The 140,931-nt window shown below is 39.2% G+C and overlaps 2 protein-coding genes across 4 annotated transcripts; both read right to left on the reverse strand.

Moving 5' to 3' along the window:
• Nucleotides 1–26,694: 26,694 nt before the first annotated feature.
• On the reverse strand, nt 26,695–106,557 carry CENPI (centromere protein I). 3 transcript variants are annotated; one of them, XM_077887339.1, is made up of 21 exons: nt 106,415–106,557; nt 104,502–104,737; nt 102,944–103,081; nt 98,054–98,172; nt 97,659–97,766; nt 85,846–85,894; nt 85,533–85,579; nt 80,355–80,444; nt 79,458–79,586; nt 79,061–79,228; nt 78,799–78,919; nt 77,180–77,271; nt 74,729–74,846; nt 74,575–74,639; nt 62,840–62,934; nt 58,557–58,692; nt 57,546–57,670; nt 55,290–55,338; nt 54,676–54,894; nt 28,348–28,392; nt 26,695–27,645 (listed from the first exon to the last, which is right to left on the reverse strand). In XM_077887339.1, exons 2-21 carry the CDS (start codon nt 104,722–104,724, stop codon nt 27,544–27,546), a joined length of 2,238 nt encoding a protein of 745 aa, XP_077743465.1. In that variant the 5' UTR covers nt 104,725–104,737; nt 106,415–106,557; the 3' UTR covers nt 26,695–27,543. The 3 variants fall into 3 exon arrangements, with proteins under 3 accessions (XP_077743465.1, XP_077743466.1, XP_077743467.1); XM_077887340.1 differs by lacking the exon at nt 106,415–106,557 and adding an exon at nt 106,240–106,407; XM_077887341.1 differs by lacking the exon at nt 106,415–106,557 and adding an exon at nt 106,130–106,209.
• A 1,383-nt stretch (nt 106,558–107,940) lies between these two features.
• TMEM35A (transmembrane protein 35A) lies at nt 107,941–121,537 on the reverse strand. Its single transcript, XM_077887387.1, has 2 exons — nt 121,244–121,537; nt 107,941–109,801 (listed from the first exon to the last, which is right to left on the reverse strand). The coding sequence occupies exons 1-2, from the start codon at nt 121,361–121,363 to the stop codon at nt 109,403–109,405; spliced, it is 519 nt and encodes a 172-aa protein (XP_077743513.1). The 5' UTR covers nt 121,364–121,537; the 3' UTR covers nt 107,941–109,402.
• Nucleotides 121,538–140,931: the final 19,394 nt, after the last annotated feature.

A 140,931-nucleotide genomic window follows, 5' to 3' on the forward strand; every position in this document is an offset into this window, starting at 1 on the left:
GGATTCGATCCTGGGTCTCCAGGATCGCACCCTGGGCCAAAGGCAGGCGCCAAACCGCTGCGCCACCCAGGGATCCCTGTCTTAAAATTTTTAAAGGGTTACCATGTTTAAGAGGAATTAAATTCATTCTCTGCACTTTCAGAGGGCAGAACTAGGACCAGTAGGTAGATGGTATAAATATTTCAGCCATCTTAACACTATATTCTTGTCCTTGTTGTCCCAGAAAGTTCTTAGAGATAAATATAGATAAATTAAAATGGTCTGTATTACTAGTTGCCTGAGCACAAGGTCTTTAAATGCAATAAAATAGTTATAGAAATAATCTATATCTCAATTTTCTCTGCAAGTTTTCTGTTGACAGAGACTTTTCAGCTGGAGCAAGCATATGCAAATCAATAGAAAAAATAAGCTAGAAACTGTAGTAGATACTGACCAATCATGAGAACTAAATGATGTGAAAAATTGGAAAATTGCCAGTTCATTTTGACACTAATGTTAAAAATCAATTCCTACACTAGGTAATGTTGGGAACTTTCTAACAAAAAGGTGATCTCAAATATGTAAAGTTAGAGGAAAGCCAGCAGAAATTTCTTGGAGCTTCAGTGTGTATATGTTTGTCTAACACTACCTCCCTTACCAAGTTCTAAAGTTCAAACAAGGTAAGGTAAATATAAGCACTTCATAAACTCCATGGTATATTCAACTAGAAGATGGCTTTAAAAAAAACAAGATTCCAAAGAATGCTCAGAAGAATCAGCCTGGGGATCCCTGGGTGGCGCAGCGGTTTGGCGCCTGCCTTTGGCCCAGGGCACGATCCTGGAGACCCGGGATCGAATCAGGCTCTCGGTGCATGGAGCCTGCTTCTCCCTCTGCCTATGTCTCTGCCCCTCTCTCTCTCTCTCTCTCTCTCTCTCTGTGACTATCATAAATAAGTAAAAAAAAAAAAAATTAAAAAAAAAAAAGAATCAGCCTGAAGTTCCAAACCAGGGCTTAGTCTTAAATACAGAACCAGAAGTATTTCTTTTATAAGTTGGCCAAGGTACTAATAGAGTTGCTTAAGTGGCTATTAAGTTTTAAGTGGCAGAGATAACTAATAAATAGTGGTTTTTGCTAAAATTTATTCCCCTATTCTAAGCATATTAAAGAAAGAGGTATGAAATCTGATATTATTGGGATGAAAAAGGTCTCTCAGAGCCTTCAAATTCTATCTTAAGATTTTTGGTGGAGAATTTCAGTCATCTGTAATGATCTCAGTTACACCTCTCTCAATTTACCATTAGCCATAGTATAATGCCTCATTGTACTTCTGTGTTGGGGGGTGGAGGAAATGGAGATAGAGAAAGAATACAATATTTAAGAAAAATCCATGTCTAACAGAAAAACTAAGTAAATGTGGTTTGATGTTTTTTGTTTTGTTTTCTTGAGATTAGCAAAAATTCTAGGACAAAATAGAAATAAAAGAATGTTATTTAAAAGTTACATAAGTCAGAAAATTACATATTTTAATTAATATTGCTGAAGTTTTTTAAAAAACCTAAATAAATGGATTGATATACCATGTTCATAGGTTAGAAAACTCATTATTTTAATATGTTAATTTTCCCCAAATTGATATATATAGATTCAATACAATCACCCATGGATAAGAGAGCCTTTGTGAAAGTCAAGGAGTCCAGTGAAGTTCCAGCATATCGTTTAAGAAAAAATTTTTTAAAAATTCGAGATTGAACACAGTGGAGAGAGTAAGATGAACAATAGGATTTTACCTGCATCATCCCTTCCTGAAGTCAGTATGGGTTAGAGCCAGGAAAGCACCCCTCAGTTTGTGATTTCTCCCACAAGGAAAAACAAAAGCATGTAAGCACTGAGCTTCCCTGGCTGTCAGGATACTGCAAAAGAGGCCCATTCCTTGCTTCCCTCACCCAGAGTACCAAGTTATGTGTTGCACAACTTGAAGTCAGTGAGTAGCTGGTAAAACAGCAGCCAGGGCTAAAAATGGAACATATCAAAGGGACATGGATCCTAATAACTATGTCATGAGTCTATCCCCAAACTGCTAAGGACCACTCACCTACAGATCACCCCAACTGGCAAACAGGCACCCCCATAGTTCCATGCACTCTACTCACATCTCTCCCTCACCCCTTAGCCAGCATCCTGCACAGGCTTCTGATGACAGTGAGATCAAGTTTTTGCAGACAGCGAGTGAGTACATGCAGAAAGCCAGTCTGAATCACAGAAAGACAATTCAACAAAATCAGGAAAATAACACATAAATAAAATGTGAAGTTCAACAAAGAGATAAAAATCAAAGAAAAGAACCAAATAAAAATTCAGGAGCTAAAAAATACAATAAATGAAATGAAAACTGCAATAGAGAGCATTAACATTAGACTGGATCAAACAGAAGAATCTGTGATGTAGAAGAAAGGACCTTTGAAACTATCCAGTCACATGAGAACAAAGAAAAAAATGAAAAATTCTACTAGAACTACAGGATATCACCAAAAGAAACAATCTATGAATTATTGGAATCCCAGAAGGAGAGGAGAGGGAGAAGAGGGCACAAAGTTTATTCAAAGATCTGGGTAGACATTTGGTTATCCAAGTTCACAAAGTACATAGGTCCTCAAATGAATTCAACTCAAAGAGATCTTCTCTAAGACACATTATAATAAAATTGTCAAAAGACAAAGACAAAATATTGAAATCATCAACAGAATAGAATTTTATCACTTATCAGAAAATCCCCATAACTCATTCAATGGATTTCTCCGTGGAAATCTTACAGGCCAGGAGAAAGAAGGATGATATATTCGAAGTGCTGGGAAAAAACCCTGCCAACTAAGAATATTTTATCTGGCAAAGTTATCCTGTAGAAATGAAGCATAGATAAGGATTTTAGCAGACAAACAAAAACTGAGAGAGTTCATCACCATTAGACCCACATTATAAGAAATGTTGAATGGATATCTTCAAGTTGAAATTAAAAGATACTAATAAGTAACATGAAAATATATGAAAACATAAAACACACTGGTATAGGCAAGTATATAGGCATATTTAAATACTCTCCTACATTAATATGATGGTATGTTAACCACTTAATGCAAGTAAAAAGGTTAAAGGACAATAGTATTAAAAATAACTATAGCTATAATAATTTGTTAATAAATACACAATATAGAAAGGGGTAAACTGTGACATCAAAAACAAAAACATGGGAAGGAATTTATGTAAAAATACTAACTCAAAAAGATATCTGCACCCTCATGTTCATAACAGCATTATTAACAATAGCCAAGATATTGGACAAGACTTAGGAGACAACCTAAGTGTTCATCAATGGGTGGATGGATAAAGAAGTTATGGTAGGCATGTATATATATGTGTGTGTGTGTATGTGTATATATATATATGTGTGTGTGTGTGTGTGTGTGTGTGTGTGTGTGTATAATTCAGCCATAAAAATGAGGAAATCTTACCATTTGCAACAACATGGATGGACCTTGGAGGCATTATGCTAAGTGAAATAAGTCAAATAGAGATGGGTGAAATAGGTGAAAGGGATTACGAGGTCCAAATTTCCAGTTATAAATCACAGAAGTAAGAAGTACAGCATAAGGAATATAGTCAACCGTATTGTAATAATGTTATATGGTGACAGATGGTGAATATATTTATCATGGTGAGCACTGAGTGATGTATATAATTGTTAAATCACTATGTTATACATCTGAAACTAATATAACATTGTATGTCAACTATATTTAAATAATAAGAAAGGAGAAGATACAACAATCATTAATATATATGCACCCAACATTGGAGCATCAAATATACTAAGAAAATTCTAACAGATTTGAAGGGGAAAATAGACAATAGTACAGTAATAACAGGGGACTTCAATACCTCACTTTCAACAATGGATAAATCATGCAGACAAAAAAACAATTAGAGAACTTTGAATTGATTTAGCTATACTAAAGATCAAATGAACCTAAAAGACATAAACAGAATATTATCCCACAACAGCAGAATATATATTCTTAAGTGCACATGGAACATTCTCCAGCATAGATTACATTATGGGATCTGAAACAAGTCTAAGCAAATTTAAGAAGGCTAAAATCATATGAAGTATCTTTCCCAACTACAATGATATGAAACTAAAAGCCAATTATAGAAGGAAAGTTGGAATATTCACAAATATGTGGAAATTAAAAAACACATTCCTGAATAATCAATAGATCAAATAAAAACCAAAGGGAAAATTTTAAAATCTCACAACAAATGTAAATAAAAATACAATATAATAAAACTATGAGGTGCAGCAAAAGCAGTTCTTAGAGGGAAATAATAAATGCCTCCATTAGGAAAAGAAATGAAAATAATGTCCTAACCTAACACCTTGAAGAGGTAGAAAAGGAAGAACAAACTAAGCCCAAAGGTAGCAAAAAGAAGGGAATAACAGAGATCAGGGTGGAAACAAATGAAATAGAGACCAGAAAAATAATAGAAAAGAGCAACAAAACTAAGAACTAGTTTTTTGAAAATAAATAAAATTGACAAACGTTTAGCTACACTAAGCAAGAAAAAGAGGAGACACAAACAAAAAAAATAAAATCAGAAATGAAAGCAATGTTACAGCTGATACCACAAAATATATAGTATCATTGGGACTACTATGAACAATTATATACTGATAAATTGGATAACTTAGAAGAAATGGATAAATTCCTAGGAACATATAACCTACCAAGAATGAATCTTGAAGAAGCAGGAAATTCTGAACAGACCAACAATGAATAAGGAGATTAAATCAGTAATCAAAACTCTCCCAACAAAGAAAAGCCCAGGACTAGATGGCTTCACTGGCAAATTCTAAAGAATTTAAAGTATTTAATAATTACATTTATTAAATTATTAAATTAAAATTATTAAATTAATTTAAAGAGTTAATGCCAGTATTTCATGAACTCTTCCAAAATATAAGAGAGAACACTTCTTAACTCATTCTATGAAGCCAGTATTACCCCAATATCAAAAGACACCACAAAAAAAAACTACAAACCAATATCACTCATGAATACAGATGTTGTAAATCTTCAACAAAATACTATCAAGTCGAATCCAGCCACATATAAAATACATTACATTCCATGACCAAGTGGGATTTGCCCCAGGAATGTAATGTTGAGTAAACTACAAATATAACCAATGTAATTCATGGTATTAATAGAATAAAGAACAAAAACCAAACCATATGGTCATCTCAATAGAAGCAGAGAAACCATTTGACAAAATTCAACACCCTTTTATATAATAAAAGAACCCAGCAAATGAGGAATAGAGGGGAATTTCCTTAATTTTATAAAGAACATTACTAAATAGCCACAGCTAACATCATATTGAATTCTGAAAGAATGAAAGCTCTCCCCTTGAGTTCAGGAACAAGAAAAATGATGTGCACTCTCTCCATTTCCATTTACTATTGTACTAGAGGGTCTACTAGCCAAGATAATTAGTCAAGAAAATGAAATAAAAGGTATCCAGATTGGAAACAAAGTAATAAAAATATTTCTATTTGCGGATGGCATGATCTTGTGTATAGATAATCAAAATAAATCCTCTTAAAAACTATCGTAGGGGTGCAGTTAAACCTCTGACTCTTGATTTTGGCTCAGGTTGTGATCTCAGGGTCATGGGATCAAGTCCTGCATCAGGTGGAATCTGCTTGAGATTCTCTCTCCTTCTCCCTCTGCCCTTCTTTGCTTGTGCTCACTCTCAATCTCTCAAATAAATAAATAAATAAATAAATAAGCAAACAAACAAACAAATAAATATTTAAAAAACTATCTGAACCGTTAAATAAGCTCAGCAAGGCTACAAGATACAAGATCAAAATACTAAAATCTGTTGTATTTCAAAACTGCTACAACTCAATATCAAGGAAACAAATAATCTAATTTTTTTGAAAGGACAAAGAGGAACACCTGGGTGGTACAGTCAATTGAGCATCCAGCTCTTGGTTTTGACTCAAGTTGTGATCTTGGGGTCGTGGGATTGAGCCCTTTGTGGGGCTCCCCGGTCAGTGTGAGTCTGCTTGGGACTCTCTCTCCCTCTCCCTTTGCCCCTCCCCCCTCTCTAAAAATAAATAAATCTTTAAAAAAATAAAAGTAAGAAAGGACAAATAAACTGAATTGACATTTCTTTGAAAGATACACAAATGGCTAAGACGTATATGAAATGGTCATAACTAATCATTAGGGAAATACAAACCAAAATCATAATGAAATATCACCTTACACCTATACAAAAGCTATTATCAAAACAAAGGGACAAAAAACCCCAAGATAACAAGTGTTGTCAAGGATATGGAGAATAACAAAAAGGATATGGAGAAAAAAAGAACCCTTATAAAGTGTTGGGAATGTAAATTGGTGTTGCTACTATAAAAAATAGTATGGAGATTCTTCAAAAACTTAAAAATACTATATGATCCAGCAACCTCACTTCTGAGTATATATCTAGAGGAACTGAAATCAGGATCATGAAGAAATACATTCACTTCCATGTTCACTGCAGCATTATATACCATAGTCAAGACATGGAAACAACCTAAATGTCTATTGATGGATGAATTAATAAAGAAAATATGGCAAATACATACACTGTAATATTATTCAGCCTAAAAAAAAAACAAGAAAATTCTATCATTTGTGACAACATAGGTGAATGTAGAGGACATTATTCTAAGTGAAATAGCCAGACACAGGACAAATACTATATGATGCTTATATGAAAAATCTAAAATAGTCAAACTTGTAGAAGCAGAGAGTAGAATGGTATTGTGAGGGGCTAGAGGGAGTGAGAATGGAAAAGCAATATTCTAAGTGTACAAAGTTTCAATTAAAAAATCAGTTGCATTTCTACACACTTATAATGAACAATATAAAAATGAAATTAAGCAAACAATTCGAGAGGCGCCTGGGTGGTTCAGTATGTTAAGCATTTGCCTTTGGCTCAGGTTGTAATCCCGGGTTCCTGGGATCGAGTCCTACATCAGGCTTCCTGCAGGGAGCCTGCTTCTCTCTCTGCCTGTCTCTGTGTCTCTCATGAATAAAAACAAATCTTAAAAAAAATTTAGTGTAAGAAGTACAAGATTGTACACTCAAAACTATAAAACATTGTTTAAGTAAAGCATATGTAAATAGATGGAAACACATCTGGTGTTCATGAACTGAAAGATTTAAAATTGTTAAGATAGCACTACTCCCCCTTTCAATGCATTCTCTATGAAAATTCCAATTGCATTTTGTTGCAAACACTAACAAGTTAATCCTATGGGACGCCTGGGTGGCTCAGCGGTTGGGTGTCTGCCTGTGGCTCAGGGCATGATCCTAGGGTCCTGGGATTGAGTCCCACACTGGGCTCCCTGCCTGGACCCTGCTTCTCCCTCTGCCTCTCTCTCTCTATGTCTCTCATGAATAAATAAATAAAATCTTTATAAAACCCAAGTTAATCCTAAAATCCATACGAAATGCAAGGGACTTAGAATAGCCAAAACAACACCGAAAAAGAAGAACAAAGTTGGGGACACCTGGGTGGCTCAGTGGTTGAGCATTGGCCTTCAGCTCAGGTTGTGATCCCAGGGTCCCGGGATCAAGTCTCACATGGGGCTCCCTTTAGGGAGCCTGCTTCTCCCTCTGTGTCTCTGCCTCTCTCTATCTCTCATGAATAAATAAATAATATCTTGTAAAAAAAGAACAAAGTTGGACTATCCATACTTCTCAATTTGAAAGCTTACCACTAAACTACACTAATCAAGACAGTGTGGTATTGACATAAGAACAAACATACAGATCATTAGAACAAAACTGGAAGTATAAACTCATACTTCCATAGCCAATTGGTTTTTGATAAGGATGCCAAGACAATTCAATGGGGGACAAAATAGCCTTTTACTAAATACTCAATACTAAATGGTATTGAGACAAATGTATATCTTCATGGAAAAGAAATGAATTTGTAAAGAAAAGAATGAAATGAATTGAAAAGAAAAGAATGAATTTGTACCTATAACTCACACCATATAAAATAATTAACTCGGATGAAAGATCTAAAATAAAAACTAAGAGGTTTATAAACTCTCAGAAAAAAAACATTGATATAAATCTTCATAATCTTGGATTAGAAAATTTCTTAGACTTGATGCCTAAAGTATAAGCAACTAATGAAAAATAGATTAGACTTCATCAAAGTTTAAAAATTGTGAGCATCGTGGGGCCCTGGGTGGTTCAGTCAGGTAAGCATTTGATTCTTGGTTTTGGCTCAGGTCATCATCTCAGGGTCCTGATATTGGGCCCCACATTCAGCTCTGAGCTGAGTGCAGAGTCTACTAAAGATTCTTTCCCTACCCCCTCCCTCTCCCTCCACCCCTCTTTCTCCCTTTATCCCCCATGTACCCCATTGCCCCTCTCCCACTTGTGCTCTCTAAAATAAATAAAATCTTTAAAAATTGTGTGCACTGAAGGGCACTACCAAGAAACTGTAAAGACAACCATTTGCAAATCATGTATTTTATAAGCGTCTCATAATCCGAATATATACAGAAGTTTTACAACTCTACAACAAAGACTAACAACCCAATTTTTAAAAATGGGCAAAGGCCTCAAATAAGCATTTCTCCAAAAGATACATGTTGGCGAACAAGACACAAAGAGATGCTCAACATCATTAGTCATTAGGTAAATGAAAATCAAAGCCACAATGAGATAACACTTCACATCCACTAGCATGGCTATAATTTTTTTAAAAAGAAAAATAACAAGTGTTAGTGAGGATGTGGAACAAACGAAACCCTTGTACATTGCTAATGGGAATGTAAAATGGTGAAGACACTTTGGGAAACAGTTTGGAAGTTCCTCAGTAAGTTAAACATAGAATTATCATATGACCTTGTAATTCTATTACTAGGTATGTACTCCATAGAACTGAAACACAAGTGTTCAAACAAAAATTTGAATATTCACAGCAGCACTATTCACAATAGCCAAAGGTGAAAACAACCTGAATGTCCATCAAATGATAAATGGATAATAAAATGTGGTATATCCTTACAATTGAATATTATTCAGCCATAAAAAGGAATGAAGTAGTGATACATGTTGCATAATATTGAAATCATTATGCTAAGTGAAAGAAAACAGACACAAAATGTCATATATTGTGTGATTCCATTTATATGAAATATCCAGCATATGCAAATCCATAGAAAGAGACACAGACTGGTGGTTGCCTAGAGCTGGGAAAAGAGGAAGAAATGAAGAGGAACCGTTTAAATGAGTACATTTTGGGGAGAGTGATAAAAAGGTTCTAAAATTAGATATTGGTGATAATTGTACAACATTGTAAATGTATTTAATGCCACTGAATTGTACACTTCAAAATGATTAAGATGGTAAATATTGTGTGTATATTACCAGGATAAAAAGTAGTAAAATGTAAAACAGTTGTCTTACCAAAACTAGCCTTAAAAAGTGATGAAAGAAACCTAATATAAAAAGCATATATAAAATATAAAATGATTAAGAAGTCAAAGTTAAACCTACTGGTTATAGAATAAGACAAAATGTTATGAAAAATATTTAATGCTCCTTAATGTCAAGGAAAAGTCTGAGACTTAGTTTAAAAAGGACTACTAAAATAAATAAATAAATAAAATAAAATAAAATAAAATAAAATAAAATAAAATAAAAAGGACTACTGTAGCTACTAGCCAATACGTCTCCTCTTATGTAAATGGATGCTAGGGGTAGAGCTTTTTTATTTTAAAGATGTATTTATTTATTTATTTATTTGAAACAGAGAGAGATGCAGAGACATAGAGGGAGAAGCAGGCTCCCCACTTAACAAGGAGCCCAATGTGGGACTTGATCCCAAGAACCCAGGATCATGACCTGAGCTAAAGGTAGATGCTCAACCACTGAGCCATCCAGGTGCCCCAGGGGTAGAGCTTCTCAAGTGTAGACCCCAGCAAGATTCAATTACTGTCTGACGCCCTAGGACCTAAGTCATAGGCCAAGAATTCTCAAGTTCTTGCGTTCAGCTAAATTCACTTCCAAACACATGGGAAATGGCTTTTTGAAGTCAGGAAAAGCAGAAAACCATAACTGTCCTCTAGTTCCCCATTCAGCTAAATATATTAATTTTACCCTACTGTTAGCTTTCTCTGCACTGTAGAAGCTAAGTTTCAGGGATTGAATTTTTATTTCCTTGTAGTGGGATAAATGTCCTGCCAGGGAGATTAGTAAATTATCCTAGATTCTGCAATAATACCATGGGATTCTAAACATGACTAAGGAATGTCTGAGTAGCTCAGTGGTTGAGCGTCTGCCTTTGGCTCATGGTGTGATCCTGGGGACCTGGGATCAAGTCCCACATCTGGCTGTCTCTGCCTCTCTCTCTGTGTCTCTCATGAATAAATAAACAAAATCTTTGAAAAAATAAACAAGATTTTTTATACAGAGTATATTAAAAACTGGGTTAAGTTTTTTAAATAAGCCCAATTTTTATAATTCTCACCTGAAATTAAATATGTGTGTGTGTGTATATATATATATATTTTTTTTTTTTTTTCTACAATGATCAACCTAAAAAACCTGAGAGCTTCCCAGTTCTGTTTAAAATATCATTCACTGGCTGTATCCTCATTCAGGATAGGGGAAATTAAACTATTAGAAATCTAGTTGTGCCTTATTTGTTTAAATATAGCCATTATGGCTATGTATTTTATTCTTGGTAGAAAATGTCAGTGCCTCTATAGTTGATCAAAAACTTTCTTAAAGAGAAATAATACAATGATTTTTACCCACATGAGACCTCATAACCTACTCCTACTTATCTATCTGTATTTTAGAAAATTATTTCAGCATTATTTTTCTTGCTTACCCTAAAAAAATCTTATATAAATATGTAAATCTGATATTTACCCTAAAAATTCTTAAAAATTTGATAGTTCCACAATTCCCAAATATAATTCTGTTTGCATATTCCGAATTTCCTAGACTGGAAGAGGACAAGGTATGAGAAGAGAAGCAAATAATAATTTTATGACTAAAATTTTTCTAAATTTTTATTATACAGTTAAGGTAATCATTATGCAAACACAATATATTAAAGACTACTCATCTCATCCTTTTCCAAAAGATTTGAAACAGTTCTTGTTTTTTTTTATCTTTTTTTCCTTACATGTTTTTTAAACAGCTTTAGTGGTATAACCTAAAATTAATTCATCCATTTAAAATTACATAAAATTAAGTGGTTTTTATTATATTTACAGAGTTAAGAGCACACTTCCATCATCCTAAAAAGAAAATCTACTCCCTATCTTAGTCTATTGGGGCTGCTAGAACAAAAACACCGTAGACTGGGTGGCATATAAACAACAGAAATTTATTTCTCACATTTTTGGAGGCTAGGAAGTCCAAGATCAAGTTGCTGGCAGATTCAGTGTCTGGTAAGGGCCCACTTCCTGGTTCATAGACAGCCATCTTGTTCGTTTTTCTTCTTAAGATTATATTTATTTATTCATGAGAGACACAGAGAGTGAGAGGCAGAGACACAGGCAGAGAGAGAAGCAGGCTCCATGGAGGGAGCCCAATGTGGGACTCAATCCTGGGACTCCAGGATCATGCACACCCTGGGCCTAAAGCAGATATTCAACCGCTGAGCGACCCAGGTGCCTCTTCTTGTTATAACCTTACTTGATGAAAAAAGCAAGGGAGTCTTCTGGGGCCTCTTTTTATAAGGGCACTTATCCCGCTTATAAGGGCACCACCCTCATGACCTAATCACCTCCTAAAAGCCCCACCTCCAAATATCATCATACTGGAGATTAGGTTTCAACATATGAACTTGGGAGGTGGGGGACACAAACTTTCAGTTTACAGTACTCCCCATCATCTGCTTCCCTTTCCCCATCACCCCTATGGACAACCATTTTACTTTCTATCTTTATCGATTTGCCTATCATGGGTATTTTCATATATAGAGAACCATACAATATGTACTTTTTTGTGACTTTTTTTACTTCACATAAATTTTTGAGGTTTTTCCAGATTAAAATATGTACCACTTCTTCAATCTTTTTTTGCCAAGAACTATTCCATTACATGGAAATAGTGTATTTACTGATATCAGCTGGACATTTGGGTTGACTCCTCTTTTTGGCTATTATAAATAATGCTATTTTACTGCATTATGCGTATGAACATTTGTGCATGACTTTTTGTGAGGACATGTTTTCATTTCTTTTGGGTATATATTCAGGAGTGGAATTACTCAGTCATATAGTATCTCTGCTTAAACTTTTGAGGAACTGCCACATTGTATTTCAAAGTGGCTACACCATTTATAGTCCAAGTTAGCAATGTATGAATTTTTTTTTTAAGATTTTATTTATTTATTCAAGAGAAACAGACAGAGAGAGAGAGAGAGAGATGCAGAAACACAGGAAGAGGGAGAAGCAGGCTCCATGCAGGGAGCCTGACATGGGACTCGACCCCGGGTCTCCAGGATCAGGCCCTGGGCCGAAGGCCACATTAAACCACTGAGCCACCGGGCTGCCCCAATGTATGAGTGTTTGAATTTCTCCACATACTCACTTGTTTTTATTATAGCCATCCTAATGATTGTAAAGGGGTACCTCATTGTGGTTTTGATTTGAATTTACCTCCTAATGATGTTGAAGTTCTTTTTGTGTTCTTATTATGCATTCACAGACTTTTCTGGGGAGAAATATCAATCTGGAACTTTTCCCCATTTTTTAATTGGGTTGTCTTTTTGTTATTAATTTTTTTTTAAAAATTTTATTCATTTATTCATGAGAAACACAAAGAGGCAGAGCCACAGGCAGAGGGACAAGCTGGCTCCTTGCGAGGAGCCCAATGCGGGACTCGATCCCAGAACTCCAGGATCACACCCTGAGCCAAAGGTAGACACTCAACCCCTGAGCCAACAAGGTGTCCCAGGTTGTCTTCCTATTATTGAATTGTTAACAGTTCTTTATGTACTCTAGATACAAGACATTTCTCAGATATACGATCTGTAAATATTTTCTTCCATTTTTGTGCATTTTCTGTCCACTTTCTTGATGGTCTCATTTGAAGCACAAAGTTTCTAATTTGATGAATTTCATGAATTTCATTTTTTACTCTTTGTACTTTTGTTATAACAGCTACAAAATCACTAACTCAAGGTCATAAAGATTTACAGTTTTTGTCTAGATTTACAGTTTTAGATATTACATTTTTTGATCCATTTGAGTTAATTTTTGTACATGATGTGATATAGGGGTCCAACCAGATTTTTTTTTGCATGGGGATATCCACTTCTCCAGCACCTCTTCCTGAAAAGACTATTCTTTTCTCAGTAACTGTCTCGGCATCCTACTTGGAAATCAAACTGACCTTGCATGAATGGGTTTACTTCTGGACTCTGAATTCTATTCCATCAATACATGTGTATCCTTATGCTAGTGCAGCACTGTCTTGATTAGTGTACCCTTGTAGCAGACTGAAATAGATAAATGTAAGGCCTCCAACTTTGTTCTTTTTCTGTATTTTGTTCATGGCCTATTTCCATTTGAATTTCAGAATCAGTTTGTCAATTTCTGCAAAAAATGTTAGCTAGCGTTTTGATAGAGCTTATACTGAAACTACAGATCAGTTTGGGGAGTACTGTTAACAATATTCAGGCTTCTGATCTATGAACATGGGATGTCTGCATTTATTAGATGTATTTTTACTTTAAACAATTTTGAGGAGGAGGGGCAAGATGGCGGAAGAGTAGGGTCCCCAAGTCACCTGTCCCCACCAAATTACCTAGAGAACCTTCAAATCATCCTGAAAATCTACGAATTCGGCCTGAGATTTAAAGAGAAAACAGCTGGAATGCTACAATGAGAAGAATTTGCCCTTCTATCAAGGTAGGAAGACAGGAAAAAAGAAATAAAGAAACAAAAAGCATCCAAGGAGGAGGGGCCCCGCGAGGAGCCGGGCTGAGGCCGGGGCGAGTGTCCCCAGGACAGGAAAGCCCCGTCCCAGAGAAGCAGGAGATTCACCAATCTTCCCGGGTGGAAAGGCGCTAGCAGGGAGTTAGAGCAGGACCCCAGGAGGGCGGGGGTGCCCTCGGGGTCCCTGGGACAGTAACAGAGCAGCTGCGCCCCGGGGAGAGTGCGCCGAGCTCCCTAAAGGGATGCAGCGCGCACGGCGGGACCCGGAGCAGCTCGGAGGGGCTCGGGCGGCGGCTCGGCGGAGGGGGCTGCACGGCCAGAGCGCGAATCCAACAGCGCAGGCCCGGGAGCACTGGGCGCCGGGGACACAGCCCAGGATCTGGCCTCCCCCTGGGACAGGCAGAGGCCGGGAGGGCCCAGGACAGCAAGGACGCTCCTGCCCCGAGATGAGCAGATCAGCGGCCCCGCCCCGGAGCCTCCAGGCCCTGCAGACGGAGTTCCTGCCGGAGCTGAATCCAGGTTTCCAGAGCTGCCCCGCCCCTGGGACTGTTCCTCCTGCGGCCTCACGGGGTAAACAACCCCCACTGAGCCCTGCATCAGGCAGGGGCACAGCAGCTCCCCCAACTGCTAACACCTGAAAATTAGCACAACAGGCCCCTCCCCCAGAAGACCAGCTAGACTGACAAGTTCCAGGGGAACTCAAGGGACTTAAAGAACACAGAATCAGAAGATACTCCCCCGTGGTTTGTTTTTTTCTTTTTGATTTGTTTGCTTCCCCACCCTTTTTTTCCCTTTCTTTCTCTTTCTCTTTTTCTTCTCTTTTTTTCTTCCTTTTTTTTCTTTTTCTCTTTTCTTTCCTTCTTTCTCTCCTCCCTTTTTCTCCTTTTCCCAATACTACTTGCTTTTGACCACTCTGCACTGAGCAAAATGACTAGAAGGAAAACCTCACCTCAATAGAAAGAATCAGAAACAGTCCTCTCTCCCACAGAGTTACAAAATTTGGATTACAATTCAATGTCAGGAAGCCAATTCAGAAGCACTATTATACAGCTACTGGTGGCTCTAGAAAAAAGCATAAAGGACTCAAGAGACTTCATGACTGAAGAATTTAGATCCAATCAGGCAGAAATTAAAAATCAATTGAATGAGACGCAATCCAAACTAGAAGCCCTAACGACGAGGGTTAACGAGGTGGAAGAACGAGTGAGTGACATAGAAGACAAGTTGATGTCAAAGAGGGAAACTGAGGAAAAAAGAGACAATTAAAAGACCATACAGACAGATTAAGGGAAATAAACGACAGCCTGAGGAAGAAAGACCTACATTTAATTGGGGTTCCTGAGGGCGCCGAAAGGGCCAGAGGGCCAGAATATGTATTTAAACAAATCCTAGCTGAAAACATTCCTAATCTGGGAAGGGAAACAGGCATTCAGATCCAGGAAATACAGAGACTCCCCCCCCCCCAAAATCAATAAAAACCGTTCAACAACTCGACATTTAATAGTGAAGCCTGCAAATTCCAAAGATAAAGAGAAGATCCTTAAAGCAGCAAGAGACAAGAAATCCCTGACTTTTATGGGGAAAAGTATTAGGTTAACAGCAGACCTCTCCACAGAGACCTGGCAGGCCAGAAAAGGCTGGCAGGATATATTCAGGGTCCTAAATGAGAAGAACATGCAACCCAGAATACTTTATCCAGCAAGGCTCTCATTCAAAATGGCAGGAGAGATAAAGAGCTTCCAAGACAGGCAGGAATTGAAAGAATATGTGACCTCCAAACCAGCTCTGAAAGAAATTTTAAGGAGGACTCTTAAAAATCCCCTTTAAGAAGAAGTTCAGTGGAACAATCCACAAAATCAAGGACTGAATAGATATCATGATGACACTAAACTCATATCTCTCAATAGCAACTCTGAACGTGAACGGGCTTAATGTCCCCATCAAAAGGCGCAGGGTTTCAGACTGGATAAAAAAGCAGGACCCATCTATTTGCTCTCTACAAGAGACTCATTTTAGACAGAAGGACACCTACAGCCTGAAAATAAAAGGTTGGAGAACTATTTACCATTCGAATGGTCCTCAAAAGAAAGCAGGGGTAGCCATCCTTATATCAGATAAACTAAAATTTACCCCGAAGACTGTAGTGAGAGATGAAGAGGGACACTATCTCATACTTAAAGGATCTATCCAACAAGAGGACTTAACAATCCTCAATATATATGCCCCAAATGTGGGAGCTGCCAATATATCAATCAATTAATAACCGAAGTGAAGAAATACTTAGATAATAATACACTTATACTTGGTGACTTCAATCTAGCTCTTTCTATACTCGATAGGTCTTCTAAGCACAACATTAACAAAGAAACGAGAGCTTTATTTTCTTTTTAATTTTTATTTATTTATGATATTCACAGAGACAGAGAGAGAGGCAGAGACATAGGAAGAGGGAGAAGCAGGCTCCTTGCACTGGAAGCCCAACGTGGGATTCGATCCCGGGTCTCCTGGATCGCGCCCTGGGCCAAAGGCAGGCGCTAAACCGCTGCACCACCCAGGGATCCCCGAAACGAGAGCTTAAGATGATACACTGGACCAGATGGACTTCACAGATATCTACAGAACTTTACATCCAAACTCAACTGAATACACATTCTTCTCAAGTGCACATGGAACTTTCTCCAGAATAGACCACATACTGGGTCACAAATCGGGTCTGAACCGATACCAAAACATTGGGATCATCCCCTGCATATTCTCAGACCATAATGCCTTGAAATTAGAACTAAATCACAACAAGAAGTTTGGAAGGACCTCAAACACGTGGAGGTTAAGGACCATCCTGCTAAAAGATCAAAGGGTCAACCAGGAAATTAAGGAAGAATTAAAAAGATTCATGGAAACTAATGAGAATGAAGATACAACCGTTCAAAATCTTTGGGATGCAGCAAAAGCAGTCCTAAGGGGAAATACATCGCAATACAAGCATCCATTCAAAAACTGGAAAGAACTCAAATACAAAAGCTAACCTTACACCTAAAGGAGCTAGAGAAAAAACAGCAAATAGATCCTACACCCAAGAGAAGAAGGGAGTTAATAAAGATTCGAGCAGAACTCAACGAAATCGAGACCAGAAGAACTGTGGAACAGATCAACAAAACCAGGAGTTGGTTCTTTGAAAGAATTAACAAGATAGATAAACCATTAGGCAGCCTTATTAAAAAGAAGAGAGAGAAGACTCAATTAATAAAATCATGAATGAGAAAGGAGAGATCACTACCAACACCAAGGAAATACAAACGATTTTAAAAACATATTATGAACAGCTATACGCCAATAAATTAGGCAATCTAGAAGAAATGGACGCATTCCTGGAAAGCCACAAACTACCAAAACTGGAACAGGAAGAAATAGAAAACCTGAACAGGCCAATAACCAGGGAGGAAATTGAAGCAGTCATCAAAAACCTCCCAAGACACAAGAGTCCAGGGCCAGATGGCTTCCCAGGGGAATTCTATCAAACGTTTAAAGAAGAAACCATACCTATTCTACTAAAGCTGTTTGGAAAGATAGAAAGAGATGGAGTACTTCCAAATTCGTTCTATGAGGCCAGCATCACCTTAATTCCAAAACCAGACAAAGACCCCACCAAAAAGGAGAATTACAGACCAATATCCCTGATGAACATGGATGCAAAAATTCTCAACAAGATACTAGCCAATAGGAACCAAGAGTACATTAAGAAAATTATTCACCATGACCAAGTAGGATTTATCCCCAGGACACAAGGCTGGTTCAACACCCGTAAAACAATCAATGTGATTCATCATATCAGCAAGAGAAAAACCAAGAACCATATGATCCTCTTATTAGCATTTGACAAAATACAGCATCCATTTCTGATCAAAACTCTTCAGAGAGTCGGGATAGAGGGAACTTTCCTCGACATCTTAAAAGCCATCTACGAAAAGTCCACAGCAAATATCATTCTCAATGGGGAAGCACTGGGAGCCTTTCCCCTAAGATCAGGAACAAGACAGGGATGTCCACTCTCACCACTGCTATTCAACATAGTACTAGAAGTCCTAGCCTCAGCAATCAGACAACAAAAAGACATTAAAAGCATTCAAATTGGCAAAGAAGAAGTCAAACTCTCCCTCTTCGCTGATGACATGATACTCTACATAGAAAACCCAAAAGCCTCCACCCCAAGATTGCTAGAACTCATACAACAATTTGGTAGCGTGGCAGGATACAAAATCAATGCCCAGAAATCAGTGGCATTTCTATACACTAACAATGAGACTGAAGAAAGAGAAATGAAAGAGTCAATCCCATTTTCAATTGCACCCAAAAGCATAAGATACCTAGGAATAAACCTAACCAAAGAGGTAAAGGATCTATACCCTCAAAACTATAGAACACTTCTGAAAGAAATTGAGGAAGACACAAAGAGATGGAAAAATATTCCATGCTCATGGATTGGCAGAATTAATATTGTGAAAATGTCAATGTTACCCAGGGCAATTTACACGTTTAATGCAATCTCTATCAAAATACCATGGACTTTCTTCAGAGAGTTAGAACAAATTATTTTAAGATGTGTGGAATCAGAAAAGACCCCGAATAGCCAGGGGAATTTTAAAAAAGAAAACCATAGCTGGGGGCATCACAATGCCAGATTTCAGGTTGTACTACAAAGCTGTGGTCATCAAGACAGTGTGGTACTGGCACAAAAACAGACACATAGATCAATGGAACAGAATAGAGAATCCAGAAGTGGACCCTGAACTTTATGGCCAACTAATATTCGACACAGGAGGAAAGACTATCCACTGGAAGAAAGACAGTCTCTTCAATAAATGGTGCTGGGAAAATTGGACATCCACATGCAGAAGAATGAAACTAGACCACTCTCTTTCACCATACACAAAGATAAACTCAAAATGGATGAAAGATCTAAATGTGAGACAAGATTCCATCAAAATCCTAGAGGAGAACACAGGCAACACCCTTTTTGAACTTGGCCACAGTAATTTCTTGCAAGATACATCCACGAAGGCAAAAGAAACAAAAGCAAAAATGAACTATTGGGACTTCATCAAGATAAGAAGCTTTTGCACAGCAAAGGATACAGTCAACAAAACTAAAAGACAACCTATAGAATGGGAGAAGATATTTGCAAATGACCTATCAGATAAAGGGTAGTTTCCAAGATCTATAAAGAACTTATTAAACTCAACAGCAAAGAAACAAACAATCCAATCATGAAATGGGCAAAAGACATGAACAGAAATCTCACAGAGGAAGACATAGACATGGCCAACATGCACATGAGAAAATGCTCTGCGTCACTTGCCATCAGGGAAATACAAATCAAAACCACAATGAGATACCCTCACACCAGTGAGAATGGGGAAAATTAACAAGGCAGGAAACCAGAAATGTTGGAGAAGATGCGGAGAAAAGGGAACCCTCTTACACTGTTGGTGGGAATGTGAAGTGGTGCAGCCATTCTGGAAAACTGTGTGGAGGTTCCTCAAAGAGTTAAAAATAGACCTGCCCTACGACCCAGCAATTGCACTGTTGGGGATTTACCCCAAAGATACAAATGCAATGAAACGCCGGGACACCTGCACCCCGATGTTTATAGCAGCAATGGCCACGATAGCCAAACTGTGGAAGGAGCCTCGGTGTCCAACGAAAGATGAATGGATAAAGAAGATGTGGTTTATGTATACAATGGAATATTACTCAGCTATTAGAAACGACAAATACCCACCATTTGCTTCGACGTGGATGGAACTGGAGGGTATTATGCTGAGTGAAGTAAGTCAATCGGAGAAGGACAAACATTATATGTTCTCATTCATTTGGGGAATATAAATAATAGTGAAAGGGAATATAAGGGAAGGGAGAAGAAATGTGTGGGAAATATCTGAAAGGGAGACAGAACATAAAGACTCCTAACTCTGGGAAACGAACTAGGGGTGGTGGAAGGGGTGGGGGTGAATGGGTGATGGGCACTGAGGGGGGCACTTGACCGGATGAGCACTGGGTGTTATTCTGTATGCTGGTAAATTGAACACCAATAAAAAATAAATTTATTAAAAAAACAATTTTGATATCGTGTATTACATTGATGTTAAACCAACCTTGCATGATTGAGATAGATCCCAGTTGGGTCATGGAGTATAATCCATTTCATGCAGCCAGATTTGATTTGCTAGTATTTCCTTGAGCTTCTTGAATATATAGATTGTTTTCATCAAATTTGGCCCATTATCATTATCAGCCATTATTTATTCTAATATTTATTCTGTCCCTTTGTTTTCTCCTCTGGTATATCTATTATGAATGTGTTTGTGTGCTTAATGGTGTACCACTTTCTATAAGGTTCTTTTCATTTTTCTTCACTCTTTTCAAGTCCAGCATTTTCATTTGGAGTGTCTCTGTATGCATTCTATTCTTTACTGATATTTTCTTTTTGATGTCATTATCATCATATATTCCTTTAATTATTTAAACATGGTTGAAGTTCCTTAGGCATAATTATAATACCTGCTTTGAATTCCTTGTCAACCAAGTTCAACATCTGATGCCCTCAAAGGAAATTTCTACTTTTTTCCCTGTGTATGGGTTCCCATTTCTTTGCTCCTTGAAACCGAACAGTTCAGATAATATATTGTAGCAGCTCTGGATACTGATTGTTCCTGCTCCTGGGTTTATTGCTGTTGTTTAATAACTTGGCTAGACTAATTCTGTGAAACCTGTTCCTTCACAGTGGGCAGCCTTTACTTTTTCTGTTTGGATTTTTCTTGGTTTTATCTTTAAACTTGGCATCCTAAGGGTCATCCCTGGTTCATCACAATTTAGTAGTCAGTCACTGATGGATCAGAGTTGTACTTAAGCCCTGAGCCAGTTAAAGGTTTTCATTTTTTTGCCACGTGATCTGGATGGCATAGAGACTGCTTTCACATTACAGGGAGTTTAAAAATTTGTTCTACATTTAGCCAACGACTAATAGAGTTTCCTCTCCAGTGGTTCCTAAGAGTGTGGCCTTACATAAATGCTGTCTCTTTTTGATCTCCCTGTTAAACTTCTGACTTGTCTCCACTAGTATCATATTATGTTTTTGGCCCCCAATAAATGTTAGTTGACTTTTATTTTGAACAGTTCCTTGGAGACATAAGTTGCTCCACCATCCAAATAAAGTCAGGCCCCTCAGGCCAGGGCCAGCGTGTTGCCGGTCTTTGAGGTTTTCTCTGACCTCTCCCCGGCAGAACCTCTGTATTATAGAATAATATCTGGTACTGACAGGAGCTGCCACTTGGTTTCCAACTGTCCTAGAATCCCTCTTCTGAAACAGAGTTGGGTGAGAGAATAGGTTTATAGCCTCTACTTCAGATGTTACAGCCTCCTACTATTACTATTACTGAATTCTGTAGATTTTGAATAAATGGTTCTCAATTTGGTTTTTATTTTTTTATGGTTCTCAATTTGTTGTAAATCCTTTTATTATTCTCCAGAGATGTTGAATGATTACTCTTTGCTAATTTTGACCAATTAGACAAATACTTCTCTGGGGAGTTCCATTGAAGTCTTCACATTGCCGTCCAGAAAACCTCTCCATTTTCATTTTTAACTGACTGTAGAAACTGGTGATCAATTTTGTGAATTTAATTTATCTACAAAGCTGATTATAAAAATGATCCATTTCTAATTTTTTGAAGCTAAAAGTAATACCCAATTTTAAAAATTATATACTATCTTCTCTCTCATTACCCCAGGTAACAGAATGTTGTCTACAAATAGATACAAGGGGAAAGTAAAGCATATAAAAATGGTAGCCATGTTCAATTTCAAGTAATATTAACTGGGTTATTGTATCCAGGATTGAAATACTCATAAATGACCAGGATGTCAAATTTTTAAATAAATGCTTATTCATATATTGGGCACTTTTTCCAGAAAGGCTCAGGCAACCTCTGTTCACACAGAAGGTGAAGTACAGAAAAATGCGTGTTACTTCAGTAACCTACTACCTTCTGGGACAGGCTTCAATTGCATTTCTATTGTTATACTTTGAATGGACATACTTCAAAGGTAGGAAAAACTTTTATATCTTTTTCCCCTTTATGGATTTTCAATAAAATTTCACAGATTTCTATCATTTGTATACCAGACCTTTGAAAGATAGACATAGAATCTGAATTTTACCAAAGATGGAATCAAGAGGCAAAGTACTTAAGTGACTTCCAAGGTCACACAATTCATTAATGATAGATCTAAAACTAAAAGCAATGAAAGAAAAAATAAATAAATAAATAAATAAATAAATAAATAAATAAATAAATGCAATGAAAGGACTCCTCAACATCCAGCCTCTGGCTCTGGAAAGCTGAAAAAATTTGCTTTCTTGCTACATGACTTAAAAGTGGACTTTAATTCACAGGTATTTATTATGCTCCTTGGGAAGACATCCTTTTCTGAGTATGATAAAAATAAAGCATTGATGATTCAGGTCAACAATATATTCTGTCAAACATTGCTGGTCATTGTCTTAGATCAGGTTGCTATAACAAAATACCATAGACTGAGTATCTTAAAAAACAAATTTATTTCTCACAATTCTGGAGCTGGAAGTCCAAAAGATAAGCGTGCCAACATGGACAGGTTCTGGTGAGAGCCCTCTTTCTAGCTTGTACATGGCTTGGTTATTGCTCTCTCCTCACATGGTAGAGAGAAAGATCGGTATCTCCCTTGTCTCTTCCTATAAAGGTATTAATCCCATTGATGAGGGCTCCACCTTCATGACTTAATTACCTCCAAAAGGCCCACCTCCAATTACTATCACATTAGGGGTTAGGGCTTCAATGCCTAAATTTGGGAGAAATAAACACTCAGCCCATAGCATCCATCTTTATTGAAAATAGAATATTTTTACACAAGAAAAATACAGTCTTTTTATATTAAAGAAATAAATGAAGTAAAAATTTATAGCAATTGAAAAGAGATTTTTAAAGTATCAATTTTTATTTAAATATTTATTTGTTTGAGAGAGTACTTGTGAAAAAGGGAAGGGGCAGAGGGGAAAACAGAGGGAAGAGCAAAGGGAGAGGGAGGAGGAGAGAAGCAGACTCTCCGCAGAGTGGGGAGCCCAAGGCAGGGCTCAATCTCATACCCCTGAAATCATGACCTGAGCCAAAATCAAGAGTCAGATATTCAACTAAGTCACTCAGGCATCCCAATATAATAACAATTTTAGAAAATAATTTTTATTTCTAGCAAGCCATTGTGTGATATAAAATGTATCTAATGTAAACGGAAAATGTCTGCAAACAAAAATTTTACGTGAGACACCACAGACATATCTACTTTCCTTTCTAGATTGTTCTCAAGACCAAGCGGAAGAAGTTATGATAAAAAGAAAAATAAAATGTTAGAAATCTAACAGTAACTTTTTTTAAATTTTTACTTACTTATGATAGTCACATAGAGAGAGAGAGAGAGAGGCAGAGACATAGGCAGAGGGAGAAGCAGGCTCCATGCACCGGGAGCCCAACGTGGGATTTGATCCCGGGTGTCCAGGATCGTGCCCTGGGCCAAAGGCAGGCGCTAAACCACTGCGCCACCCAGGGATCCCTAACAGTAACTTTGTATTGAACATTATTAAGCCAATATTTATAACATCAACAATTTTACATAAATAATAGTAAAGAAAGTATTCTTTCTGTACAATTGGGATAATAAACCAAATTTTCTATTTTTCTTTTGTTGGCAACTTTTGCACTAAAGCAAAATAGCTATTCTTAAGTAATCTTGTTTTTGTTTGCCATAAACATCCTTCAAAAAGGTTTCCAAATAACTAGATTTGCCTTATTTGCACATTTAATCTTAACTGAGTTTTTTTAAAAAAATGGATCAAGGGAGGCCCGGGTGACTCAGTGGTTGAACTCAGGTCAGCCTTTGACTCAGGTCATGATCCTGGGGTCCTGGGATCAAGTCCCACATCAGGCTCCCCGCAGGGAGCCTGCTTCTCCCTCTGCTTATGTCTCTGCTTCTCTCTGTGTGTCTCTCAGGAATAAATAAATGACCAAGAGAAGAATATGAACAAAAAACGATACCTAGGGAATCATTACTAAACAAAAAGACAAACATAAGGGGAACATGTTTTTTTCCTATAACAAAAACTTAGGTTTAGAAACTTCTTCCATGACTGGAATATTTTTTGGGATTAAATTTCATGGAAAATAATAAAATTCCTTCTCACAAATGAAAGTTCCACATGATCTCAATGACTGAAATATCATATTCTAAATAACAATATAGAAAGTTATTCGGACTGCAAACTTAAAAACAAAAGAGAACTCTCTAAATGAGAAAGGTTATCTATTGGAGACACTGTCAAATTTACTTCAAAGCAGCTAAAACTTTTTTACCTGGGTATATAGGCAACATTCTACACCAAGAAGTACTCCCTCTCTTGTTTGAAACACCTTTTTCACTTGGCTTCCAGCATGCCAACCAGTCTCCTGACTTCTAGCCACTGGTTCATCCTTTTTTCTTCTACTTCTTAATGTTCACCTACACCACAGGGCTCAGTCTTTTGCTGTCTTTATCTTCTTTTTTTCTAGCTGCACTAAATGATCTCATACAATTTTCATGGCTATTCACTAATGATGTCTAAATTAATTTTGCCAGTCCCAACTTGTACCCTGAACTCTAGACCCAAATATCCACCTGCCTACTCAGCATCTCCAACCTAACACGGCCCAAACAGAACTTCTGATTCCACATTCCTCCAAATCTGCTCCTCCTCCAGGATGCCTCATCTCTGTATCCTAGAACTTATCCAGTTGCTCAGTCAAAAATCTAGGAATCATCCTTTACTTCTCTCTTTCCCTCTCTTCATATCCAAGCTAACAGCAGATCCTATCTTCTCTACCTTTAAAGTAGAGCCTAAATCCAGTATCTAACCACCTCCCCATCATCTACCACACTAGTCTAAGACTCTTTCCTGGAACTCTAATAACTTAACTGATCTCTCTTTTAACCCTTAATCTTCTCCAGTCTAACTTTCAAACTACAGCTCCATACAGGTAAGTCAAAGTATATCACTCAGCTCTCAATTGTTTGAATGGCTTCCTTTTTTAAAGATTTTATTTATTTATTCATGAGAGACAGAGAGAGAGAGAGAGAGGCAGAGACACAGGCAGAGGGAGAAGCAGGCTCCATTCAGGGACTCGATCCCGGGTCTCCAGGATCACACCCCAGGCTGAAGGCGGCGCTAAACCGCTAAGCCACTGGGGCTGCCCTCAAATGGCTTCTTATTGTCTATCTCTAACACATTATAAGGGCCTTAATGAACTATGCTCTGGTTTCTCTATTTCATTTCTTACCACTCCTTTTTTATTTTTTTTTTAAAGATTTTGTTTATTTATTTGACAGAGAGAGAGAGAGAGAGAGAGCACAAGTAGGCAGAGTGGCAGGCAGGGGGAGAGGGAGAAGGGAGCTGGGAACAGGGAGCTGAGCAGAGGGCCCTATGTGGGGCTGGATCCCAGAACTCAGGATCATGACCTGAGCCAAAGGCAGATGCTTAACCTACTGAGCCACCCAGGCGCCCCATCACTCCTCCCCTTTAATTACTCTGTTGTAACCTTACTGGCCTCTCTGCTATTCCTCAAATGTGCTAAACCCAATTAATGTTTTTAAGCCTTTCACAACTTACCTTTACCTCTGCCCAGAATGCTCTTACCCCAAATATTAACATGGCCCATACATTTATATCATTAGGGCTTCTGCATAGGTCACCTCCTCTAACAGGCCTTAAAGTAGCAACCGTCTCAATAGTCTGTCCCTACACCTGCACCCCGATGTTTATAGCAGCAATGTCCACAATAGCCAAACTGTGGAAGGAGCCTCGGTGTCCATCGAAAGATGAATGGATAAAGAAGATGTGGTCTATGTATACAATGGAATATTACTCAGCCATTAGAAATGACAAACACCCACCATTTGCTTCAATATGGATGGAACTGGAGGGTACTATGCTGAGTGAAGTAAGTCAATCGGAGAAGGACAAACATTATATGGTCCCATTCATTTGGGGAATATAAATAATAGTGAAAGGGAATAGAAGGGAAGGGAGAAGAAATGGGTAGGAAATATCAGAAAGGGAGACAGAACATGAAGACTCCTAACTCTGGGAAACGAACTAGGGGTGGTGGAAGGGGAGGAGGGCGGGGGTGGGGGTGAATGGGCACTGAGGGGGGCACTTGACGGGATGAGCACTGGGTGTTATTCTGTATGTTGGCAAATTGAACACCAATAAAAAATAAATTTATTATTAAAAAAATATATTCTGTATTCTTTGCTTCTTCTTTATAGCACCTCATACTATATTTTTGCTTATATTTTTATTGTCTGCCTTCTCCAAAGGGATACAGTAAATCCCACAAAAGCAGTACTTTGTATTGGTCACAGCTATACAACCAACACAAAAAAATATCTGCCACATAGTAAGCAAGGTAAATATGTATTGAATCAAATAATGAATGGGATTCTAATCTGAACACTACCCAATAGTATAGTTTTGTTTTGCTTTAAAGAAAAAAAACAAAAAAAAGAAAAAAACCCTCTAGAATATGCCCTTACAAACAAAAGTAAACTCAGCTTAATTTCTCTCAAATGATATGAATTTTATTAAAAGACAAAGAGTTACTTAGTAGCAGTGAGGCTGAATTTTCAGCAAGATATTCTAGCTATTATAATTTTTTTAAGTCTCAGAATTATCCCTGAAAATAAAGTCTCAGTTTATTTGAGCCTGAACACTTACAAATGGGATATGTAACATATACATAATACACATACACAATATAGTACAGTTTTGTGAAACCAAAGTAGTATAAATAGGAACATTTTAGATTATCCCACAATCCTTTCCATTGCCTTCTCTCTTCAAATTGCTACCAGTGAAGGCCCAGGCTCCTAATCTACCAATTAGTTAGAGCTAGCTTTCACAGTTAAACATGTTATATACAATTAACTTGATGGCTGACACTGTTGTTCACAATAAGGAAAATGGCAATATCACCAGAGGTTGCAGAGGCAGGGCATTTTACATGAGTATGTCTGTGGCTAAATTGCCACTATATATTATATATTACCTGATCTCTTCCATCAACACAATTTACAGTCCACAAGAATGTGAAAAATCCCACCACATAACAGATGTATAATTTGGTAGAAGGCAGGGCTTGATGATGAAGTCATTATTCACTAGTGGGCTAAAGAATCTAGATCCTGAAAAATATAGTTAGCCACACTGAGGCTCTCTGGAGCCATGCATGGAAGGCCAGTTCAAGTACTCCCTGAAGATGACAGTCTATTGATGAAAAGATTATGGAAACTCAAGTTGAGCCATTTGGCCTCTCTAGCAACAAGGAAAAGAATTTAGTCCAGTATGATCGGTTCATTTAAGTCTAAATTCATTTCATGTTGATGAGGTGGTTTATGCTCTCTGATGATCAGGGGACAGAAGAATGATGAATACTACTTCTTATGAAAAGTTTCAAGCCTTGTAACCCCTCTGAAAATAAATAGTCCAAATACCAGTTCCATTTCTTTCCCTGCAGGCACAAAAAAGGGAAGATTACTTGTGAAATATTTACTGTGCTTATTCTGTCTTCTCTTCTTTCCCGAGTAAAAATTCCCAATGTCCTGAATGCACATACCAAGGGTTAGCTCAGAGGGGCCAGGTTCCTAACTGGAACTCAGGCCCTAAAGTAACATTCAAACCAGAAAGTACCTGAAATTTAAAGGCTAAACATTCCTTTTACTTTATTGGCAAAAAGTTTTAGCTATCCAACTGAACACGTCCTATGAAATGGAAATGGGTCATCATTACCTTGTTCTAGAAATTTAATATCTAAAATAGATAACATGGGAGCAGACATTGTCATATTACTGTCTAGATTAAATATGTACACAGCAGAGTTTCTATAATAATGAGACAACTATGTTAGGTTTTGTTAAATTAGCCTCATGGCAGTCACACTTTGAATACATGCAACTGTACTATAAAATGAGACAATGCACAGATATAATGGCAAGAATCAAATTATGAGTAGTTCTATCTTAGAGAGGAAGGAGAGGGTAAATGCTAATAAATTCACATAAAAGTCACCGGAATGAATTCAGGAGGCAAACATTTCACTTTGATTTTGTGGAGGCAGCAAGCTTAAGACTGGGAGAAAAGTAAAAGTACACATTTTTTGATAAAATAAAGCTATAGTAAATTCCTGAAACATGATGAAAATAAATTTATTTACCCGAATAGATCTCATGTTTACTGTTGTCCTTTCTTCTGGCCACTCCTTAAAAAACAAAAACAAAACAACAAAAAAAAGTGGGGAGATAGGAGATAGAAATATTTGGTTAGCAAAAATTACCAGAAAATTAAGATGGCTCTTCACTGACTCATTTGTTACATTTTATTCCTACTATCATTCTTGGATTCCTTTTAGGTAAACACTCACTATAACCTTCCATATTTCTCCCTAATAGCACAAACAGAAGGAAGGTGAGATTACAGCGAATAAAGGGAGTTCCATTTTGCTAATTTATGGCCTCAAATCTGTATTCAGCCACTGGAGTGAAGATAGAAGATATTAGAGAAGGCATCTGCTGAGGTAAAGGATACCTGAACTGAGTTTTAAGGGATGAGGAGGAAGTCTAGTGAGGCAGTCTGTGTACACAGGAGATTCTATAAAAACTGATTATGAAAACTCAGACCTAGGCAATCCCACATATTTTCCTATCTTTAACTATCACCCACTGTATTTCAATGAAAAGTCATCAATTCTATAACAAACATTTTTAATATATTACTAAGAAAAAACTATGCCTATTAAACTATGTATAGCACAATGTCTTCTTAACACTTAGAATTTTTCTTTTATGATGATTTTTAGATGTAGGCAGATTTTGATCATATATCATTTTTATAAACATGAAATGGTAAATATAAACAAAATTAAGTAGTGAAAAGTATTTCTAAAATTTTATATTTGGAGTCCTACTCTTCTGAATTACTTTTCTACTCAAGAGCTATAGATAACTATGTTTTTTCACACAGTATCATCTTCTGTGCCAAAGTGTTGGCAATGCAACGTTCCTCAAAAAACTAAAAGATACTAGTGTTGGGGTCCCAATTACATAAACATAATCTACTTTTGGTTCCTGCTTCAAAGGAAAGTCCGTAACAAGTATGATATACTGCTTCCCTCCCCTCTTCCTCCAAGGCATTTGTTTTTTGGGGCCTAAAGGAGTGTTCCAATATTTCCTCCAAGTTATTTCCCCAACCTGCTAACAACCATCCTGCAAGGTCTGATTCTGGTAATCTGCCTGGACATACTCAAAAACAGTAAACGACAACTATATTTTCATTGCTGCCTGGCTGACATCAATTGCAAGACACGCCCTGATCTCTGAGAAGTTAAAAAGTTAAAAGAACATGTGTTTTTACTGATTAAATATACTCCATGCTGATGAATTCCATATTTATTTCTCTAATTCCAACTTTTCTCCTGAACTCCAAGCCTAGCTTCAAACTGCCTATACTTCCACTTGTATGTCTACAGACATTTCAAACTTAGGTAGATCAAAACAGAATTTGAGTCTCAACTTGCCCTCCCCCCAAACCAAAATAACCTCTCTTGTTCTTTCACCAGTATTCCTATTATTAATAAATGGAACCACCATCAACTCAGTTGCTCAGTTACAAAAAACCTCAAAACTGGGTGCCTGGGTGCTCAGTTGGTTAAATGTCTGCCTTCAGCTCAGGTCATGATCCTGGAGTCCTGGGATCGAGTCCCGGGTCAGGCTCCCTGCTCAGTAGGGAGTCTGCTTCTTCCCCTACCCCTCCCCTCAACTTGTGTTCTCTCTCACTTGCTTTCTCTCAAATAAATAAAATCTTATTTAAAAAAAGAATTATATAGGGACATCTGAGTGGCTCAGTGGTTGAGCATCTGCCTTCTTTGGCTCAGAGTGTGATCCTAAGTTCCTAGGATAGAGTCCCACATCAGGTTCCCTGCAGGGAGCCTGCTTCTCCCTCTGCCTATGTCTCTCCCTCTCTCTCATGAATAAATAAAATTTGGGGATGCCTGGGTAGCTCAGCAATTGATCGTCTGCTTTCAGCTCAGGGCGTGATCCCAGGTCCGGAGATCAAGTCCCACATCAGACTCCCTGTGAGGAGCCTGCTTCTCCCACTATGTCCGTCCCTGCCTCTTTCTTTCTTTCTTTCTCTCTCTCTCTCTCATGAATAAATAAATAAAATCTTTAAAAAAAATATAGCTTGCAAAAAATATCTTCTTAAACTCAAAAGTCCTTTTCTTTCTCTCATTCCCACTTTTTAAAATTAGTTTCAGAGGTAGAATTTAGCTATTCATCAGTTGCATATAATACCCAGGGCTCATTATATCAAGTGCTCTCCTTAATGCCCATAACCCAGTTATCCCTTCCCCCCTCCCCCATTCCCTCCAGTAACCCTCAGTTGTTTCCTGGAGTTCAGTGTCTCTTACGGTTTGCCTCCCACTTCTAATGAAGCCATTCATCAAGTCCTGTCCAACTTTTGCAATATATCTCAAATCAATCCACTTCCATCCATTTCCACTACCACTACATGTACACAAATCTCTATCAGTATCTCTTGTCCAGACTCCACCAACAGCTTCCTAATTGGCGTCCCTGCAGCTACTTGGGCCTCTAATTATAACTCTATCCTCCACAAAATAGCCAAAGTAATCTCTGTTAATAAACATAAACTCAGGCCGTACTATGATATTGCTTTAAAATTTTTCAATTGTTTCCCATGGCACTTCAAAGAGATCTGTAAAAGACACAGCCCCTGAATCTCTGCTCTTATTTCATTCCATTCTCACTCTTGTTCCTTAAGCTATAAACCATACCAGCCTTCCTTTTCTCCTTGAACCCCTTGAGCCAGTATACTATTCTCACTACCTGGAATTCTCTTATTCCAGCTATTCCTAGGCCGGCTGATTCTCATCTTTTAGAAGAAATATTAGACCAAATGCCACCTCCGCAAAAAGCCTTTCTTGAACACCCATTCCTGACAACTCCCCAATCACTCTTTCTCTTACCCCACCCTGATTATGTCCTTCACAGCATTTCTCAAAATTCAAAATTATCATGTTTACTTATTTCATTACTTATTTACTGTTCGTTCTCATTAGAACACAAACTCCATTTGGGCATAGATGGTATCTGTCTTCTCAGGCACTATCTTCCCAGTATGAGAAGCATAGTGAACACAAAATAAATATTTGTTGAATGAATAAAGAAACAACTACTGGGCAGCTCGGGTGGCGCAAGCTAGATTTTTTTTAAAGATTTTATTTATTTATTCATGAGAGATACAGAGAGAGAGAGAGAGAGAGAGAAAGAAAGAAAGAGGCAGGGACGGACATAGAGGGAGAAGCAGGCTCCTCACAGGGAGTCTGATGCGGGACTTGATCTCCGGACCTGGGATCACGCCCTGAGCTGAAAGCAGACGATCAACTGCTGAGCTACCCAGGCATCCCCAAATTTTATTTATTCATGAGAGAGAGGGAGAGACATAGGCAGAGGGAGAAGTAGGCTCCCTGCAGGGAACCTGATGTGGGACTCTATCCTAGGAACTTAGGATCACACTCTGAGCCTTTGGCTCAGGTCATGATCCCAATGTCCTGGGATCAAGCCCCATGTTGGGCTCCCTGCTCAGTGGGGAGCCTGTTTCTCCCTTTCCCTCTGTCCCCTAGCTTGTGCTCTCTATCTCAAACAAACAAATAAATAAATAAATAAAATCTTTTTAAAAATGGATGCAACCATGTTGACAAGATATGGAGAAAATAACCATTCATTGTAAGCAGCAATGTAAATTAAAATAACTTCTACTAAAAGCAATTAATGATACCCAACAAAATAAAAAAATCACATTGAAAACAATCCAGTTAGCGCAATTTAACCACAGACACACTTATATATGTATGAAATGGTGAATGTGGTTTAAGAATATTCATTAGAGTATAATTTCATAACAGAACTAGAAAAAACTTAAATGTTCAATTTACAACTTATATGCTTAACTTTAACATAGATTCATATGATGGAATACTATGGAAACATCAAAAACAATGAGGCAGCCCTTTATGTACAAAAATGAAACATAAGCCTAGATATTAAGTCAAAAATTCAAGAGGCAAAAAAAAATTCAAGAGGCAGAAAAGTAAATATGGTATACAGTGTTGTAAAAGATCATTTACAGAGAAATATACAGTATGTCTCTATAAGGATATTCAAGAAACTGAAAGTAGTTGCTTTATGATAAAAAGTATCCACATAGAGTTCCACTTCCAGGATGAAATCATGAGTTCTGAGGACCCACTCCCCAGAAAATGAGAAAATTTGGCAAAGACTGCTTTTTAAAAACCAGCACTTAAAGACTCTGAAGGTAGATCTAAATTCAATAATCTAACATACTGCCTTAAGAAACTAGAAACAGGAAAGCAAACTAAACCCAAAGTAAGAAGAAAGTATAGGTGACCCTTGAATAACATGCGGTTAGGGGTGCCAACCCTGGCACAGTCAAAAACCTATGTATAACTTTGGCTTCCCCCAAATTTAACTACTGACAGCCTGTTGACCAGAACATAAACAATCAATTAACACATATTTTATAAGTATTATACACTATATTCTTAGAACAGAATAAGCTAGAGAAAAGAAAATGTTAAGAAAATCATAAGGAAAACACACTTATAGTATTATACTGTATTTATTGAAAAAAAATCTGCATTAAGTGGACCCATGCAGTTCAAACTTCTATTGTACAAGGGTCAATCATAAATAATAATGATTAGATCAAGAAATAAATGAAATAAAGAATATAAAAACAGTGGCACCTGGGTGGCTCAGTTGGTTAAGCATCTGCCTTCAGCTTAGGTCATGATCCCGGGATCCTGGAATGGAGCACCACATCGGGCTCTCTCCTCAGCAGGGAGTCTGCTTCTCCTTCTCCCTCTGTTCCTCCCCCACCCCCCTGCACTCACGCTCCCTTTCTCTTTCTCTCTCTCTCAAATAAATAAAATCTTTTTAAAAAGAATATAAAAACAAAGATTCTCATACTTCCTGATTTTAAAACTTACTATAAAGTTACAGTAATTAAAACCATGTGGTACTGGATGAAGAAAGACCTATAGACCAATGGAACAGAATAGAGAGCTGAGAAATAAACACTCATATAGGGATGCTTGGGTGGTTGAGCATCTGCCTTTGGCTTAGGGCATGATCCTGGGGTCCTGGGATTGAGTTCTACATCGGGCTCCCTGCATGTAGCCTGCTTCTACCTCTGCCTGTGTCTCTGCCTGTCTCTGTCTCTCATGAATAAAAAAATAAAATCTTAAAAAAAACCCTACATATCAATGGATACAAATAACAGAATGAAAAGGCAACCTATGGAATAGGAGAGAAATATTTGTAAATCACTTATATGATAAGGGGTAAATATCCCGACTTCTTATATAAAGAACTCCTACAACTCAACAACAAAAAAACAAATAACCTGATTTGAAAAAAATGGGTGAAAGACTTGAATAGATATTCCTCCTAAAAAGATATACAGATGACCAATGAGCACATGAAAAGATGCTCTATATCACTAATCATGAGGGAAATGAGAATCAAACCCACAACAAAATACTACCTCACATCCACAGGATGTTTATTTTAAAAAATCAGAAAATAAGAAGTGCTGGTGAGGCCATGGAGAAATTGGAACCCATGTGCCCTGCTGGTATGAATATAAATTTAATATGGAAACACTTATGGAAAACAATACAGTGTTTCTTCAAAAAATATAAGTAGAATTACTATATGATCCAGCAATTCCACTTCTGGGTATACAGCTGAAAGATCAGAAAGCAAGGACTTGAACAGATAATTTTATACCCATATTCACAGTAGCATTATTTTCAAGAGCTGAAAGTGGGAAGTAATCCAAGTGTCCATCAAAGGATAAAACAGACATGGGTGGACCTAGAGGATGTTATGCTAAATGAAATAAATCAGACTGAGAAAAACAAATACCAAATGATTTCACAAATGTGGAATCTAAAAGACCAAACAAATGAATAAACAAACAAACAACAGAATTAGACCTATAAATACAGAGAACTGATGGCCACCAGGGGGAAGGGGGTTATGGGAGGATAAGTAAAATGAGTGGTGGGGAGCAGGATTTACAGGCTTCCAGTTATGAAATAAATGAATTATGGAAATAAAAGGTACAGCATAGGAAATATAATAAATGATATTGTAATAGCATTATATGGTGACAAACAGCAGCTACTACACTTGTGATGAGCATTGCATAATGAAGCTGAATCACTATGTTGTACAACTAAAACTAATTTAACATTGTGTGCCAACTATACTAAAATGAAAAAAATTTAAATAAATAAGGACTGAGATGTGAAAAAAAAGGATGAACAGATAAGCAGAATGTGATATATACATATAGTGGAATATTATTTAGTCTTAAAGAAGAATATCTGTACACATGCTATATTAGGGATGAATCTTGAAGACATGCTAAGTGAAGCTACTTACAAAAGGACAAACACTGTATGATTCCACTTATATGAGGTACCTAGAGTTAAGCCAAACTCAGACTAAAAATAGGATGCAGGCTACAAAGGGCTGTGGAGAGGAGGGAATAGGGAGTCACTATTTATTTTATTTTTTGTTTCAAGCTCAGGTATTTATTAGGCACCCACTGCACACCTTGGGAGAAGGCCTGGCTGGTGAACATAATAATTCCCCAGGACAGCTCTGGCCCCCATCCCACAAGCTCTCGGACTAGAATAGGGGGCAGCAAACATTACCAGCAAAACGACAGGGATGATGGGGGCCATGAGAGCTGGGTGGCAGGGGGCTCCCTGCAGGTGGGAAGCCAGGGTGAGAAAGACCCCTCTGGCCCCCAGGAGAGGAAGAGCAGGCCCAGGTGCAGGTCTTCAGGCAACTGTGGGCTGTACAGCGTGTGGAACATTTGGGGGCATTTGGGGGCAATGCTGGTGGTCAAGGCCAAGCTCAGAGGGTGGGCTGTACTGCAGGTAGCCACAGGAGGCTTGGGGTAGAACAACAGTAGGACAGGCCACCGCGTGGGGGACTCGCTGGTGGGGGGGCAGGCTCCCCATGTCCCGCCTGACAGTACAGCCCAGCCCGTGGACGCAGCGCTCCTCAGAGCCCTTGGGAGTCACTATTTAATAGGCACAATTTCAGTTTTACAAGATGAAAAGAGTTCTGTGGATGGACAGTAGTAATGGTAGAACAATAATGTAAATGTACTTAATGCCATTAAATTATATACTTAAAAATGGTTAAGATAGTAAATTTTATGTTATATGTATTTAATTACAATTAAAATTTTATTTTATTTATTTATTTTTTCAATTAAAATTTTAAAAAATTTAAGAAAAAATTTAATTTAAGTAGAGAAAAAGCAGTGAAACCAAACTGGTTCTTTGAAAAGGTCAACAATATTGACAAACTAGCTAGGCTAAATACACAAAAAAGAGAGAAGATTCAAGTCACTAAAATCAAAAATGAAAGGAGGAAATCACTATCAACTTTACTGAAATAAAAGGTATTGTAAGGTATATCAACACATTAGATAAACTATATGAAATGGACAAATTCTATTCAACAACTAAATGTTGAGAATGACTCAAGAATAGCTGAACAGAACTATAACAAGAGGTTGAATAGTAATTTAAAATCTTCCTACTAATAAAAGCCAATGACCAGACAGCTTCACTGGTAAAATCTATCAGATATTTAAAGAAGAATTAATGACAATTCTTCACAAACTTTTCCAAAGAATAGGAGAAAGAATACTTCCTAACTTATTGTATGAGGCCAGAATTAACCTGAAACCAAAACCAGACAAAGATATCACAAGAAAAAATCAATATCCCTTATCATCCACAAACTACCAGGAAACCAAATCTGGCAACATGTAAAAGGGATTATTCTCCATGACCAAATACAATTTATCCCAGAAATGCAAGTATGGCTAAATATCTGAATATCAATTAATATAATATACCATTATCCTCAGAAGAAAGGGCAGGAACCACATGATCATGTTTGTAGATACAGAAAGAGCATTTCACAAAATCTAACATTGTTTCATGATAAAAACACTCAATAAACTAACAATGGAAAGTCAGTTCCTCAATCTGATAAGGGGCATCCATGGAAATTCCTAATATCATACTGCAGAAAAATGAAATTATTTCCCTAATAAGAAAAAAAACTTGTCCATTCTTGCCATTTTTCTTCAACTTTAATTTTACCTGAGGTTCTAGGGAATACAATTAGCTTGCCAAGAAAAAGAAAACAAAAGATCCAGATTTTAAAGAAGGAAATAAAATTATCTGTTTGCAGAAAACATTATCTTGTGTAGAGAAAATCCTAAGGGATCCATTGAAAAGCTTTAAAATTTTAAAAATAAGTTCAACAAAAACAATGAAACAAAGGTTTCAGGATGTAAGATCAATATATACTGGGATGCCTGAGTCGCTCAGCGATTGAGCTTCTGCCTTCGGCTCAGGGCGTGATCCTTGGGTCCGGGGATTGAGTCCCGCATCAGGCTCCCTTCAAGGAGCCTGCTTCTCCATCTGCCTATGTCTCTGTCTCTCTGTGTCTCTCATAAATAAATAAATAAATAAATAAATAAATAAATAAATAAATAAATAAAATCTTTTAGAAAATCAATATACACCAATCAGCAATGAACAATCCGAACATGAAATTAAGCAAAAAATTCTAATATACTGTCTTTGAATGACACATTAGACCAGATGGACATAATAGATATACACAGCATATTCTAGACAAAAACAACAGAATATATATTCTTTTCAAGTGCACATGGGACATCGTGAAGGGCAAATCATCTATTAGGTTACAAAACAAGCCTCAATAAATTTAAGAAGAGTGAAATCATATCATGCTCCTTTTTAAATCACACTGGTATGAAACTAGAAAAAAAAATCACAAGAAAAAAACTGGAGAAAACACAAACACAGGGAGACAAAACATAATACTAGACAGCCAATGAGTCAATGAAGCAATCAAAGAAGAAATAAAAAATACACAGAGACAAATGAAAATGAAAACATAACAGCCCAAAATCTTTGTGATAAAGCGAAAGTACTTCCTAGAGGGAAATATAGAGCCATGAAGGCCCACCTCAAGAACAAGAAAAAGCTCAAATAAAAAATCTAACCTTACACATAAAAAAAATAGAAAAAGAAGAATAACCAAATTCCGAGGTGAGTAGAGGAAAGGAAATAATAAAGATGAAAGCAGAAATAAATGACAGAGAGTAAAAAAAGGAAAACAATCAATGAAACTAAGAGTTGATTCTTTGAAAAGATAAACAAAATTGACAGCCAGACTCATCAAGAAAAAAAGAAAGGACTCAAATAAATACAATCAGAAATGAGAGAGAAGAACTGATACCACAGAAAGACAAAGGATTATAAGAGAATAACTATGAAAACTTAGATGCCAACAAAGTGGACAACCTAGAATAAATGGATAAATACCTAGAAACATACAATTTTCCAAAATGGAACCAGGAAGAAATAGAAAATCAGAACAGACCAATTACAAGTAACAAAACTGAATCGATAATTAAAATAAAAACCACCAAAAAATAAAAGTCCAGGACCAGATAGATTCACAGGTGTTTTCTACTAAACTTTTTTTTTAAAGATTTACTTATTTGAAAAAAAAAAAATAAAGATTTACTTATTTGAGAGAGAGAGAGAAAGAAAGCACGAGAGTGAGTGCACAGGGGGAGGGGCAGAGAAAGAGAATTCCAAGGAGACTCAGTGCTGAGCCTGTCACAGAGCTGATCTCACAATCATGAGATCATGACCTGAGCCGAAACCAAGGGTTGGACGTTCACCCAACTGAGCCACCCAGGTGCCTAGAATTCTACCAAACTTTTAAATAAGACTTAATACCTATTCTCCTCAAACTATTCCAAAAAATATATAAGCAAGGAAAGCTTCTAAATACATTCTACAAGGCCAGCATTACCCTGATAACAAAACCACACAAAGAAGCCACAAAAAAAGAAAACTTCAGACCAATATCCCTAACGTACACAGATGGCAAAAATCCTCCACAAAATAGGAGAAAATCACATATAACACATTAAAAAGATCATTCACTATTTGCAGATGACATTGTGCTATATATATGAAACCCTAAAGACCTCACAAAAAAACTACTATGGCTAATAAATGAATTCAGGAAAGTCACAGGATACAAAATTAATATACAGAAATCCATTGCATTTCTGTACACAATAATAAAGTAGCAAAAAGCAACACAATTTCAACTGCACCAAAAAGAATAAAATATCTAGGAATAAATTTAACCAAAGAGCTGAAAGACTTATACTCTGAAAACTGTAAAACACTGATGAAAGAAACTGAAGATGATACAAAAAAAAATGGAAAAACATTCCATGTTCATGGATTAAAAAGAAAAATATTGTTAAAATGTCTATACTATCTGGAAAGAGCTCAGATGTCCATCAACAGTTGAATGGATAAAGAATATGTGATAAACACAACCACAAACACACACACTGGAATATCATTCAGCGACCAAAAAGAAATAAATCTTGCCATCTGCAAATGATGTGGATGGAACTAAAGGGTATTATGTTAAGTGAAATAAGTCAAAGAGAGACAAATACCATATGATTTTACTCATATGTGGAATTTTAAAAATGAACAGTTAAACATAGGAGAGGGGAAGGAAAAATAAAATAAGATGAAAACAGGGAGGCAAACCATAAGAGACACTTAACTCTAAGAAACAAACTGAGGGTTGATGGAGAAGAAGTAGTTGGCGGGGGGGAGGAGTAATTGGGTAATGGGCATTAAGGAAGGCACTTGATGTAATGAGCACTGGATGCTGTATACAACTGATGAATCACTAAATTCTACCTCTGAAACTAGTGAAAAAATAATTTTTAAAATGTCTATACTACCTAAAGGAATCTAAAGATTTAATGCAATCCCCATCAAAATATCAACAGCGATTTTTAACGGAACTAGAATAAATAATCCTTAAATTTATATGGAACCATAATAGACCCTGAGTAGCCAAAGCAATGTTGAAAACAAAGAATAAAGCTAGACATATCACAATTACAGATTTCAAGGTATACTACACAAAGCTACAGTACTCAAAATGAATGGTACTGGCACAAAAATAGACACATAGATCAATGGAATAGAATAAGGAGTCCAGAAATAAACCCACGATTATATGGTCAATTAATCTATGAAAAAGGAGGCAAGATTATACAATAAGGAAGACATTCTCTTCAACAAATAGTGCTGGGAAAATTGGACAGTTACATGCAAAAAATCAAACTGGGGTGCCTGGGTGGTTCAGTTGGTTAAGCATGTGCCTTAGGTTATGATCCTGATGTCTCCCTCTGCCTACTGCTCATGTTCTCACTCTCAAACAAATAAAGCTTTTTAAAATTTTAAATTAAAAAATTAACTCTTGGACTACATCAAAATAAAAAGCTTTTGCACAGCAAAGAAAACCTTCAACAAAACAAAAAGGCAACATAACAAAATGGGAGAAGATATATACAAATGATATAGCTGATAAGTGGTTAGCATCCAAAATGTATATAGAACCTATACAACTCAACACCAAAAAACGCAAATAATCCAAATTAAAAATGGGCAGAGGACATGAATAGATATTTTTCCATATAGACATATAGATGGTCAGCAGAAACATGAAAAAATGTTCAACATCCCTCATCATCAGGGAAATGCAAATCAAAACCACAGTGGGATTAACACCTTACACCTGTCAGGATGGCTAAAATCAAAAAAGCAAGAAATAAGAAATGTTGCTAAGGATATGGAGAAAAGGAAACCTTTGTACACTGTTGGTGGAAATACAAGCTGGTGCAGCCACTGTGGAAAGCAGTATGTAGGTTCCTCAAAAAATTAAAAACAGAATTATCACATTATCCAATAATTCTTCTACTGGGCATTTACAATAAAAATGAAAACACTAATTTAAAAAGATATATGCACCCCTATGTTTACTGCAGCATTATTTACAATAGCCAAAATATGGAATATCCACAAACAAATGGATCTCTCTCTCTCTCTCTCTCTCACACACACACACACACACACACACACACACACAGGAACATTACTCGGCCATAAAAAAGAATGAGATTCTTCCATTTGCAATAACATGAATGACTCTAAAGGGTATAATGCTAAGTGAAATAAGTCAGTCAGAGAAAGACAAGTACCAAATGACTTCACTCGTAAGTGGTATCTAAAAAAATAAAACAGAAAACAAAAACAACAAATGAATAAACAATAAGCAGAATCAGACCTATAAATACAGAAAACAAACTGATAGTTGCCAAAGGGGAGGAGGTGGAGGGGTTGGGCAAATTGGGTGAAGGGAAGTGGGGCATATAGGCTTCCAGTTATGAAAGGAATAAGTCATGTGAATAAAAGACCCAGCATTAGGAGTATAGTCAATGACATTGTAATAGCCATGTAATGGGACAGATAGTACCTACACTTGTGAAGAGAGCCTAATAAATAAACTTGTTGAAGTACTATCTTGTACACCTAAAACTAATGTAACACTGTATGTCAATTATACTCAAAAAAAGAAAGAAAATAATTTCATTTATAATAACCTCAAAAAAACCCCCAAAATAATCAGGAATAAATTTAACAAAAGAAGTATAAAACTTATACTATGAAAACTATAAAACATTGTTGACAAAGGCTAAATAATTGGAAAGACATTCTATGTTCATACATTAGAAGACAAAACTATTAAGATGGCAATACTATCCAAATTGATCTAGGGATTCAAGGTATTACCTATCAGAATCCCAGCTGGTTCTTTGTAGAAACTGGCAAGCTAATTCTAAAATTCATATGGAATTTCAAGAACAAGAATAGCCAAAACGACCTTGGAAAAGAACAAAGCTAGAGGTCTCGTATTTTCTGATTTCAAAGCTACAAGACAGTTTTGTACTGGTGTAAGGATAGACAAAGATCAATGGTAAAGAATGAAAGTCCAAAAATAAATCCATATATCTATGGTCAATTGATCTTTGAGGGTTCTAAGACATTTTAATAGGAAAATAATCTTTTCAAAAAATGGTGTTGGGAAAACTGAAGAGCCACATGGAAAAACTGGAGTTAGATACCTACCTGTATCACATACTATACAAAAATGAACACAAAATAGATTTAAAAAATCTAAATATAAGAACTAAAACTGGGTAGCCCAGGTGGCTCAGCGGTTTAGCACCACCTTCAGCCCAGGGTGTGGTCCTGGAGACCCGGGATCCAGTTCCATGTGGGGCTCCCTGCATGGAGCCTGCATCTCCCTCTGCCTGTGTCTCTGCCTCTCTCTCTCTCTCTCTCTCATGAATAAATAAATAAAATCTCAAAAAAAAAAAAACTAAAACTATAAAACTCTTATACAAAACATAGGAACAAATTCATGATCTTGGGTTAGGCAGTGATTTCTGCTATGACATCAAAAGCACAAGCAAGGGATCCCTGGGTGGCGCAGTGGTTTAGCGCTTGCCTTTGGCCCAGGGCGCGATCCTGGAGACCCGGGATCGAATCCCACGTCAGGCTCCCGGTGCATGAAGCCTGCTTCTCCCTCTGCCTGTGTCTCTGCCTCTCTCTCTCTCTCTCTCTGTGACTATCATAAATAAATAAAAATTAAAAACAAAACAAAACAAAAAAAAAAAAAACAAAAGCACAAGCAATACACTAACAACTAACAGCTGAGCTCCTGGATGGCTCAGTTGGTTAAACAACCAACTCTTGGGTTTCGGCTAGGGCCAATGATCTCAGGGTCATGAGATCGAGCCCCAGGTTGAGTTCCATGTTCAGTGGGGAATCTGCTTAGGATTTTCCCCTTTGGCACCTCCTACTTCTCTCTCTCTCTCTCTCAAATAAATAAATAAATAAATAAATAAATAAATAAATAAAATCTTCAAAAAGGAAATTAAGAAAATTCTATTTACAATAGCTTTAAAGAGAGTGAAATATTTAGTAATAAACTTAACCAAAGGAGATGAATGACTTATACCCGGAGAAACTATAAAACACCAATAAAAGAATATATGCAAAAAATGGAAAGACACCTTGTGTTCATGGATTCAGAGAATTAATATTGGTAAAATATCTATACAAACCAAAGCAAAATACAGATTTAATGCAATCCCTATCAAAATCCCAATGGCATTCTTTACAGAAAGAAAAAAAAAATAATGAAATTCACAAAGAACTACAAAAAACCCCAAGTAGTCAAAAAATTTTGAGCAAGAACAAAGCTAGAGAAATCATACTTCCCTATTTCAAAATACATAACAAAGCCTCAGTAATCACACAGTATGACACTTGTATGAAAACAGACACAAACGAAACAAAATAGAGCTCAGAAATTACAAGGATGCCAAGAATATACAATTGGGAAAGAGAGTTTCTTCCATAAATGGTGCTGGGAAAACTGGATGTCCACATGCAAAAGAATAAAATTGAACCCCTACCTTACACTACTCACAAAAATTAACTTGAAATAGATTAAAGACTTAAATGTAAAACCCAAAATTGTAGAACTCCTAGAAGAAAATATAGGGAAAAGGCTTCTCTGGACACTGGCCTTGGCAATCATTTCTTGGAAAAAGCACCAAAAGCAAAAATAGACAAGTAGGGTAACATCAAACTAAAAAGCTTTACAGGAAAAGAAAAAATCAGCAAAGTGAAAAATCAGCCATACTGAATAGAAAAAAAATATTTGCAAACCAAATATCTAATAAAGGGTGAATGTCCAACATACATAAGGAACTCCTACAACTCAACAGCAAAAAAAAACAAATAACCCAATTAAGAAATGGGCAGGGGAACTGAAGAGACATTTCTCCCAAGAAGACATCTAAATGGCCACCAGATACATGAAAAGATGACCAACATCAATAATCATCAGGGAAATGCAAATTCAAACCATAATGAGATTATCACCTTGCAATAGTTAAGATTAATTTCATCAAAAACAAATAATAACAAATGTTGGCGGAGGAGAGGAGGGGCAAGACGGCAGAAGAGTAGGGTCCCCAAATTACCTGTCCCACCAAATTACCTAGATAACCTTCAAATCACCCTTAAAATCTACGAATTTGGCCTGAGATTTAAAGAGAGAACAGCTGAAAAGCTACAGTGAGAAGAGTTCGTGCTTCTATCAAGGTAGGAAGACGGGGGGGGGGGGGGGGGGGGGGGGGGCGGGGCGGTTGGAAAAGAAATAAAGAAACAAAAGGCATCCATGGGGAGGGGCCCCGCGAGGAGCCGGGCTGAGGCCGGGGCGAGTGTCCCCAGGACAGGAGAGCCCCGTCCCGGAGAAGCAGGAGCTGCACCAACCTTCCCGGGTGGAAAGGGGCTCGCAGGGAGTTAGAGCAGGACCCAGGAGGGCGAGGATGCCCTCAGGCTCCCTGGGACACTAACAGACACCTGCTCCCCGGGGAGAGTGCACGGAGCTCCCTAAAGGGCTGCAGTGTGCACACATTGACCCGGGAGCAGCTCTGAGGGGCTCGGGCGGAGGCTCCATGGAAAGGGGGCTGCGTGTCCCGGGAGCAGCTCGGAGGCGGCTCTGGCAGAGGAAGAGGCTCCGTACGGAGGGGGCTGCGCGGCTCCGGGAGCAGCTCGGAGGGGCTCGGGCGGAGGCTCCGCGGAGAGGCAGCTGCTGGGCCGCGAGCGCGAATCCCACATTGCAGACCGGGAGCCCAGGGCGCCGGGACACAGCCCAAGATCCGGCCTCCCCTGGGACAGGCAGGGGCCGGGAGGGCCCAGGACAGCGAGGACACTCCTGCCCCGAGCTGAGCAGATCAGCGGCCCCACACCGGAACCTCCAGGCCCCTTTGGACGGAGAGCTTCCTAGTTACTGCGGGGGCGGAATCCAGGTTTCCAGAACTGCCCCAGCCACTGGGGTTGTTCCTCCAGCGGCCTCACGGGGTAAACAACCCCCACTGAGCCCTGCACCAGGCAGGGGCAGAGCAGCTCCCCCAAGTGCTAACACCTGAAAATCAGCACAACATGCCCCTCCCCCAGAAGACCAGCTAGACGGACAAGTCCCAGGGGAAGTCAAGGGACTTAAAGTATAGAGAATCCGAAGATACTCCCCCGTGGTTTTTTTTTTTCTTTTTGATTTCTGATTGCTTCCCCCACCCTTTTTTTCACCTTTCTTTCTTTTTCTTTCTCTTTTCCTTTTTTCCTTTTTTTCTTTTCTTTCCTTCCTTCTCTCTCTCTTATTCTCCTTTTCCCAATACAACTTGCTTTTGGCCACTCTGCACTGAGCAAAATGACTAGAAGGAAAACCTCACCTCAAAAGAAAGAATCAGAAACAGTCCTCTCTCCCACAGAGTTACAAAATCTGGATTACAATTCAATGTCAGGAAGCCAATTCAGAAGCACTGAATGGAGCCACTGGTGGCTAGAAAAAAGCATAAAGGACTCAAGAGACTTCATGACTGCAGAATTTAGATCCAATCAGGGAGAAATTAAAAATCAATTGAATGAGATGCAATCCAAACTAGAAGTCCTAACGACGAGGGTTAACAAGGTGGAAGAACGAGGGAGTGACATAGAAGATAAGTTGATGGCAAAGAGGGAAACTGAGGAAAAAAGAGACAATTAAAAGACCATGAAGGCAGATTAAGGGAAATAAACGACAGCCTGAGGAAGAAAAACCTACGTTTAATTGGGGTTCCCGAGGGCGCCAAAAGGGACAGAGGGCCAGAATATGTATTTGAACAAATCATAGCTGAAAACTTTCCTAATCTGGGAAGGGAAACAGGCATTCAGATCCAGGAAAGAGAGATCCCCCCCTAAAATCAATGAAAACCGTTCAACACCTCGACATTTAATAGTGAAGCCTGCAAATTCCAAAGATAAAGAGAAGATCCTTAAAGCAGCAAGAGATAAGAAATCCCTGGCTTTTATGGGGAGGAATATTAGGGTCAGCAGACCTGTCCACAGGGACCTGGCAGGCCAGAAAGGGCTGGCAGGATATATTCAGGGTCCTAAATGAGAAGAACATGCAACCCAGATACTTTATCCAGCAAGGCTCTCATTCAAAATGGAAGGAGAGATAAAGAGCTTCCAAGACAGGCAGGAACTGAAAGAATATGTGACCTCCAAACCAGCTCTGCAAGAAATTTTAAGGGCGACTCTTAAAATTCCCCATTAAGAAGAAGTTCGTGGAACAATCCACAAAAATAAGGACTGAATAGATATCATGATGACACTAAACTCATATCTTTCAATAGTAACTCTGAACGTGAACAGGCTTAATGACCCCATCAAAAGGCACAGGGTTTCAGACTGTATAAAAAAGCAGGACCCATCTATTTGCTGTCTAAAGAGACTCATTTTAGACAGAAGGACACCTACAACCTGAAAATAAAAGGTTGGAGAACCATTTACCATTCGAATGGTCCTCAAAGAAAGCAGGGGTAGCCATCCTTATATCAGATAAACTAAAATTTACCCCGAAGACTGTAGTGAGAGATGAAGAAGGACACTATATCATACTTAAAGGATCTATCCAACAAGAGGACTTAACAATCTTCAATATATATGTCCCGAATGTGGAAGCTGCCAAATATTTAAACCAATTAATAACCAAAGTAAAGAAATACTTAGATAATAATACACTTATACTTGGTGACTTCAATCTAGCTCTTTCTATACTCGATAGGTCTTCTAAGCACAACATCTCCAAAGAAACGAGAGCTTTAAATGATACACTGGACCAGATGGATTTCACAGATATCTACAGAACTTTACATCCAAACTCAACTGAATACACATTCTTCTCAAGTGCACATGGAACTTTCTCCAGAATAGACCACATACTGGGTCACAAATCGGGTCTGAACCGATACCAAAACATTGGGATCATCCCCTGCATATTCTGAGACCATAATGCCTTGAAATTAGAACTAAATCACAACAAGAAGTGGGGAAGGACCTCAAACACGTGGAGGTTAAGGACAATCCTGCTAAAAGATGAAAGGGTCAACCAGGAAATTAAGGAAGAATTAAAAAGATTCATGGAAACTGGGATCCCTGGGTGGCGCAGCGGTTTGGCGCCTGCCTTTGGCCCAGGGCGCGATCCTGGAGACCCGGGATCGAATCCCACGTCAGGCTCCCGGTGCATGGAGCCTGCTTCTCCCTCTGCCTGTGTCTCTGCCTCTCTCTCTCTCTCTGTGACTATCATAAATAGATAAAATTAAAAAAAAAAAAGATTCATGGAAACTAATGAGAATGAAGATACAACCGTTCAAAATCTTTGGGATGCAGCAAAAGCAGTCCTAAGGGGGAAATACATCGCAATACAAGCATCCATTCAAAAACTGGAAAGAACTCAAATACAAAAGCTAACCTTACACCTAAAGGAGCTAGAGAAAAACAGCAGATGGACCCTACGCCCAGCAGAAGAAGAGAGTTAATTAAAATTTGAGCAGAACTCAACGAAGTCGAGACCAGAAGAACTGTGGAACAGATCAACAGAACCAGGAGTCGGTTCTGTGAAAGAATTAATAAGAGATAAACCATTAGCCAGCCTTATTAAAAAGAAGAGAGAGAAGACTCAATTAATAAAATCATGAATGAGAAAGGAGAGATCACTACCAACACCAAGGAAATACGAACGATTTTAAAAACATATTATGAACAGCTATATGCCAATAAATTAGGCAATCTAGAAGAAATGGACGCATTCCTGGAAAGCCACAAACTACCAAAACTGGAACAGGAAGAAATAGAAAACCTGAACAGGCCAATAACCAGGGAGGAAATTGAAGCAGTCATCAAAAACCTCCCAAGACACAAGAGTCCAGGGCCAGATGGCTTCCCTGGGGAATTCTATCAAACGTTTAAAGAAGAAACCATACCTATTCTCCTAAAGCTGTTTGGAAAGATAGAAAGAGATGGAGTACTTCCAAATTCGTTCTATGAGGCCAGCATCACCTTAATTCCAAAACCAGACAAAGACTCCACCAAAAAGGAGAATTACAGACCAATATCCCTGATGAACATGGATGCAAAAATTCTCAACAAGATACTAGCCAATAGGATCCAAGAGTACATTAAGAAAATTATTCACCATGACCAAGTAGGATTTATTCCCGGGACACAAGGCTGGTTCAACACTCGTAAAACAATCAATGTGATTCATCATATCAGCAAGAGAAAAACCAAGAACCATAGGATCCTCTCATTAGATGCAGAGAAAGCATTTGACAAAATACAGCATCCATTCCTGATCAAAACTCTTCAGAGAGTCAGGATAGAGGGAACTTTCCTCGACATCTTAAAAGCCATCTACGAAAAGCCCACAGCAAATATCATTCTCAATGGGGAAGCACTGGGAGCCTTTCTCCTAAGATCAGGAACAAGACAGGGATGTCCACTCTCACCACTGCTATTCAACATAGTACTAGAAGTCCTAGCCTCAGCAATCAGACAACAAAAAGACATTAAAGGCATTCAAATTGGCAAAGAAGAAGTCAAACTCTCCCTCTTCACCGATGACATGATACTCTACATAGAATACCCAAAAGCCTCCACCCCAAGATTGCTAGAACTCATACAGCAATTTGGTAGCGTGGCAGGATACAAAATCAATGCCCAGAAATCAGGGGCATTTCTATACACTAACAATGAGACTGAAGAAAGAGAAATGAAGGAGTCAATCCCATTTACAATTGCACCAAAAAGCATAAGATACCTAGGAATAAACCTAACCAAAGAGGTAAAGGATCTATACCCTAAAAACTATAGAACACTTCTGAAAGAAATTGAGGAAGACACAAAGATATGGAAAAATATTCCATGCTCATGGATTGGCAGAATTAATATTGTGAAAATGTCAATGTTACCCAGGGTAATTTACATGTTTAATGCAATCCCTATCAAAATACCATGGACTTTCTTCAGAGAGTTGGAACAAATAATCTTAACTTTTGTGTGAAAGCAGAAAAGACCTTGAATAGCCAGGGGAATACTGAAAAAGAAAACCATAGCCGGGGGCATCACAGTGACAGATTTCAGGCTGTACTACAAAGCTGTGGTCATCAAGACAGTGTGGTACTGGCACAAAAACAGACACATAGATCAATGGAACAGAATAGAGAATCCAGAAGTGGACCCTGAACTTTATGGTCAACTAATATTCGATAAAGGAGGAAAGACTATCCATTGGAAGAAAGACAGTCTCTTCAATAAATGGTGCTGGGAAAATTGGACATCCACATGCAGAAGAATGAAACTAGACCACTCTCTTTCACCATACACAAAGATAAACTCAAAATGGATGAAAGATCTAAATGTGAGACAAGATTCCATCAAAATCCTAGAGGAGAACACAGGCAACACCCTTTTTGAACTTGGCTACAGTAACTTCTTGCAAGATACATCCAGGAAGGCAAAAGAAACAAAAGCAAAAATGAACTATTGGGACTTCATCCAGATAAGAAGCTTTTGCACAGCAAAGGATACAGTCAACAAAACTAAAAGACAACCTACAGAATGGGAGAAGATATTTGCAAATGACCTATCAGATAAACGGCTAGTTTTCAAGATCTATAAAGAACTTATTAAACTCAACACCAAAGAAACAAACAATCCAATCATAAAATGGGCAAAAGACATGAAGAGAAATCTCACAGAGGAAGACATAGACATGGCCAACATGCACATGAGAAAATGCTCTGCATCACTTGCCATCAGGGAAATACAAATCAAAACCACAATGAGATACCCTCACACCAGTGAGAATGGGGAAAATTAACAAGGCAGGAAACCACAAATGTTGGAGAGGATGCGGAGAAAAGGGAACCCTCTTACACTGTTGGTGGGAATGTGAACTGGTGCAGCCACTCTGGAAAACTGTGTGGAGGTTCCTCAAGGAGTTAAAAATAGACCTGCCCTATGACCCAGCCATTGCACTGTTGGGGATTTACCCCAAAGATTCAGATGCAATGAAACGCCAGGACACCTGCACCCCGATGGTTCTAGCAGCAATGTCCAAAATAGCCAAACTGTGGAAGGAGCCTCGGTGTCCATCGAAAGATGAATGGATAAAGAAGATGTGGTTTATGTATACAATGGAATATTACTCAGCCATTAGAAACGACAAATACTCACCATTTGCTTCAACGTGGATGGAACTGGAGGGTATTATGCTGAGTGAAGTAAGTCAATCGGAGAAGGACAAACAGTGTATGTTCTCATTCATTTGGGGAATATAAATAATAGTGAAAGGGAATATAAGGGAAGGGAGAAGAAATGTGTGGGAAATATCAGAAAGGGAGACAGAACATAAAGACTCCTAACTCTGGGAAACGAACTAGGGGTGGTGGAAGGGGAGGAGGGCAGGGGCTGGGGATGAGTGGGTGACGGGCACTGAGGGGGACACTTGACGGGATGAGCACTGGTTGTTATTCTGTATGTTGGTAAATTGAGCACCAATAAAAAATTAATTTATTAAAAAAAGACAAATGAATAAAAACAAAAAGAATGTAGAGAAAAGGTACCCTTGCATACTGTTATTAGGAATGTACATTGGTGCCTTGCTACGGAAAACAATATGAAGATTCCTCAAAAAATTAAAAATAGAACTATCATATGATCCAACAATTCCACTTCTGGGGATACATCCAAAGGAATTGAAGTCAGGATCTTAAAGACCTATCTAAACTCACATGTTCACTACAGCATTATTCACAATAGCCAAGACAGGGAAGCTTCCTAAATATCCATCAATAGATGAATGGATCAAGAAAATGTGGTATATACATACAATGGAATATTATACAGCCTTTATTGTTATTTTAAAGATTTTACTTATTTGTTCATGAAAGACACAGAGAGAGAGGCAGAGACACAGGCAGAGGGAGAAGCAGATTCCCTGCAAGGAGCCTGATGTGGCACTCGATCCCAATCATGCCCTGGGCCAAAGGCAGACGCTCAACCACTGAGCCACCCAGGTGTCCCTTATGCAGCCTTTAAAAAGAAAGAGATCCTGCCATTTATGACAACATGGATAAACCTGAAAGGAATTATGCTAGGTGAAATAAGTCAAACTCAGAAGGACAAATACTTCATGATACCACTTATATGTTGAATCTAAAATAATCAAACTCATAGAAGCTAAGAGCAGAATGATAGTTGCCAGGGGCTGAGGAGACAGAGACATAGGAAATCATTTTTAAAAAGCACAAGAGACAAAAGAAAAAATTCATAAAAGTTCACCAAAATTAAAAATGTCCTTTAAGAGATCAATAAAAATTAAAAGATTGCCTACAGATAGGAAACATTTGTAAATCATGTATCTGATAAGTAACTTGAAACTAAATATAGAAATGACTCTCAATGAGCCAATAACAATAAGGCAAATAACCTCATTTAAAAATGGGCAAAGTGTGGGACACCGGGTGCCTTAGCAGCTGAGCGTCTGCCTTCGGCTCAAGGCATGATCCCGGAGTCCCGGGATAGAGTCCCACATCGGGCTTCCTGCATGGAGCCTGCCTCTCCCTCTGCCTATGTCTCTGCCTCTCACTCTGTGTCTCTCATGAATAAATAAATAAAATCCTAAAAAAAGAATAACAAGTCTTGGGGAAGATACGGAGAAAATGGAACCCTTATACACCGTTGGTAGGAATGTAAAATGGTACAGCTACTTTGGAAAATAGTCTGAAGTTCCTCCAATAGTACCATATAATCCAGCATTCTCACCCCCAAGTATATCCCAAGAGAAATGAAAACATGTTCACACAAAACCTTGTACACAAATCTTTATGGAAGCACCATTCGTAACAGCCAAAAAGTGGAAATACCCCAAAAGTCCATCAACTAATGGATAAACAAAATGGAGCACATCTGTACTAAACAATACTATTTGGCAATAAAAACAAATGAAGTACTGATAGGTGCTCTGTCATAGATGAACCTTAAAAACATTATGCTAAGTGAAAGAAGCCAGTCACAAAATAACATATTGTATGAGTTCATTTTCATAAATTTCCAGAATAAGTGAATCTACTTAGATATAAATAGATTAGTTTTTTAAAGATTTTATTTATTCAACCACTAAGCCACCCAGGAACCCCTAAAAATAGATTAGTATTTGCAGGATGGGGGTGGGGAATGGGAAAACAGGAGTGACAGCCAAGGGGTGTAGGGTTTCTTTTTGGGATAATAAAAAACAATATAAAATATATTATGATGATGTACATCTCTGTGAATACACTAAAAGCCACTGAACTATATTTTAAATGTGTGAATTATACTGTATTTTAACTGTATCTTAATAAAGTTGTTTTAAAAAGACAAATTTTTAAAAAGCACCCATATCTTTTAAAGGTATATAATGAAGCATTTACAGCAAAATTGTATAACATTTGGTATTTGCTCCAAAATAATTGGGTGGGGTGAGAGGGTAAAACTGGGTGGGAGTAGAGACTGAGCTGGGTGATGGGTATGTGGGGGTTTATTGTTATATTCTCTCTACTTGTGTATGTTTGAAATTTACAACATAAAAAAAAGTTTTATAATAAAAAAAGTAACAAAGACCTAACTCTATGGTAAGGAATTCCAAAATCTCTGGTAAGGTAAGCCAGTATCTAGAAGATGAGAACCCAGATGGGTAAACCTAATTCTCAAAGTCCCTCTTGGCTTTTGCCAATTTGCCAATCCAGAGGAATCATCTGCAAAACTGAGCTGCACTTCCTTCAACTGTGTAAGGCAAGTGAAGTAAAAGCACCGGGTTTGCCAAAAGTGTGAATTCTTATAAACCATCCCCTACTTTACACTAGAAAACCTGTGGGCAAGAAAACACTGGATGGGAAAAACAAGAAGCAATAAAAATGGCTAGCTACCTAAAGAGAAGAGAAAAAGAAGGAGGAGAGGAGGATGGAAGCAAGATTTCAATAGTTTAGAATTTGGAATATGGTCAACCTGTTACATTTTCTATGAATGAAATTAAATTATAAAAAGCAACCTCTACAACATGAAAAGAAACTGAAACTGGGACGCCTGGGTGGCTCAGCAGTTGAGCATCTGCCTTTGGCTCGGAGCGTGATCTGGAGGTCCCAGGATCGAGTCCCACACTGGGCTTCCTGCATGGAGCCTGCTTCTCCCTCTGCCTATGTCTCTGCCTCTCTCTGTGTGTCTTTCATGAATAAATAAAATCTTAAAAAAAAGAAACTGAAACAAACATACCTAAAATATAGTACCAAAAATATAGTACATGCACTGTACAATTTTAGTAGGGTTTAGTCCAGAGAGAAAAAGGACTAAAATTATTTCAAGTTTCATCCAGTAGTCTCATTATTAACAGTAATATAAATAATATTGATTTGAAACAAGTTTTTATATATTATATGAATCAGACAAGTTACTATGGAAGTGAGAAAAAAGAAGAATATCAGAAAATCACTAAACTATACAACTCTGAAATCCTTCTATGGACTTAAAAGTGTAATTTTTACTCAAATGCTAAAATCAATCAATATGTTTTTGAAGGCCTACATAATACCTTTTTCACCATCTGGTCCCTGACTGCATTTCAAGACCTCATTTTCTATCATGCTACAGACTAGCCCAGTGGTTCTCAACCCTTATTGTATATCAAAATTGTATTTAAAAAGGAGATCCTGGATATCACTCTAGAATTATTAAATCAGAATCTCAGGGTGGGAGCAATCAAGGATGTATACTTTGGAAAAGCATTCTGGGTACTTCTCCTCAGGGTAGAATCCTTACTCAAGCCCTACAATTCTACTTCAGGTCCTCAAACATGACAAGTTCTAAATAGGGGCCAGCAAAACATAGCCCATGGCTCACACTCAACCCAATACCTGTTTCTGTAAATAAACTTTCACTAGAACACAACTCTGTCCATTTGTTTACCACTGTCTATGGCTACTTTCATGCTACACCGGCAAGGTTGAATAGTCTTGACACGGACAACATGGCCTACAAAGCCTAAATCATAGTCTAATCCTCTAACAAAAAAATAATACTGTCCCCTGCTCTATCTTTGCATTTGTCTTCAAATATTGCTCCTGTCTTGGCAAGATCATGCTCATCATTCAAAACTCTGATTAGCATCACTTCTATAATGCCTGAATCAGGTTAGCACCCTCATACATTTTTTCATCATCCTCTGTACCTTCCCTGTATTACTCATCATTCTTTTTTTTTTAATTTTTTAAATTTTTATTTATTTATGATAGTCACAGAGAGAGAGAGAGAGAGAGAGAGAGAGAGGCAGAGACATAGGCAGAGGGAGAAGCAGGCTCCATGCACCGGGAGCCCGACGTGGGATTCGATCCCAGGTCTCCAGTATCGCGCCCTGGGCCCAAGGCAGGCGCCAAAGCGCTGCGCCACCCAGGGATCCCTCATTCTTTTTTTTTTTAAGATTTTATTTATTTATTCATGAGAGACACGGGGGGGGGGGAGGGGCAGAGACACAGGCAGAGGGAGAAGCAGGCTCCATGCAGGGAGCCTGACGTGGGACTCGATCCCAGGTCTCCAGGATCACTCCCTGGGCTGCAGGCGGCTCTAAACCACTGTGCCACCAGGACTGCCCTCATCATTCTTTATTCTATTTAATGACTTCCACCTCAACTAGACTGTAAGCTCTATGAAGATAACACCTAGATGTGTCTTGTTCACCACAGTGCCTGGTTCATTGTGTGCACATATTAAGCAATTATTCAATGAATATCTCCCTATTCTGTACATTTCTTTTTCATTTTGTTAGATGCCTCAATGTTCTCATCTGTTGAGGGAATTCTGAATCTAGATTCTATCAGTGTATTTGTAATTCCATCATGTTCCATCATCCACATGTTTGATATGCACACCATTTGAATTCCTCAAGTCACTGATAAAGGAATGAAGTAACAAAGATCTAACACTGTGATAAGGAATGAAAATGACAAGGCTGAAGACCACACTCCCTCCCTTCCAGCATATTGATATCCATTAAAGCAGCAGTCTTTGGTGAAGATTCCAATTCTAATTATAATATTATCTATCCTACAGTCTTCCATCTTGTCTAAGAAGGATCTTATGAGAGCTTCTACTTCTCCACAGCCTTTCTTACCTGGTACCATTTCTACCCAAGCAGAACTGAATATGACTCCATCTTTCTCACAACTGTACCTTTTCTTATTTCACCTCACTGTATTGTATTAACATTTACAAGTCTGTACCCACCACAAGCCCAAGCTCTTGGGAGGATAGAAGCTTACTTAAACTAACTGAACCCCCAAAACCTAGTACAATGCTCAAAATCTAGCTGACACTTAAAAAGGAATGACTGAACACGTCTTACAATTCAGACACACTAAATTTATGGCATTTCCCATTACTGCCATTACAGTATTCCTATATAAAATCTAGAAATCTTTTAAATGTCCTTACCTGTAGCAGAAAGGAAACAGCATAGCTCAATAGAGCAGGGTGATGAACTAAATTTAAACTGTTTTTATACTCTGCTACTCCAGTTTTTTCTAACACATCAGGGTCAATATAAAATCCTTTCTGGAAAGGTTTGGATGTCCACAGGCAACCAACCATGGCTGTCAAATAATGATTAAATTCTTGATAGGTCTTGCTGCTGAAATTGAACTCTGATTTTGTCTATTGAAAAAGAAAAAAAACATTATAATCTATTCTCCCTTTCTTTCTTACTCCCAATAGATCATATATATCCAAACTCAATTTTTAAATTTTTTATTGGAGTTCAATTTGTCAACATATAGCATATCAACCAGTGCTCATCCTGTCAGGTGCCCCCCTCAGTGCCCGTCACCCAGTCACCCCACCCACCTCCCTTTCCACTATCCCTTGTTTGTTTCCCAGAGTTAGGAATCTCTCATTTTTTGTCACCCTCACTGATATTTTCACTCATTTTCTCTCCTTTCCCCTTTATTCCCTTTCACTATTTTTTATATTCCCCAAATGATTGAGACCATATAATGCCAAACTCAATTTTTAAACAATGGTGATTTAACACAGAACTTAATCATCCATACCTTTTGTACCAACTCATTTTTCTTGGCAGCTGTCAAATTTTTACGATATCTAAAAGAAAGAACAATGAAATTTTGAACATTAAATGCTTTTGAAATGTAAACATAAACAAGTGTACATTTTAAATGTAATTATATGCAGATGTGCACATACACAAATACCCAGCTGTCTAGTTAAGGTTTTTATTCTTCTGTGCTACATTCTTCTCAAAGAATAAAAATTAATAGAGGTTCAAATAGAGTTACACATTTAAGATATGCACGTGACTGTATGTAAATTATGCCTGAATAAAAAAGAAAAAAACAATGAAGGAAATGCTTTTGATGTTTCATTATAAAAAAGTAATAGAGGGGATCCCTGGGTGGCTCAGCAGTTTGGTGCCTGCCTTCGGCCCAGGGCATGATCCTGGAGTCCAGGGATTGAGTCCCACGTCAGGCTCCCTGCACAGAGCCTGCTTCTCCCGCTGCCTGTATCTCTGCCTCTCTCTCCCTCTCTCTGTGTATCTCATGAATAAATAAATAAAATCTTTTTAAAAAAAAAGTAATAGAGGCTCAAGAACAGAAACTGATGGGATGCCTGGGTATCTCAATCAATTAAGCAACTGACTTCAGCTCAGGTCATGATCTCCGGGTACTGGGATCGAGCCCCACATAGAGCTCCCCACTCAAGGGGGAGTCTGCTTGTCCCTCTCCCTCTATCCTTCCTCCTCCCCTTGCTCGTGCTCTTTTTCTCGCTCAAATAAATAAATAAAACTTAAAAAAAGAGCAGTCACTGATTTAAAACATATTTTCTTAATGCAGAAAAAAGTACAGTAGAAAGGATAAAAGAGAAACTTACAAAATTTTTTTCTTGCCTAGGAAATATTTAATTAGTTTACAATCATTCTAACCTTGACATAATCCTACAAATTATGCCAAAAGGGTTTACAACTCTTATAGACTACAAAGGGTAATTTCAGCCTATAAGTGAAAGAACTAGAGAAGATCAGAAATAGTACTTACAGTTTCATATAACTGGCAATAGTTCCCCTAATCTCCCAGAAAATGTTCTTTTTATCAGACAAGCTAAGTAGACCTAAACTAGTTATCAGCCAAGGACTAATTTTTCTTTAAGACATAGCAATGAGAATGAACGATGCTGAGTTCACCAGTACCACTGCACAAAAGATTCTTTTTTTTTAAGATTTTATTTATTTATTCAGAGAGACACAAAGAGAGAGGCAGAGACATAGGAAGAGGGAGGAGAAGCAAACTCCATGTAGAGAGCCTGATGTGGGACTCGATCCTGGGACTCCGGAATCACGCCCTGAGCCAAAGGCAGACGCTCAACCGCTGAGCTACCCAGGCATCCTGCACAAAAGGTTCTCTTTTTTGTATTTTTTATTAGAGTCTGTTTTGTCAACATATAGTTTAGCAGTCAGTGCTCATCCCGTCAAGTGCCCCCCTCAGTGCCCGTCACCCAGACACCCCATCCCCCCGCCAACCTCCCTTTCTACCACCCCTTGTGGTTTTGATTTGTATTTCCCTGATGGCAAGTGATGTGGAGCATTTTCTCATGTGCTTGTTGGCTATGAATATTTAATTTTTAAAAATTTTGAGTATAGCTGACATACAATGTGACATTAGTTTCAACTATGCAACACAGTGATTTGACAAGGCTATACATTATGCTATGCTCACTACATTAGCTATCATCTGTTATCACACAAAGCTATTATATCACTGACTATATTCCCTATGCTCTGCCCTTTATTCCCATTAATTATGAATTTTTTCTTATTTTTAATAGATATATTCTTTTCTTTTTAAAAGATTTTATTTATTTATTTGAGAGAGAGAGAGAGAATGAGGAGCAGGGAAGGGGCCAAGGCAGGGGAGAAGTAAACATCCTGCTGAGCAGGAAGCCTGGTGTGGGGCTCAATCCCAGGACCCTGGGATCATGACCTCAGCAGAAGGCAGATGCTTAACTGACTGATCCACCCAGACACCCCAACGATGAATTTTTTTAAATCCATATCCCCTACAGTGACATCTCAAAAACACAGTTAAAATAGTCCCATATGGGAAGGTCATTACCAAAAGAAAGACACATTCCCTATTTCCATAGGTTCTGGCAGAAAATAGAAATAGTTTTATTGTATTTAATATTTTATTACATTATATACAGTGTTTATTTTAGTGTATCTATAAGTTATTTATTATACAGTTGAAAAAGAAGTATGATATGTTAATTTATAAAACAGTAGAAATGCTTTGTACCTGTGCATGATATAACATAGCTGGTTCAGGATACTGGAATCTAGGCTGAGAAGAGCAGGATAGAAGATCCCCGGAGGAAATAATACCACCAATGGAAGGTTATAATTTATATATATGTCACACACCTTTCAGGAAGAATGATAACATCAGTATATAGATTATCCCCCAGAACCCCTCAACCAAGTTCACCCAAAGAATTATCAATAGAGAATAAGCAATAATAGAACCTAAGATTTGGACCTGCCTGATTCATAAATAGGTAGCCACAGCCTGCTTAAAAATGTACCTCTCTAATCATCAAACTTGCCATAGAGGATTATTTCTACAAGGTCACTACTAAAATATTCCATTTTTTTTTCTGGGACGAGATCTTCAAGTTGGGAAAAAAGGGGAAGGGAGCACTTCTACCTTAAGTCCTATTAATACTGATTTACCATATTAGCTGTCAACCTGCAAAACAAAAGAGCATGCTTCTATGTAATTATATAACAGAAAGACAATTAGTGCAGGGAGGAAGCCAGGAAAACTGAGATTAGTGGGAGCTTCAGTATAATACTTCTGTTCACATCAAATACTATAAAACAACCGAAGACCAGAATTACAGGTACTATGACAAATAAGGCAGTTAAAAGGTAAAAGTTGAGAGCTAAAGAAACAACAGCATATTTTTGGGTTTTGCCAGGGGTTTGGGATGTACAATGAATGAGCAAAAAGTGATAGTGATGCTAGAGACAGACTTCTCTCTAGGGTCAGCATTCTTCAGGGGAATGTTTTTATTAAAGCAGTACCTGAACTCTTTACAAAAAGCATTTTGTTTCTCCACTTTATGAAGATCAGTTATTCAGGTAAGAATATGATCATTAACTTCACAATAAGTAGCTTATTTTAACTATGCTAATAAGGTCGAAACCCAACTAACAGTTGTACATAAAATTTAAATAATAGAGCAGTAACGCAGAGCAGTAAAGCAACAAAAATCTAAATAGGAAAAACAGGATATGTACTACCTACCTTCTCATAGAAATCCAAAATAAAGTGCAGCAAGAAAGTACTGTTGCTTTCCAAGCGCAATGCAGTAGTGGACAGCCACCCTACATAGTGAATCAGTTCAGACACAGAATTCATGGATCCACCTAAAGTTGTCTCTCTGCAATAAGAAACCATGACATTCAGATCCACATTTGCAAAAGTTGTCACAATTTCCAAGCTAAAGGTAAATATTACATAGCAAAAAGTTAAGGATTTCAGAAAACAATCAGTGCTCCAAAGTATAATTGACATTTTTTAAACCACAGTAATTAAAAAAAATAAAAATAAAAAAAAATAAACCACAGTAATTAGCCATAAAACTACACAGCCCTCCAGAGAAACATTAACATCAACTCACAGAACATCCTCAGCAACCACTCTACTAAATAAATACCAGAGAAATAAAGGATTAAGCTCCAGACAGACTAGATAATATTACCAATGTCCAGGAATCACAGCATTTAGCAAATTAGTTTCTAAGTGTAGAAATCAAGACCCAGTTTTACCTGAATTCCAGAGCTAAAATTCTATTTAAAATATTTTTACTTTAACTGGAACTCATTTCAATCCTAAAACTCAATTACTCTAATTTTGGGGATCTTTCTATCTTCCACTAAAAACCACACTGTGTATATTTTATATTCTTCCCAAATCAATGAACTGTGTCTCTTTAAATCACACACGGGTATAATTGGTTCAATTCATCCACCTACTCAACCCTGTTCTTCAAACCACTGTTGAGTGGATTAGGAAAAGACCTAGAAATGTGATTTCATAGCTTTACTCTCTGATCTAGGTAGCCAACAATGGTTATGCACAAGAAATAAAGAACAGCATATAGTTATAAAGCCTGAGAAATGATGATGACTTACCACTACCCACCACTATGATGGCTCAGTGCCAGAGTCAGCAGGGAAATATTAGGAGACCATTCACGTAGGTGGGCATCCATATATTCAGTTGGCCATTTGCAAACTATGTTTTAACTATGATTTTTGGCAGCACCTGGCAAATGTGTCTGAAATAATTTGAACAATGATGACTGCTCAGAACAGCATCCTTCGAAGTCTTTCTCCACAGGACACCAGAGGCATTTTAGATGAAACAATTCACTACTCAGGATTTCTTCCTATTCCTACAGTAATACAATGATCATCCTTGGCTCCCACCTACTAAATAAGGGTAGCACTCTCTTCCCAATCACAGTGCCAACCAAAAATGCCCAATGAAGAACCATTGCTGAGAATGGCTCCCTAATCTTCTCTCCTTGTGATCTACAATTTACTCCCTCTTTGACAGTCATGTGGCATATGGTCATATGAGAGGGACATGGCATTACATCCACATCTCCTAAATAAAAAAAGTTACTGAGAACATAAGAACTGTATTATAGACAGAAGCTCTTCCTGTCCATGGGTCCTGTCCCATTGTTTTAATAAAACCACCATTTTGCACCCAAAAAAGTCCTGTATAATGCCAAATGGTATTATGACATTAAAGTTACCTGCATTTATGTCCATTTGTTTAAGAATTTTAGAAAACAAAGTTCCTTTTAAAATGCCTCCCAAGGGTGCCTGGGTTGGCTCAGTGGTTGAGCCTTTGGCTCAGGGTGTGATTCTGGAGTCCCGGGATCGAATCCCAGGATGGAGTCCCACATGGGGCTCCCTGCTTGGAGCCTGCTTCTCCCTCTGCCTATGTTTCTGCTTCTCTCTCTGTGTCTCTCATGAATAAATAAATAAAATGTTAAAAAAATAAAATAAATACATAAATATGTAAATAATAAAAAAATAAAAAATAAAATAAAATAAAATAAAATAAAATGCCTCCCAAGATTTATGGCTTTTAAAAAGGCTCCTAGGATATTTAGAAATATAGAAATTGTAAGGCTCCTATATCAGGGTGCGTTAAGACTTACATTGCAAATTGGTCGAAAATTATAAACACAACATAGTATCCTTAATAAAATTGAAGTGTTTGAAGAGGTTAAACATTTAATTTCTTCATGATTGTGGTTCTCAAACTTTAGCTAGCACCAAAATTACGAAAGCATTTGTTAAAACATAGATTACTAGGCCCTACCTCCAGAGTTTACTTCAGCAGATCTAGGGTAAGGCCTGAGACTTTCTGTCTCTAACAAGGTCCCAATAATGCTGATGTTACTGGTTCAGGGACCTTACTTTGAGAAGCACAGCCTTATAAGATGCTTTCACTACTCATAATGCTCTATTTCCTTCTAAAAGTGACCAGACAGGGGCACATGGGTGGCTCAGTCCGTTAAGTACCTGCCTTCAGCTCAGGTCATGATCCTGGAGTACTGGGATTAAGCCCCCTGTCAGGCTGCCTGCTCAGTGGGGAGTCTGCTTCTCCTTTTCCCTCTGCTCCTCATCCCCCATGGCTCATACTCTCTCTCATTTGCTCATGTTCTCAAATAAATAAAAATCTTTAAATTTTTTTTTATTTTTTAAAAATTAAAAAAATAAAAGTGACCAGACATACACAAGATATGGACACACTGCAATAATGAATATGAAGAACTAAAAACAATTTCCAAGCAACTCTCAAGAAGCTTCTATTCAGGGATCCCTGGGTGGCGCAGTGGTTTGGCGCCTGCCTTTGGCCCAGGGCGCGATCCTGGAGACCCGGATCGAATCCCACATCGGGCTCCCGGTGCATGGAGCCTGCTTCTCCCTCTGCCTGTGTCTCTGCCTCTCTCTCTCTCTCTGTGACTATCATGAATAAATAAATAAAATCTTAAAAAAAAAAAAGAAGCTTCTATTCATCATGCTCTTCTCAAAGTAGAAGATCACTATAGGGATAAGAACACATAAAAAGGTAGGAGGTAATCTAACCAAGCTAACCACCAAACTACATACAACTGAAGCTAAGGGATCCTTACACTTTAAAGTAAGACTATGACTGATTAACATAGGGAATTTGAGGGGCGCCTGGGTGGCTCAGCGATTGAGCATCTGCCTTTGGCTCAGGGCGTGATCCCGGGAATCGGGATCGAATCCCGCATTGGGCTCCCTGTTAGGAGCTTGCTTCTCCCTCTGCCTATGTATGTCTCTGCCTTTCTCTGCGTCTCTCATGAATAAATAAAATATTTAATAGAAAAATAAAAAAAATAAAGAGACGTGAGATTTTAAAAAATATATAGGGAATTTGCTGATTAGATATTTGAAGATTTTTTTTTTTAATTTTATTTATTTATGATAGTCACACAGAGAGAGAGAGAGAGGCAGAGACACAGGCAGAGGGAGAAGCAGGCTCCACGCACCGGAAGCCCGATGTGGGATTCGATCCCGGGTCTCCAGGATCGCGCCCTGGGCCAAAGGCAGGCGCTAAACCGCTGCGCCACCCAGGGATCCCAGATATTTGAAGATATTAAGAACTATTTATTTTTTATAAGTCAGATAGAGAAAGACAACATATGATATCACTTATATGTGGAAAAACAAAACAAATGAATAAAGAAACAAAAAAAACCCAACAGATTGATAAATACAGAGAACGAACTGATGGCTGGCAGAAGAGATGTAGGTGTAGGGTTGGGGAGGGAGGCAAAACAGGTGAAGGGCATTAAGAGATATAACTTCAAGTTATAAAATAAGTCACAGGGATGAAAAGTAAAGCATAGGAAATACAGTCAATATTATAGCAGTAACTTTTTATGGTAACGGATGGTAACTACATTTTTCATGGTAAGTACTATGTAATATATAGGATTGTCAAATCACTATGGCATACACTAATATAATATTGCACATCAACTATATTTCAATTAAAATATTTTTAAGGGGCATCTGGGTGGCTCAGTCAGTTAAGCACCTGACTTCAGCTCAGGTCATGATCCTTGGGGTCCTGGGATCAAGCCCTGAGTCAGGCTCAGTGGGAAGTCTGCCTCTCCCACTCCCTCTGCCCCTCTCCCCACTCATTCTCTCTCTCTCTCTCTCTCTCTCAAATAAATAAAATCTTTGGGACACCTGGGTGGTTCAGTGGTTGAGTGTCTGCCTTTGGCTCAGGTCATGATCCTGGGATCCTGGGATCCAGTCCTGCATTGGGCTCTTCACAATGAGCCTGCTTCTCCCTCTGCCTACCACTCCCCCTGCTTGTGCATTCTGTCAAATAAATAAATAAAATCCTTACAAAAATTTTTTTTTAGAAAACCATAACTAAGCATTTACAAAAAGGTCTCATGCCACACTATTAACCTCTATAGGAAAAATTTTTGTACAGATCATCTCTTGTGGAGTGCTATAACTCACAGAGGACTGTTCATCACAGGTTTCATGTGAATGTCCACAGAAAGCCACAACAGCCAATTCTGCAGCAGTTCCTTCAGACTCTGGAGAACACTACTCTGCGAAAGCAAAACAAAACAAAAAAAATCATTCACAAAATCATTCACACACTTTAGTGTTGAGAACTAAAAAATTAAACCAGAAGCTTAGAGGTGGAAGGGACCATGGAGATGACTGCATCCAGCTATTGGGTTTTATATCAGAACACAATAGCCGCTACTCCAGCCTGATCAATCTCCAAGAGACAAATGAATTTGAGTTCAAGTTTATTTTGACATTTTCTCTACAAGACTGCCCCAGCTTATCAGCCCGGAAACAGACTCTTGTTTTTCTAAATGACATTCATTTAGAACATATATTACATCTTCAAATACAGTATCACCCACTCCTTACTGTCTCCCCTCAGAGATCCTTTGAAGTTGCTAAAGAAATGAGTTCCCTATCCTTTTCACCTGTGTCACAACTACATTTTGCTCCCATTTTGAAGGTCAAAAATTTATCTTACCTTCCATAAGTATAGAAAACAAACAATTTTATTCTTTCCTTTCTCAGGCTTTGGCTTCATTTCTAAGGGCCTCAGTTTTGACACAGGTGTGCCCAGAGAGGACTGAGAGCACTGAGGAGGGGCACTTGACGGGATGAGCACTGGGTAATAAGCTATATGTTGGCAAATTGAACTCCAATAAAAAAATAAAATAAATTTAAAAAAGATACTGCCCTGTATCCAATCTTATCTCCTGAAGCCAAATAAGCTTCTTCTCTTTCCATGGGACAATCAATCAATTATTTGAAGGGGACCACAAAATCATAGTCTGTTTTCCTCCAGGCAAAATATCCCCACTTCCTTTAACATACCAAGCTAGAAATCTTAAAGTCATCTTGTGTCCTTCATGCTTTACTTCATCACCAATTCCTATCATTTTTTTCTTTTCAAAATATCCAACTTTTCCATTTCCTTCCAATCCCACTGTAACTACCTTAGCCCAGGCCTTCAAATCTCTGAGATTACTTTATTCTCCTAGTCGGTCTTCTCTGGTCTCATCTCCCAGACCCCAATTCTTTCTCCATGGCTGCCAGATCCTTGTTATTTAAGTACTCTACCCATTATAGCCATCTTCCCTCAAAGAATTGTGTACGGCAAAAGAATACCAGTATGTAACAAGGTCATAAAAAATGTTCAAAATTTCCTTTCGTCCAGTAACTTCGTTCCTGGAAATGCATGCCAAGAGAATAAAGAAATCTGTATTATGAAGATGATCAATATAGTTATCTATTCCTACAAAGACACAAATTAGAAATAACAGGGATGCCTGGGTGGCTCAGTGGTGGAGCATCTGCCTTTGACTCAGGGATGGTCCCAGCGTCCAGGATTGAGTCCCACATTGGGCTCCTGTGGAGAGCCTGCTTCTCCCTCCACCTGTTTCTGCCTCCTTTCTCTCTCTCTCATGAATAAATAAAATCTTTAAAAAAAGATTAGAAATAATAGAAAAAAATTTAATTGTAGTATAACATCTATAGACTATGACTAGATATTTCACTATGACTACATTTGACTAACTTTATATTCTGATCTATAAATTTATGTCCACTGTTTTGTTATTATACAGGGAACACAAATCAATATGGACAAAAATTAGAAAATTAACATGCCACAATGAGAATTGCATTGTTACAGTAGATTTGTGGGATTTTCTCATTCAAAATTCAATGATAAAGGTTGTTTACTGATAGACACAATTGGCTAAACACTGAAAAGGTGAAAATATTTTTAATAGATTTCTAAAAATATTAATTATTACATTAAGCTGGATATCAAGCTATATAATAGCTAAGGTAATAATAAGTTATTAAAAGCCTCATAAACTATACTCCAGGTTCTCTACAGATCATGTAAATCTTTGGCTTTTTCTTTAAAGATTTTATTTAATTATTGATTTGAGAGGGAAAGAGAGAGATGGAAAGCACAAAGGGAGAAATAAAGGGAGAAGATAACTTGCCACTGAGTAGGGAGCCTAAATCAAGGCTCGATCTCAGGACCCCAGGATCACACACACCCTGAGCTAAAAGCAGATGCCCAACCCACTGAGCAACCCTGGTACCCCAATCTTTTGCAATTTAAAAGCTTCATAAAAGGATGCCTGGGTAGCTCAGCGGTAGAGCATCTGCCTTTGGCTCAGGGCATGATCCCGGAGTTCTAGGATCGAGTCCCACATCAGGCATTCTGCATGAAGCCTGCTTCTCCCTCTGCCTCTCTCTCTCTCTCTCTCTCTCTGTGTCTCTCATGAATAAATAAACAAAATATTTTTTAAAAGGAGGCGGGGCAAGATGGCAGAAGAGTAAGGTCCCCAAGTCACCTGTCCCCACCAAATTACCTAGATAACCTTCAAATCATCCTGAAAACCTACAAATTCGACTTGAGATTTATTTTTCTAAAGATTTTATTTATTTATTCTTGAGAGACACACACAGAGAGAGAGGCAGAGACACAGGCAGAGGGAGAAGCGGGCTCCATGCAGGGAGGCTGACGTGGGACGCGATCCCAGATCTCCAGGATCAGGCCCGGACTGAAGGCGGCGCTAAACCGCTGAGCCACCTAGGCTACCCTTCGGCTTGAGATTTAAAGAAAGAACAGCTGGAATGGCACAGTGAGAAGAATTCATGCTTCTATCAAGATAGGAAGACGGGAAAAAAGAAATAAAGAAACAAAAGGCATCCAAGGGGGAGGGGCCCTGCGAGGAGCGGGGCTAGGGCCGGGGCGAGAGCCCCCAGGACAGGAAAGCCCCAAGAAAGCCCCGTCCAGGAGAATCAGAGGCTTCACCAATCCTCCCGGACAGAAATGCACTCGCAGGGAGTTAGAGCAGGATCCCAGGAGGGGCGGGGACACTCAGGCTCCCAGGGACACTAACAGAGCACCTGTGCCCCGGGGGAGAGCAAGACACACACCGAGGCTGAGCTCCTCAAGGGCTGCAGTGCGCCCACTGCTGGGCCCGGGAGCAGTTCGGAGGGGCTCCGGCGAAGGCTCCACGGAGAGGGGGCTTCCCGGCCGGGAGCGCAAATCCAACAGCGCAGCAAGGACATTCCAGCCGCCAGGCCGCCCGAACTGAGCAGATGAGCGGACCACGCCCCTGGAGCATCCAGGCCCCTGCAGACTGCGAGCTCTGTAGTTACTCCGGGAGCTGACTCCAGGCCAGGAGACCTGGCCGCTGCCACTGTTGTTGTTCCTTCTGGGGACTCCCAAGATAAACAACACCCACTGAGCCTCACAGTGGCCTCACAGGATAAATAGGCTAAACAACTTTCACTGAGCCCTGCACCAGGCTGGGTGCTAAGCAGCTCCCCCAAGTGCTGACACCTGAAAATCAGCACAGCAGGCCCCTCCCACAGAAGACCAGCTAGACCAACAGGGGAAAAACAAAATATTGACCAAGCAGCACCGGAAAGTTCCAGGGGAAGTCGAAGGATTTACAGTATAAAGAATCAGAGGATACTCCCCCTTGTTTTTTTATTTCTGTTTGCTTCCTCCCCCACCCTATTTTTTCTTCTCTTCTTTTTTTTTCCTAGAAGGAAAAACTCACCTCAAAAGAAAGAATCAGAAACAGTCCTCTCTCCCACAGAGTTACAAAATTTGGATTACAATTCAATGTCAGAAAGCCAATTCAGAAGCACAAACTACCAAAACTGGAACAGGAAGAAACAGAAAACCTGAACAGGCTGATAACCAGGGAGGAAACTGAAGCAGTCATCAAAAACCTATAAAGCTACTGGTGGCTCTAGAAAAAAGCATAAAGGACTCAAGAGACTTCATGACTGCAGAATTTAGATCTAATCAGGCAGAAATTAAAAATCAATTAACTGAGATGCAATCCAAACTAGAGGTCCTAATACCGAGGGTTAACGAAGTAGAAGAACGAGTGAGTGACATAGAAGACAAGTTGATGGCAAAGAGGGAAACTGAGGAAAAAAGAGAAAAAACAAACGATCATGAGGATAGATTAAGGGAAATAAATGACAGCCTGAAGAAGAAAAATCTACGTTTAATTGGGGTACCCGAGGGCGCCAAAAGGGACAGAGGTCCAGAATATGGATTTGAGTAAATCGTAGATGAAAACGTTCCTAATCTGGGAAGGGAAACAGCCATTCAGATCCAGGAAATAAAGAGATCCCCCCTATAATCAATAAAAACCGCTCAACACCTCGACATTTAATAGTGAAGCTAGCAAATTCCAAAGATAAAGAGAAGATCCTTAAAGCAGCAAGAGACAAGAAATCTCTAACTTTTATGGAGAGAAGCATTAGGATTACAGCAGACCTCTCCACAGACCCCTGGCAGGCCAGAAAGGGATGGCAGGATATATTCAGGGTCCTAAATGAGAAGAACATGCAACCAAGAATACTTTATCAAGCAAGGCTCTCATTCAAAATGGAAGGAGTGATAAAGAGCTCCAAGATAGGCAGGACTGAAAGAATATGTGACCACCAAACCAGCTCTGCAAGAAATTTTAAGAGGGACTATTAAAATTCCTCTTTAAGAGGAAGTCCAATGGAACAATCCACAAAAACAGGAACTGAATAGGTATCATGATGACACTAAACTCATACCTTTTAATAGTAACTCTGAACGTGAACGAGCTTAATGACCCCCTCAAAAGGCGCAGGGTTTCAGACTGGATAAAAAAGCAGGACCCATCTATTTGCTGTCTACAAGAGACTCATTTTAGACAGAAGGACACCTACAGCCTGAAAATAAAAGGTTGGAGAACCATTTACCATTCAAATGGTCATCAAAAGAAAGCAGGGGTAGTAGCCATCCTTATATCAGATAAACTAAAGTTTATTCCGAAGACTAGCGAGAGATGAAGAGGGACACTAAGTATCTATCCAACAAGAGGACTTAACAATCATTAATATATATGTCCCGAATGTGGGAGCTGCCAAATATATCAATCAATTAATAACCAAAGTTAAGACATACTTAGATAATAATACACTGATACTTGGTGACTTCAATGTAGCACTTTCTACAATCGATCGATCGTCTTCTAAGCACAACATCACCAAAGAAAACAAGAGCTTTAAATGATACACTAGACCAGACTGATTTCACAGATATCTACAGAACTTCACATCCAAATGCAACTGAATACACATTCTTCTCAAGTGCACATCGAACTTTCTCCAGAAGAGACCACATACTGGGTCACAAATCAGGTCTTAACCAATACCAAAAGACTGGGATCATTCCCTGCGTATTCTCAGACCATAATGCTTTGAAATTAGAACTAAATCACAAGAAGAAGTTTGGAAGGATTTCAAACACGTGGAGGTTAAGGACCATCCTGCTAAAAGATGAAAGGGTCAATAAGGAAATTAAAGAAGAATTAAAAAGATTCATGGAAAGTAATGAGAATGAAGATACAACCATTCAAAATCTTTGGGATACAGCAAAAGCAGTCCTGAGGGGAAAATACATCACAATACAAGCAGCCATCCAAAAACTGGAAAGAACTCAAATACAAAAGCTAACCTTACACCTAAAGGAGCTAAAGAAAAAACAGCAAATAGATCCTACACCCAGCAGAAGAGAGTTAATAAGGATTCGAGCAGAACTCAATGAAATAGAGACCAGAAGAACTGTGAAACAGATAAAAAAAACCAGGAGTTGGTTCTTTGAAAGAATAAGATAGATAAATCATTAGCCAGCCTTATTAAAAAGAAGAGAGAGAAGACTCAAATTAATAAAATCATGATGAGAAAGGAGAGATCACTACCAACACCAAGAAAATACAAACAATTTTAAAAACATTATGAGCCGCTATACGCCAATAAATTAGGCAATCTAGAAGAAATGGACCCATTTCTGGAAAAACACAAACTACCAAAACTGGAACAGGAAGAAATAGAAAACCTGAACAGGCCGATAACCAGGGAGGAAATTGAAGCAGTCATCAAAAACCTCCCAAGACGCAAAAGTCCAAGGCCAGATGGCTTCCCTGGGGAATTCTATCAAACGTTTAAAGAAGACTATACCTATTCTACTAAAGCTGTTTGGAAAGATAGAAAGAGACGGAATACTTCCAAACTCATTTTATGAGGCCCAGCATCACCTTAATTCCAAAACCAGACAACGACGCCACCAAAAAGGAGAATTATAGACCAATATCCCTGATGAACATGGATGCAAAAATTCTCCATAAGATACTAGCCAATAGGATACAACAATACGTTAAGAAGATTATTCACCATGACCAAGTAGGATTTATCCCTGGGATGCAAGGCTGGTTCAACACTCGTAAAGCAATCAATGTGACTGATCATATCAGCAAGAGAAAAAACAAGAACCACATGATCCTCTCAACAGATGCCAAGAAAGCATTTGACAAAATACAGCTTTCATTCCTCATCAAAACTCTTCAGAGTGTAGGGATAGAGGGAACATTCCTCAACATCTCAAAAGCCATCTATGAAAAGCCCACAGCAAATATCATTCTCAATGGGGAAGCACTAGGAGCCTTTCCCCTAAGATCAGGAAGACAGGGATGTCCACTCTCCCCACTGCTATTCAACATAGTACTAGAAGCCCTAGCCTCGGCAATCAGACAACAAAAAAGAAAAAAAAAGGCATTCAAATTGGCAAAGAAGTCAAACTCTCCCTCTTCACCGATGACATGATACTCTACATAGAAAACCCAAAAGCCTCCACCCCAAGATTGCTAGAACTCATACAGCAATTTGGCAGTGTGGCAGGATACAAAATCAATGCCCAGAAGTCAGTGGCATTTCTATACACTAACAATGAGACTGAAGAAAGAGAAATGAAGGAGTCAATCCCATTTACATTGCACCCAAAAGCATAAGATACCTAGGAATAAACCTAACCAAAGAGGTAAAGGATCTATACCCTAAAAACTATAGAACACTTCTGAAAGAAACTGAGGAAGACACAAAGAGATGGAAAAATATTTCATGCTCATGGATTGGCAGAATTTATATTGTGAAAATGTCAATGTTACCCAGGGCAATTTACACGTTTAATGCAATCCCTATCAAAATACCATGGACTTTCTTCAGAGAGTTAGAACAAATTATTTTAAGATTTGTGTGGAATAAGAAAAGACCCCGAATAGCCAGGGGAATTTTAAAAAAGAAAACCATAGCTGGGGGCATCACAATGCCAGATTTCACGTTCTACTACAAAGCTGTGGTCATCAAGACAGTGTGGTACTGGCAAAAAAACAGACACATAGATCAATGGAACAGAATAGAGAATCCAGAAGTGGACCCTCAACTTTATGGTCAACTAATATCGACAAAGCAGGAAAGACTATCCATTGGAAAAAAGACAGTCTCTTCAATAAATGGTGCTGGGAAAATTGGACATCCACATGCAGAAGAATGAAACTAGACCACTCTCTTTCACCATACACAAAGATCAACTCAAAATGGATGAAAGATCTAAATGTGAGACAAGATTCCATCAAAATCCTAGAGGAGAACACAGGCAACACCTTTTTGAACTTGGCCACAGTAACTTCTTGCAAGATACATCCAGGAAGGCTAGAGAAACAAAAGCAAAAATGAACTATTGGGACTTCATCAAGGTAAGAAGCTTTTCCACAGCAAAAGAAACAGTCAACAAAACTAAAAGACAACCTACAGAATGGGAAAAAATATTTGCAAATGACCTATTAGATAAAGGGCTAGTTTCCAAGATCTATAAAGAACTTATTAAACTCAACAGCAAAGAAACAATCCAATCATGAAATGGGCAAAAGACATGAACAGAAATCTCAGAAGGAGACATAGACATGGCCAACAAGCACATGAGAAAATGCTCCGCACCACTTGCCGTCAGGGAAATACAAATCAAAACCACAATGAGATACCACCTCACATCAGTGAGAATGAGGAAAATTAACAAGGCAGGAAACAACAAATGTTGGAGAGGATATGGAGAAAGGGGAACCCTCCTGCACTGTTGGTGGGAATGTGAACTGGTGCAGCCCCTCTGGAAACTGTGTGGAGGTTTCTCAAAGAGTTAAAAATAGACCTGCCCTACGACCCAGCAATTGCACTGTTGGGGATTTACCCCAAAGATACAGATGCAATGAAATGCCGGGACACCTGCCCCTGATGTTTCTAGCAGCAATGTCCACAATAGCCAAACTGTGAATGGTGCCTCGGTGTCCATCAAAAGATGAATGGATAAAGAAGATGTGGTTTACGTATACAATGGAATATTCCTCAGCCATTAGAAATGACAAATACCCACCATTTGCTTCAACGTGGATGGAACTGGAGGGTATTATGCTGAGTGAAGTAAGTCAATCGGAGAAGGACAAACAGTGTATGCTCTCATTCATTTGGGGAATATAAATAATAGTGAAATAATAAGGGAAGGGAGAAGAAATGTGCGGGAAATATCAGAAAGGGAGACAGAACATAAAGACTCCTAACTCTGGGAAACGAACCAGGAGTGGTGGAATGGGAGGAGGGCGGGGGGTGGGGGTGAGTGGGTGACGGGCACTGAGGGGGACACTTGACAGGATGAGCACTGGTTGTTATTCTGTATGTTGGTAAACTTAACACCAATAAAAAATTAATTTATTAAAAAAAATATAAAGAAGATGTGGTTTATGTATACAATGGAATATTACTCAGCCATTAGAAATGACAAATACCCACCATTTGCTTCGACGTGGATGGAACTGGAGGGTATTATGCTGAGTGAAATAAATCAATCTGAGAAAGACAAACATTATATGGTTTCATTCATTTGGGGTATATAAACAATAGTGACAGGGAATAAAGGGGAAAGGAGAAAAAATGAGTGGGAAATATCAGAAAGGTGACAGAACATGAGAGACTCCTAAGTCTGGGAAACGAACTAGGGGGGGTGGAAGGGGAGGTGGGCGGGGGATGGGGGTGACTGGGTGATGGGCACTGATGGGGGCACTTGATGGGATGAGCACTGGGTGTTATGCTATATGTTGGCAAATTGAACACCAATAAAAAATAAATTTATATAAAAAATATTTAAAAAAAAATAAATAAAAATAAAAGGCTTATAAACTTGGTGCCTGGGTGGTTCACTCAGTTGAGCATCTGACTCTTGATTTTGGCTCAGGTCATGATCTCAGGGTCATGTGATAGAGTGAATTAGAGCCCCACATCGGGCTCTGTGCACAGTGCAGAGTCTGCCTAAGAGTCTCTCTAATATAAATAAATTTAAAATAATAATAATTACATTATAATAATAAAAGCCTCATAAAATAACTGAATTTTTAGCTAATTCTACTACCTGTCATTGCTATTACCCTTAGCTATCCCCCAAAATGAAGCCTCTTATGCCACTTATCCTTTCTTATATTCTATACTTCCTTTCCCTTTTCATCAATCTCATCATTTCCAAATCTTTCCATTACAGTTCTCAGAACTTCTATTCTATGGTAATCTAAACCTGTATCTTCATATTCTTCAAAGTATGGTTTCTGTTTTCTTATTCTAGTCATATCCTGGCTCTCCCTCGCCACCCAAGGATGCTGTTTCCTCTGAATACATTTCCATATCCCACCCAACATCTGGAGGTAAGCACTGCCCTTGCTTCCTACTACCAACATGAGAATATAAGCTCCTTCTTTAAGAAGGTAAATATAAAATCAGAATAAATGTCCCTTAAGGACAAAATCTGAAAAAATAAAAATTTTAAAAATTAAATATAAATAAAAATTTTTAATAAAAGAAAAAAAATCTGGTCCCCCCCCCCAACATTCCCCCAAAACTGCTCACAAAGGTAGCACAAAACCTCTGTATTATCAATTTCAAAACAAACTTTCTTTGGCCCTTATCCTTCTGGATCTTTCTGGGATATATGGCAACATTTTTCCTTTACTACTTCTTGATATCCTGTATTCCCTTTGTGTCCTTTGCACTACTATTCTTCTGGTTCTTTTCATACCTTTTGAGAAGGTTCTTTCATAGATTCTTCTTTTTAGCTAAGAATTCAATACTGAGTATTCCCCCTGAGTTCTGTCCTTGGCCCACCAACTGTTTCCTTTCCTCTATCCCTTTTTCTCCACAGACTCCCACTCTCAAATATATGTATGTGTGTATAATTGTGTATATACTTACTAGATTAGGCCATATGAAATTGCCATTGATCAAACATCTCTGACCTATAAAAATGGCAATTTCATATGGTTCAACCTATATTTATAGATAAACAGCTCTCTAAATTGGTGGAATAAGAAAAGAGATAAAGAATAGTCCAATTACAAGATAGGAAGAAAATCACAAAAGGCTGCAAAATGAAGTCCCTAAAAATGCATTAGCTGGGGAGAAGTGGTAGGTACTGTCATGTGAATGATGATATTGGTCAGGTAGTAAGTACAAGTAATATAAATAAACCTCAAGTCCAAGTTATTCTGACAGATAATTAATAAAGTGCCATTTCAATATGAGAAACACTAACCAGGACAAAACATTTTTCCTATAAATGTGGCCAACAGTAAGTGATTTAAGGTGAGAACCATGTTACAAAAGAAACATTGCTTATTGCACCCCGATGTTTATAGCAGCAATGTCCACAATAGCCAAACTGTGGAAGGATCCTCGGTGTCCATCGAAGGATGAATGGATAAAGAAGATGTGGTTTATGTATACAATGGAATATTACTCAGCCATTAGAAATGACAAATACCAACCATTCGTTTCGACGTGGATGGAACTGGAGGATATTATGCTGAGTGAAATAAGTCAATCGGAGAAGGACAAACATTATATGGTCTCATTCATTTGGAGAATATAAAAAATAGTGAAAGGGAATAAAGGGGAAAGGAAAAGAAATATGTGGGAAATATCAGAAAGGGAGACAGAACATGAAAGACTCCTAACTCTGGGAAACGAACTAGGGGTGGTGGAAGGGGAGGTGGGCGGTGGGTGGGGGTGACTGGGTGGTGGGCACTTGACGGAATGAGCACTGGGTGTTATTCTGTATGTTGACAAATTGAACACCAATAAAAAAATAAATTTATTAAAAAAAGAAACATTGCTTATATTGTTATTCTTCTGGAATAGGAATAATCATTCTATACAAAAGTGGCTCTCAGACTAAGTGGGGTAAAACTACTGGAAGCCACAGTGGTCTTTTTGAGGAATAGCCCAAAATAGTATTAATTTTATCATATAAGGTTAGAACAATTTTATCAGCAGAAAAAAATTTTTGTTATAATTCATTACAATTTCATATAATTCCTTATAATTTCTGTTATAAATATAGAATATGAATGTCACAGGGGTTTTATTTGCTTTGGCCATTACTGCATTCCCAGTGACAAGAAGGGCATCTAGTACATGGTAGGTGCTCAGTAATTATGTGTAAAATGAGTAAGTGTACCTATAAACATATCAACCACAACAATCTAAGTATGGTTAAGTATTTCCCACTTTGTTTTTATTAATACTAATTTGCCACCTGTTCATTCACTTTGTCATGTGCTACAAGTGGAAATAGTTCAGGAAAATTATACACAACAAAACTTTTAAAACAGAAAATTTTATGCATTAACTTTGATTTGAGTAATGCAGTACCTCAAGTCTATGTCCAAGGGAATCCTGTTAGAAAACCATTGCTTTAACATGGGTTTGGAATCATGTACTACTGGCCATAAAACAATACTTGCTTAGATAGTTTTTTTTTTTACCTTGAAATAAATGGTTGATGTAAAGAAGAGCTGTGCTAGATGGTCAAAAACAAGTGGTTTCACCTCTAGGAATTGAAAAAAAAAAAGATTATTCAAGATTCTTTCAATTAATAATACATTGAATTAAAGGACTCCAAATTTTCAGGATACATACCAGAGAAACTATTAAAAGGAATCCAGCTCACAAGTTGAAGGAACTGTGATCGACAACAGAAGCCATCCCAGAGAGGAAGGCTCTTGTATAGGAATGTTTCACAGGAATAAAACCCCTCCTATAACAAGCCAAGATCAAAAATTCGTATGAAACTCAGTACATTAACTACTCTCTAAACAGTTATATTGTGCTATAATTATTTTACTCTTAGACTAAATTTTTTGTCAGCACTATAATAAAATCCTTGTGTTAGGTGCCAGAGTTCCTCATAAAAAGGACCAGATGATTATTTGGACACATTATCATCTTCATCAACATACTTTACAAATACCATAAAACATCAATTGGAAAGAAGGTAAAAAATCAACTAATGGAATATTTTTTAAGATAAATGAAATTGGGGATCCCTGGGTGGCGCAGCGGTTGAGCGCCTGCCTTTGGCCCAGGGCGCGATCCTGGAGACCCGGGATCGAATCCCACGTCCGGCTCCCGGTGCATGGAGCCTGCTTCTCCCTCTGCCTATGTCTCTGCCTCTCTCTCTCTCTGTGTGTGTGTGTGTGACTATCATAAATAAATAAAAATTTACAAAAAAAAATTTAAGATAAATGAATTGTACTACTCTGGGGTATATGCAGTCCCTTGCGCAGTCCTTGTGCAGTCAATAAAATGTATGCAATGTTGGGGCACCTGGGTGGCTCAACTGGTTAAGCATCCAACTCTTGGTTTCGGCTCAGGGTCCTGGGATTAAGCCCCATGTCAGGCTCTACGTTCCGCCTAGAGTCTGCTTGTCCCTCTCCCTCTGCTCCTCTCCCTGCTCATGTGCTTTCTCTCTCTCAAATAAACAAATACAAATCTTTTAAAAATGTATACAATGTTATAATAGGGCTAGAATTTCTTTAGAGACCATAGACCAAATCCAAACGCTGGACAGCTCCATCTGATGGAACACTGAGTATGTAGACTGCTTATGCTTCCACCAAAGAGAAGCAGCAAGGCTTTCCTTTTTTTCCCCTGTGTTGCCCTAAGCCTTAAATAATGGCATGTACCAAGACTCCATCCTTGACTTTTTTATGACATGAATTCTCTGGACAATCTCATCTATAACATAGCTAAAATCACCACCTATATCATGAGAAGTCCTAATGCTGTATCTTTAGCTCAAATCTCATTCCTCAGCTCTAGACTCATAATTTAACTACTTTCTGGATATGACCTTTTAGATATTTCACAGGCATCTTTTAAGTCAAATCTCTGGGGCACCTGGGTGGCTCAGTCAGTTAAGCGTCTGAGTTCAGCTCAGGTCATGACCCCAGGGTCCTGTTTTCAAGCCATGCATCAGGCCCTCTGCTCAGCAGGGAGTCTGCTTTTCCTTTTCCCTGGCTCCCAGTCATGCGTTCTCTCTCTCTCTCTCAAACAAATAAATAAAATCTCTAAAAAAATAAGTCAAATTTCTTTCCTTTCAAGCCTGTTCCTTCTACATTCCCTTTCTTACTGAATGCCATCATCCTCCTCCCAAGCAGGAAACTCAAAAGTCAACCTGAATTTATCCCTTTATCTTCACCACCATATATATCCAACTTCCAATTCAATGGTTTCACATCAAATCCTTAAGATTTGGTCAACACATTTATTGAGCATCTCTTTTGTAACAAGTACCAAGCTAAACACTTGTACATGAATGAAGACAATTAGAGGGGATCCCTAGGTGGCTCAGTGGTTTAGCACCTGCCTTTGGCCTAGGGCATGATCCTGGAGACCCGGGATCAAGTCCCACATCAGGCTGCCGGCATGGAGCCTGCTTCTCCTTCTGCCTATGTCTCTGCCTCTCTCTCTCTTTCTCTCTCTCTCTGTCTTTCATGAATGAATAAATAAATAAAATCTTTTAAAAACGACAAGTTAAGACATGGTTCCCAAGGCCTGGAAGCTCATAATGTGTGGAAAAACAGATGCTGAAAGTGCCATGATACAGGTAAACACAGTGAATTAAGGAAGCACATAAAACAAACATCTAAACCAGACTGGGGTGATGAGTATAGGCTTCTTCATGGTACTGATAATTGAGCTGCAGCCTAATGTACAACTAGGGTTACTTATGTATGTCAAATAATTAATTGGCTAGAACATTAAAATATATTTGTAAATTATGAGAACACAATTGGTAATCCTATGAGATCTATCTTACCAGCTAATTCAATTAGTTGAATGCATTCAATTACATATTCAGTTTGTTCTCTTAAATTATAGGCCTTTCTCTCTAATTTGACAAATGATTTCTTCAAATCCAACAGTATAGAAATAAACATCAATTCAACTCAACTCTATAATGAGTTTTTAATTGAGCAAATACTGTTTACAAATGATGCTGAGCACTAAAGAAAAGGTATTCAATGTATATCTCAATGAATTTTAGTAAAAAATGCTGGAGTTTATATGAAGAAAGTGAAATCTTACTTGTAAGAAGCACTGTGCCCTGTTGACAGTGGCCAGGAAGTTGGCAAATTCTTTCTCATGTTCAAAATTATTCACCTTGTACCAAATACACTCTGGAACAGAAATATTAAATATAAGCATCTGGTTGCATGACAATAAAATCTACATGAAACAGGGGATCCCTGGGTGGCGCAGCGGTTTGGCGCCTGCCTTTGGCCCAGGGCGCGATCCTGGAGACCCGGGATCGAATCCCACATCGGGCTCCCGGTGCATGGAGCCTGCTTCTCCCTCTGCCTGTGTCTCTGCCTCTCTCTCTCTCTCTCTCTGTGACTATCATAAATAAATAAAAATTAAAAAAATATATTAAAAAAAAATCTACATGAAACATAATTAACACTACTCTAAAGTGACAAATGACAAATATAAACAAGTAATCAGTCTTATATACCTATAAGACTGGCACTGCAGACTGTAACAGGTATGTGGAAGTGACAGAGAGGCTCTTCAAAAATTTCATGATATAGAGAAAGCTTATATAGTGAAAAATAAACTAGTAAAATTGACATATAATAAATGTGATTAGCATAAGTCACATAGTAGTCCAAGAGACTATGCATGTATGAATTAAAAGTTTGAGAATAGGGCAGCCCCAGTGGTGCAGCAGTTTGGCACCGCCTACAGCCTGGGGTGTGATCCTGGAGACCCGGGATCAAGTCCCACATCGGGCTCCCTGCATGGAGCCTGCTTCTCCCTCTGCCTGTGTCTCTGCCACTCTCTGTGTCTATGAATAAATTAAAAAAAAATAAAATAAAAAAATAAATAAAAATTTGAGAATACCCCAAACTTCAACTAGGGTGAGCTGGGGATAATATCAGAGTGGTAGAACTTTAGTAAGTGGTAATCTAATTATATCATATCCTATCTAAAGAAAAAATGAGCAGGAAAAGGAGTTAGCCTGGAACCGACTAAAACCAACTTTAAATACCTGAAGAGTCAGGAGTTGCTTACCCAGGAAAGAAACAGTCTGGTCAACAGAAATATGATTTCCAGAGAACCTGATCCCCTTGGAGGAATGAAATGATCAGGCTTTATTTACTATGGTCTGGATGAAAAACTTCCTTATTGCTTTTTCCTTCAAATCTGTAATTAAGAAATCTTCTAATGACTAATTTGGCTCCCATCTATACTGGCAGCAGAGAGGAGACATTGTTGTTGGCAGACATGAATACTTTGGTCACCAAGAAGAATTACTTCTATGATGAAATAGTAAGTTGATATTCTGACTTATATATCAGCCCTCTTTGAATATGGGTTAGCATTAATATGATGATTTGGGAGCCTGAATAGCAAGTTTCTGGACAGATACAGACAAAGAGGGTTTGGATTGTGATGGTCATCAAAATGGAGCCACCCAGAGAGTTTGGGTGGCCATCCAGCAATGTTTCCTTAACAACACATCTCCTTTCTTACTGTCTCCCAAAATTACAAGGGAAGTATACCAGCTCTGAATATATGATTATCAGAGAAATAGTTACAGCATACGAAGGCTCCTTCTATTTAGAATTTGTCACCCTTATAAAAGATATGAACTATCTTGTTCCTTCCTCATTCACCTAATGCTTTTAAGGATCAGTTTTTACCTTCTTGTAATGTTTGACTCAACCAGTGATAGAGCCTCAGTAAGATAGACTCGTCTTTGACACAGTTAATATAGTGAAGTAACAGAGAATTGTTCAACACTGCACCCATCTGAGAAGGCAGCTGCAAAGAGAGAACAGTCAACTAAATATATGAAAAGTAGGTTATAGCAACAAGGAAATCATCAGAAAGCATATATAACAAAAATAAAGGCTATGAAGATCAAACGAAAAATACAGATAAGCACATTATCAAGTCACATACCTCTAAGCAATGGATGTTCTGTAAGAGTTGAGGGAAGCTTTTGAGCTGTTCTAGTGGAAACAATTCATGGCTACTGAGATAATTAGAAAGAATCATCCCTTTTTTCCCACATTCTTTACTGCAGCTACTAGAATTTAGCACTGGTATAACTGAGTAAGAATTCCATTTCTAAAGAAGAAACACAATAAAACAATCAATGGACTAAACAGACTACAAACTAAATGTAAAAGCAATTGCTGAGATGATTCAATTAATGAAGTCTGAATGTGATTTGCATAGAATCCTGGGCAATTAAAATATCTTTAAATATCTGTAATTTCTTCAAATATCTGAGTGGTTAATATTTGTATTTAAAAAAAGGAAGTTGCACAAATCTTTTGGAGTTTTCAATACTTACTCTTTTTACAGGACGGACCTTAGCAGGACCTAACATCAACTTTAGAGGCTCAGGAGGGGGTCCCTGATTCCTTTGCCTCACAGCAAGTAGAGCAGTCTTCCACAAATTCTCTGAATTCTTAAAATAGATCTATAAAAAAATTGTATTAAAGTACATGTGTAGATAACCATAACCCAAAGCAATATAAAATCCCAAACTCTACATTAATTGAAAGAATATTAATTATGAAACATTTTATAGCCATGCAAATCCATTAAGGTCTTTTTTTCTGATCAAGAATCTATTAAATACATCAAAAAGAACCAAAACAAAGTGCCAACCCCTAAAAAAACTTTCCAGAAATAGTGCCACAATACTAGCTCTTAAAAACAGTAATGCTGGGATCCCTGGGTGGCGCAGCGGTTTGGCGCCTGCCTTTGGCCCAGGGCGCGATCCTGGAGATCCGGGATCAAATCCCACGTCAGGCTCCCGGTGCATGGAGCCTGCTTCTCCCTCTGCCTGTGTCTCTGCCTCTCTCTCTCTCACTGTGTGCCTATCATGAATAAATAAAAATTAAAAATAAATAAATAAACCAAACCTCTTGACCCTTTAAAAAAAAAAAAAAAAAACAGTAATGCTGGGCAGCCCGGGTGGCTCAGCAGTTCAGCGCTGCCTTCAGCCCAGGACCTGATCCTGGAGACCCGGGATCAAGTCCCACGTCGGGCTCCCTGCATGGGGCCTGCTTCTCCATCTGTCTGTGTCTCTGCCTCTCTTTCTCTCTCTCTCTCTCATGAATAAATAAATAAAATCTTTAAAAAAACAGTAATGCTATAAACATTTCAGTTCAAATCTGCAAATTAATTTAATAAAAAAACATATTTCAATCTCAATATGACTTTTCACTCCTTAATCCCTTACCTTCTTCCTCGTCGGCAAAGAGACAGAAATCAAAGTAGGAGCAAAGAACTTATACAGTGACAACAAAGCCTGAAGATGAGGCTGCATTCCCTGAAATGAAATAAGAATTTTCAATTTTGAATCCTATGGAGTAAGGAAGAAAAGTAATGATAAAATAAACAGATTAAACATATACTCAGACCCGAATTTTACTATGTGATACAGCTACAGGAAGATGCAATAGGAAATTAAAAAATAATTAACCAGACATTTAAATCAACTGTCATAAAACTACCCTTGCCAGCCTGTGGACTTCTCTTTTATGACCTTTTCTCCTATTCTACTTCTTCCTTATATTTTCTCTCCTCTTCTCTGCCCATGCCTTAGGTCTACCAGTTGTACCCGCTAGCATGGCTTACTTTCACAGGTAGCATACTCAGGACTCAAAGTTGACTCATTGTTAATTTCAACAGAAAGGGAGGAAGACAAAAAGGGAAGCTAGGAAAACAGGGCAAAGGAAATATTAATATCTTATTATCACAATCCCTGGAAAATTAACTAGGAAATCCAACAACTGGTATGTAATAGTCAAGCAGCTTAGTATAACTAAGACAAAGTCTTAACATAAACATTAATTTTATAATGATAAAAGTCATTACTGCTGGATATTTATGTTAGATATATCTGGCTATCCAGAGAAGCATACCACTAAAATTAATTCTAAGAAAATAGGGAATCCCTGGGTGGCTCAGTGGTTTAGTGCCTGCCTTTTGCCCAGGGTGTGATCCTGGAGTCCCAGGATTGAGTCCCACATCGAGCTCCCTGCATGGAGCCTGCTTCTCCCTCTGCCTGTGTCTCTGCTCCTCTCTCTCTCTGTGTCTCTCATGAATAAATAAATAAAATCTTTAAAAAAAATTTCTAAAGGCAGAAAATGGAACTTAGAAATACAGTATTCCTTTTTTTAAGATTTATTAAATCTTAAATCTTCCAATCGCTGTACTCATTGTCAATTAGTATCAGTGATTGCTTTGAGTTGGAATGTTTTTTGATAGAGCAAATATTTAGTAGAGGAGAGACCTTTAGAACTTATTGTCTAGTTAACTAAACATATCTTGGTTGTTAAAAAGTTAACACTCTTTTCTTTTTTAAAAAGAATGCCAGTTAAACATGGCATATTGAACATATATAACTCTGGGTCCCCTCAAAGCCCCACTGAAAAGTAAAAGCATAAAAAAGGCATAAAGCACAAGTTCAAATGAATAAGTGAGGACACAACAACAAATGAGAGATCCCAATAAGATTTTGGAACCCAGAACAAAACTGGACAAATAGTAACCAACTTAACAAAACAGAAAATAAAACCTAAGGTAGCAACAGAAAAAGGCTTAAAAGCAGCAGATTCATGTTTGAGAATTCTCTAAAAGGCTCAGGAATTTGAGGGACCAGATACCTCTGAAAAGTGGAGGTAGCAGAACTACAAGAAGGACAAAAAACAGGATTGGTTGAAAACCTACGTAAGAAGCAGTTAGAGCCCCAAATTCCTTCACCACACTAACATGAAGGTTTTACTTTTGAAGATGAAACTGAGTTTAGACAACAGGCACAGCTGAGGAAGGGTACCAGGACCCTTCCTCACCCCCTTTCACTGCTTATATCCCAGAGTGCTAGTAGCCAAGTTTATAACCCATGATGGTTAATTTTATGTGTCAAGTTGGCTGGGCCACAGAGTGCCCAGATATTTAGTCAAACATTATTTTGGGTGCTTCTGTGAGAGTGTTTTAGATGAGATTAACATTTAAATTGGTGGACTTTGAATAGACTACCCTCCATAATGTGGATGGCCCTCATTCAATCCGTTGAAGGCTCTCATAAAACAAAAAGACCAGCCTCCTCCAAAGCAGGAGAGAATTCTCCAGCAGCCTACCTACAAGACTTTATCTGTAACAGCAGCTCTTTCTGGTTCTACAGCAGACTGTCTTTGGACTTAAAGTGAAACATCAGCTCTCCAAGGTCTCCAACCTGCCAGCTCCCCCGATTATAAACTTGCTAGCTTCATAATCATGCAAGTCAATTCCTTATAATAAATATCTTTCTAGGGCAGCCCGGGTGGCTCAGCGGTTTAGCGCTGCCTTCAGCCCAGGGCCTGATCCTGGAGACCCAGGATAGAGTTCCACATCAGGCTCCCTGCATGGAGCCTGCTTCTCCCTCTGCCTGTGTCTCTGCCTCTCTCTCTCTCTCTCTCTCTCTCTCTCCCTCTGCCTGTGTCTCTGCCTCTCTCTCTCTCTCTCTCTCTCTCTCTCTGTGTGTGTCTCTCATGAATAAGTAAATAAAATCTTTTAAAAAAATGAATAAATATCTTTCTATTTATCTATACACACATCCTATTGGTTCCATTTCTCTAGAGAAGCCCAATACAACCCCCTAGGCAGAAGACAAGAGAATTTCTCTCTGGGAAAAGTGACATAGCCATCTGTGAGGCTCCCCAACAAAACATCAAGATCCAACAATGAACAAGTCCTGCTCACATGCAAAAGTTTCCAATCACCATTTTAGTTCTTTCCTATTAAATACGGACAAACAAGGTTTGCCAGGCATTTGAGAAAAGCCTCTACTGTGAAAGACCAAACTAACTAAAGAAAGGAACTCTGAGGAAACAGAGACAAAGCTGGAAATAGGGAAAAACCATAGTCCAAGTCAGATAGGCTCATGCCTAGCAGAGAAAATTCTAGAAACCATCCTTATCAACCCTCAGACAAGACCTAACTCCCCAACTCTGTTCCAAAGACTGGTCTAACAGTGCCTGGTGTATATATGACAACAACATGCCTGCTCCATTTCCCATCATTCATGGTTGCCACCAGAAAGACAGTTTCTGTATTTTATTTTCTTCATGGATGTATAGAGGGGATACATGCCTTTGCAGGTGTCAGAATTTCATATATTCAATTTATTTGTTCCAACATGCAGATTATGCCGGTTACCATTATACATGTTGGGTTACATGTGAGCACACTATGCCTTCTTGGTGTATGCCTTCCACTATGCTGGACTTGACCAAAATTCAGCTAATCAAAAACAAATATAAATGCATCTTTTTTTTATTTAATTTTATTTATTTATTTATTTATTTACTTACTTACTTACTTACTTACTTATTGATAGTCACAGAGAAAGAGAGAGGCAGAGACACAGGCAGAGGGAGAAGCAGGCTCCATGCACCAGGAGCCCGATGTGGGATTCGATCCCGGGTCTCCAGGATCGCACCCTGGGCCAAAGGCAGGCACCAAACTGCTGCACCACCCAGGGATCCCTACAAATGCATCTTTATGGGGGCACCTGGGTAGCTCAGTCGGTTAAATGTCTGCCTTCGGCTCAGGTTATAATACCAGGGTCCTAGGACTGAACCCCAAGGCAGGCTCCCTGCTCAGTGGGGAATCTGCTTCTCTTGCTCCCTCTGCCCCTCCTGCCTGCTCATGCTTTCACTCTTTCACACGCTTTCTCGTTCAAATGAATTAAAAAAATCTTAAAAAAATAATACATCTTTATAAATGGGCATTGTCAAAGATACAGATGCAGTGAAATGGCAGGACATCTGCACCCCAATGTTTACAGCAGCAATGTCCACAATAGCCAAACTGTGGAAGGAGCCTCGGTGTCCATCGAAAGACGGATGGATAAAAAAGATGTGATCTATGTATATAATGGAATATTACTCAGCCAATAGAAACGACAAATACCCACCATTTGCTTCAACGAGGATGGAACTGGAGGGTATTATGCTGAGTGAAATAAGTCAATCAGAGAAGGACAAACATTATATGGTCTCATTCATTTGGGGAATATAAAAAATAGTGAAAGGGAATAAAGGGGAAAGGAGTGAAAATATCAGTGAGGATGACAGAACATGAGAGACTCCTAACTCTGGGAAATGAACAAGGGGTAGTGAAAGGGGAGGTGGGTGGGGGTATAGGGTGACTGGGTGACAGGCACTGAGGGGGGCACTTGATGGGATGAGCACTGGGTGTTATGCTATGTTGGCAAATTGAACTCCAATAAAAAAATATACAAAAAAATAATAAAATAAAATAAAAATATGTATATATAAATAGGCATTGATAATGGAATAATTTAATAATGTACTATTTAAACTGTTATCAATGAAGCCATACATTTAATGTCTGTATTTAAATTTTTTATACTAAAAACTAATTTTGTATACTAAATAAATAAAGATAAAATAAAATTTTTATACAATCATGTACTAAATCATTCTCTAAACTTGAACATATGCTGTTGTTTCAGTTAATACAAATCAGTAAGATCTTATTTATGCTAAGAATTTTCGTATTCCTTTGAAAGGCTTTGCTGTTAATGTGGGAAAATGTACTTTTTCACAATTTATATTATGGTGAAATAAAACTCCATTTGGACAGAAACATGATCATTAATATCTTCAGAAAACTAAGAGAAGATATTGAACTGATAGAACCAAAACAGAGTTGTAAAACAAGAACAATCATTGAATTGTACTAACAGGAAACCTCACACTGGAGAAGCATGAATGTGCACATGTGTTTGTGTTTTTCATTAAATTTGAATGCTTTTAGGTAAATCATGAAGGGCTTCAGCAGTTAGAATAGACACTATAACTTCCTATTGTTTTATATCCAAAGCTACACAGACTTCTATTACCAGACAAGTGTAGTAGAAATAACAATACAAGAGAACTGTAAGGACAGAGATAATGGTCAGAGAATATACTGAAGTTTATGTGTCCAGAAAGGAATGCTTTCCTAGATCACATCCACAAAAATATAACCAAAAACACAAACCAGCCATTTTACTTTAATAGAGTGGTAGTTTTGACTACTCCTCAACACTTAGTTTCTAGCCTTAGCAACCCAGTTCCCTAAACAGTTTTGCTGTTTGCCATCTACATGTCTTTGCTTATGCTGTTCCCTCTGCCAAGGTACCCTTCTCTTCCTTCTTGGCCCAGGCAATTCCTATTAATCTCTTAAAATTTCTCTCAAGCATCATCACTCCTCCTTGACCCCAGTCTTATTCTGATTTTTTATTTTATTGACTAAGCTCCCCAGACAGTAAGTTCTTTGAAGATCATGACTCATTTAATTTTATATCCCCAAAGCCCAGTTCGGTACCTAACCCAAAGTACCAATTTTAGGGCTTTTCAGTACTCACCATTTTGGCCTGAAGATCAAGCAGTTTTCTCACACGAAATGGTTTGACTAGAAAAGGTAAAGAAAAGTACAATGAATGGGGTTCAGAATTAAAACGAATCATGTGGCTCATACAAGCATCTTCTACAACACACCAAAAATATAAACATCTTGTTCAGTTAAAAGAGTAAGCAGATGCTCTAAGATAAAAGTATTAACAAACAAGTCCCACAAAATCTTGTCATAGAACTAATGCTACTAGTTAGCTTTATAAAGGCCAATACAAATGCTAATTCCACAGAATAATTGTAATACAACTGGAATAAAATACTCACCATTCTCTTTTTTGGTAAGTAAATATAACAAATGGCAGGCATAAGGGCACTGTTAAAATATAAAATTTTTAAAAGAGAAATGACAATATATCTTGAACAGAGTGGCAACACATTTTCCTCGAATGTCAATCTTACACTGATTAAAAGTAAAAAGGATTTCATTGAACAATAGTTCTAAAGCTTTCCTTTTTCATATTACAAAATAGTAGTAAAAACCAATAGTGTTAATTGGTATCTCATTATACCATTTTTAAGTACTTTTGGAATACAGAAACACTGCAGACAATTTGAAAAACAGAAAAAGAAAAAAAAAAGAAAAACAGAAAAAGATCCTCCTACCTAACAAAAATTCATGTCTTCTTTCCAGTCCATATTTATTAAGATACAAACTTAAAACTTTTATCTTGATTCCCCACTTAAAATCATTTTCCCATGTTGTTTGGTCTTCAAATGATCATGTTCAATGATCTTAATATTCTAAGGAGTGGACATACCACAATTTAATTAACCACTTAGCTCTGTTTAGCAAATAGCATACACTCAATAAATTTGTTACAGAAGTTATTGAATGAATGGTTCCTTTATACCATCTCATTTTGAGGGTCCACTTGTTCAGGTTTTATTCTAGACCAGGGATCAGCAAACTATAGTTCATATGTTTTAGTAAATCAAGCTTTATTAGAACATAGCCATGCACATTCATTTATGAATTATTTATAGCTGCTTTCTCACTACAATAGCAGAGCTGAGTAGTTCTGACAGAGACTTTATGGCGCACATACCCTAAAATATTTACTATCTGGCCCTTTACAGGAAAGTTTGCCACAACCTGTTCTAGAAGAAACCATAGGAGAAAATCTTTATGCCAGAGAGTGGCATTTTTTTTTTCTTTCAGAAAAGAAAATAAAATTATAGCCACAAAATAAAACATAAAAGAAAAAGACTCCATAAATTGGAAATCATTAAATTAAGAACATCTATTTATCGAACAAGGAAATAATCTATCACAGAGATGAGTAAACAACAACCTGCAAGTCAAATCTAGCTCACCACTGGTTATTATAAATAAACTTTTATTGGAACACTGCCACAGTCATTTGTTTATATATTGTCTATAGCTGCTTTCACAGTACACCAGCAGAGTGAGCAGTTGTGAGAGAGACAGTATGGCCCTTACACCTAAATATTTAGTACCTGGCACTTTACAAAAAAATTTGCCAACACTTGCTTCAAATATTAGGAAATCAAAAAAGTAAATTATGCAATGGAACTAGATAAGACAAAAGCAAAGATTTTCTCTAAACAAATTTGTATTTGGTAATCATGAATCTAAACTGTAAAGTCTAAAGTATAGCATTCCATATTGCCTATCCTCTACTTAGAAATAGGTTCAGATTCTGGACAGACTTTTAAGAAGTATGAATTTAGATATAGGATTTTTTTTTAAGGAAAGAAGACATACTATGACCAAGTCTGATATATCCTACACAAAGTACAGTAACTTTCAGTAAAAAATTCAGCACCTCACATCCCTAGGATATAAACTATTAGCAACACAATTTGTCATGCTGGGTATAAAATGAGCGTCACACAATCACTTGCTCTAGGCCCCAGCATAATAGTAGATCTGATATTCTCTCTTTTAATCACATCTAGAAAGGAAAAACTCTTATGTATCTAAGATTTTACAAATGCCTTTCTGACAAATAGTAACCACTTGCCACTTGAGTCACTAAGGAGTCAGGCTTCCATCAAATTATATGAAAATGACTTGTTGAAGTAATGATTTTAAAAGTTAGGTTCCTTATTTCTTGATCTGGGTGATATTTACACAAATTTGGTCAGTTTATGAAAATTAATTGAGCTCATCACTTATGATATAGGTTATTTTCTCTACATATATCATACTTCAATAAATATTTTTAAGAGACAGAAAAAGGGAGGGGCGCCTGGGTGGCTCAGTGGTTGAGCATCTGCCTTTGGCTCAGGTTGTGATCCTGAGGTCTGGGGATCAAGTCCCATATCAGGCTCCCTGTGAGGAGCCTGCTTCTCCCTCTGCCTATGTCTCTGCCTCTCTCTGTGTGTCTCTTATGAATGGATAAAATCTTTAAAAAAAAAAAAAGAGAGACAGAAAAAGGAAAAAAAAAGTAGATCCCCTTCCCTCTTGCCAAGATGAGCAAGAAACCCATCAATATGAAACTACTCAAGTATACTGCAATTGATTTGACAAATATTTATGAGTACCTTCTATTCATTCACTCATTCATTCATGAAACAAATATTTATTGAGCAGTGTCCAAAACAGACCAAAAAAGCCTGTTCTTATCAAGTTTACATTCTATGTGCTATGAACAGTGTTACTAAATTGTCGGTTTGTAAAAGGCTCAGCTCCTGCCTGGAAGAATTCAGTCTCAGTCTATTAAGCTATTACAAGAAAGGGGAAAGCATGTTTTAGTATTTTTAACTTTTTACAAAGTATGTTTAAACATAGAATTCATTTATTTTACAATTTGGTTGGTTTATGAATAAAAACAATATAAGGTTAAGAGAGAGGTCAAAGGTAAGGGGGAGTCATACTAATTATTCATCCACTCCTGTGTACCACAGAGAAAGCAAGAGGGATGAGCATTCTTACTTTATCTTGTTACTTCAAGGTACTACTCTTTCATTCTTGTACAGAGACTTCCTTGACATTTAGTTCATCCAACCTCACTATCTCCAACTTACCTATATTCACTACTAACCTCTTATTAACTTCCAAAAGTTCACAGAAGACTTAGGCATCTGATTCAGTCTTCCACTCCAACAGTATTCCCAATAACATGCCAGAAGATTTTAATGTTTACATCAACAAATCATCTTGGCCTTAAAGCTTATTGACCTTCTTAATTCCAATAACCTGATTACCATTCATAGAAACATTATATATTAGATACCCTGAATGATCCTGCCTGCTTTCTTGCCAACTCAACAATGTTTCCTTACGTTGTATCCAGCTGTTTAAGTACATTTCTGAGCTGGCATGAAAGCAAAGAAACTGCAATTCCCAAAAACAAAGTTTAAGAGGAAACATTGAATACTGAACAAGCTCTCTCCCCAAGATTTCTGCCAAACCTTAAAAATCTTGAACTTATAACTTTAATAGCTACAAAGGGAGGTAGGAACCAGGTAGGAGATGGTAAAGCTGAGGGCCCACTCAAAGTATGGACTATGCAAGGGATCCATTAGAAAACTGGGAATAGAGGTACCTGGGTGGCTGTTAAGTGACTGCCTTCAGCTTGGGTCATGATCTCAGGGTCCTGGGATCAAGCCTCACATCAGGCTCCCTGCTCAGTAGGGAGCCTGCTTCTCCTACTCCCTCTCCTCTCCCCTGACCCCCCTTCCCCTGCTCAGGCTCTTACTCTCTCTCTCTCTCTCTCTCTCTCTCTCTCTCTATCAAATAAATAAATTAAATATTTTAAAAACCTCAGAACTTCAAGAGCTACATCTTAAGTGTATGGATATGAAATAAAAACAAACCCCACTGTGCTGAAGGGGACAGCAAGTAAACTTGTCTGTTTTAGTCTTGAATTTGGATGAAAGGAAAATAAAGCCTCTCCAAAGAATATGCAACCACAAACCACAGTCCTATATAGGTCTGCAGCTTGAACTTACACTAGTGGTATGACCTGGAAAACCTCAAGTGAAAAATTTAGAGTGCTTCTACCTTAGTTGTACTTCCCAGAAAAACCAGATTGGAGATTTGTACCAAAAATACAGAAAGAACGTTTACAACCCAGTAATAAAAAGATAACCCAATTTAAAAAATTGGCAAAGGATTTCTCCAAAAAAGATACATAAATGGCCAATTAGCACATGAAAAGATGTTCAACACCACTAATCATTAGAGAAATGCAAACAAAAACCAAAATGAAATACCACTTTACATCCAGTAGGATTGCTGTAGTCCAAAAGTCAGACAAATAACATGTGTTCGTGAGGATGTGATGAAACTGGAACCCTGGGATCCCTGGGTGGCGCAGCGGTTTGGCGCCTGCCTTTGGCCCAGGGCGTGATCCTGGAGACCCGGGATCGAATCCCACGTCAGGCTCCTGGTGCATGGAGCCTGCTTCTCCCTCTGCCTATGTCTCTCCCTCTCTCTCTCTCTCTCTCTCTCTCTCTGTGACTATCATAAATAAATAAAACTTAAAAAAAAAAAAAAAGAAACTGGAACCCTCATACACTGCTAGTGGGAACATAAAAAGGTCCAAACTGTAGAAAACAGTTTGGCGAGTCCTCAAAATTCTAAGCATAGAATTAATATATAATACAGCAACTCCACTCCTAGATATATATACAAAAGAACTGAAAGCAGGGACTTGAACAGTTACTTATATGCCAATATTCATTGCAGCATTATTCACGTTAGCCAAAAGGTGGAAACAACCCAAGAGTCCATCAATGAGTGAACAGATGAAGAAAATGTGGTATATACATACAATGGAGTATTATCCAGTCATAAAAATTAATGAAAATCTGACACATGCTATAAGTTGGATGAAACTTTAAGACATTACACTAAGTGAAAGAAACCAGATACAAAAATTGTATGATTCCACTTATAGGAGGCACCTAGAATTAGCAAATTCAGAGACATAAAGTAGATTATCAGTTACCAGAGGCTTCGAGGGAGGAGGAATGTGTAGTTACTGTTTAATGAGTAGAGTTTCCATTTAGGATAAAGAAAAAATTTTGGAAACAGTAGTGACACAATTAATGCTAATGAATTATACACTTAAAAATAATTAAAGTGGTAAATTTTAAGTTATGAAAAAATATAACAGGTTAAAAAATGAAGCACTGACATGTGCTACAATATGGATAAGCCTTGAAAACATTATGCTAAGTAAAAGAAGCCAATCATAAAAGACCATATAGGATTTCATTTATATGAGATGTCCAGAATAGGCACATCTCTGAAAACAGAAAATAGATTTAAAAATAGGCAAAACTTTATTTACTTATTCATGAGAGACACAGAGAGAGAGAGAGAGAGAAAGAGGCAGAGACATAGGTGGAGAGAGAAGCAGGCTCCATGCAGGGAGCCCGATACGGGACTCAATCCCAGGACTCCAGGATCACGCCCTGGACCGAAGGCAGGCGCTTAACCGCTGAGCCACCCAGGTGTCCCAAAAATAGACAAAACTTTAAAGACAAAAAAATTGATTAGGAATTATTGAGGTGGGCAGCCCGGGTGGCTCAGCGGTTTGGCGCCACCTTTGGCCCAGGGCATGATCCTGGGGTCCTGGGATCGAGTCCCATGTCAGGCTCCCTGCATGGAGCCTGCTTCTCCCTCTGCCTCTCTTATGGATATATAAATAAAATATTTTTTAAAAAGGAATTATTGAGGAATCCCTGAATAGGAAGATGGGGGAATGCTAATAGGTATGGGATTTTTGAGGTGATGAAAATGTCCTAAAATTGACTATTCTCATGGTTGCACATATCTGTGAACATACTAAAAACCAGTGAATTGTATGCCTTGAGTGGGTAGACTGTATGATATGTGAATTATATCTCAATAAAACTCTTCTTTAAAAGTATATAAAGTGTGGGATGCGTGGGTGGCTCAACGGTTGAGCATCTGCCCTCGGCCCAGGGCATGATCCTGGAGTCCCGGGATTGAGTCCCACATCAGGCTCCCTGCATGGAGCCTGCTTCTCTCTCTGCCTGTGTCTCTGCCTCTCTCTGTGTGTCTCTCATGAATGAATAAATAAAATCTTTAAAAAAAAAACTTATCCAAAGTGAAAAGAAGAAATGACAGATTACAATTAGACTGACTCAGCAATGGAAAGGAGCCAATGGAATACTGTCAATGTCCTGAGAGAATTTAACTGTTACCCTAGTTCTACACACAGCAAAACCAACTTTCAAGAACAAGAGCAATGTAAAGACATTTTCAAACAAAGACAATTTACTATCAAAAGATTCTCACTGAAAGAATATTCTAAAGGATACATTTCTACACAGGAAAATGATCTCAGATTGGAGGTCTGAGATGCAAAAACAAATGGTGAACATGAGGTAAGTATGTGGGCAAATTTTTTTTTTTATTGGAGTTCAATTTGCCAACATATAGCATAACACCCAGTGCTCATCCCATCAAGTGCCCCTATGTGGGCAAATTCAAACAAATGTTTGGGATGCCTGGATGGCTCAGCGGTTGAGGGTCTGCCTTGCACGGAGCCTGCTTCTCTTCCCTCTACCTGCGTCTCTGCCTCTCTCTCTCTCTGTCTCATTTGTCTCTGAATAAATAAAATCTTTAACAACAACAACAACAACAACAACAACAAAAGTCAACTGTGAAGATAAAAACAATGCCTACTTCACATGTATGTGAAGAATGGAGAAGAACAAGCTAGAACTAAAACCAGATAATAGTATATAATCTAGGAGGGCTATGATCAGAGCTAAAGCATTCTAAGGTCTTTGCCTCATTTAAGAAGAAGGTAAAGATACTGGTTACCTTTAGACTCTAAGAAAAACCATATTGGCAATTAAAACTGAGGGGCGCCTGGGTGGCTCAGTCAGTTAAACGTCTGCCTTCAGCTCAGGTCATGATTCCAAGGTCCTGGATAGAGCCCCATATTGGGCTCTCTGCTCAGTGGGGAGCCTGATTCTCCCTCTCCCTTTGCCCCTCTATCTGTTTGTGCTCTCTGTCACTCTGTCGCAAATAAATAAATAAAAACCTTAAATAAATAAAATAAAACTGAGAAAATTTTAAATGCTTATTAATTCATTAAAAAATAATATACCAGGGCAGCCCGGGTGGCTCAGTGGTTTAGCACCTGCCTTCATCCCAGGGCATGATCCTGGAGACCCGGGATCGAGTCCCACGTCAGGCTCCCTGCATGGAGCCTGCTTCTCCCTCTGCCTGTGTCTCTGCCTCTCTCTCTTCTCTGTGTGTCTCTCATGAATAAATAAATAAAATCTTAAAAAAAATAAATAAAGTAAAAAAAATAATAATATACCATTACATGGTAACATAAATGACATATTCTATGAAAAATAACTATATTTGCCAAAAGAAAAATAGTAAGATGAGTGACACTGTTGTACATTTTTACACTAAATATGCATGTTAAAAATAGGTACAATAACACCTAAAAGAACATACACAGAATGTATAACTAACTTTCAAACAAAAATAGGAGGAAAACCACAATCAATCCAAAATGAGAGAAAGAAGGGAAAACAGTAGATCATTTAGAAAGCTCAAAAAAAGATAATTGAATTTACTCCTATTATATGTATAATCATATGTAGTTTATGTAAATAAACTAATTCTTCAGGTTAAAGAAAAAAGCATAAAACAGGATTTAAAAATAAAATCTAGCCCTTTCACGAAGATGGCGCCAAAGGCAAAGAAGGAAGCCCCTGCCCCTCCCGAAACCGAAGCTAAAGCAAAGGCTTTGAAAGCTAAGAAAGTGGTGCTGAAAGGCGTGCACAGTCCCAAAAAACAGAAGATCTGCACGTCACCTACATTCCCACGACCCAAGACCCTGCGTCTCTGAAGGCAGTCCAAATATCCTCGAAAGAGAGCCCCCAGGAGAAACAAGCATGATCACTATGCCATCATCAAGTTCCCCCGACTATGGAGTCAGCCATGAAGAAAATAGAAGACAACAACACACTTGTATTCATCGTGAATTTCAAGGCCAATAAGCACCAGATCAAACAGGCTGTGAAGAAGCTCTATGACATTGATGTGGCCAAGATCAACACCTTGATCAGGCCTGATGGAGAGAAGAAAGCATATGTTCGACTGGCTCCTGACTATGATGCTTTCTTTGGATGTTGCCAACAAAACTGGGATCATCTGGGCAGCCCCAGTGGCGCAGCGGTTTGGCGCTGCCTGCAGCCTGGGGTGTGATCCTGGAGACCTGGGATCAAGTCCCATATCGGGCTCCCTGCATGGAGCCTGCTTCTCCCTCTGCCTATGTCTCTGCCTCTGTCTCTGTGTCTATGAATAAATTATTATTTTTTCATTCCCACTGCCACCTCCTTAGACTAGGACAGTAATTCTCAAACTTTTTGGTCTCGAGACTCTTTACAGTCTTAAAATTAGAGGATCCCAAAGAGCTTTTGTTTATCTGGATTATATCTAGATATTTACCATATTAGAAATTAAAACTGAGAAACTTAAAAATGTTTATTAATCCATTAAAAAATAAAGCCATTACATATTAACATAAATGACATATCTTATGAAAAACAACTATGTTTTCCCAAAAATGACTAGAGTGACATAATTTTATATTTCTAAATTCTATTTGAGGTTTCTGACTTAATAGGATACAGCTGGGGCATCTGGATGGCTCAGTGGTTGAGTGTCTGCCTTTGGCTCTGGTAGTGATCTGTGATCCCAGGGTCCTGGGATCAAGTCCCACATCAGGCTCCCTGCATGAAGACTGCTTCTCCCTCTGCCTTTGTCTCTGCCTCTCATGAATAAATAAATAAAAACTTTTTAAATTTGGATGCAGCTAGATTCCCTACTTTAGCACTAAACCTGTTGTTTTAACTGAAGTACATGAAGAAAATCCAGCTCACACAGATATGTAGTTGGAACAAAAGGAATATTTTAGTAGCCTTTTCAATAAAGTATTTATTAGTCTTGATAAGTAGTCTCTTAAGGGTTAGCTGCAATGTAGAATCTGAAGCCTTACCAATGAACTCTCTTTGTACTGTTCCAATACAATTCATTGCTATATAAAAACTATTGAAAAAATGTTTAAAAATTAAAGTCTGCTGAAAAAGTGTTAAATAAATACATATATATATACACATAAAACTGATATATCTTGGGCAGCCTGGGAGGCTCAGTGGTTTAGCGCCACCTTCAGCCCAGGGCATGATCCTGGAGACCCGGGATCGAGTCCCACATCGGCTCTCTGCATGGAGCCTGCTTCTCCCTCTGCCTGTGTCTCTGCCTCTCTGTTTCTCTCTGTGTCTCTCATGAATAAATAAATAAAATCTTTTTAAAAAATTGATCTATCTTGCACTTTTTTTTAAAGAACTTGAGAATTTTATTTTTTTATTTTTTTAAAGATTTTATTTATTTATTCATGAGAGACACACATGCAGAGAGAGAGAGAGAGAGGAACAGACACAGGCAGAGGGAGAAGCAGGCTTCCATGCAGGGAGCCCGACGTGGGATTCAATCCCTGGTCTCCAGGATCACACCTAGGCTGAAGCAGCACTAAACCACTGAGACACCCGGGCTGCCCATATCTTGCACTTTGAATGGATCTTTTAGCCGTGCATAATTTTACAACATCATACTTGGTCATCTGGAAAATATTGGTTCATTGAGTTATATCAACCTTCCAAATATTGACACATTTCATTATACAATATCTAAAAGTCACATTCATTTATATTGTTACCAATCTCATCAGAAAAGTTTAAGTATTGGGAAGCTGTCAGGTTCACAGTGGTAGATACAAATTTTCCCCATACTCATAATTTTCACTTGAAAGCTCAAACCTTATCATTGGCAAAAAACACTGTGAGTTGTTTTCTTTGAAATGACAGGCTGGCTTTTCATTTTTGAGAAAACATCTGCCAAATAACCATGTCTGAATAACCATAGTTTATATGTCAGTCATTCTTTTAAGTAAAAATGGTATTCCATGAAGAAAGCAGCTAGTTTAGCTCACAACTCAATGATACAAGTGCTTTTCCTGAGGACAACTGCAGTTTAGTATACGGATTTATTTGTACTTTCTATTTCATGACACAGAATATTAAAGACATGTCTCAAAGGTTGAAATTTGATAAAATTAATGTATTAATTTTTACCGCTTCATTTGGGACATTGGAGAAACTAACATTTTTGTTTTTTACTATAGCAAAGAATCAAATGACCATTAATACAGTGTGGTCCCACTGCCCTGATTCTTGCTAAGGCACCAGCAGTTTTATTCACCGTTACTTTAGCACCATCAGTGCAAATGTCAACTCAATGAAAATAGCAGGTAACAATCTTGATATTGCTATGAAAATAATTCTGACCTCTCATAACCCCTGGATCAGGGAGCCTCAAGGGGTCCACAGGTCATATTTGAGAATTGCTAGTCTAGAACTTCATGATGGTTATATCTGGGTTATCATGTTAGTCTCCTAACTATTCTTCTTAACACTTTGCTTACTCATATTGTTTGGCATTACTAAACACAACTTCTGGGATCCCTGGGTGGCGCAGTGGTTTGGCGCCTGCCTTTGGCCCAGGGCGCGATCCTGGAGACCTGGGATCGAATCCCATGTCGGGCTCCCGGTGCATGGAGCTTGCTTCTCCCTCTGCCTATGTCTCTGCCTCTCTCTCTCTCTCTCTCTGTGTGACTATCATAAATAAATAAAAAATTAAAATAAATAAATAAATAAACACAACTTCTATAATTCTGCTTTCAACATGTTCTGCCCAAAAATTATCAGTGATTTCCCCATTGGATAGAGGATAAAGTCCAAATTCCTTAACATCACCTTCAAAGATCTCTACAATCTTTCCTTTATCTAACTTTTTCAGCCTTACCTTCCATCACTCCCTGACACAACTGTAATTAAGTCAGTCTCATCTATTTAAGGTCTCTGAAAACAAAATTTACACAGCTCACAACTTTGCTTGAAATATTCCTGTCATATAAGATACTATTTTCTTAGGATGCTTGGGTGGCTCAGCAGTTGAGCGTCTGCCTTCGGCTCAGAGTGTGGTCCCAAGGTCCCGGGATCAAGTCCCACATCAGGCTCTCTGCATGGAGCCTGCTTCTCCCTCTGCCTGTGTCTCTGTCTCTCTCTCTCGGTCTCTTATGAATAAATAAATAAAAATCTTTAAAATATATATATTATTTTCTTTCATCAAATCTCAAATCCTATTGTACCTTCAAGGCCAAGCTCGATTCCCAAATACTTTATTTATGATGCTTTTTCTAATCACAGGTTTATAGTTTAGCAGAAACTCTCTGCTAAACTTTTTTTTTTAAACTTTTTTTTAAGTAGGCTCCACACCCGGTGTGGAGCCCAATGTGGGGCTTGAACTCACAACCCTGAGATCAAGACCTGAGCTGAGATCAAGAGTCTGACACTTAAACAACAGAACCACTCAGCACCCCAAAACTTTGATTCTTCTACAGCACCTAATACAATGCAACAAACACAGTGAAAACATCAATTTTTGAAAATGAAACCAATGAATGAATTTCCTTTCCAAAGGCAAGAGGAATTTGGTTAAATGAATGATTCACATGGTATATGAACTACTGATGGCCCTTGAAAGTCTTCCAGGTGGGTAGTAGATTGATTTCTTAGAGTTATTAATGTTTTCAATGGGAATAATTACGCTATTTAATCAAAATCAGTCCACTGGCATCTCATCAAAAGCAATCCTCTCCTTCTCATTAATTCTGATGAGGTTTTTGCTGTGTTAATCAAGAAAATGTAGAATAAGTGACCCATAGGACCGTGCTGAAGTGGTTTTAAAGGGAAAATATGGCAACCACTGCTCTAAATTAGCAGAGACTCCAATGTGGAGTCAATTCAATCTGTAACATGTTTATTTTCTTAAAAGATATAAATCAAATATGGTAAAAATGTTATATTTGTTAATATGAAAGACAGGTGCAAGTGTGTTTATTATGTTATACTTTATACTTTTCTATATATCTGAGGTATTTTAAAATAAGGAAAAATACATCATGTGGCATTTTGAAGCAAAAATGGTCCATCAATATATAAGAGCATACCATTTGATTGATGCATGATGTCCAATTTTTACTTACCAGTGCATCATCTTGCAATGAAGCAAAAAAGAAGCCATAGAGCAAGTTAATTTCCTCCTTGTGATCAATGAAGTCAAACATTGCAACCAGCCAACGATAAAAAAGTACCTATTGAGAGACAAAAATGCTTATCTTTAGAGAAATATAACTGGCATAGGGGAGAGCTTAATTCCCCACTCAGGGCTGTTTTCGAAGCTTCTAGCACAAAGTAGGATAACAGATTTTATTTCACAGTAAAAATTTCTGCTTGAGCAAAATCCTTGCATCAAGCTATATTGTTCCAAAACTACAGGCTTTGCACAAAAGGTCACTGCCATTACTCCATAAGTGGCTCTTCCTTGCCAGTCCTTAAGTGGTTCTGAAGGACTTATCAACAAACTGTTTAAAAAGATTACCTTGGTGCTACCAGAACACTTGCCAACACAAAGCCAGGAGACTGCCTTAACCACAGAATGTTCTGATATTAGAGTTGTTGGAATCATACACTTCAATATCCGAGTGTTTACAGCACTCCCTAGAAAGCAGAAAAACTCCAAATTAAACTACATTTTAGAATCTTGATTGTTCCTTTACTATTGTTCACTCTTAGTCCTAAAAATCTCACTTTAGACTGAAGGCAATAAAAAAGTGAATAATATTTGACTATCTCTTATCATCATTACAAAACATAGTTTCAAACGAAAATTTAACTTTAAGTTCTAATATAAACTATACAGCAAGGATGCCTGGGTGGCTCAGTGGTTGAGTGTCTGCCTTCCGCTCAGGTCGTGATCCCGGAGACCCAGGACCGAGTCCCACATCGGACTCCCTGCATGGAGCCTGCTTCTCCCTCTGCCTACGTCTCTGCCTCTCTCTCTCTATGTGTCTCTCATGAATAAATAAATAAATAAATATTTTTTAAAAATTAAAAAATAAATTATACAGCAAATTCTTTGGCCCTATATTTCTATTTAAAAAGGAAGGATGAGGGATCCCTGGGTAGCTCAGTGGTTTGGCATTTGGCTTCAGCCCAGGGCGTGATCCTGGAGTCCTGGGATCGAGTCCCACATCGGGCTCCCTGCATGGAGCCTGCTTCTCCCTCTGCCTGTGTCTCTGCCTCTCTCTCTCTCTCTCTCTGTCTCTCATGAATAAATAAATAAAATCTTGAAAAAAAATTTTTTTTTAATCTTTAAAAAAATAAAAAATAGGGATCCCTGGGTGGCGCAGCGGTTTGGCGCCTGCCTTTGGCCCAGGGCGCGATCCTGGAGACCCGGGATCGAATCCCATGTCGGGCTCCCGGCGCATGGAGCCTGCTTCTCCCTCTGCCTGTGTCTCTGCCTCTCTCTCTCTCTCTGTGACTATCATAAATAAATAAAAATTAAAAAAAATAAAAAATAAAAAATAAAAAGGAAGGATGATTATGGGGTTTCTTTTCAGGGTGATGAACATATTTAGGAATTAGAGTTGTGATGGCTGTACAACTCTGAATATGCTAAAAAAAATCCTGAATTGCATGCTTTAAAAGAGTGAATTTGGGATGCCTGCTTGAGCCACAGTGGTTGAGCCTCTATCTTCGGCTTAGGGCATGATCCTGGAGACCCGGGATCGAGTCCCATGTTGGGATCCCTGCATGGAGCCTGCTTCTCCCTCTGCCTGTGTCTCTGCCCCTCTCTCTCTGTGTCTCTCATGAATAAATAAATAAATAATTTTAAAAAATAAATTAAAAAATAAACTAAGACAGTGAATTCTATGGTATGTGAATTATACTTCAAAAAAAGCCCTAGGAAAATTTCAAAGATTATTTTTTAAAGATGTATTTATTTGTTTCCGAGAGAGAGAGAAAGCACCTGTGAGCGGGGGAGGGGCAGAGGGAGAGGGAGAGAAATACTCAAGTAGACTCCCTGATGACAGCAGAGCCCTACACAGGGATCAATCCCAGGACCCTGAGATCATGACCTAAGCCAAAACCAAGAGTCAGACACTTAACCAATTGAGCAACCAGGCACTCCAAAATTATTTTTTGTTACTATTTTTTTTAATGGCACAATAGATTCTGACTTGTTCAAAGCTTCCAACAGGGGTGCCTGGGGGGCTCAGTTGGTTAAGCATCTGATTTTGACTCAGGTCATGATCTTAGGGTCCTGGGATTGAGCCCCACATTGGGCTCCTTCCTCAGTAAAGAGTCTGCTTATCCGTCTCTCTCTGCCTGCTATTCCCCTTCTGGTTCTCTCTGTGTCAAATAAATAAATAAATAAATAAATAAATAAATAAATAAATATCTTTAAAAAAATAAAGCTAGTGACAGACAGCTTGCATGAGCTGCTCCATTAAAGAATAAATAATTAAATATATTTGTAGTCTCCATCCCTCCCAAAAAGTGGGGAAGAGAGTAGAATAGAATAGCTATTCTTGGAATTAGCTGGCAGTAATATTATTCTACCCTGGTCCAATCTTTCCATCATATTCTCTGGCTTCTATGGTATTCTCCCATCTGATAATAAAAGTGATGCTGCAAATAGCTTTGTATACACCCTGTATCAATTTCTGCTTATTAAGGCTTCAAGAATTAAATGTCTATCTCATCTATTTGTTTTGGTATGTAAACATGGTGTCATTTGCATTATAATGTGGTGATCACAACCACTCACTGAAAAAAGTTTTCAACTTCTCCTGCAAATAGAATTCTCAAAAACATCTTGGATCCATGGTCTTTAACCACCCTTTTACATGCATTGCAGTGTGCTGATCACATCCATTCACTTTAATACTGTTCTCAACTTCTGCAAGTAGCATTCTTAGAAACATCTTACACGTGTCTTTATTTTTTTACACGTCTTAAAACACTTTTATATGCATTATAGCATGATGATCACATCCATTCACTGAAATAACACTGATCTTAACTTGCCTGCAAGTAGCATTCTCAGAAACATCTTACACACATCTTTTTCTTCCTGAGGGTAAGGAACTCTCATTTTATTTTTTAAATAAAAAATGTGTATATTTAATATGTATAACATGATGATATGATATACATATACATAGTGAAATAATTACTGAAGTCATGTTGATTTACATATTATCTTCTCACACTGTTATCATTTTTTGTGTGTGGTGAGGGCACCTGAAATCTACTCTCTTCCAAACTGCAGTATTCAATGCAATATCATTAACTATAATCATCATGTGGTACATTAGATCTGTAAATTTACTCATCCTACATATATCTCAATTTCTATCCCATCATTCTGTGGAGAAGGAAGGAAGTTGTAATGGCAGGCAAAGAATTGTAAGAATAAATATTTCTGTATTCCACTATGGTTTCTTGTTTTCATTTTCTTTTCTCCCCCACTCCCATCCCCTAACTCTTCTAAAGTTTTAGAGTCTCACCACTAAGACTTCACACATGTACCAAACTCAAAGGGTGAATTCAGTACGGACTCAATACTTATTTCCAAGCGACTTTTTAATTTCTAAATTGTCTGAAGTCTTTTTGTACTTGGTTATGACATTTCAAGCACACCTGCCCCTGAATATGAATTTCAATTTATCAGAAGAGCTACATGTAAAGATATAGTAGTGATGGAATATATCACAGAAATAACTAAAAGGAGAAAAACAATTAAGGTCATATTTGACATCACCAATTCCAGCTTAACAGAAAAATGAAAAGTTAGAATAGAAAGCCAGAGATTATTTTTTAAATTGTTATACACAAGTTTCCAAGGCTGAGGCATGCATTTGCCACAGACCTGGCAAACATCATGAAAACCTTTTAACCATTAACTTCTGAGATGTCAAAAAAGAAAAATTCCAAAATCAAAAACACTTGTACATTCCATATATGTTTTAAGAGGAGAAGGGAAGAGAGAGAATTCTTAATAGAGAGTGATCAGTTAAACATAGGTTCTGGAAAGATACTAGAACCAAACAATCTGAAACCACCTAATAGAAGAAGAGCAAATTTTATCAGGTCAAATTTCACTTTGTAGGAAAACAAACAGATAACTAATCAGGTAAAACTAGAGAAATAAAATACCTGAGAGTCATATTTTGAATTTGGCCAGTAATGTGTTGTTGCTTTAAAATACACACCCATGCAAAACATGATGCCAGGGTATACACAAAGGAACCTAATATGCAAGGGCCAGGAAATAGTATATAAAGCATCCAGTTTTTTTTTAAGATTTTATTTATTTATTCATGAGAGACACACAGAGAGCGAGAGAGAGGCAGAGACACAGGCAGAGGGACAAGCAGGCTCCATGCAGACTCAATCCCAGGACTCCAGGATCACGCCCCGGGGCTGCAGGCAGCGCTAAACCCCTGAGCCACCCGGGCTGCCCTAAAGCATCCAGTTTTGATGGATGTCTTAATTATTTAAAAAAAAAAAACAAAAACGAAAATCCAGTAACAGTATGTGCGGTATTAAACACTAGAAGGGGAATCAGGAGATCTGAGTTCCCCAGTTCTAGCTCCGACACTAAACAAGTCTCTAGGGATGCCTGGGTGGCTCAGCGGTTGAGCGTCTGCCTTCGCCTGAGGGCATGATCCTGGGGTCCTGGGATGGGGTCCCACATTGGGCTCCCTGCATGGAGCCTGCTCATACTTCTGCCTGTGTCTCTGTCCCTCTCTCTCTGTGTCTCTTAAGAATAAATAAATAAAATATTTTTAAAAAAAATAAGTCTCTATCCACTCTGGGTCTCAGTTTCCTCACTTTAAAATGAGGATGTTCAAGGTCTAAAATACCTTCCGCATCTGAATTTGGGTTGGAGTAGGTTAAAAGGTTCTTCTCAAGTAAAAAGAATACTGGCCAGGTGTTCTTTCTTTATAAGAACCTCCTCCCCTCCATTTGAAATGCACTTAGAACAGGAAAGGAAGCATTTCCACAAAAGAAAAAGCATTTTGACTGTTAAGGTCATAGAAACTGGAATGGAGTTTCCAAAGGGACTTGCCACAGGTAAGTTAACCTAAAAGCAATGAAGTAGACTAGTGATCTCTTAAGCTGCCTTATCTATGCTTAAGAGAAATACTAAAAATGACTCCCATGTATTTGGTGTCAAGAGTCTATATATTCTATTTGTAAAGATATGTGATAACCATTCTCAGCATATGTACACAAAAACTTTTGGTCCATAAGGGTCGCTTGAACACAAGAAAGGCTCATTTTATAATCTTACCAGATTGATTTATGAAAAGACTAGTACAAATAAAGAACTGCAACTGATTCCAATAAATAATCTATTTCAAAGTCTGGAAGGCAAAACTAATAGCAAACTGATAACAAATGTATGCCCTTGACATACCAAATTTGCCACTGAGTGCCACATTTAATAGAATGTCAATTCCTTCTGGAGCTAACCCATTCTTCAAAGCCACATTTTCCACAGTTTTCAAGTGTTCTTCCAAGATTTTATCTTTATTCTGTGAAGTTTTAACAGGTCCTGGAAAAAGGAATAAAAATAAATAGTGGGACCTTCAAAATTCTTTCAGTCCTCAACCCCAACAGTTACAACTTGGGATACTTCAAAGAAATTGCTTTTTTTTCTTTAAGTAGGCTCCACACCCACCTCAGAGCCCAACAATGGGCTTGAACTCAAAACCCTGAGATTAAGACCTAAGCTGAGATGTAGAGAGAGCCGATGCTTAACCAACTGAACCACTCAGGTGCTCCTAAAAGAAACAGTTCTATGGTAAAAATGCCTTCCCCCAAACCCTTCAAAGCCTTTAAAATTGTAGAATATTTAACAGCAATAGAGCAACAGCACCTTCAGTGAGGAAAACTGAATCATGCCTTGGCGTCATCATCTCTGCTCTAAACTAATTAAAAGCACTGAACTGAGACTATAAGCCAATTCAATACTAAGACAGTAGTTCCCAAACTTTGCTGCAAAATGGAATCACCTAGGGAGCCTTTTAAAAATCCTGATGCCAGACTGCATTCCATGCCAATAAATTAGAATATCTAAGAGTGGATGCCAGGCATCAGTGTTTTTTAAAGATTCTCAGATAATCCCAATGTGCAGCATCTTGGAAACCACGCTGCCAAGAATTTGCTTTGTTGTATCCCTAGTACCCGGCATACTGACTGATACTAGGAAGTGCTCAATAAATGCCTATTAAATAAACAAAAGCATGAATGAGCAAAAATATGCTTTCCTTTAAAATCTATAAGAAAAAGTCTAAGATAGGGACGCCTGGGTGACTTAGCAGTTCAGAGCCTGGGTGACTTAGCAGTTGAGAGTTTGCCTTTGGCTCAGGACATGATCTCGGGATCCAGGATCGAGTCCCACATTGGGCTCCCTGCGAGTCGCCTGCTTCCTCTGCCTGTGTCTCTGCCTCTCTCTGTGTGTCTCTCATGAATGAATAAATAAAATCATTAAAATAAAAGAAAAAGGGTGGCTCAGTGGTGGAGCGTCTGCCTTCGGCCCAGGGCGTGATCCTGGAGACCAGGGATGGAGTCCCACGTCGGGCCCCCTGCATGGAGCCTGCTTCTCCCTCGGCCTGTGTCTCTGCCTCTCTCTCTGTGTATCTCTCATGAATAAATAAATAAAATCTTTTTAAAAAATAAATAAATAAAAGAAAAAAATTTCAAAAAAAAAAAAAAAGGGATCCCTGGGTGGTGCAGCGGTTTAGCGCCTGCCTTTGGCCCAGGGCGCAATCCTGGAGACCCGGGATCGAATTCCACATTGGGCTCCCGGTGCATGGAGCCTGCTTCTCCCTCTGCCTATGTCTCTGCCTCTCTCTCTCTCTGTGTGTGTGACTCTCATAAAAAAAAAAAGAAAAGAAAAAATTTTAAAAAAGAAAAAGTTGAGGACATTTTTACAGAAATAGAACTTTCATACGGAAAATTATCTGTCTTACCTTTCTCAAAGTATCTCACTGCTATTTGTAGGGCATCTTCTGCTTGATCATCAGCATGTCCATAATCTTCCACTGGATTGTTTTGTCCGCGTTTCAAGCTGTACTTTGAGTCATTCAGGTCCTCTTTTTCTTCCCAGGCCAAGAGATTAGTCGGATAATTACCACTAACTTGTGAAGTCCTTTTTTGCACCTGAGAGTTCTTAACTCTCTTTTGAGGTGACATTATTGCACAAGTTCTATACAGAAACAAGTATCAAGTCACCATTAAATAGGCAAACCATCCCTTTTTACTCCGTAAATACAGGAACCATATCTGCCTTATCTAGTTGGGAATAGCATACAAACAGTATGTACACACACACACACACACACACACACACAAAACCCTGACAACAATCCAGGCAACAAAAAGGCTAACTCTAAAAAAAATACTTTAAAAAAGGCTAACTTTCACAGAAGCCTTTGCCATAAAAAGAAAAAGGGAGAAACAACACTCCAGCATAACAAGTTGAACTGGACTTCTTGTGGAAAAAAAAGAGTACAAAGCAACACAGCAAGTTTTCTTAAAGTTTTCATAATCAAGCCCAAAACTAATCCATCTCATACATTCAATCTATCTTTTCCCACTCCTTATTTTTCAGCACCCTCCTTGATTTTGCTTTTAATCTTTTATGCTCTCCACTTTGTGAGTGCTAAGTTAAAACTGCATAGTTCAAAAGTCAAACTGGTGACCAAACTAAGGATTCTCACAATAGAATCATTCTTCATTAGTTAATTCACTAATTCGATAAATAATCATCTATAAGCAGAGCATGGTTCTAGTTACTAGGGATAGAATAACCAGTCAAGGTTTCTTGAAACTCTCATGAAACTTTGGGAGGTAGGGTGGGAAGGAGTGTGAGACAGGGGAGTGATATCATCTGATTTGTTTTAAGATCGTTTTCTTCTTTTTTTTAAGATTTTATTTACTCATGAGAGACACACAGAGATAAAGAGGCAGAGACACAGGCAGAGGGAGAAGCAGACCCCATGCAGGGATCCCGAGTCTCCAAGGCACTCCCCGGGCCGAAGGCGGCGCTAAACCGCTGAGCCACTCAGGCTGCCCCATTAAGACCGGTTTCGCTGCAGGGTAGAGAATAAAAGGTTTGGGCAGCCCGGGTGGCTCAGCGGTTTAGCGCTGCCTTCAGCCCAGGTTGTGATCCTGGAGACCCAGGATTGAGTCCCACCTCGGGCTCCCTGCATGGAGCCTGCTTCTCCCTCTGCGTCTCTCATGAATAAATAAAATCTTTTTAAAAAGAGAGAATAGAGTGTTAGAGGCCAAGGAATGAAAACAGATGAATTAAAAAAAAAGTCTTGCACAAGTCCAGAAGAAATAGGACTGTAGCCTGAACTAGGCCTAGGGTGACGGTGGAAGAGGCAGAAAACGACTGATGCGTTTTGGTGGTAGACTGGGCAAGGCCGTGATAAAAGAACTGGGTGTAGGGAAAAGGAAAGAGAGGAACCCAGAAAGACTTTTTAAGTTGTGGCTTCAAATGGGAAAAACTAAGGAAATGGTTGGAATGAGTTACTCAATCCCATCTCCCTGGAACATACGAGGCCAAAGCAGGAGAGCAATAAGTATATCTAACCCAATGGTTCCGCGTAGTTTCCTGGGGTCCGAAAAAAAAAAAAAAGGGCGGGAGAGCAGCTTCTAACCCCATCCGGTTGAACCGTCCCATCGCTTCCCAAGAACCCAGACCTTCTCGTTCCGCCCCGGCTGAGAGCGAACTCGGGCACGACGAAGGACCCACTGGGCAGATTCCTAAGCGGAGGAAAAATTCGACCTCGGCCACATCTTGCAGGAGAGTCCTGCTCAGAAATCAAGAGCCCCCATTTCGCTGAGAGCCCCCATTTCGCGCGGTCTTTAGGAGTACCTCACAGAACACACTCCGCCGTCCCAAAGCCTCCGATTCCGGAATCCAAGCACCGCCGGGATTCAAATGAATGGGCCCGCCCCGCGCATGCGTTTCTGCAGACACCCAGGTTGCACTAGGCAGAACAGCTCGCCCTGCCGAAACTTGATTGGTTGGGTTACAACTCAACAGCGCGAGGAGGCGCGCGCGCATCGACGCTGACGCAGACCCAATCGCGGAGAACCGCTTGCCCCGCCCGCCTCCCGCAGGGGACCCGCGGCCTGTGGGCCGTTGCTGCTGGAGCTAGCTGATTGGCTGGGGTTCCCACTGCCCTAATTCTGTTTGCATTCGACATTTTGCGAAAAACCGAACTAGTGTCTTGATTCCTGAATTTAACAAGAGCATTTATAGTGATAATTCTGCCCAAACTGACTGCAAGTGTCAGGACTTTGAATCCATAGGAAAATATGAAACTGCAAACTTCGCAATAAGGGCTGATAACCTTGCTGGACAAGAGACTTAGGTTATTGAGTCTATGACTTCTGAAGCTGTCGCTTTTTCCAGGTGAAGCTCTGGGGTGGGAGGAAAGGTTGGCTGGATCTGCCCTCTTTTCCCGAGCGTGAGTATTCATATCTTCCAGAGTTTGCTAGAAAGTTATGTCCTAAGCTAAATGTGGCACCTTGCACGTAACCCGCCAGGCAACACGTAAAGATTTCTAACTTTAAGGAATCCGTGAGTCTTAAAGAAACTGGCTAAAACAGCAACAAGGGGTTAGTATGAGACCTGAGCCTAGTCCTAGTTTAATCTCTTACTAGACTTGGAATTAAAGTGGAAAGGTAAATTGAATGGCTCTCACTGATTTTTTGAGGCCAAAACATACCCATAAACTGGGCAAAACTCTGGAAGGAAACGGTGCAATCTTAGGGAGAAATGAAGAATCAAAGATTAAGTTGATGTATTTGGGAAACACTACGCCAGAAATTATTATTTACTACATCTTATATGATTTTCAGAGTACTTTGATGAAGTCTTGTTTAAGCGTGCATAAAAACGGAATGTTTGATATTTTATCTGGTAAATAAGCTGCTCTTATCTAGTAAAACTTAAAATTTCTCGAGGTATTTTCCATACTTTTAATAATTTCATAGACTCAAATGTCAATTGGAAGAGATTTTCAGCCTTCAGTCCCCTTCTCTTTTGTAGATGAAACTAGGGATCTGAGTGGTAAAATAACTGTGGCACTGAAACTTGTGCCACTTTGTGGATACACATAGTGAAAGAACACTGGTTCGCCTTTGTTTCATATACCTGCAATTTTCTCTGAAATCACTCTTCCACCTTCCCTTGGCATCACTTAGTGAAGCAGAACTCCTAAAACCTGAAAACTGTATCGATCCTAATTCTATGGCTTTCTGTCTTATGTACTGACATTACTGAAGTGTGGGGGAACTTAAATGGGATTGGAAAGTTGGTAACCTCATTGTATACTGATTATACTGCTCCTCTTTCTTCTCCCTCATCCAGGATCCGAATTAAAAGAGCCTGAATTGCTTCATAGGACCCTTTATTCCCAGATTTTCATTATTTGTCTAGACAATTTCCTCCAAATTTCAAAAATTTTTATTTTGAAAGAATGAGAGAAATAAGACAGAAGTATCAATTAACAAGAACAATGTTACTGAAGAAAATACAATGATTTGTACTCCCCCACACACACAAAGCCCCCACCCCTCTCCCCATCCCTGGTACAATTATATTAAAACCATCAAAGTACATCTAACAAGGAGAAACAGCAGTATGGAATGAATAAAGCAAAGTTTCATACTGCTCAGTCCAACCAACCCATATCAAATGTCCTTCCCCCAAGCTCGACTCCAGCCACCATAATGATAAGGAGGTGTAGAGGAGACAACCACAGGAGTGACTTGGATCTCTGCTTACACTAGCAAAGTTCAGTGAAGATTCAATAGGAGTAATGATTCTGTTTCTCAGGGAAACAAACACTGGATACAGTTCCTCTGTCAAGTTTCAGATGATTTAAGAGAACAGCTAGAGTTTGAGATTCACAGACTTCTAACAGGACTTATCCCTGCTCCCTCAACTGCAACAGCGGAGCAGCTGACAAATCCTGGTTAGCTGCTGAGAATAGTAGGAAGTGAGGCAGCTCTTGGCTTAAGAAAATCCAAAAGAAATGTCTGGTAACAAGTCTGCTTCAATTTCAAACTGTGAGCAAAGGAGCTTAGTAGGTTGGGTTGGGGCAAAGGCAAGGTGAAACTTTCAATTGTATCAGTTGAATAATTATATTATGTATTGACTGCATATATTCCTTATTTTGATTAAATTCAATATGGAGTATTTACAATTTCAACAACTGTTACAGCGGAGGCTAATCAGTATAACTCAGTGTCTCAAATTGAAGGAACTTTCTCCTAAGGTGGTAAATTTAAGTTTTCAGCTTGATCTATTGAGGGAATTTCCTTCATCCCACAGGAATACATCACTTGATTTATACCAGAAGTAGGATTCTCTTTACAGGAGGATTATTTTATTCTGCCTTCACTAGAAGCAGTCTATAAAGGGAAGGATACCTGTACAGGATTAGTTCAAGATCAGAGCCTTCTCGCACCTGCATGCGTGCACACACACATACACACACAAACACACTCACAGTAAATACAGTTTCCCACACATAATCTTACAGTCACATGCTTGCTGGAGTCCATCTCACAAATACACTTCAACAGTTAGCCATATACATGTACATGCAGCAAGATGTGAGAGTTGCCCCAGAGTGATTAAAGGTGGTGCACATATGTCTATGTGGGAAGGTCATTTTAGGGTACAGGTGTACACAAGCCAATAGGGCCATTAACTTGCAGATTATATTTTCCCTTTCCCTCAAGATAAATAAATAAATGAAATGAATTGAATTCATGAAAAACACTGACATCTTCCTGGGTGTCATGGAGGCAACTGCCTGGGAGGTCCACTTTTTGCACTTCTGCTTTCCTATGACAACTTCATTTTGCCCTGAGGGACCTTCTCATATAAAGAGGGCTGCTCCTCGGCATTCCCCACTTGCCCTGACAGTGGCAAGGGCTTCTTCTCTGAAGACCGGTCTTCAGGCTTGCGGGCAATCAGCAGGCGACAGGTGAGCAGGATTCCAAATACCAGAGCATGGGCATAGCGTTTGAGAGGATCACCGACTAGCTGATGGAAGAAGAGCACAGCCAACACCAGCAAGAGTAGGAAGAAGTTGGCCACATCTTTGGGCCGGCCAGGCACAAGGGTCATGACAATGCCACAGGCCACCTCAAGAGCACCAATGCTTTTGCGGAGGAGAATGGAATTGATCCCCATTTTCTTCAGCAGAGGGAGGGCTCGGACATAGCTCTTGTAAGCACGTTTCTAGAGTGAAATACCACAAAGAATGTCACATTAACCATGATTTTAACATTACAATGAAGAACACACAAAGTCCTTCCCCGCCATTCCCTTTATATGTCCCCACCAGATCCCTTTTTTTTTTTTACTGTGGCCCCTAAATAAAAGCTTTGTAATTAAGATGAGAAAAAAGCAAGCAATCTTCTGAGATCCCTGTGATTTAAAACTTTAGTAACAAACAAAATAAATAAATAAAAACAAAAACAAAATAAAACCCTTAGTAACACGGCAGCCTGGGTGGCTTAGCGGTTTAGCGCTGCCATCGGCCGGGGGCGTGATCCTGGAGACTGGAGATCGAGTCTCACATCGGCTCCCTGCATGGAGCCTGCTTCTCCCTCTGCCTGTGTCTCTGCCTCTCTCTGTGTGTGTTTCTCATGAATAAATAAATAAATAAGATCTTAAAAAAAAAAAAAAAAACCTTAGTAACAACGGAGTGTCTGGGTGGCTCGGTTGAGAAGGTTGAGCATCCGACTCTTGATTTTTGGCTCAGGTTGTGATCTCAGGGCCCTGGGTTTGGGCTCTGCACTAAGCATGGAGTCTGCTTGTCCCTCTCCCTCTGCTCCTTCCCCTATTTGTGCTCTCTCTCTCTAAAATAAATAGATAAAATATTTTTAAATGAATAAATAAATCTTAGTAACCAGCACCAAAGAGAATTTGGCTTGATAGCTAAAAATTATTTTCTGATCATAAATCATAAACAACGCTAAAAGCATCTAAAAGAAAATTTACTGGGCCCATAAAATCTGGTATGAATTAGCCACAACCATATTTTCTAGTGCCTGCCTTGTCCAAACCCAGATGCATATGAATACCAACAAAAATGAAACGAGGGCAGCCCTGGTGGCGCAGCGGTTTGGTGCTGCCTGCAGCCTGGGGTGTGATCCTGGAGACCGGGGATCGAGTCCCACATCGGGCTCCCTGCCTGGAGCCTGCTTCTCCCTCTCCCCGTGTCTCTGCCTCTCTCCCTCTGTGTCTATGAATAAATAAATAAAATCTTAAAAAAAATGAAACGAGGCGGGGTGCCTGGGTGGCTCTGCCTCTGCCTTCAGCTCAGGTCATAATTTCAGGGTCCTGGGATAGAGACCCCACATCAGGCTCCCTACTCAGTAGGAAGTCTGCTTCTTCTGCTGCTGCTGCTCCCCCTGCTTGTACACTCTCTCTTACTCTCTCTCTCTCTCTCTCTCTCAAACAATAAATAAAAAGAAATCTTTAAAAAACAAAAGAAAAGACCATGTGATCCTATCTCCTTATCACAGTTGATCAAAGCCAGGGTAAACATGACTTTAGGAGGAAAAAACTGAAACAGGGTAAGGCACAGTATGGTAAAGCCTCACTAATTTTTTAAATATTTTATTTATTTATTCCTGAGAGAAAGAGAGAGTCAGAGACACAGGCAGAGGGAGAAGCAGGCTCCAGGCAGGGAGCCCAACGAGGGACTCGATCCCGGGTCTCCAGGATCAGGCCTTGGGCCAAAGGCAGCACTAAACCGCTGAACCACCAGGGATGCCCAAGCCTCACTAATTTGGACTTCCCTAATCTGGAATCTGTGATGATTCAGAAAAAAGCTGAGCAGAAGTTTACATTTGTGGAATCTGCAAAAATTCAAAAATGAGTGCTAAATAAATAGAAAAACAAAGATGTGTACAAACATTAGCCCCTTATATATCTTTAAAATATAGTAAGATAAAAATCATTCTTATGGTCAGTGAGATAAATCCCCAGGCCTTTACAAGACACTACTCTGATTAGCCTGGTGTAAGTTCATTAATTTTAATTTAACAAATATATATTGAACACCTACTATGGATTATGTGATGGAGATAAAAAGGTAAGTAAGACAGGGTCAAGAAGCTTTTGGTCTAGTGGGGGAAACAGATACATAAAACACCATTATAAAGCAACATGGTTAGTGACACATAATAGAAGTCTGTACGAGATCTAATTATAGCCCAAAGGGACACATCATAGAACAGAGGAGGAAATCACTGGATATATCACAAAGTAATAAGATTATATTGACCTTAGAGTAATAGATAATCATATTTTTCACTGTATTCAGATTGACCTGAGCCTCATTTTGTAGTAAATCGATGGGATTTTATCAAGTGTCTTATTAGTTTGGCCCACTGCTTTGTTTTCAGTAAGTATCCATTAATTCGTTCGATATTTATTAAGTTCTTCCTGGTGCTAGGCACTGTACTAGGTACTTTAGATACAGATACCAATCATTCAAAGGCCTTGCCTCCCTGAAGCTTGAGTTTATATGAAGAAAAGTTATGGATGCTGTATAAAATTATGTGGAGGCACACCAGAGTGATCAAGTCTCCGTAGATGGAAACTGAGAAAAGCTAGAGTGGAATATTAAAGGAAGAGCAGGTGTTTGCAAGATAACTAAGGGAAGGGCACTGCAAAAGAAACCAGATGAGCAAAGGCCCTGAAGCACAAAAAAGACTTGTGTGTTTCAAACACTGCCCCAGTTCAGCATAAGTTGGGAGAAGGAGGGGTGAGAGTGAGACATGAGACAGGGGAGGTAGATATGAATCATGGATCATGAGAATTATATATGTCCTTTTATATATGTCTATATATGTGTCACCATGAGATCATGGAGAACTATATATGTTGCATTGTGGAGGTGGATTTTTATCCTATAAGCCAGGGGGAGCAACAAAATTTGCTTTTGAGGAAGGTCCCTCTGAAAATAGTGTGGAGGATGGATTGGGAGAGGTATGCCTAGAAGTAAGGAGACCAAGCAAGAGACCTACAGTAATGACGTAGGAATAGAGGAAAGGGGACAGAGTCAAGAATACTTTTAATGCAAAAGCAACAGAATTTAGTGTTATATTGAAGGTGGACCCTGAGGGAAAGGGATTACATCAAGAAAGATTCTCTGGTCTCTGGCTTGGGTACCTGGGTAGAAGAGTGCTAGCATTCTCCAAGTTTGGGCATGCATCTGGAAGAAGAGGTTGGAGTTGGAACAAGAGGTATGAAGAAATAAGGGACTCAGTTTGGGTTTTTTTAGTTGAATTATCTCTAAGACATCTAAGTGGAGATGTCCAGTAGGCAGCTCAGTAAGAGAGGTCTGGAGTAAAGATACAGGATGGATAGTCATCAGGATCCCAGGTAGAATGTATACAGTGGGATAAATTGTGTGACAGACATTTAAGAAATGGAAAGAGGAAGATAGTCCACAACATAGGCAGAAGAGAGTGTGGTCAGAAAAGTAGGGAGAGGGACTCCTGGGTGGTTCAGTGGTTGAGCATCTGCCTTCGGCTCAGAGCGTGATCCCGCCTGCAGTCCCGGAATCGAGTTCCACATTGGGTTCCCCACGGGGAGCCTGCTTCTCCCTTTGCCTGTCCCTGCCTCTCTCTATATATCTCTCATGAATGAATAAATGAAATCTTTTAAAAAAAGAAAAAGAAAAGTAGGGGGAAAAGCAAAAGAGACAAGGTCATGGGGGCCAAGGTTTTCAAGAAGAGACTAGTCAAAAGTTCCAGATGCTGGGACACCTGGATGGCTCAGTGGTTGAGCATTTATCTGCCTTTGGATCAAGGAGTGACCTGGGGTCCTGGGATCAAGTCCCATGTCAGGCTTCCCACAGGGACCCTGCTTCTCCCTCTGCCTATGTCTCTGCCTCTCTCTGTGTGTCTCTCGTGAATAAATAATTTCTTAAAAACAAAAAGTTCCAGATGCAAGGCAAATATAAGAATCAGGCAGAAAGCCAACTTGACCTCTCAGAAACATCTGGCACTTAGAATAGTGTTCACACACTCTAGGTTTGGAACAAATGTTAAGTCATTTCTCTCACTTCTGGATAAGTGAATGCACCTTATTTCATGGATTAATTATCATGAGTGGCACAAGATAATCCTCTATGAGGAGTGTTAAAAGACCAATGGTTTAGTGGAAAAAAAAAAACCAACCATGGTTTTTGATTCAAAAAGACTTGGCTTTAAATCCCATCTTTGTCACCTTCTAGTTGAGTGTCCATAGGCTAATTATTTGACCTTTCTGAGCCTCATTTTCCTGAGCAGGGTTAAGACTAAAGTGAAATGAGCAAGGCTATTTGCCTTGAATGCAAAATTTAAGAGGGCACCAAAACACTTCTTGATTAAGGTAAATAACATCAATAATGAGCAAAATATCAAAGCTTTAAATAAAGGCAGGATCCAGCTCTGTGCTTATACAACCCTGCCTCATTTATCTCTTCCCAATCCTGGCCCTGCCAGATCCTGTCTTTAAAATTTCACCTCAACTTAGTCACTATCCTGTTCCTGAGCATGTAAAGAAATAGTGTTTGTCATTCTTCCTCCCTCTTCCCATTTTAGGTTAAATGAGGGACTTTCAGAGAAATTAGGAGAGAGGTTGACCAGTAAAACCCTGGCAGAGTAAAACTCTGGGCTGAACTGAGCCAGACCTAAATGGAGCAGAGCAGAAATGAGGGTTGGGGCACCTGGTGACAGGGAGAAGCGTGCCCATTTCCTCTCACTAGTAAACTAGATGCCACCTGCCCACTCTCTCCCCCTCTGCACTCTAGTGACAGTAGCAGGGCAACATTAGGGAAATCTAGACACAAGAGGCTTCCTTAACACTTTTAAGTGAGGACCATTTCTAATTAACAACACAAAGCTTCCCAAGAGGCAGTTCCTAAATTCTAAATGTAAGCTTCTGACATGATGAATGCAGGACGCAAGAGTTTCTTAGTTCAGAGCCATTTCCAGATGCTGGCTGAGTGGCTTCTGGAAACACTCCTTTTTTTGGCTAAGGCTAACCACCCCATCATTCAAGAATAGATTATTAAACTATACTATAGTAGAATCTGTAGCCGGGGCCAAATTCTAGGTGTTTAAATCAAGTTCCTATGTCTCCAGTGATCTTTTTTTCTCTACATTTGGTGTAACTCCATATTACTTTTTCAGTTGTTTAACTTCTTAAACTACAGCTGTGGCTCCTTTATGCAGCTGTTGCCTCTTTTTTATCTTCTTTTCTCCAGAGGAAACTGCACATCAATAAGCCATTTCATCAAATTTTTAGTTCAAAGCTGAGTAGATACAGATACCATCTATTCTCCAGGACTCCAAACAGGGAATGTTTAATTTCTTAGAAATGGGGGGTCTAAACTTGTTTGGATGGAGTCTTGACACTATAGGAAGCCCTTTATTCTTTCTCCTGTGGAGCAAGATGGAGACATCAAAAGAATGCTAGTATTGCCAACTCCATCGATGTTTGGTCTGGTCCACCTCAGTTCTCACAATAGAAGGGTCACATGTCTTGAATCTATAGTAACTAGATCTCTAAAGACTTTAATTGTTCTGATAATAAGAATAAAGAGAGTTGACTGAGCCACTCTCCCAAAAGGCTCTCACAATTCACTTTGTTAGGTCTCTTTCCTTACCAGTGCAATGACCCAGACCCTGTAACCATAGTTTCCTTATAGGGCAAGGAAGCAAGGAAGAGAAGTGTTTAGTCAAATGTTTCAAATCTCTTTAATCAAAAGCAATCATCCAACAATATCCTTGGCCTGGGATTCTTAACATAAGCTAAATTTCAATTTTAGCTTTGCCCCTAACGTTGCTTAGAGAAAATTACTAAATATTCTATTATCTGGATTTTCCCTTTTGTAAATTAAATGAGTATTTTGGACATAGAGTAAAAAAAATCATAGCTTCATGGCATCAAACAAGGGCCACACACACAAACACGCACACATTTCATTATTAACGAACCATACAATGAGAAGTGCATATGTTTGCAAGCCATGGTGATTATTTTGATGATAATAGTGCTGAATCAAACACGATATGAGAAGATAGGATTCTGACATGAGTCAAAAGCATATGGAGCCTTTCTTTAGTCACACCTTTTTTCTTCTTGTCATTTACTCTTCACAACACCCCAGGGTTCATGATCTTATATTAATGACATTAAATTTGAACAGCTCAAAATGGTCTAATTATATTCACCTTCAATTGCAATTAATAACTGATCCAAGTCAGCTAACAGGACAAAATAGGAACAGAGGCCAAGTGGTTTGGTCCATTTCTGTACACTTATGCATGCCAGTTAGGTAAAAGAAAAAAAATGGCTTATCTAACTGTTGAATTCCATTTATAGAAAGTTCAAAAACAAGTAAACTAACTTATATTGTTAGAAGTCAGGAAAATAATTACCCTTGGGGAGGTAGTAATTGGAAGGGGTCATGGAGGGGTTTCTAGGGAGCTGGTAATGTTCTGTTTCTTGAACATTATACAGGAGTATTCTGAAAATTCCTTGAGCTGTAAGATGCACATTTCAGAATGTGTTACACTTCAATAAAATTTACAGAGGAAAAAAAACAATGAAAGCCAGAGAGGACACTGACAAAAATATATTTTGGTTAAAAATCTCAGCCTCGTTGCTATCTTATACCATAAAGGCTACATACATAACAGCTGCAAAATTTACTGACTCAAGTATGATTTTCCTGCATCTTTGTAAGGGAAAAAGCCATATGTGAATTATAGATTATTTCTTAAATGCAACAAATGCAATAAAAAGCCATCACGTGTTTAATTGCCAAATATCATTCAAATGTGAATGATAAATTCATTTAAGCAATTCTACTTTCCACTGTCATATAGTACCTACCTAAAGAGGAAGCTGGCAAACCTTGTCCTAGTAACCAAAGTGGATTCTTCCCAGATTGCATTTTAGGGCAGAAGAGTCTGACTTCACCCGTGAGTCAAAGGTAGCTCTGAAACAAGCATAGTTCTTGGCCATTGAGAGCCTACACATTCTCTGGCATCAGCTCCAACGTGGTTTAGCTTGGGATGGTTAGCTGTATGAACTAAGCAAAGTCACTTCACATTTCAGGGTCAGTTTCCTCTCTGAGGGAATAAATGTACTATACCACCTCAGAGAGCAGTCTAAGCATCAGTGAATTATTATCTTCTTACCTAGCTGGAAAGCAATTAATGGCAGTGATTGGAAGTATAAAAGATTACCTAAGGACATTAAATAAACTGCCCAAACATATCTGGAGTGTTTCCCCAGGGTTATACAAACAGGAGGGCATTTAACTATAGGTAAGCAAATCAACCAAATCAACAAACCTTCCCTATGAGGGGATGCAAAGAAGCAGAGACTTGCCCTGTTTTCCTTAGGGCGTAAATCCCTTGGCTTCACTGTAACAGGATTTTGGTGTTTTCTCACCATTCTACGTGTGGCCCCTTTTGATTACAGAATGGAACCACTGCTACAAAGAGCTGAATACCAAATTTAGAGCAAGTCAACCATTTGTTTGTTCCCCATCGTTGCACAGGAAACTGCTCAGCAGCATTTGTAAGTGCTGTCTCCCAATTTCAAGTGAATTAATGAAGGCATTTAGTCAAGGGAGTGATCAGTCATGTTGAATTCATGTGGGCTTTAGAGTACTCTATAATGACACTTGCTAAATCTGGAGGAGGTATGGGGCAACACACACCAAATGGACAATTCAGAGAGACATCTGGAAGTTCTGCATGGAATCCATTGTGCATTAACCAGCAGCAAGTGTAGAGTTTTCAATATAAACTAATTGCATAGGGATCCCTGGGTGGTGCAGCGGTTTAGCGCCTGCCTTTGGCCCAGGGTGCGATCCTGGAGACCCGGGATCGAATCCCACGTCAGGTTCCTGGTGCATGGAGCCTGCTTCTGTCTCTGCCTCTCTCTCTCGCTGTGTGTGTGTGTGTGTGTGTGTGACTATCATAAATAAATAAAAAAATTTTTTAAAAAAGTAAATAAACTAATTGCATAAAAGTCTGTTCACCAGGGCACATGAAAATAGCATCTTGCTCTTCTAAATACCTGATTTCAATCCCTTAAACTGACCATTCAAAGTAGTCAGGAAGCTACTGCATAATGTAGAATCAATTATCATCATCACTTCACCCAGAGCATTTCTTGAACACTTACTATATGTAAACACTGTGCTAGAAGCTTCCATATATAATCTCAATTAATATTTACAACAGCCTTCTTAAGGAAGTATTATCCATATTTTCCAGATGAGGAAACTGAGGCACTAAGAATGTTAAGATTCAAGCACAAACCTATATGACCGAAAGCCTGTGTTGTTTCCATTAACCTTTCCTGGCTTCTGCAGTATACAGGAAAGAAGTTAATACTCATTCGTCTGTTTGGTTTTTAGCAATGATTCTTCAGGGAGAGGACAATATGTAAGAATAATGCTAATGGTTTTAGAAGGAGAAAAAAAGAGTGGCAGAAAAGAAACAAACCAAAAATTTAAATTTGAAATTGGTTTCAAAGTAAAAGCAAGGATTGGTAACAGTTGAACTGTTACAGAAAAAGAAGCAAGAACATGCCAGGTATTTTCAAGATTCAGTTGCAAGGGATGCCTGGGTGGCTCCGTGGTTGATCGTCTGTCTGCCTTTGGCTCAGGGAGTGATCCCTGGGATCCAGGATTGAGTCCCACCTTGGGCTTCTTGCATGGAGCCTGCTTCTCCCTCTGCCTAGGCTTCTGCCTCTCTCTCTCTCTCTTTCTCTCTCTCTCTTTCTTTCTGTGTCTCTCATGAATAAATAAATAAAACCTTTTTTTTAAAAAAAAAAAAGAATCAGTTGCAAGTTCTGACATCCAAAAAGGCAGTTGTAATCATTAATGACTCCTCTACTGAGAATATTGAGTCGCGAACTTGGTTTCTAACCTCTGTTCCCACAACAGCTTACCCTATGATATTGAATTAGTTTAATACATTAGAAAATAAGAATAAGTAATAAAAGGAATTTACCCCACTGATATGTTTTAAAGAACAAATAATCTTTAAATAACAACACTTTGAGATCTTATAAGAAAAGCCACTGCAGGCAATGCATGACTGTCAATGCAGAGGAATCACTCCTAAATCAAAAACAGAAAATCCCAGACAATCATCCTAGCTGATGTAGAGTTGGGATCCTAAGGGGCCATACCCGCTTTCTAGGAGCAAGAAATGACTCCTGAACTATATAATCAAGATCCAACCAGAGAATTCTGAAGGGTGGTGACCAGCCAAGACAATGCTCCAATGACTCATTCATTCACTCATCCATTCAACAAATATAAATTGAGCACCCTCTTTGTACTAGAACTGAATTTTTCCCATTTCTTATGGACTCAAGAATAAAGCTTGGCCGGCCCAGGACTGGTGCAGTGGGCCCTGTGCTAGACAGCCATCCCCAGCCTGGGGCCCAATATTCAATGCAGAAGGGGACCCTGGAAAAGTCAATCTGAAAATCCTCCTCAAGTCTATCTCCCAGTGAGATGTAGTTCTTCCATTCTTTCCAGATGCTCCTGAACACATAAGCCCAGAATTGTGCATATACACACACACTCACACACACAGGCACAATGGTTCTATATGCTGTATTAGCTTATACCTATTTAAGTATGTTCGTTTGTATGATATGAAATCTTGAAATTGGTTTCTTCTGTCTTTCAGTAGACTGCAATAGAAAGCTCCACTCCTTAGGAAGAAACCTGCTGTAAACCCATTTGTGGCTGGTCCTCCTCGTGAGCTCCTGCCGAGCTGATAGAAAGCTTCCCGGTGACTCCATTTTAGTTGGATTGCCTGCAGAACCTTATAGTGTACTTAGGGTGCAGCTTGGGAGGCCTCTAAAACAGCTGAGGAGGGCCTGGGGGACAGGGAATATACTGAAGAAGGATACTATGTCCTAAGGAAAGGGAAAGCTCAAAAATACCTAAGGTGTATACACAAACATATTAATACATGGATATATGTAAAGTAAAGCAAGAGCATACTCATTTACTTGTAATCTAACACCAAACTACTACCACCAAGACAGAAATAGAGTGGCATTTCACCTCCACCCTGTCCCTCTGCCTTTGGTGGCTTCTGCTACCCCACCTCCCCCTTCCCCTCCCCAGGGCAGGCTGCCTTGGATACTCATTTTGACCTGATTTCAATTCCATCTGGTCAAACATGCTGGGAGGAGGGGAAGGAGGAAGGAGAAATACATTAGTATTTGCCACTGGGGCCAGGCTTAGGCCCTTGAGTCCCAGGCACCCTCCCAGCACCCCAGGGTAATCCCATGGTGAGGGAGACATGGAAAGCACCAGCCCAAAGCCTGAGACAGAAGCCAGCACTGCCTGCAAATATTTTCTGAGCATCTACAATTTGCCGGGCTCCATCTATTTGCAGCTCACGTTGAGGGGCCCTGGAATGCTCAGCAGTGGGGTCCAGGAGAGCTATTTATTTCTGTCAAGGTGGGGGGCTGGTCCTCCTTGCTTCAGCCCTAAGGGGGAAACCCTCTGGCCTCTTTTCTCTCTCCCTCCCTGTTTTTCCCCTAAGCTCCTTTCTTTCTTGACCTTGAGAGACCAGTAAGGGGTTTCCTTCCATTACTGGCAGTCAGGCAAAGGCAGTGAGAAGCAGGTTCTCTTCAGCTGGGGCGGGGAAATGAAGAGGCAAAGTGACGAGGGAGAGACCCGAGACCGAAAGTGCTGGAAACATCCCCTGCCATCTCCTCACACTCCACAGCGTAGGAACAAGTCTTCACGCCCAACTGGGGAGAGCAGCCCAGCCCCCAGGTTGCAGAGGAAATGTTTTGGCCAGTCACCTTCGATGATTCCAACTCTGCAAAGGGGAAAACCTGCAGAGGACCTGCCCTCCCTCCCCTGCCCCCAGCATCCACAGGAAGCTAGGTGAGGATTATAGACTATTTTGCCGGAGAGAAGAGGCAGACTTTACAAATTTTGCAGATTAGCCCACAAACAAAACAAAACAAAACAACCAAGTCTCCCTTGAGAGAAGGGGTAAGAAGCAGGAGCTCGGTGACCTTTATTTGGGCCAATACTGCTTTGTCTCAAGGATACAGACACACACGCCCAGGCAGCTAGGGGATTAGCTCTCCGCCAGGGATGAGGAATACCTTTTCCCGCCCCTAAAAAAAAATTGCTTGTTTTAGTAGCCCATTCTCCTCCAGCTCTTTCCCTCCTTCCCTTTTGTTCCTCCCTAAGATAAACAAACTCTCCAGCTTGCTAAACTCTTAGCTCCAAGGGAAGGAATCGGACTTGCAGACTGATTGCCCGTACTTCGGGTGTGCTAGAAGGAGGGAAGGATTCATGCCAATGACAGGTGTTACGCAGGTCTCAGCCTTTTGGTTTACTTGGAGATGGGGGTGTACTCGCTGGGCAACCCCTCCCCCAACTGGCATCCAGAGGTTCAAAAACAGTTGCTCCCAGCATAGCCCACAGATGAAATCGCTCTTGTCCAGCTGCTCTTTCAGAGCTGGAAAGTTGTTGGGGAAAAGGTATGGTCCGGGGTGGGGGTAGGGGTTAAGGGGACGAGACCAGGGACTCGGAAGGAAAGGAGCGGAAAGGTACTCGCAATCCCTTGGGGGGTGCGTCCCTCGTCACCCGTTCGCTTCACTTACCATCTCAGTGTAGGCATCTTTGCTGAGCCTGGGGGTCAACTTGATAGTTCCCATGAAAACAAAGAAGAGTCCCAGGGCCACTGAGAGGGCCACGACGGTTACGGTTCTGGGGGATGCCATGGGGTCACCAAGGCAGGTCCCAACTAATCCTTCCGCTTTGCGCACCCTGTCTAAAGCGCAGCAGTTTGCTCAGAGAGAGCTAGAGGGACGCTGCGGAGGCTGCAGGCAGCTAGAATGACAAAGGGAGAGGAGGGAGCTGGAGAGAAAAATTGAGAGATCGAGATTCAACCTCTCTCACTACAACAATCTCTGGGTCCTAATGCCCTACGCTTACTCCTCACTGGCCGAAAGCACAGCCTGGAAGTTAAAAGAGGACCTAAACCGAGGTGGAAACTCCACGTCTTAAAATGGGGGGAAAGTAGATTATGCTTGCGTTGGGCCCCTGGGCTGCCTCCAGAATGAGGAATCTGGGAAGACCTCCTTTCCAACCACCTTCCCGCCAGGCTCACTTTTCATCTCTATGGTCCTCTATAGTTATTCACTCCCTCTTTACCACCTCCCTCCTTCCCTCCCCTTTTCCTTTCCCTCAGTCAAAAAATTAGTCCTCAGTTTGCTTGTTTCTGCAGTGGGTAAGGCTCAAGGCTAAAACTCCCAAGTTGTCAGGCTCCATTGCTACTGAAGAAAGCTTTATCTTTCTCTTCCTGGAAAACCTTTAAAGGCTCCCATTGACCAGTGGTTAACTCCAGAGTTTTAAATCTGACATTCGAGGCCTTCCACATTTTGACCTCTGCTTCTCTTTGGAGGTTTATCTTCCAAGAGCTCCCAAGCCACCCATCCTCTCCTATCTGCTCATGGACCCATTCAACCGGAGTTTTCCCACCTCTCCTACATTCCCTTCCCCTACTCCATCACTCTTCCTTAACATTTAACATTTTCTTCAATATCACCTCCTCCACAAAGCCTTTCCTGATCCAGTCCCAGCTGGATATGGTTTCTCTCTCCTCTTATATCCTGTAATAATAACCAGTATCTGTTTACTAAGTGCTAGACATCACCCATTACTTGCATTAATTCATTCAATCTTTACAGCAACTCTGTGAGCTAGGTATAAGCTCCCATATTACGGATAGATCATTGAGACACAGAGAAATTAGGTGACTTGCTCAGGAGTATATGCTAGTAGTAGAGAGACAGAATTCAAACTTAGGCAGTCTTAACCTGGGTTAAGAGCCTGGTTCTTAACCATTGTTCTATTGCCTCTCCTTACTTGATGTTTGCATCCTAAGTATGGCACTGATCTGATTGTGCTTTGCACTGTAATTACACACACACACACACACACACACACACACACACACCTTTTTGATGAGGCATTGTTCATTAAGAAAGATAATAGTCTTGGGACACCTAGGTGGCTCAGCGGTTAAGTGTCTGCCTTCGATAAAATAAAATCTTTTTTTTTTTAAAAAAAAAAAGAAAGAAAGGTAACAGTCTGAAGTCAGGGACTGTGCCTGGGTGGCTCAGTGGTTGAGCTTCTGCCTTTGGCTCAGGCTGTGATCCTGGGTCCAGGGATCGAGTCATGCGTCAGGCTCCCTACAAAGAGCCTGCTTCTCCCTCTAGCTGTCTCTGCCTCTCTCTGTGTGTGTCTCTCATGAATAAATAAATAAAATCTTTTAAAAAATAAAAATTTAAAAAATTAAAAAAATAGTCTGGAGTCAGGTCCAGAAGGTCCAAGGTTTATTTATTTTTTTAAAGATTTTTATTTATTCATGAGAGACACAGAAAGAGAGGCAGAGACATAGGCAGAGAGAGAAGCAGGCTCCATGCAGGGAGCCCGATGTGGGACTCAATCCTGGGGCTCCATGATCACACCCTGGCCTAATGCAGGCGCTCAACTGCTAAGCCACCCAGGCATCCCTAGGTCCAAGGTTTATTTTATTTTTATTTTTATATTTTTTAAAGATTTTATTTATTTATTCATGAGAGGCAGAGACACAAGCAGAGGGAGAAACAGGCTCCATGCAGGAAGCCTGATGTGGGACTGGATTCCTGGTCTCTAGGATCACACTATGGACTGAAGGCAGTGCCAAACCGCTGAGCCACTCGGGCTGCCCTAGGTCCAAGGTTTAAATGCCAGCTCTGCCACTCTGTGAACTTGTCACTTAACTTCTCTGAGCCTCCATTTCCACATTTATAAAACATCTATGAAAATTCTGCCTCAGGAGCGCCTGGGTGGTTCAGTGGTCGAGCATCTGCCCTTGGCTCAGGTCGTAGTTCCAGGGTCCTGGGATTGAGTCCTGCATCAAGCTCCCTGCAAGGAGCCTACTTCTTCCTCTACCTATGTCTCTGCCTTTCTCTGTGTGTCTCTCATGAATAAATAAATAAATTAAAAAAAAAAGAAAATTCTGCCTCAACGGTTTGTTGTAAGAATTTGATATAAGTAAATTGTATAGCACAGTGTGCAAACTATAATGATGGAGTTCCCTTTTTGCTTCTTTTGCCTTCCTAATCTATTCCACAGTTGGTTTAGATTATAAGCATTTCAAGGGTAGGAACAACTTCTACATATTGCCCATGGTACCTAGAACAATGCCTTTTGTGCACCAGATCCTAATAAATTTTCCTTGCAAAGAAAACTGATGAATTTATTTTTTAAAATATTTTGCTTATTTATTTATTTACTTATTTGGGGGAAAAAGAGAGAGAGAGAGAGCATGGTGGGGGAGGGCAGAGGGACAAGCAGACTCCCTGTTAAGCAGGGAGCCCGATGATGTGGGGCTCAATTTCAGAACCTGAGACTATGACCTGAGTCAAGGACAGATGCTTGATCGACTGAGCCACCCAGGTGCCCCCAAAACTGGTGAATTTAAATGCACTTGTTATTCCTGGGAGTGGTAACACTTTAAGGCTTAGCAATCATTACATCTTATTGCTGAAGTGTTCAGTCTTTTGTGATTATGATTCAACCTATAAATTACTGAGTGCCAACAATGAGCATACAAGTGAGTTAGATACTATAGGAATTTTTTTTTAAGATTTTATTTATTTATTCATGAGAGACAGACAGAGAGAGGCAGAGACATAGGCAGAGGGAGAAGCAGGCTCCATGCAGGAAACCCAATGTGGGACTCCATCCCCAGTCTAGGGATCATGCCCTGAGCCAAAGAAAAATCCTCAAACGCTGAGCCACCCAGGCCTCCTGGCACTATAGGAATTATATGCCATTTTGCTTTCAAATTGCATGATAATGGGAATAATAATATTCATTATAAAATGTACACAATACTGAATAATAATAATAAATATAAGGAAAAAATAACTCTTGCTCCCAATGTGCCGAGATGAACATTTTTATTCTGATTGATCACTATTCTAATTGACCTTTTTCTTAAATATCTCTCTATGTACAAAACATATATAAATTAGTTTTTCAAAATTTGATCCTACTATAGAATCAGTTTTATACCCTGTTTTTTTTCACTTGTTAGCATTTTTTCTGTATCATTAACCTGTCTTCAAAAACACAATCTTGGGCAGCCCGAGTGGCTCAGCGGTAGCACTGCCTTTGGTGCAGGGCATGATCCTGGAGGCCTGGGATCAAGTCCTACGTCGGGCTCCCTGCATGGAGCCTGCTTCTCCCTCTGCCTGTGTCTCTTCCTTTCTCTCTCTCTCTGTGTCTCTCATGAATAAATAAATAAAATCTTAAAAAAAACCCACAATCTTTCCAAAATGATTGTATAATACTTAAGCATCATTTGAATGTATTATGTATAATTCATTTGAGTATTCTATTGCTAGATATTGTTTTCACGGTTTTTGTTTCTGCATAAAAAGGTGCAGTGCACATCCTTGTATATCAATCTTTGTGAAAAATCTTGAATTTTTCCTTAGGATAAATTTCTAGAAGTTGGATGGGTCAAAATTATGAACTTTTTATATATACATATTCATTTTCATACGTATATATTTTACAATAGCTAACATTTACTTATCACCTAGAGGATATCAGACACTTTGTTAAGTCACTTGCATGTATCGTGAGATTAGTATTATTAATTCCCTCCATTTTATGAATGAGAAAATGGAAGAAAGAGTGACGCAGCTCCTCAGTTCCAGAACAGAGCCACTACCTATTGGGGTATTCCACTTAAACCTGTATTATTCCTCCATCTGGTGCTGCCGCTCCTTTAAATCATTTAAAGACATGAATGTTTAAAAGACTCTTGATACATATTACTAATGTGATTTCCAAAAAGGAAATTAACTTTCCCATCAGCAGTATAAAAGTATGTACGCATCTCTACATGTGATCTGCATTGAGAATTTCAGTGTTTTTCATCCTCACCAATTTCATTCATAAAAATTTCTATTTTGTGAATTACTAGTATTAGAACTTTTTTTTAAGATTTTATTTATTTATTCATAGAGTCAGAGAGAGAGAGACAGACAGAGACACAGGCAGAGGGAGAAGCAGGCATCATACAGAGAGCCTGACATGGGACTCGATCCAGGGTCTCCAGGATCAAGCCCTGGGCTGCAGGCGGCGCTAAACCGCTGCGCCACTGGGGCTGCCCTAGAACTTTTTTATATATATTTGTGGATCATACATATAACTTTTGTTTATGTCCTTTTCCATTTTTTAGTATTGGTTGGGGTTTTTTTTTTAAGATTTTATTTACTTATTCATGAAAGACACAGAGAGAGAGAGGCAGAGACATAGGCAGAGAGAAGCAGGTTCCATGCAGGGAGCCTGAGACTCGATCCCAGGTCTCTAGGATCACACCCTGAGCCAAAGGCAGGCGCCCAACCGCTGAGCCACGCGGGTGTCCCAAGTATTGGTGTTTTTTTGATTGATTTATAAGAGCTCTTTATATCATATCGACAACAATTACGTTTTATTTTTATTTTTTTGAAGGAAACCAGTCGCTTTTTATTTTTTATTTTTATTTTTTTAAAGATTTCATTTATTTATTCATGAGGGACACAGAGAGAGGCAGAGAGACAGGCAGAGAGAGAAGCAGGCTCCATGCAGGGGGTCCGATGTGGGACTCCACCCAGGGACTCCAAAATCACGCCCTGGGCTGAAGGCAGGCGCTCAACCGCTGGAGCCACCCAGACGTCCCTCAATTATGTTTTAAATATCTTTCCCAGTTTGTGTTTGCCAATAAATATGATGGAGTCAAATCTAGCAATACTTGGGACGCCTGGGTGGGTCAGACGCTTAATCGCTGAGCCACGCAGACATCCCTGCTTACACTTTTTAAAGTTGTATTATGTTTTCATTTTTGTTTTACATTTTTTAAAAGATTTTATTTATTTATTCGTGAGAGACACAGAGAGACAGCGGCAGAGACACAGGCAGAGGGAGAAGCAGGCTCCACGCAAGGAGCCCAACGTGGGACTCGATCCCGGGTCTCCAGGATCAGGACCTGGACTGAAGGTGGCGCTAAACCTCTGAGCCACCCGGGCTGCTCTGTTCTATATTTTTAAGATTTTTATTTTTTTATTCATGAGAGACATAGCGAAAGAGAGAGGGAGAGACATAGGCTGAGGGAGAAGCAGGCTCCATGCAAGAAGCCTGATGTGGGACTCCATCCCGCATCCCGGGATCACGCCCTGGGCCAAAGGTAGATGCTCAACTGCTGTGCCACCCAGGCATCCCTCTTTTTTTTTTTTTTTTTTTTTACATTTAATTTGTTGATGAATTCTGTCCTTGTTGGTTTGTGATGCTTCTTTTATTATATATTGGGTTCTTTTTTTTAATATTTTATTTATTTATTCATGAGAGACACACACAGAGAGAGAGAGAGAGAGAGGCCAAGACACAGGCAGAGGGAGAAGCAGGCTCCATGCAGGGAGCCCGACGCGGCACTCGATCCCGTGTCTCCAGAACCAGGCCCTGGGCTGAAGGTGGCATAAACCGCCGAGCCACCCAGGCTGCCCCTATATTGGGTTCTTATCTTTTCATTAGGTCGGTCTCAAGGCTTCTATTCCACTGATTTGTCTGTTGATTCTTGTGGCAATATAATGTTTTAAATATTATTTTTTTAATTAATTAATTTATTCATTTATTATATTTATGATAGTCACAGAGAGAGAGAGGAAGAGACACAGGCAGAGGGAGAAGCAGGCTCCCTGCACTGGGAGCCCGATGTGGGACTCGATCCCGGGTCTCCAGGATCGCGCCCTGGGCCAAAGGCAGGCGCCAAACCGCTGCACCACCCAGGAATCCCTAAATATTATTTTTTTAAAAGATTTTATTTATTTATTCATGAGAGACACGGAGAGAGGCAGAGGGAGAAGCAGGCTCCATGTAGGGAGCCTGATGTGGGACTCGATCCCGGGTCTCTAGTATCACTCCCTGAGCTGAAGGCGGCGCTAAACCGCCGCTGAGCCACCCGAGCTGCCCTGTTTTAAATATTACGTATACATTTTAATAACTTATAAGCCGAGTATCCCATCATTATTATTCTTTTTTGAACATTTCTTTGCTATTCTTTGCTATTCCCTCAATTTATTCTTTTAAGTGAACTTAAAATGACTTTATCACAGTAAAATAACTTTGAATCTTGTCTAAATTGAATTAGACATATAATTAATTTTTAAAAGCTATCATGATGGGGAGGTGGGTGAGGGGGATAGGGTAACTGGGTGACAGGGATTAAGGAGAGCACACAATGGGATGAGCACTGGGTGTTATACTTTGCTAGCAAATTGAGTTTAAATAAAAATTTTAAAAAGCTGCATCTTTCAAAATTTAGCTTTCCTATCCAGAAATTGGCATCGATTTCCATTTATTCAAATCCTAGTTGCTGAGAGATATAGAAATATCCTTGTTTTTTTTTGTTTTGTTTTGTTTTGTTTTGTTTAGAGCATATGCATTTTTAAAAGTTATTTCTAGGGATTCTATGCTATTTTTTGTCATCTTCACAAATGGATTTTTTTCTCCATTATATCTTCTAACTGGTTGTTGCTGACTTAAAGGAAAACTATTGATTGCTATTCAGCCACTTTGTCGAACTCTTTTTCTGAACTCTCTTTTCTGAGTTAAATCTGAGTGTTTCAGTTGATTCCCTTGGGTGTTCTGAGGAGCAACGAACGAAGCAGCTACAAATAATGATGATTTTTGTTTCTTTTCCAATAGTTATACCTCATTCCTTTTTCACATCTTACTGTGTTAGCTACAGGCCAGCTTCTAACGTTTGCTTGGCCTGGGGCAAGAGTACAAATGGAGGCCCACTTACCACATGTCAAGGAACCATGAATTGGAACACAAAGAGAAGCAAGAAAGCCAATGCTTGTTACTACTGGGAAAGGATCATTGTTATGGAAGAATCTATTGCTATTGAGAGAGAAAAGACTTGACAAGTTGATTTATCTTTTCTCTTACTAAGCACTTCTGCTGCTCAAATTCTCCCTGCACACTAAAGCAGTGTCTGATAGCAGCAGCAGCATAACTGACAACCCTTCATGGGATTCTGATGCATTTGCCTTTTGTTTCCAGTACACAGGGCAAGCAATATGAAGCATTCCCCTTACATTTAAATGATGTTAATTATGAGAGCAGAGTATTAGGGTCATGTGTGTGCCACACTGAGCACTGGACCCCAAGTGACACAAATGCCCCTGTCTTACTTAATAAATTCATTTTTGTATATTTGTAATATGAAGGATCCTCTAAACTGTGGGTGCCAGAGCAGAAGCCCCTCTTGCCCAGGTCTGAGGATAGTACTGGTTACTCAGCACATGTCTAAGCACTTTTATTTTATTATTTTTTAAAGATTTTATTTATTTATTCATGAGAGACAGAGAGAGAAAGAGAGAGAGAGAGAGAGAGGCAGAGACACAGCAGAGAGAGAAGCAGGCTCCATTGAGGGAGCTTGACATGGGACTCCATCCAGGGACTCAAGGATCACGCCCTGGGCCGAAGGCAGATGCTCAACCTCTGAGCCACCAAGGCGTCCCTCTAAGCACTTTTAAATGGCAGCCACCTAGCTTTGTCTTCAATCCTAGTAAGAATGCTTTTAGTAATACAGAGTTATCATTTACTGAGGGCTTACCCTGTGTCAAATGCCATTATAAGTGCTTTACATACATTATCTCATTCATTCCTTACAGCAACACCCCAAAATAGGAACTATCATTAGGCTTTGTTTCGCTAAGTAACTTTTTTTTTTAAGATTTTATTTATTTATTCATAGGCACAGAGAGAAAGGGGCAGAGACACAAACAGAGGGAGAAGCAGGCTCTATGCAGGGAGCCTGATGTAGGACTGGATCCCAGGTCTCCAGGGTCACACCCCAGGCTGCAGGCTGCGCCAAACCGCTGTGCCACCAGGGCTGCCCTGTTTTGCTAAGTAACTTGCTCAAAGTCACATGTCTGTATGTTACTGAGCTGGGATTTAAAACCAGGTATGGAAAAAAAAAAAAAACAGGTATGTCTGGAAAAAGTCCATTTTATTAACTGTTACATTACACTAACTTCTATTTTGTCATTTATAATAATATTAGCTGTTTGTTTCAGATGAGTCTTTAACTTTACTTGGCTCTGGAGGCAAAATAGAATACTGGATTTTTATTTATTTATTTTTTAAAGATTTTAATTTATTTATTCATGAGAGACACAGAGAGAGATCCCGAATACTCTCAGGGACACAGGGATCCCGAATACTGGATTTTTAAACCTGAACTTGAGAGATGCCTGGGTGACTCAGTGGTTGAGTGTCTGCCTTCAGCTCAGGTTGTGATCCTGAGGTCCTGACATCCAGTCCCTCATCAGGCTCCCGGCAGGGAGTCTGCTTCTCCCTTTGCCTGTGTCTCTGCCTCCCTCTGTATATCTCTCATGAATAAATAAATAAAATCTTAAAAAAAGAGTCTCTTAAAAAATAAATAAATAAACTTGAACTTGAAACTGAACTGAGATCCAGTGCCTGGTTCCTAAAGAGGTGACCTCCTTGTTGTCTCTTGGGGCATGAGAAATTCTATTCATTTTTTAAAAAAGATTTATTTACTACTTTTTAGAGAGAAAGAGGGGGACAGAGGGAGAGGGAGAGAGAATCTCCAGCATACTCCCTGTGGAATGTGGAGCCCAACGTGGGGCTCCATCCCAGGATCCTGAGATTATGATCTGAGCCAAAACTGAGGGTCAGATGCTCAACTGACCAAGCCACCCAAGCGCCACAAGAAATTGTATTCTTGATCCATACCATTCTGTACATCCTATCATTTGCATATTTGCAGGTTTTTGCTCCAATTGTAGAGGTCTCTGGTTAGTGACTACACCAGAGGTCACAAACTTATATGCCTACAGAAGGTGAAGAGTTCATGTAAATGTGTAAATCCCATGAAGTATTAGGCAACAGATACTAAATTTTTTGTATAGTGATCCCTGAATGCTCTTAAAATTCTGGGGTAACTGCTAATGAGGCCACCATCTATGTACACTACAGATCGTCCTTCATTCTGAAATGATCAAAATTTTGTTGATTTTCAGTGTGGTCTGAGAACCCCAACTGCTATAGTATTTCCTTTAGGTACTTTGTCAGCTTGTCTGGTAGAGTATCAATGTTACTTTGTTTCTGGCTCGCTTTTACTTGTTGTCTTATTCAAAGAAACATCATTTCCCTTCTTTGTTATGGGAGAGGTTTTCTGTGACATGTACAAGGTAGATATTCTGCAAACTTATTTGCCTTGTCATAGTCGTTCCATAGTGGTCCCAAAATACTGTGAGATTCTCAGTAGAGTGGGTATAACACCCATATCTTCCATAGGGTCATAACTTCATGACTTGCTCTGTAGGCTGCAGTAAGATGCCCTCATGTTATCACTATCTATCACATGTGGAGCAATCACTCTGTGCTAGGTATTGTATAATTACAGGACATTATGTACATACATCAGCCCATTCGAGCTTCAAGACATCCCTGGGAAACAAGTCCAATGAGTTCTATTATAAAAGATCTATCTATCTATTTTTACAGATGGGAAAATTGAAGCTCAAAGAGGTTAGGCTATATGCCCAAGGTAATCTCATGAGTGGTAGAGCTCAAAATAGAGTATGCCTAACTGCAGAGCCTACTTTTTGGGCCACTATTGGTTTTTAACCTTGGCTGGCATTAGAATCAACTGGAGGGACCCTGGGTGGCTCAATGGTTGAGCATTTGTCTTTGGCCCAGGGCATGATCTTGGAGTCCCGGGATGGAGTCCTGCATCGGGCTCCCTGCATGGAGCCTGCTTCTCTCTCTACTTCTCTCCGTGTCTCTCATGAATAAATGGATGAAATCTTTAAAAAAATAGAATCAACTGGAAATTTCTTTTTTAGGTCATAGAAGCAGGGCCCATCTGCAGAGATTCTGATTTAATTGGTCTGGGGTGGAGTCCCCAGCACAGGTATTTTTAGAAAGCTTTTCAAGTGACTTCCAATGTGCAGCCATACTAATGAACACTGGACTCTGGTCCTCAAAACTCAGTGACCTCAACTGTATCTCAGGGAAACACAAGGTGGGCAAAGAGTGAAAAGTGAAAAGAGAAACAAGGTTATAGTGGGGTGAGTGCTTTTGTTTACCATAGGTGACATATGTTCTTTATAAGGTAGGTGTGAACAACAAGCTCTGAGGACAGCTTGCACAGTAATGGCTCTTTCCTCAGCTTCACAAGTAGTGCTAATTGAGGTCCTCTACCGCATTGGACTGAATGTGTCAGTTATATCAAAATCCCAACTACCAGGGAACTATACTTGACAAATACTGCTCTTCAATTTTAACTTTTAGTTACTTACAAAAGAGAACCAGCTGTGGGGACCAAGTTAGAAACTGAGCCTAACCCAGCATGTGTCCATTTCCAGAAATACCGTGTTCTGTGAGCACAGCCTATGCACTGTGTTCTTTCCTGGGGTGGAATCTCCTGTCTGGTCTTCCTGGAGAGGCAGAGACTGTGACTGGAACCTGAGTTCAAAACATCCGCAGGGTCCCTGAGCACTGAACCATGAGGAGAGTGCAACCTTTCTGCCTGTCATTATAGCTGGAGGCTCCTCTGTCCTTGATGGAAGCCAATAGAGTACAGAGTACAGGTCCTCTGCTCCAGCAACAACAGCATCACTTGGGAACTTGTTAGAAATGCAAATTTTCTGGCCCTATCCTATACCCACTGAATCAGAAACTCTGGAAAGGAGCCCCAGCAATCTGTTCTATCAAGTCCTCGAGGGAATTTTGATGCACACTAAAATTTGAGAACCACTGATGAAAAGCTAAAAGATTAAACGTGGAGACATGGACATCAGACAGCTGAATTCAAGTTCTGATTCCACCAGTGACTGTGTGACCTTGGGCAAGTTATTGATCTCTCACTAAATGTCAGTTACCTCATCTGTAAAATACAGCTACCAATTTTCTTATCTGTAAAATAGTACCTACATGGGATAATGCACATCGAGCACCAAGCACAGTATGAGGCACAAAATAAGGATTCAATACATGTTGAATATGCATTGTCATCATTATCATTATTATTAATTATTATTATGAGAGTTGTTCTGGATAATCACTTTCATTTCCAACATAATTGGATTCCTTTGGAAAAGATCTTAGTTACAAGATCAGAAACTAAACAGTATCTTAAACAACTTAGTGGGGGCAGGGCAGAAAGTATTTCATTTATGTTTCTTCCCAGAATCATGGCACATGAAAGCATAGGGGAGCATCTTAAAAACAATCTAGTCCTACCATTCCATTCAAACTGAGAATGGGTCTTAAAAGAAATCCAGGTGTACAGCATCAGGAACAGAAAGTAGAGATGAGTGCCATTCTTGTTAAAGATTTGCAGGTGATGGTGATTTGGAGGGGATTGAAACTGTAGATTCTCGGTTGTAGAATTTTTGCCCTTGGGCTGAGTACCAGGCATGAAGCAGAGGCTCGTGTACTGATGGTATCCAATGTGGAGCAGGACATGGGATAGATGTCTCCATGTTATTTCTCTACGTCTAACTCTAAGGGAAGAGATGCCAGTGTTGGAATGCTATTAATATTAAACTGCAAATGTCAACACTATTAAAAGCAAGGGTTGGGACTTTATTAAGTAAGAAAATGAACATCAGCACCAGCCATGCAGATGTGAAGTAGTAAATATCTGTGTTACCCTAGAAACCAGAACATAAAGGTAGCTAGGTAGTTTGGTGACAGTTTCCAGGGTAATTCCTCCCACATACAACATGAGAGCTTCCCTATTATGTTAATTCTTTCTCTGCATGCCCACTGGACCCTCGCTGAATATTCCACTATCATCTCTCTCAAAAAACTCCCTTTCTGATGATTTCCCTATTTTTGTAAGCGTCAATGCCATTCTCCTAAGTACTCTCTTCAAAAACCCTTGATATTGATCAGTGAACTGAAGGGTCCCAAACGTAATACGTATCTCCAAACCTAAGAGATACAGTTTAGAAAAAATTAGAAACATAGATCAGGAAATGATAGACTCCTCAATTGAAAAAAAAATGTTTTAAAAAGCTCACAGTGAATGAAACTAGCCATCTGTGACTCTTCCCTGAAGCAACTTCTTGTAAATATAATCTGTAGATATACTGCAGATGAGATTAAGATGCTTCCCAATATCTCACTTGGGAGCTACCAACCTAGAATGTAATTCATGTAAGATGAGCTGTTACCTTGGCAACTGTGACATGAGGCTAGGAGGCAGGTAATATTGTAATGACAGAAAATTCTGGTAAGCAGTTAGAGGTGATGGAAAAAAAGAACAGTGGAGAGTGAGTGTTTACCCAACACTGTTCAAGTAACAAGAACATCGGTCTGGTAGGCATGTTACAATTAACCCAAAGAGCTCTCTCAAATCCTTTCATCTCTGTTTAAATTTCAAGTGACCTTCTGATTGCTAGTTTGGTTTCTTCAGTCCATGAATAGCTGGTAGGTATGATCCTAGGTAGGAGATGAAAATATTTCAGTCACTAGAAACTGGCTTGTAAGCCAGTATCCTATAAATCTGCTTCGTGTTAAGTTAGTCCCTTGGAGTCTAAATCACTTCCACAGGAACTGATAAAATCTGGTTCTCAGTTTCACTGAGACTAAGGAGGTTCTCAGTTTCAGTCTGGACTAAGGGGGCTTTACCAAGATATGCCAATTCACATTTCTTCTCTGATATTTTATTATTTTTCCTTAACATCAATGTAATGGCTGCCCATTGTAAAAAATTTTTTTTGAAAAGTACAAAAATGAAAAAGAAGCTGACAAATGAATCATTCTTAAGCTTGCTATCTAGAGGCAACAACTATAAACAGTTGGTGTATTGCCTTCCAATGCATTTTTTGCTTTACACATATAGGATCATACTGAATGCATAATTCTTTATCCTGCCTTTTGCATTTCGGGTGCCTTCCACACATATTTCCATGTCATTACAAACTTTTCAAAGACACAATTTTAAGTTAAAATTTTACTCAAGTGTAACATACATTCAGAAAAGTGCACATATCAAGAGTTCAGATTGCTAAATTTTCGTAGTGAACACGCCTCCATAACCAGCACCCAGATGAAAAAATAGAATATTATCAGCACCTCAGAAGCCCCCTCATTCGCCCTGCCAGCCACTCCCCACATCCCAAAGATAATGCTATTCTGACTTCTTTCTGTTGTTGTTTTGTTTTTTTTTTTTTTATTTATTTATGATAGGCACACAGTGAGAGAGAGAGAGAGAGAGGCAGAGACACAGGCAGAGGGAGAAGCAGGCTCCATGCACCGGAAGCCCGACGTGGGATTCGATCCCGGGTCTCCAGGATCGCGCCCTGGGCCAAAGGCAGGCGCCAAACCGCTGCGCCACCCAGGGATCCCCTCTGTTGTTGTTTTTTAAAGATTTTACAGAGAGAGAGAGAGAGCGTGCACACAAGCAGGGGCCCTGCAGGCAGAGGGAGAAGCAGACCTCCCCACAGAGTGGGGAGCCAGATGTGGGGCTCCATCCCAGGACCTTGGGATCATGGCTTGTGCCCAAGCAGATGCCCAACCAACTGAGCCACCCAGGTGCCCTGCCATTCTGATTTCTTTTTCTTTTTCAAGATTTATTTATTTATTTATTTATTTATTTATTTATTTATTTATTTATTTATTTATTTATGATAGACACAGAGAGAGGCAGAGACACAGGCAGAGGGAGAAGCAGGCTCCATGCCGGGAGCCCGATGCGGGACTCCATCCCAGGACTCCAGGATCGCGCCCTGGGCGAAAGGCAGGCGTCAAACCGCTGATTCACCCAGGGATCCCTTCTTTTTGTTTTTCAAAGATTTATCCATTTATTCATGAGAGACACAGAAAGTGAGAGGCAGACACAGGCAGAGGAAGAAGCACACTCCCCACAGGGAGCCCAACAGGGCCAGATCGTGGGATGACGCCCCAAGCCAAAGGCAGATGCTCAATGCTCAACTCCTGAGCCACCCAGGTGTCCCTCTCATTTCTAACACCACACTATGAGTGTCATTTTTAGTGTCTCTGCAATGGTCTATGGATAGATCATATTTTATGTAATCATTCCCTATTTTTCTAATGTTGGATCTTATTTTTTTTAAAGATTTTAATTGTTTATTAATGAGAAACACACACATACACACACAGAGAGAGAGAGGCAGAGACACAGGCAGAGGGAGAAGCAGGTTCCATGCAAGGAGCCCCACGTGGGACTCTCGATCACAGGTCTCCAGGATCAGATCCTGGGCTGAAGGTGGCACTAAACCGTAGAGCCACTGGGCCTATCCATATCTTATTTTTTTTAAAAAGATTTTATTTATTTATTCATAAATAAATAGACACACAGAGACACACAGAGAGACAGACAGAGATATAGGCAGAGGGAGAAGCAGGCTCCATGCAGGGAGCTGGATGTGGGACTCTGGGATCACGCCCTGAGCCAAAGGCAGATGCTCAAACTGTTGAGCCACCCAGGTGTCCCCTAATGTTGGATATTAAAGATGCTTTTTTATTCTTAACTGTAAGACCCTTTGAGTGTATACCTTTGTTTGCATTTCCGTCTCCTTAGAATAGAATTCCAGGCGTGGCATTTTGGGGGCAAATGGTGTGATATTTTAAAAGATTCTTGATTCTGGGCAGCCCCAGTGGCACAGTGGTTTAGCGCCGCCTGCAGCCAAGCGTGATCCTGGAGACCTGGAATCGAGTCCCACATCAGGCTCCTTGTATGGACCCCGCTTCTCCCTCTGCCTGTGTCTCTGCCTCTCTCTCTCTCTCTCTCTCTCTCTCTGTGCCTCTATGAATAAATAAAATCTTAAAAAAAAAAGATTCTTGATTCTAATAACTTTCCAGGAACTTTATATCAATTTACAATCTCACTGGCAATGTGTGAGAGCATCTGTCTAATTGTCCATGGTCTACTCTGAGGAATAACAGATCTTTTTAAATCTTTGCCAATTGATATAGTTTGCATGTTCTGTCATTACTAGTGAGGTAGAACAAAGCACTTTTTGACCAGTTTTGTTTCTTTTCCTGTGAATTACCTCTTCAAATCTTTGCCAAGGTCTCTATTAGGATCACTGTGTCTTTCTTACTCTTTGCCATACTTGCCTATCTTTTTCTGTTCATTGTGTATTATTTGTTAATTATATCTTTGTCATATAGAAATTCTTGAGGTTCACATAGTAAACTCTACCTACTTGGTGTTTTTTTTTTTTCCTACTGGTTTTCAGTTTAGAAAGTCCTCCTATGTCCAAATCGCAGACGCATAATTATCTATATTCTATTTTATGGCTTTTATGATTTGATTTTTTTGAACTTTCAACTAATCATCTGGTATTTCAGTTGCTGCATGATGGTAGGACAAATTTTAATGGACATCACTACCAGTGCTTGTTAGAAATCCAAATATTTCTGAGTCCTTTCTCCCTGAGATTTTTATTCTGTAGGAATGGGGTGGGGCTCAGGAACCTGCATTTGTTACAATCACCCCAGCTGATTCCATTGCAGATGGGCCCTTGTCTACATTTTGAAAAATTCTTTTTATTTATTTATTTATTTATTTATTTATTTATTTATTTATTTATTTATTTATTCATGAGAGACAGAGAGAGAGAGAGAGAGAGGCAGAGACACAGGCAGAGGGAGAAGCAGGCTTCATTCAGGGAGCCTGATGTGGGACTCGATCCCAGGACTCCAGGATCACACCCTGGGCCAAAGGCAGGCACTAAACCGCTGAGCCACCCAGGGATCCCCTCTTTTTTTTTTTTTTTTAAAGATTTTACTTATTTGGTTGAGGGAAAGAGAGAGAACGTGCACTCACAAACATGAACAGGGGGAGGGGCAAAGGGAGAGGGAGAAGCAGGTTCCCTGCTGAGCAGGAAGCCTGATGCAGGGCTGGATCCCAGGATCCTGAGATCATAACCTGAGGCAAATGTAGATGCTTAATCATCTGAGCCACCCAGGCACACCACACATTTTGAGAAATTCTTACACAACGCAGTGTAAGTGATTTTAATGCATGCTACTTCCGGGGTGCCTGGGTGGCTCAGTCTATTAAGCATCGGCCTTCAGGTCATGATCCCAGGGTCTTAGGTTGGAGTTCTAAGACTCTGATTCCCACCCAGTGGGGAGTCCGCTCCTCCCTCTCCATTTGCTCCTCCCCCAGCTTGCACCCTGCTGTCTCTCAAATAAATAAATCTTTTTAAAAATATATGTTAGGGACACCTGGGTTGCTCAGTGGTTGAGCCTCTGCCTTTGGCTCAGGTGGTGATCCTTGGGTCCTGGGATGGAGTCCTGCATTAGGCTCCCACGGGGAGCCTGCTTCTCTCTCTGCCTATCTTTCTGCCTCTCTCTCTGGGTCTCTCATGAATAAATAATAAAATCTTTTAAAAATTTATTCATGGGAGACAGAGATAAAGAGAGGCAGAGGGAGAAACAGGCTCTATGCAGGGAGCCTGACATGGGACCTGATCCCAGGTCTCCAGGATCATGCCCTGGGCCAAAGGCAGCACTCAATCGCTGAGCCACCCAGGGATCCCCAAAATAAAAATAAAATCTTAAAAATATTCATGTTATTTCTGAAAGCTAATGCTGTAGTGCCCAGAGAAATTTTCTCTGGACCAAAGTGAGAATGACAAATTTCTAGAAACTTCACTGTGTTGTAATTTGGTTTGCTGATAATAAAGTTAGGCAAAGGTTATCTTGATTTCAGCTCTTATTTAATTTAACAATATTGCTTGTCACCCATGACATGTCCATTTATTGACTTTTCCAGTTGAAGAATATCCATAACATGGGATATTTCTTACCCCTCTTACAAATGTGATGATTTCTCTTTTATAGAAAAGCATGCTTTATCAGATTAAATAAATATGAAAGGGTTATATTAGCCATTAGAAACGACAAATACCCACCATTTGCTTCGACGTGGTTGGAACTGGAGGGTATTATGCTGAGTGAAGTAAGTCAATCGGAGAAGGACAAACATTATATGGTCTCATTCATTTGCGGAATATAAAAAAATAGTGAAAGGGAATAAAGGGGAAAGGAGTAAAAATGAGTGGGAAATATCAGAAAGGGAGACAGAACATGAGAGACTCCTAACTCTGGGAAACGAACTAGGGGTGGTAGAAAGGGAGGTGGGCGGGGGGTGGGGGTGACTGGGTGACGGGCACTGAGGGGGGCACTTGATGGGATGAGCTCTAGGTGTTATTCTATATGTTGGCAAATTGAACACCAATAAAAAATAAATTTATAAAAAAATGAAAGGGTTAATGGTTAAATAATTATATTATAGCTTCCTTAATTTCTTTTCTCTCTTTGCCCCTTAGGGTTCTGCCTTCTCAAATGACAGACTTGCTTTAAAGGAGTTCACTGAAAAAAAAATAAAATAAAGGAGTTCACTGGATGCTCAGAATGGGTGGGGGTGGGGGTGGGGGTGGGGATGGGGGTGAGTGAAAATATTCCCTTTCCCTTTCAAAGTAGACAAGGGGAGGATTCAATTCAATTTATCAAATATTCATCAAGCTCCTATTAGGGCTCTGTGCTAGGCACAACAGTGAGTGCCAACATGAGAAATGATAATGGAGCAGGAGGGCATGGGAAGGAGAAGAAAGGGAAGAAGAGGTGAAGAAAGGAATAGAGCTGGCTACCTGCGTAAAAGAGACTAAAAGAAGAGAAAGGGAGAAGAAAATCAAAGGTGCATTCTCCAGCCTGGTATTATTTGGTAGCAATGTGCAAGCCTAGAAACCTGAAACAATGACTTGAGTTCAAATAGTGATAAAGAACCATTAGAGTGGTTAGAAAAGGCCATAAATTGAGTCAAGCATATACCTGCTCAGGCCTTTGGAATGGGAAGTAAAAGATGTCTCTTTTTTTAAAGGGTCTGTAACCATGTATGTGCAGGCTTGTATACACACACAGTATGTAAAATTATTTTTGGATGATAATAGCTAACATGGAGTCTGTGCTTACTCTGTTCTAAGTACTTTGCATATATTAACTTATTTACTGGTGAAGTAGGTGCAATTATTATGGACATTTTTTCAGATGAGGAAACTGAGGCTCTGAGCAATTAAGTAATTTGCCCATGTTCACACAGCTTATAACTGGCAGGTCTGGACTTTGAACTTTGGTCTGGCTGTTACTTGAGGTACTAGTCAGGCTTACCTTTTTTTTTTAAGATTTTATTTATTCATTCATGAGAGACACAGACATGGACAGGGAGAGAAGCAGGCTCCCTGCGGGAAACCCGATGGGGGACTTATACCTGGACCCCTGGGATCACGACTTGAGCCAAAGGCAGACGCTCAACCACTGAGCCACCTCGGTGCCCTGGCCAGGTTTAACTTACTGATGTACTCACTAGGGCTATGGCATTGCCTTGCGCATAATAGGCATGTTATGCTTTGAATATATGTAAATAACTGAAATGTTGGCTATAGAGGGCTTTCCACTAAAGCCCACTTACTATTAAATATAAAAACTACGTGTCATTAAATGTAAATTTACTTTGCTGTAAATTTTAATAAAAACCTGTGTGTGCAACGTTCTCGCTCTCTCTTTTTTTTTTTTTTTTAAGATTTTATTTAGGCAACCTGGGTGGCTCAACGGTTTAGTTCCGCCTTCAGCCCAGGGTGTGATCCTGGAGACCTAGGATCGAGTCCCGCGTAGGGCTCCCTGCATGGAGCCTGCTTCTCCCTCTGCCTGTGTTTCTGCCTCTCTTTCTGTGTCTCTCATGAGTAAATGAATAGAATTTTATTATTATTATTATTATTTTATTTATTTTTTAAATTCTATTCATTTACTCATGAGAGACACAGAGAGAGAGACAGAGACAGGAGGAGCAGGCTCTAGTGTTGGGCTGGCTGAGAGACAGGGGCACCCAAAATGGCGGACATCTCAAATTGGGTCAAAATGGCTGATCTTCCCGCCAAAGCAGCCATGACCACCAACCACATCATCTCCAGTAATCGAAGTCGAGACGGGAAACCGAAACTTTCCATCCAGGACTTTCCAGCCAGGGACCACCCCCCATCGTCCGTGCTATCCCCACCCCCAGCCAATCACCTAGGGCCACGGTGTTCCCTTCCTAATTTGGCAAGGGACCCACCCGGATCCAGACCGGAACCAATAAGGCTTAAAAGCCCCGCGCGACTTCCCTGACTCCGGCCACCTCTCCCAGTCACGGAACCTCACCCGGGAGTGCTCCCCATTAAAAGCACTCTCG

This window comes from Canis aureus, chromosome X (assembly GCF_053574225.1).
Source record: "Canis aureus isolate CA01 chromosome X, VMU_Caureus_v.1.0, whole genome shotgun sequence".
Taxonomy (NCBI): Eukaryota; Metazoa; Chordata; class Mammalia; order Carnivora; family Canidae; genus Canis; species Canis aureus.

Coding starts and splice junctions, on each gene's coding strand:
- CENPI (XM_077887339.1), bottom strand. CDS start 104,724: ATGTCACCTCAAAAGAGAGTTAAGAACTCTCAGGTGCAAAAAAGGACT. Junction 85,895..97,658: donor CATTGCAAGATGATGCACTG/GTAAGTAAAAAT, acceptor ATATTTTAACAG/TGCCCTTATGCCTGCCATTT. Junction 79,229..79,457: donor AGGTCCGTCCTGTAAAAAGA/GTAAGTATTGAA, acceptor TTTCTTCTTTAG/AAATGGAATTCTTACTCAGT.
- TMEM35A (XM_077887387.1), bottom strand. CDS start 121,363: ATGGCATCCCCCAGAACCGTAACCGTCGTGGCCCTCTCAGTGGCCCTG. Junction 109,802..121,243: donor AAGATGCCTACACTGAGATG/GTAAGTGAAGCG, acceptor ATTTCACTCTAG/AAACGTGCTTACAAGAGCTA.